Raw genomic sequence first — 144,179 nt, forward strand, 5'->3', positions numbered from 1 at the left:
TGTTACGGAGGATCGTATAGATATTGATAAACCCAGGAATTCAATAGAGGAAAATGAACATGAGAATGGACTTTATGATATGTGGGCCATCTGAACAAAAATAAGATGTTTAACTTTTAAATCAGCAGAATAAAAAGTGATACATTCAGTGGAATTTACAAAGGAAGAAAAAAAGAAAGTACAATAGATGGAAAATATGAAATAAGACGGCAAATATAAGCCTTATTAAAACTGTAGATAAGTAAATATGTAAATATAAACTGGTTAATCTAGTAATTGCAATACAGAAGTTCTCAGTCTGGATCAAAAAATATATCACAAAAATATTTTAAAAATTCCTTAAAATTAAGATACATAGACGTTTTTAAAAATGGGCAAAAAAATATGCGCTAGCCAAGTATGAATCAAAATAAAGCTAAGATAGAAATCTTAATGTATGACAAAATATAAATCAAATCAAAAACATCATAAGGAGGGGCTGGCCCCGTGGCGGAGTGGTTAAGTTCGTGCGCTCCGCTGCAGGCAGCCCAGTGTTTCGTCAGTTCGAATCCTGGGCGCGGACATCACACTGCTCATCAAACCACGCTGAGGCAGCGTCCCACATGCCACAAATAGAAGGACCCACAACGAAGACTATACAACTATGTACTGGGGGGCTTTGGGGAGAAAAAGGAAAAATAAAAAAAAATCTTAAAAAAAATCATAAGGAATAAATAAAGATATGATACATTGATAAAAGGGAAAATTGAGCAAGAAGACCATCAATAACATGCATTCATATAACAATACTATTTAAAAAGAGATATTTTATAAAGAACAACTTTTTATAAAGAACAACTTTTTATAAAGAACAACTTTTTATAAGAAGAACCTTTTTATAAAGAACAACTGACAAAAGTGGAGGGAGATTTTAAACATTCTTCTCAGACACTGAAAGGTCAAGTAGGAAAAAAAAGGAAAGCAGAGATACTGAAGTTATGAAAAACACAATAGCATTTGTTACAAAAGGCACCATCCATTGCAATTTCAGTGCATTAACAGGAGTACAGGCTCCTGAGTTCCTCCTAAACATCAGTGGTGTGGTAGTGACAACTTCTATCAGGTTAGCTGGGAGTATGAGTTGTAGGCTCCAGCCCAAGGGCAGTAGCATCTTTCTGAAATGTGGGAAACACTCTCATTTCTTTTGCTCTTCCAGTCCTTCCAACACATTTGTAACTAATTCTTTGCTTACAGTCTCTGGTTGATATATCTAGAGAGGTATTCCTGACTATATACATTGACTAATATGTATTATTTACGTCTACACTGCATAGGCCAAACTCAGCCCCCAACATATCTGAAGGAAAGACTAGAAATACAGCCTATGAATACTATGAACACATAGTATTGACTCTGTCACAGTCTGCTCCTCTGGCCATGAAACTTCAATTTTTCTTCCTACGCATAGAAAACATTCCATTCCCAAGAGAGACAATCTGCAGTCCAATCTGTCATTGCATCTGGCCCAAGGTCTAGGATGTGGGCTCCTCTTGTTCCAGGGGCCTATGGACTAAAAAGACGAATCATCTGCTACGTCCACCTCATACACCCATTTTACCCTGGTGGAGCAGGAGCAGAATAACCACAATAAACATCTCCATTCAAAAAGGGGGAAATGGGAGACACACAGAAGTTAATGGCTGTCAAATGAACTTCTGGGGGCCGGCCCCGTGGCCCAGTGGTTAAGTTTGCACACTCCACTTCGCTGGCCCAGGGTTTCACTGGTTGGGATCCTGGACACGCACATGACAACGCTCATCAGGCTACACTGAGGTGGCATCCCACATAGCACAACCAGAGGGACCTACAGCTAGAATATACAACTATGTACTGGGGGACTTTGGGGAGAAGAATAAAAAAAAAGAAAAGATTGGCAACAGATGTTAGCTCAGGTGCCAATCTTTAAAAAAGAAAAAAGAAGATCTGAAAGACTGCTGGAAAATATGGTGACAGTCTGCCTCCTAACTTAGGGGCTAAAGTGATTGCTTGCTTAGACTCTCATTCTGCTTCCTGAAGGGAGTTCCTTGTCCACTGTTCTCAGCAGTGTCTGAATTTACCTTTGGGAGGTTCTTTTTCATTTTCTCCTTTCTCTGCCTGGCCACACCTGAAGTAGGTGTTGGGGGAATATGCTGAAAGTGAGAACTACATAACCTTCTCAGCAAATTCGTCAATTCTGCAATGTTGAAGGTTGAAGGATTCTTTTAAGTCTGGAACCATCAAAAACATTTTGTCAAGAATTGTGCTTTTCTGGGCAATAAAATTCTCTCATAAACTTAGTACGCTTCTGACCTATTCACTTCTAGCCAGGTCTGTGTGGTAGTAACCACAGCTAATATTTCATTTCTAGACATATTTCATGAATATGCTTTATTTCTCTGCTTTTTCATCCTTATCCCACCCCCCTCAACTTAGCAAATAAAAATGTAGGTCACCCAGTTAAATTTGAATTTCAGATAAACAATTAGTTTTTGTATAAGTATGTATCAGGCAACATTAAGGCCATACTTATACTAAAAATACTTCATATTTATCTGAAATTCAAATTTAACTGAGCATTCTGTATTTTATCTGGCAAGACTCCTGTGGAACACATGATCCTAAAAGTGTACATGCCAGTGAAGAGGGTGAGCAGGAACTATGGCACAGGAAGTCGCACTGTCAGGCTTGAAAATGTCATATATCACATATACTCACAAATCATTGTCCTGAAGTCAATCGCATGTACCCAAGCCAACTCCACAGAGGGTTGATGAAATACATTCTTCCTCTGTGTCCCAAAAGTGGAAATAGCACGGTGAATACTTATAATTTCTTATACAACATTATTAAGTCTCAACTATTAGAAATATAGACAGCCTATACTCAACAATGGATATGCATTATTTTTAAGCACACATAAATTATTAATAAAATATGCCATACATTAAGTCATAAAGGCAGCCTTCACATATTTCAAAGAATCAATATCTCACAATCCATATTCTCTAAACTTAATACAATCCAATTAGATATTTAATAGCAAAGCACATCTTTTTTTTTTTTCTGAAGAAGATTAGCACTGAGCTAACTGCTGCCAATCTTCCTCTTTTAGCAGAGGAAGACTGGCCCTGAGCTAACATCCGTGCCCATCTTCCTCCACTTTATATGTGGTCTGACTGCCACAGCATGGCTTGCCAAGCAGTGCCATATCCGCACCCGTGATCCGAACCAGCGAACCCTGGGCCGCCGAAGGGGAATGTGCGAACTTAACTGCTGCACCACCGGGCCAGCCCCCACAAAGCACATCTTAAAAAGAATCCCACATATGAAAAGTGGAAGAGTTCAAAACAAAATACTGGAGTAAAAACACAAATGATAAATTGAAAGAAGATATTTGCAAAATACATAAATAATAAAGAGCTTGTATAAACACTCTTATAAATCAATAAGAGAAAAAGACACAACCCGTTAGAAAAATGGGCTTAAAACAGTCTTTTTCTCTTTTTTTTTTTTAGGAAGACTAGCCCTGAGCTGACTACTGCCAATCTTCCTCTTTTTGCTGAGGAAGACTGACCCTGAGCTAACATCCGTGCCCATCTTCCTCTATTTTATACGTGGGACTCCTACCACAGCATGGCTTTTGCCAAGCAGTGCCATGTCAGCACCGGGGATCCAAACCGGCGAACCCTGGGCTGCCGAAGTGGAACGTGCACACTCAATCACTGCGACACCAGGCCCGCCCCAAGTCAGTCATTTTTAAAAAAATGGATATCCATGTGGCCAATAAACATTTTAAATTGTGCTCAACCTTACTGGTGATCAGGAAAATGCAAATTAAATCCACAATAAGATACCACTTCATGCACATATTAATGCTTATTATTTGAAAGACACCATACCAAGTATTTGCAAGGAAAGTTGGAAAGTATACTTTCCTAGTGAACATGTAAAGTGTTATTACTTAAGAAAATGATTTTGGTAGTATCTATTACAACCAAACATATACATACCCACCCTATGAAATAGCAGTTCTACTACTAGGTATAGATCCAAGAGACTTGCATATCTGTGTTCGCCAAGATTGTTCACAGCAGCGGTATTAATAATAACTAAAAGCTGGAAACAAACAAAATGCTCACCAACTGTAGGATGGATGAATAAATTGTAGTATATTCATATAATGGAATGTTATAGGACAATGAGAATGACTGAATTATTGCTACATGCAATGGCATAGATAATGCACACAAACAATGCTGAGCAAAGGAAACCAGACACAAAAGAGTATATAGTGTGTGATTCCATTTATATGAACTTTAACAAAAAGGGGCAAAAGTAAACTCCACGTTGATAAAAGTGAGGATAGAAGATTCCTTTTGGAAAGATAGGACTGGGAAGGGGCATAAGGTGGACTTCAGGGTGCTGATAATGTATTTCTTAATCTGGATTCTGTTTACATTGGTGCATACAATGTGAAAATTTAGTAAGACCTTCTCTTATGACTTGTGTGCTTTTTTTGTTACACTTCAATAAAATTTTACTTTAAAGAACTATATATAATTCTGACAATCTCAGTGAGTGCTAAAGTCATTAGCTGAAAAATTTTGGGGGCCAACAGTGTATTGATGTGATCTCAAAGTATCATACCACAGACTACACATTAATTACAAAGGGAAAACATTGCCTTTACAAATGCAGAAATATGACAAATCTCATCTATACCAAGTGATCAGTGTCAATTACGTAGTGACACACTAGTGTTAGTTACCTCATGATGTGATGTGACATAATACAATGGGAAGTACACAACATCATATACCTAGTGTTCTTGCCAATAATGTTTAACCTGTGTCTCATCAAGAGAAAACAACCAGACAAATCTATACTGTGGTCAGATTTCAGTATAGCTGGACTGGACTCTTGTAAGATGTCAGTGTCGTGAAATACAAAAGAAATAGGGACTGTCCTATAATAAAGAAGAATAAAGAGATGTGACAATACTATGCAACGAATGGTCTTTGGATTCTGGACCAACAGACAAAACAGCTATAAAGGAAATTTTGGGGATAACTGGGGAAATTTGAATAAGAACTATGCACTTGATAAAAATATTGCATCACTGTTAAACTCTTTGGATACGATAATGTTCTGTGGTTGTGTGAGAGAATGCTCTTGTTCTTAGGAGACACGTGGGTCAAACTTTCTTCTTATTTTTCCTTATTGTCTAATTTTTATAATAAGCATGTTTTACTTTAGAATAAAACAAACATTGTAAAAATGAACTAAGCAATCAACCCTGGTAATTGGAAAAAAGTGCAAGATAGCAAACCCAGATAAGGAAAAAAATAAATAAAATAATAAAGTTAAGAGCAGAAATTAATAACAAAGATAAATAGAAAATGATAGAGAAGATTAACAAAAGAAAAACGTGCTTCTCTGACAAGATTAATTAAATGGACAGATTTCTAGCAAGGCTGATCTCTACAAAAGATAAAATATAGATAAATTACAATGTAAAAGAGAAAACAACTACAAATATAAGTATTTAAAAATAATATAATAATGTAAACCTAGAGTAAATATATAAATAATTAGAAAAAATAAAATATCAATGTAAGAGGAAGGAAAAACTTAAATAGATCAATATCCATCAAATTAATGGAAAAGGTAGAGAAAAAATGTGCCTCAAAATTAATGTCTGGGTTAAGAGTCAGGTAATTTTACAGGTAAATTATGCCAAAGTATAAAAGACGAGTCCCAATTGTACAGATATTTTTTTCACAGAGAATAGAATAAAGTAAAAGCGGTCAAACAAATTTTACTAGGCGTCTCTAATCTTGATTCTAAAACCAGATGATGATAAAATAAAAGGAAATCTAAGCCTCATTCATATATGAATGCAGATGCAAAGCTCCTAAATAAAATATAAGCTAAATAAGTTCAACAGTGCAAGATGAATACAATACATGATGATTAGTAGGATTTCTCCCCTGGGAATAAAATGATTTTAACATCAAAAATAACTGCAATTAAAAACATTAATAGACTGAAGGAAGAAAATCATGTGTTCATCCCTGTACAAGCAGTTTCAAAACCTACCTAGGATAAAAACGAAATTCTTAGCAATGTGGGAAATCCTAGAAACTTTCTAACTTGGTAAAGATTACATGCCAAATACCTATGGCAAATATTACATTTAATGGAGAAATATTATATGTAACCCAGTAAGATTAGAGACAAGACACTATCAATTCTCTATAAGTGTTAATGTTGAACATATCATTTGAAATATTAGCCAATTCTATAAGGAAAGAAAACAAATGAAAGGCATAAGAATTGAAGAGAAGAAATAAAACTGTCAAAAATTTGAATCTGATATAATCATCTACTTAGAAATAAACAAAATCAATAATAGTTTAAAAAAAACAAGATCTCTGCACTGATGGAATTTACTTTATAATGGAGAAAGATAATAATTATAATATGTGCTGTGGTAATAAGTGGTATAAAAAAATAAAGCAGGGTAGGGTAGTATAAAAAAAAGATGAGTGGGTCCTATTTATATTAGAGTGGCCAGAGAAGGCAATATTTGAAGAGACTTGTAGGAGGTGTAGATTTGGGGCAAAGAGGAGGTATTTCAGGCTGAATGAATAACCAATACAAAGGTCCCAAGCTGGAAGCTTGCCTGATGTCTTCCAGAAACAGCAAGGTGTCGAATAAGTCTGGGCTAGAATAACTGAAGATTTAAGAGTGGTAGGAGATAAAATTGGAGATTTGGGATACACTTTTAAATTTTATATAATTTTAAATCAGATATAATTTTTAATTAGAGCATATAGATTTAATGATATGTTGGATATAGAGTTATGAGAGAACTTATCAAGGATAGTTCTAAATTTTGTCGCCCTGGCAAGTGGATGAATGTGGGGGTTGCACTTACCAAGATGGGGAATGATGAGGGAAGCCCAGGTTTAGAGGCCAAAGAATTCTGTTTTGAACAAGTTAAATTTGAGATACTCATTATATCTCAAAGAAAAGAAATCAACTGGTCGGGTGGATATAGCAACCTGGAGTTTAGAGAAAACATTGGGGCTATAAACAAACTGCAAAGGTCATTGATAAACTTGATAAGATCTGTTTTGGTAGAGTCATGAAGTCAAAAGCCTTACAAGACTGTGTTCAAGAAAGAATGAGAGGGGAAAGGGCCAAAAATTATTAGAAATAATGGACGGTCAAAGGAGAATATTTTTGTTTTGTTCATGTTTGATGAGTGTTAATACAACATATTATATTTTGCTGGATATTGCCCAATACAGAAGGGTTATTGATGATTGCTCAATGAGCAATAACTCCTTTGCTTATTGTATGACTATATCAAGGTTTTGTCCTCTGGTAGTAATTTGATTTTCAGCCATGGTTATTCTCCTCCTTGGAGAGATATAAATATATATATGTATATCATATAGACACACATATATATCTCAATTTGTCCACTTATCTCTCCAACCTCTCTGTTCAACACATTTTGATGATTCATCATCTTTCTTTGAGTATTTGCTTTGATGGATTCTTGTTCCTATTTAATTTTATGGTGAGACGTTGTTGTCGTTATGTGCCATCAGGTTGACTCTGACTCCTGGTGACACTAAATGAGTGCTGTCCACAATGTCCCGTCCTCAACAGCCCTACTCAGCTTCTGTAGACTCATGCCTACGGCTTCCTTTATGGAGTCCATCCATCTTGTATTTGGTCTTCCTCTTTTTCTGCTACCTTCTACTTTTCCCAGCATAATTTGCTGTAGGATCCACTTGTTCATTTTTCTGGCAGTCCAGGGTATCCACAGAGCTGTCCTCCAACACCAGATCTCAAATGAGTCAATTGTTTTCCTGTCAGCCTTCTTCACTGTCTAGTTTTTGCACCTGTACCTAGTAATCAGGAATATAGTGGTGTGGATAATCTCAGCCTTAGTCCTTAATGACACTTCCTTACACTTGCTGATCTTTCCTAATTCTTCATTTCTGCCCTTCCAAGTCTCAGTCTTCTCTTGGTTTCTTGGCTGCCATCTCCATTTAAATTGATGACTGAACTAAGGTAAACAAAATCTTTAAAATTTGCTGGGAATGTTCATTTATTGGGAACTAGTGTTTTGCACACTCAGGTGATTTCTATTTGCATTGTTTTCATGAATATAGGTTCATCTTGCTCATACATGGGCAGCTCTGTCCAGACTTTCTATTATTTTTAATATATTTTCTTCACCCCTCCTTATTTAGACATTTCATTGTACATATTATCCGCTAGCTCCTGAAGGCATTTGAGTTTGCTAATCCTGGCATAATATAGCTAGTGCAAATGGATAGATTTACCTCAAAATAATTTGGTGACTAATTCATTAAAACAATATAAAATGCTACCTCCATTTACATGAAATGCTCATGTGTACTTGGCTCTTCCTGTATTTGTTACTCTTTTCAGGTGATTTCTCTGCCTTTCCTACCCTCGCACCAAACATTCAGGATGGTTTTATTACGAAGTTATTTTTAAATACCTGCTAATATAAGTCATTCATTTATTACCACTCAACTTTAGGATTTTATTGGCTAATTTCACATGAATGTTTTTCTAGGAGACTTTGAAATCATTTTGTCAAGTTTAAAAAATACTGTTGAAATTTTAACTGAAATTACATAAATTCTGTAGTTAATTTGGAGAGATCTGACACCTAATTAATTCCTATTTCTGTAGTTGTTTTCACTTTTTTTTGGATTAGAGTTACTGGAGATTTTTCTAGTCAGTCTTTTAAAAAAAAACCAGTTCTTGTATTCATTTAACCAGTCTCCTGAAGAATTTTCTTTTATTATTATTTTATCGAGCATTCAATACCTTCTTCCCGCCTTCCCTAGTTTTATCTTTTCATCACTTTTCTTAGATTCTTGAGTTAAATAATTAGCTAATTTATTTCCATTCTTTGTGTTTAATATTAAACCATCTAAGGATATAAGATTCCCTCTGAGTATATCTTTGTTTATTTTTTCAATCCATCACTGTCTAGGAAACCTAGAACTCTAATGTGTAAGGTACAAGAAGCTGTTTTGTTGGAAAATGTGTATTTCCAAGGAAATGGTAACATGAAAGACTTAAAACAAAGATCCAAGAAATCTAAGTCATGTTCAGTTCAAAACAATATCTGACAAACAAATCAAGAGGCAGCCTCTCCCAGACATCTAGTAAAATAACAAGGAAGAAACATGAAAAAGTCCTAAAAGCTAAGACCGACACACAATTATGAATATTTATAAGGAATTCCCAACTGAGTTGGCTAGGGGAGAGGCAGAAAAAGCCCACCAGCCTTTCCATTCTTTACCCTGGGAAGCAGGGGAGAAGATCACATCTCAAAGAAGCAAGGAATTTTCCATGTCCACCATGCTATGTTCTCTGATAAACCAACCAACGATCCATACCTATGAGAAAACTAAACAGTTGACCTTGGTTTTTAAAACACATTATTTTGAAATAAAATGGGATCTTTGTCCGAAAGACTCAGGAAGTATTTAAATTCGACAAGATCTATAAAAAGAACGAGAAGAAGTATTTTTTGCACAAATGAAATCTCACATTGATCCCCTATCTTGTGAAACTGCTAGGAAATTTAATTTCCTTCTTTCCTGGAACATCTATCTTCTTAGAGCTTGAACCAGACTACAAGATTCTCCTGTGATGCCTCCAAAATGGGCAAAAGGGCTTGATCTCCGTCCTGTTGTGGTCACCTCTGTTCCCGTCATTTTTATGCCCACAGTGATCTCCTTATGTCCAAACATTAATTCCACGCTGAGATAAAAACATGGTGATTAGGGTCCAGTCTTCTTAGTTGTTCCAAACAACCATTTCCTCAGGGGACTTGCCATCTCTTTAAGGCCCTACAACTAAGTTGCACGTGACTCCCAGCTCTCTCTAGGGGAGTGGCCTGATCTTTCTTCCCAAATTTGCAGGAATGTTTTTCTTTCTCAAATACACTCTCCCCACTCCCCTCCTCCCTCTCTTCATCGTCCTTTTGAATGGGCTTAGGCTTTTATGAACCATAGTATCTTTGGGGTGCTTCTGTCTTTAGATCTATAAAAATATTTGAATTTAAGAATTACTAAGGGAGGGATCCTGGATTCCTATGTGGAACAGAGGAAAAAGGAAAATATGAAAAGAACAAGCACAAATGAATATCTCATGAGTAACACGTGCTATAAATTCAAACGATGGAATACAATAGAGCAACAAGAATGAACCAACTACAACTAAACACCTCAGTGTGGATATATCTCAAAGACATAATGTTGAGTGAAAGAAGTCAGATACAAAAGAGCACACACCATGTGATTACATTTATGTAAAGTACAAAGATAGGCACACTAATTCACGCTGTTAGAAGTCACGATAGTATGCACAAGTGCCTGAAAGGGACTACAAGAGGGGCTCCTATGATATTGATATTGCTCTGTGTCTATCTGGGTGCCTGTTATATAAGTGTGCTCCACTTGTAAAATTTCTTTGAGCTGTACAATTATGCACTGTACATATTTTTCTGTATTTATATCATACTTTAAGGAAACAGTTAAAAAACAAAATGCATATTTATTAACAATATAAAGAATGCAGAAAATATATAGGAGAAATTTTAATTTTCAAAAGCCATAATCCTGCTACTGGAGATTACCGAAATACTTTGATTTGATTCCTTTCAGTATCCTTTTGGTGTGCATACACACACACACACACAAGTACACAAACACACATGCACATATGTGTATATATGTATATATGTATGTGCATGTGTGTTATGTAGCCATATAAACTTATTCAACAAATATGTATTGAGTGCCAGTCATGTAATATTCTAGACCAGGAGTTGACAAACTCCGGCCCATATGCCAAATCCAACCTACTGTCTGTTTTTGTAAATAAAGTTTTATTGAAACATAGCTTTCTCATTTTCATGCTCATTGACTTACATGTCGTCTATGACTGCTTTATGCTACACTGGAAAAGCTAAGTAGTTGTGGCAGAGACTGTATGGTTTGCAAAGCCTAAAATATTTAACATCGGGCTCTTTACAAAAGAAATTATCAACTCCTGATTCAGAATCTGAGGACACAACACTAAACAAAGAAAAGTCTTAGCTTCCTAGGGCATACAGTCTGATGAGGAATATGGACAATAAACAAGTTTATAACGTAATGTCTGGTTGTGATACATACTACGAAGAAAGATAAACAGGAGTGCGGAGAGTGCTGAAGGCCACAATTTTAGACATGGTGGTAAGAGTGGAACAGATCCTCAAAGGAAGTGAAGAAGTGAGCCATGCAACTATCTGGGACAAAAGCAATCAAGGCAAAGGGGAAGGCATATGCATTGTCCCTAAGGTGGATGTGCACCTGGAGTGTTTAGGCTAGAGCAAGGAGGCCCGTGTGGCTGGAGTGCAGCAAGAAGAGTAACAGCAGATGAGGCTAGAGATGTTGGCAAGGGCCAAGACATGAAGGGCTCTGCAGGCTACAGTAATGAGTTTCGGTCTAATTCCAAGTGTGGTAAGGAGCTAGTGGAGGAATGTATTAGGGGAGCCATGTGATCAGGTTTACTAATATCTGTACATATGTTAATATTTGTGGGCTTGTATTAAACAGCAGTGAAAAGCACAAGATCTTGGAGTATAAGATACCTGATTCAAATGCTGCCTTTGCCACTTGCAATATGAATGACTATAGGCATGTTACATAAACTCTTTAGGCCCAATTTTCCTCAAATGAATAAGGGAATTAACATTATCTACCTCATATCATTGTTATAAAATGCGTAGCCCAATGTTTGGCATGTAACTGTTCTATACATGGCAGCAATGAATATAACTTGTCTGTATCTATGAGATATAATGAAAATATACCCACACACTCTAATAAATACAAATATATATGAGGCAGTATTCACAGTGGTTAAAAGGGGAGACATTACAGTCAGACTGTTAGAGTCTGACTTTGGCTCTAACCTTCATTTGTTGTTTGGTCTTTTGCAAGTTACTTAACCTCTCTGGGCTGGAGTTTCTTCATCTGTAAAATAGAGAAAATTATGCTATGTGCTTCAAAGGGTTTGTTCTGAAGATTAAATGAATAAATGCATGTAAAGTTCTTAGGACATTACCTGGCACATAGGAAGTACAGTCATGTATTGGCTGAACGACAGGGATACGTTCTGAGAAATGTGTCATTAGGTGATTTTGTCATGTGAGCATCCTAGGGTGCACTTACACAAACCTAGATGGCATAGACTACTACACGCTTAGGCTATATTGTACTAATGTTATGGGACCACCATCATGTTCACAGTTCATTGTTGACTGAAACATCGTTATGTGGCACGTGACTGTACTATGCACAGGGCACCCACTGGCAAATATAGTGCCTTGGTGCAAGGTAGGAAAAGGTGCTCATACTTCAAGACACATTTCTTTCATCTGTTAGGAAATTATTCTAAGACACTGACTTTGCCAGAACAAGACACTTAACTGTTGTTTTTTAAATTGTTATTCGAAATGAAGTGCAACATGGTATTTTAATTTGTATTTCTTTAACTATTCATGAAATTATTTTTCTTTATACTCTGGATGCTTATCAATAATTTGTTGTCACATCTGTTAACTATCTTTTCATGCTTTTTTGTTCATTTTTCTACTGTGGTTTCTCTTGTGTTGCCTATTAATTTGTAGCAACTCTCTCTATATTAGGGTATTAACTCTTTGTCATGTTCCTGACAAATATTTCCCTCGGGTTCCTTGTAACTTAACATGATAATCCATGAATAAGAATTAAAGCATCAATCATCCCAAGCAGAGGTAAAATCAAGTACTTCGGCAGATCTAGAGCAAAGAGTTTTGCAAAGCGAGGGGGAAGAGAATGGCAGGAAGGGACCGAGAAAATTATGCAAAACACTGTCATATGTTGAGCCTTGTATGCTTAGTTAATGGGTTTGGATTTTATTCTATAGAGAATGAGAAACCAAGGAAGAATGTTAATCTGGGGAGTGACTTGCTCACATTGAGATCATCCTGGCAACAGTGTGGAAAACGGACTGGTAGGGAGGCTAGAATATTCACAGCATAGGTTAATCTGTCTCTCAGTGCAACAGCTGTTCACAGTAGCAAAAACAACCGATAAACAACAGAGCATCCCCCAGGTTGCAGCTAATGAATGGATTAGGGCCAGAGGAGAATTCTGCTTTCTCTCAGCCACCATATTCAGTAGCGCCAATAGTACCTATAGCATCAATTGCAGTAGCACTGACGGGATCTGTACCAAGAGCAGAAACCAGAGCAATAACCAGAGCAAAATGCAGTCAGGCAAAATGTGACATGGGGTCATCTCTGTACATTAGCTAATGTTTATGCATGAAGTGCCAAAGCAAACAGAAAATTCTTTTTAGGCTCTTGAAATATGATAGTAGAGATTCTGATAGCAAATGACTTCAGAGAACTCTTGTAACAGCATCTGATATAGCGTGGCCTCATCCTGTGAATTCTCATATGTACTGATCCCGACACTATCATTTTATAAATGGTCTATATTGGAATTTTGATTTTCTTATTGTCTCATAATGTCCTTAGAAACACATTTAAGATTTTTGTCATTTTCATAATTTACTGTATTGTTGACAAAGACTGTAGTCTATACTATTTCTATTTGTAACTTGGTTTTCTTGTAGCTTAATAAATGATCAACTTTCTCAAGATTACATGGCTGTTTAAGAACGAAGGATATTTTCTACTTGTCAGATGAGGTTGTCATATCTAATATTGTTAGAATGAATCCAGTGATTCTTTTATTGCAAATTACTTAAATGTTCAACTTTTTAATCTTCATGAGTCACTTTATTTGGAGTAGGCTGTTGTTGATAGCATGGAGCTGGATTTATGTCCTGACCTAGTTTGATAAATGGTTATTTTAATTAGTGAATACATCTAGTGTATATGTCTTATCAAGTGTTTCCTGTTCTTCAGTGCTTTCTTGCTCATCTTTTTGTTTTCAATCTTCTGCCTTTATGATGTTTTCTCTTGTGTTCCTCTCTACCCACCAATTAATTTAGAAGGTAAGCAGCAAGATTTAGTTCAACTAGTTCTTATTTTAGCTTTTGAAATGCGTACTTAAGCCTCCATTTCTCTAATTGTAAACCATTTCTAATGATTCCCCCTAGGTAAGTTGAGGAAATTAGCACATTTCATTTTTTACCCCCCTCCTGCCCCCAAGATCTCACACTTCCCAGTTTTTGTTGCTGTGATCTGGAAATTTTGTCCCAGTTACATGTTATTATTATTTTTCCATTATCTATGTTCTCTTTCAAGATTATATTTGCATTGTTTTATAACCAATTTACATATTAATTTGGATTTAAACCTATTTTTTAACCATTTCTCAGTTGGCTGGTTTATTTCTTCAAATATTTCTTCCAAGAAGTACAAATCCTGACTTTTGTTCCATCTGTAGATAATCAGACTTTTCAATTAGATGCTTGGATGATTCTTCCTTCATCCTCAAATATCAGAATTTCTACCACAAATAAGGTAGATATGGGCTGTATTCCATTAATTATACCTCACCTTTGGTGAGCCCTTTTGATCTCTTCTTTGATGCAGCTTTTCTCTTCAATAAAAATGTCTTCAATTATATCCTTACACCATAACTCAGATGTCCCCAAGTTTTTTTGTCCTCCTGCAGTTATGAATAAGGTCACATTCATACTATTAATTCTAAGTCCTATTCCAAAACAGAGGCATAGGCTCCCTCCCTCTAGGTTGTGATCAGTTTGGGGGAGGGCCCCATAGCAAGGTTCTTTGGACTCTAAAGTATTAATGTCCACTGAGGCAGAGCTGCTGGTTTACACACAGCCCCTTGTTTTCTTTTTCACAATGATAAGCATAATGCTAGGGGCATTCACCAGTCACCAGAGCAGCTCTGAGATCAAGTTCTAGCCCTGCTTCTTAATTCTTTACGAATTTAGGCAAAGTATTGATAGCTTCAAGATCCAGTGTCTTCAACTGTAAAATTGGAATAATGATGATATCTTAGCCATAGGGTCAAAATAAAGGTATAATGGGTTAACATATACATAACACTTAACACTATGCCTGGTAAATTGTGGAAACTCCATAAATATTGGCTATATTTAAAATTATTCCATGGTGCTCTAACTAGAACCACTTCTTTCCTTTGTTCATTCTTGTGTAACCAGGCACACTCAACCTTCCCCTATGGTAAATTTCCTCTTAGGAGCCCTACAATACTTCTAATAACCTGGCTTTTGTTCAATAGTCTTTCCTACAGCCCACCAACTGGGCTTTGAGCCCTTTAGAAATGCCTGTATGTATCTAACCCATCCTGTTTCATGTGCCAAAGGCTACAAATATGTATCTCTAGCCTGGCTTTCTTCACTGAACTTCAGATGTTTAGATCTAGTTGCATACTTGATATCTCCATTTGATATCTATAAACAGATATCTCAAGTTTAACATGACCAAAATCAAATTCTTAATTTCCACCTACCCACAAATCTGCTCCTACCCTCCACTCCACCATGTTCCCCATAACAGTAAACAACATCAGCTAATCTTTTGTTGGTTTTATGTATATAAGTATCTTCTTCCTAACTATGGCTTGTCTTTTAACTTTGTTTATTGTGCCTCCTTTCACATCATTTTGTAATTTTAAGTTGTATTTTTACTGCTCTGCATTCTGGGTAGTTTCTCAGCTGTATCTTTTAGTTCATTAATTCTTCATGTCTATCTTGTCCATTGAGGTTTCTGATTCCATTGGCCATAATTTTTTCCTTTAAGATGCGCAATTTGACTTTGACTTCTCATTCAGAAAAGGTTGTTTATTCAGGGGTAGTCTGCTTTTGCCCTGGGATTTGAAAATTCCTCTGTAACTGGTTTTAGGCTTGATGCTGTGAGGACCCCAGACGTCAATATTTTCAACCAATTTTATTAGTAATATCTTAGCTTGTGGATCTAACACTATCTAGTGAGTTCAATTTGGTTGCCACATGTGAAGGGCACAGTTCTTGGAGGGAGCACAAAACTTCTGGGAGGGAAAGAAAAAGAGGAGAGTGAATCTCCTGCAATGGGTAGGGGAAAAGAAGGTCTTGCCACAAAGCAAGCCCATTATGTTAAGCACCATGGAGTCCAAGAATATCAAAGTTAGAAGTGTGCTTGAAGATCAGTTAATTTTACAGAGAAAGTTAGATAGTTGAGGGGGCATTTTTCAAGTACATGTGCATAAAATTTACAGAAAATAAGAGGGATATCAAATATTCTTTCAGTTCTCAGGACTTATGAGCCAAGTTTAATACTATTTCCATTACATAATGCTTCTAGAAGAATGCTGTTCCCAAGCAATGAGTTTCTACCTTCTCGGCAAGCATTCCCTTTAATAGATACATCTACGACTCTGGTAAACCATAGGGTCTGGCATATATACAAAAAGTTGACCTTGATACCCGAGAAGATCTTAGAGAAAGAGGAATCAAGTAGAATAATCACTTAAGAAAGAAATAAGAAAAGGAAGGCAGATATCTGCTGTAGTAGTCTGGAAAATGCTCCCAAAAGATAATGGTTCCTTATCCCTGGACCTATAAATGTTGTCTTTTTTTGGAAAAGGGTCTTTTCAGATGTGTTTAAGTTCAAGATCTTATCCTGTATTATCTAGATGAATCCTAAACCCAATTATGTCTGTCCTTATGAAAGAGATAGAGAGAGATTTGACCCAGAGAGCAGAAAAAGCAATGTGACCATGGAAGCAGAGATTGGAGTGGTGGCTATAAGCCAAGGAATTCTGGCAACCATCAGAAGCTGGTAGAGAAAAGAAACATATTTTCCTCTAGATCCACTGAGAGAGCATGCTCCTGCTGACATCTTCATTTTTGCACCCTGAAATAACCTCACACCTTTGGCCTCTACAACTGTGAGAGAATAAATTTGTTTTTTAAGCCAGCAATTTTGTGCTTATTTGTTTAGCACCTAGGAAACTAATATACCTGCATATAACCTGTTAATATAAAGCAAGAAGCAATAAACTCAGTGTCCTCAGTGATCACAACTCAGGATTTACAAGTAACCATTTCCGTCAACTCCATCCTGAGCATATTTTGTAATGTTTCTTGCTGAATTTTGCCACTTTTTCCAAAGTTGTTATACAGAGTACCATTCTACTCTAGAGAACAACTGGATAATGTGTGATCACAACTCTACAGTTCTCACTTCTTGACAGAGGAAGCCAAAGCTACATCAGTCCAGGAAACTGCATGTAGAGCCTTGTCATTGTGGAAAATGGGCAAGGCCCAAGTGACGTCAGCATCATGGTGTCATAAGACATCCCTCCAATTTGCTTCCCTTCTTACCAATGAATTAATCATTTATTCACAAACAAAAGTGCCTCTGTGGGAGCTGTGGGATCCAGCACCATATGCCAAGGGATCAGAGAGGAATCTCAAACACCTGTGCATCTGGTAATAGGCAGACAGATCTTGGAATGGACTACAGAACCAGCAGGAGCCAGGACACCTGCCCCAACCCCTCTCAGCTGTGGTTGGGAAAAACGTCAAGGGTGCTGGCTTTGGCAGAAATCCATGGATGAGAGACTTTGTAGAAGTCTAGCCTTCCTGAAGGGAGATTCTAGCACTCCTTTGGAGCAAAAGAAAATATGTCTTTGGACGCATTGGAAAGTGTAAGAGGAACTTTGCCAGTGCTACCTCTCCCTCAAGGTGACATAGCATGGGGCTGAACCAGCTGGTGGTGACCTCACCTGTTGGGGAAAAGGAGAGTGGTGAGTGAGTATCTGGCTACCCAAGTTGTGTGGGATGCTGCCAGAGAGATCCATTTCTCTCCAGCACTTTACAGAGTACTAAGATGAGAACTCCAAGACCGAGGGGAGGGAAAAAATTGGGAAAGAGACAAATAAGAATACCAAAGGGCATTAAAAGGATGTGGTTCCCACTGACAGCAATCAGGACTTCAGCAGGAAGTCCACCCACAAGCCTGTGGGAGAACCTCACACAAGGATCCCCTATCTGGCCCACGGGCAATCCCAACACTCCAAGTGCTAAACCCACACCTAGCTCCTTGTGCATGCTCCCAAGCACAGTGCTTAGAGCAAGCTCCTATAAATAAAGTGCACTCAGAAAATCAGACCAGGGTCTATGGGCATGGGAGAAAACACAAACTTGAACTGTAGTGCAACCTTATGTACAAACAAAAGAGAGGTTTCCAGCAACCAGTCTGGTGAGTTGAAAGAACCAGAGAAGACATAAAAGCTTAAGAATTCTGCCACAAGACCGTGAAAGAAGTGTGGAGCAGGTGTATACATACAAGCTTGGAGAAAGACCCAGATATAAAAGGACCGACAAACAGTATATCCCATTTGAAGGTGACTAATAAAGATTTCAGGAGGTGACTGATACTTCAAATGTGAAAGCAGCAATGCAAAACTACAAGGAACGTGAAGAATCAAGGAAACATACCATCACCAAAAGATAACAATAATCCTCCAATAACTGAACTCAAAGACATGGAATTTTGTGATCTAGTTGATAATGAATTTAAAATAGCTGTTTTTAGGAAACTCAATGAGCTACAAGAAAATTCAACAAAACCAGGAAAACAATATGTGAACAAAATGAGAAATTTAACAAAAAAATCATAAAAAAAGAACCAAACAGAAATTCTGGAGCTGAAGAATTCAATGTATGAAATGAAAAATACAATAGGGAGCATCTACAACAGAGTAGACCACATGAAACAAAGAATCAATGAGCTAGAGGATCGGAACTTTGAAATAACCCAATCAGAGGAGAACAAAGAAAAGAAACAATGAAAAAGGGCAAAGAAAGCCTACATGATGTATGGGACTGCACTAAATGTATAAATATTTGAATAATTGTTGTTCCAGAAGAGGAGAAGGAGAAGGGGGCAGAAAGTTTCTTTAAAGAAATAATAGCTGAGAACTTCTCAAACCTAGGAAGAGACTTGGACGTCCAAGTTTATGAATTATCTCAATTCAAAGTGGCATTCTTCAGACACATTATAATGAAATTGTCAAAAATCAAGAAAAAGAGAGAATCCTAAAAGTAGCAAAAGAAACATAGATTGTAACCTACAAAGGAACCCCCATTAGGCCATTAGCAGATTTCTCAGCAGAAGCCTTTTAGCCCAGGAGAGAGTGGAATTATACATCCAAAGTGTTGAAAGAAAAAAAATTGCCAACTAAGAATACTCATTCTGGCAAAGTTATCCCCTAGAAATTAGGAAGCAATAAACACTTTCCCAGACCAACAAAAGCTGAGGGAGTTCATCACCACTAGACCTGCCTTGCAAGAAATGCTGAAAGGAGTTCTTTAAGCTAAAATGAAAAGACTTTAATTAGTAACCTGAAAACATATAAACAATAGTGGACATATGAACAAAAACACAGAAAAAATCAAATGAGCATACTGGAAAGGTAAATATATAGGCAGACTTAGAAAATTCTAATTCTGTGTTAGAATGATGTGTTAATCACTTAACTATAGTATAAAGGTTAAAGGAAAAGAATATTAAAAATAACTATAGCATCTATAATTTGTTAATGAGTACACAATATACAAAAAATTAAATTATGACATCAAAAATATAAAAGGGGAGGGTAAAGGGGTGGAGCTTTTGTATGTGATTGAGGTTAAGTCGCTATCAGATTAAAATAAACTGTTCCATCTATAAGAAGTTTTACATAAGCTTTGTGATAACCACAAAGCAAAAACCTAGAGCAGATTCATGAAAGATAAAGAAAGGGGAATCAGAGAATTTCACCACATTAAATCATCAATTTACAAAGAAGCTATAAACAGCAGAAAAAAGAAACAATGGAACTACAAAAACAGAAAGATACTGAAATGGTGGGGAAGATGCATTTTATGCAGTGGGAACAGTGTGTGTAACAAAGCAAGGAGGATAATAGTGTAATGTGGTCTGACCAGCCACAAGTAATTCAGTGTGTCTGGAGAGTATCATGTGTGCAAGGTGCAATGTGAGGAGGGAGATGTGCTAAGAAATAAAGTGAGAGATTATCAGGGGTCATATAAAACCATAAAGTTTCCTATAAATCATATAAGGAGTTTGGACATTTCGTGTGACCCTAGGGTTCCACTGAAGGGTTTTTACATGGGGGAGAAATGATCAGCAAAGATCAAATGCCTCTGTTGGCCCATTTAAAAGATGGATTTTAAATGATAGAATTAAAAAGGCAGGAAGACTAGTTAGATTTATTTAGTTCTAGAACACATTTCACTATGGTAAGAAATTGCCAGGAGTATGGAAAGGGAATCTATCATGCACACCTTGGTATAGGCTGTGATTGTCCTGTGACAATGACTGTGCCACAACTCACTGACTGCCAAGTACAACCTCTGTGGACTGAATGTTTGTATCACTGAAAAATTCCCAGGCTGAAGCCTAATCCCCAATGTCATGGTATTTGGAGGTGGGCCTTTGGGAGGTAATTAGGTCCTGAGGGTAGAGCCTTCATGATGGGATTAGTGCCCTCATACAAGAGGAGGAAACAAAGGATCTCTTTGCTCTCCACCATATGAGGATACAAAAAGAAGACAGCCGTCTGTAAACCAGGAAGTGGGCCCTTACCAGACACCGAATATGCCAGCACCCTGATCTTGGTCTTGTCAGCATACAGAATTATGAGAAGTAAGTGTTTGTTCTTTAAGCCACCCAATCCAGGGTAATTTGTTATGACAGCCTGCATTGCCTAAGACACCAACCAATGGCTATATGCTATCGTACAAATGAAGAAACAAGGCAGCAGGGAATGAAGTTGCTGGGCACCAAATTTTGAAAAACATACAGAAATAGCTATCTTGAGAGACTGGGATCCTTTGAATCTTCTGGTCAGAACAATTTGCCCCAGTATGCATCAATTTACACTTTGGAAGTCAAAAGTGTTTTTCTGGGGGCCAGCCCAGTGGTGCAGCAGTTAAGTTCCCACATTCTGCTTCAGCAGCCCATGGTTTGCCTGCTCAGATCCTGGATGTGGACCTATGCATTGTATATCAAGCCATGTTGCGGCGGGCGTCTCACATATAAAATAGAGGAAAATCGGCATGGATGCTAGCTCAGGGCCAGTCTTTCTCATCAAAAATAAAAAAAAGTGTTTTTCTGAAAGAAAAATTAAAATCCATTTAATACAGAATTGTAGAATATTGGCTCCTGAAAGCACTACTGGAAATCATTTAGTCTACCATGGCATTTTAAAAATTCGGAAACTGAGGCTCATAAAGGCAAATTTATTTGTCTAATGTCATCTACTTAGCTAGTTGTGGTTCTGAAGATAGTAACTTAGATCTCCTGACTTATAGTTCAGTATTTTGTTGACCTCATTCTGAAATATAAAAAGACTAGTGATATGAGAAACGGTCTCATAAATGCTCTATTATTATGGCTTTCTTATTATGGTCATTTTATTTTGAATTCAGCTTCCTCACTTTGTTTTGGATATGCGCAGCTCTAGGAGCTCCCATTCCATATGGTGGTAGGAGAAGAATAAGGGGTCAGAGGAGAGTCAAATAACTGGATGTTCCATAACCAGCTATTAGAAAGCTGAAAAGCCTTCTCTCCCTTAGACACAATTACAGCCTGCTAACTGAGTTCACTGTTAATTCAATTCAAATTTTGGCAACTAGCTCATTATATAATATTTTATGTCACTGATAGGTTTCGGAGCAGTATTTATTTGCTCAAAACAAGGTATTATTGAAAATATGATTTATTTATTCTTTCCCTAGGAGGTACACCAGGGGTAAAACTACCAGCTTTTACAAAGCAATGCTATAATTTTATAGCAATTAATGCCACAAACAAAAACAGACGAGCAGAAATTTTGCCATGAAATGATCAGTCGTTTGGACTATTCACGCAATAAGTTGACTCTAGAATCCCAAGATGAAAAGCTGATGAATTGAGCCAGGAGAAGCATACCAGAGAAAAAATAATTATTTTCGTCAAGAATTGAACACATTTGTTTGTCAAGAAAAAAATAAGCTGTCCTTGCCTGCTATGTACCTAAAATTCTGCATGGCCTTACATGTGTTAACCACCCAGAGGTGGCAGCCCTCAGGCAAAATTCTCCATGTTTCCCTATGGTGGGCTACTTCCTAGAGGAACTCTTTTTCCTTCTCTTCTCTACTTTTCACTTTCCTCTTTACATTGCCCAGGGCTGGAGGAGGACAGGACTGTGGAGGAAGAATTGATCACGAAGTCTGGAAAGCGATTAGCTACTATTGATGCCACTTTCTAGTCTAAAATCAGGGGCAAATCCACCCTAGCCCCATGTCTTCATTACCCTCTCCTTTCCCTCACCTCCTGACCAGCATATACTCTCAACTCCAATCATACTATTTACCTCAGAACCGAAATTCCTTTTTAAAAAAATGATCCCAAATCATCAGGTCCAGGTTTAATAATAGTAGTTATTATAAAGATAGTTACCATTTATTAAGCATCTAGTATGTGTCTGGTTCTATTAAGAACTTTTAAATACTTTAGCTGCTTTAATCTTTACCGTGGTACTCCGAGGTAGATGTTATCATCTTTATTGGATATTATTAAGCCATGTACATTAGTTTCCTGTGTCTGTTGTAACAAATTACCACAAAATTGATGGCTTAAAACAACAAAACTTTATTCTCTCACAATTTTGTAGGCCGGAAGGCTGAAATAATTATCACTGGAGCAAAATCAAGGTGTTGGCAGGGCCACACTCCCTCGAGAGGATCTAATGGAGAGTCCCTTTCTTGTCTCTTCCAGTTTCTGGTGGCTGCCAGCCTCCTTGGCTTGTGCCTACATCACTCTAATCTCTACCTCCATGGTCACATCTTCTTCTCTTCTGTCTGCAATTAAATATCCCTCTGCCTCTTTTTTATACATGTGGTCATATTTATGGCCTACCTGAATAATCCAGGATAATTTTACTATCTCATGATCTTTTACTTAATCACATCTGCAAAGTTAGCAGTTATGGGAAGGGAAGCAAGTAGGAAAGTTCCTCGGGTCAACGGTACACAAAAATGAGACGTATACTTGGAAGTAGATGAGTCAAAAATAGAGGGTTCTATTTTCCTTAACCCTCCTAGAATCCTTCTTGTACCTGCTCCTAGCCTTCACCCCACTGCAGCCTCTGCTCTCAGTCCTGGAAACCTGTCCAGTACTTTATAGGTAGAGGTGTGCTTACCGCTACAACTGTATTGCAAGACGATTTTTGTTAGTGTTACAGGTTGAATTGTGCTCCCCAGATGTCTACGTTGAAATCCTAATGCCCAGTACCTCAGAATCTGACCTTATTTAGAAATAGAGTTGTTGCAGATATAATTAAATTAAGATGAGGTCATAGTGGAGTAATAGGCCCTAGTCCAATATGACTGATGCCCTTATAAAAAGAAGGTCATGTAAAGAGAAAGAGACACCAATGGCGGGAAGATGGTGTGGAGACACAGGGAGAACACATCTTCAAACCAAGGAATGCCAAATATTGTCAGTAAACCGTGAGAAGCTAGGAGAGAGACATGGAAAAGATTTTCCCTCACAGCTTTCAGGAGGAACCAAGCCTGCTGATACCTTGATCTCAGATCTCTAGCCACCAGAACCAGGAGACAACAAATTTTTGTTGTTTTAAGCCACCTACTTGGTGGCACGTTGTTATGGTAGTCCTAGGAAATTAACACAGTTAATGTAGGTTTGGTTTCTAGAGCAAATAGACCCTCAAACATATCATAGTTTAAACACAACAGAAGTTTATTTCTCATTCATGTGACAGTCCAAGGTGGGTGTTTCTAGTATAAGTATGTCTGTCTTCCATGTGGTTTTTCAAGGACCCGGAGCCCCTTTCATCCTCTCATTTTCCCATTATTATGTCTCATCATCTCCTGCATACAGCTGACAAAAAGGGAAAAAACACAGCAAGGGAAAACACGCTTCTTAAAAATCGTGGTCCCAAATCGTCATACATCATTTCTGAACACATTCCTATGGTGAGAACTCAGTCACATGGTCACGTTTGGCTGCAAGGGAGGCTGGGAAACGTAGTTTATCTGTGTGTGCAGGATGAAGAGGAGTGTGATTATTGATGAAAAGTTGCCAGTCTCTGCTATGTTTCATCTGGAAATTGGTAGATTATGGTTCAAAGAATGTTCTGGGTCTGGCCTCAGAACCTCATCCCCAGAGTTAGCCTCCCTTTTCTAAGATTGATATATGGAAATTGGGAAAATAAAACCTCAAATGATCCCCCAAAGAAATTTTTCTTTAAGAATCTGGCTTACCACTTGATTCATTCTTTTGATAAAGACTTTTTGAGCATCTACTATGGGTCAGGCAATGAGGACACAGCCAAGAACAAGATAAAGTTCTTGACTCCATGGACTTTCCTTTCTAATGACAAGAGAGAGATAATAAACCAACAAATATGGAATGTCAGGTGGTAATAAGTACTGTGTAGAAAAAAAAAGTTAAGAATATACGGAATGACAGAATGCTCTTTTATTTATGTTGGTCATAGAAGTTGTCTCCGGCAAGGTGATAGATGTCTGAACAAAAACAGAGAGTGAGACAACTAGATGCCTTAGAGAACATTCCAGGCTAAAAGAAAACTACATATACAAACGTAATATATAAGTGTGCCTAGGATGTTTGAGGAATAACAAGGGACTAGAACGGAGTGAGCGAGAGGAAGAGACGTAGGAGATGAAGTCAGAGAAATATATAAGGGCCAGACCAAGAAGGGTCGTAAAGGCCATGTTAAGAGTTTTGCAAATGAGTTTAGGTGTAATAGGGAAGCTATTGATGAGCTTTGAGCTGAAAGGTGGCATGCTCTGACATATTTTAAAGGGACATTTCAAGGTACTGTGTGGAGAAGAAATAGCAGAGGTACAGGCATGTAAGCAGAAAGACCAGTTAGAAAGCTATGGCAATAAGCCAGGTGAGATATGATGATGGATTAAGACAGGATGGTAGTGAGGGACCTGGTGAGAAGTGGTTGCATTTGGGGCATGTTTTCAAAGTATAGTGTAATGGATACGAAAGTGTTCCATCTAGATTCCCTCTTCAGGGCCACTGTACTCATGTTCCAGCTACTGGGAATACAGATCTTGAAGGCTCAGAGTTGCATCCCTTACAGACTCATAGAACTACTTTGTCCAGGATTGAACTCCTCCCAGGGGCCAGTCTGCAGACAAAGCCTGAGAAATGTAGAGATACAAGGCCCTTGACCTCCTTACATCTACTACATTTGACCTATTCAGTCTCTCACTGATGAATATCCAGATTGCTCCAAACTCTCCACTTATATAAAAAGTACAGCAGTGGGCTACCTTGTATATGCTCTTTGAAAAGCCTGTGTGGAAAATACTTTGGGATATATATCCAGTTGCTGAATCTCTATTAGAACAGACTTACTTTAAATTATGCCTGATTGCTCTACAGGATGACTACAATAAACTACCTTCACATCAGCAATGCCTGAGGGTTCCTATATTCACATATTTCTGTCAGCAATAAGTATTATCCTGCTTTCTAGTCTTTGCCAGGCTAACACGTAGAAAGTGATATATCCTTGCTCTTTTGTGTTCTGATTACTACAGAGTTTTTCAAAAGGTTCAAAACAGATTTTGATTAGGATTGAAATTTATAGATTGAGGATTGATTGGTCAACACTGTCTCATGCCATAAAGTCTTTAAAAGTAGGTGAAAACTGAGACAACACTATTGGCTTTGGCAATTATAAGGTAATTATAATAGGCAATTTCAATAATGTAGTGAGGAATTAATTTAGTTTTCAAAATTGAATGTTGAAAAAAACCTGAGGTACAACATTCTCAAAGTCACAAAATAAAGGTACAGGAATGCAAAGGGTTCCTGGACCAGCTCTAAGGTGTGTGTGTGGAGGCTTCTCCACACCAACAAGCAGTTCTCGGAGTTCTTGGATGTCAGCAGAGTGTCTGAGAATTCAACTCAACTCTGCCACTGTCTCCCTGGAGGTCGATCAGATTCCATAAGTAAAGCGCTCAGTCCCCCAAGACCACCCTCTACTTTAGATGCCAATCACAAGCCCAGTGCTTCTGACCGACTAGCTATGAACGGGAGGTTCCAATGACCCCTCCAACTCGGATGCTAGTCGCAAGTCCCGGTTGTTAGCTGTACTTCTGACCTACTGGCTATAAATCAGAGGGTCCCACAACCCCTTCCTCAGATTCAATTAATTTGATAGAATGGTTTACAGAACTCAAGAAAACCTGTTTAATCACTAGATTACCAATTTATTACAAAGGATATTGAAGGATACTAGTCAACAGCCAGATAAAGAGATATACAGGGCGAGAACTCAAACAAAGGAGCTTCTGTCCTCTTGGGGCTTGGGGCCCAGACAGGTGGCACATGGAAGCATGCTGGTCCCCCAATGTGAAAGCTCTCCAAACGAAAGAGGGCCAAGGAGCTGTCTTTTATGGGTTTTTATGGAGGCTTCATTATACAGTCATGATTGAATAAGTCATTGGCCATTGGCAATTGATTCAACCTCAAGTCCCCTTCTCCTCCCCGGAAATCAGCAGGTGAGACTGAATGTTCCAATTCTCTGATCACATGGCTGGTTCTCCTGGCAACCAGCCCTCACTCTTGGGTGGGGTCCAAAAGTCACCTTCATATCATAAACAAGACACCCATTTCAACTTTATGGCCGTGAAGTGTTTTCAGGAACTGAGGACAAGAGGCCAAATATTATAAAAAGAAGATGCTCCCCTTGCTCTTATTGCTTGGGAAATTCCAAGGGTTTTGGCAGCTCTGAGCCAGGAACTGTGGATGAAGACCAAATATATCTGAGACATCTATTTTGGTCATCTGAATGACCAAGTATATATTTCTTATAAATCACAATATCACAAGGATCCTCAGCAAAATGACACAGTCACAGAATTTGCAGTGATGAGAATCACACTGCGCAATAAAAATAAAGGGGAATACAAGTCTTAGAAGGATCTAAATTTATCGATAGTTTATTGATAATAAAAGGGAAAAATGGACATGATTTCATCTTACAAAAGGTGGAAAAAAATGAAGAGAATATCTGAGGAGAACTGAAAGTGCTCATTGGTGGAAACACTGTGCCATTTAGGAAGGCCGATTGAAGTCAAAGCCTAATAGCCGAGGACCACTTGAAATGAAAGAAAATGTGCATTGCTTATCAGGATAAACACTATGAATTGAAGGCATTACATTCATTTTTTAACATGGATTTAAAGCTTTAGAAAATGCTAAATTTAGACTCCAAAATAATATTTCAATAAAAATCATAGCATTATTGTGTCAAGTGGACCAATATATTGTTGTAATGTGTCTCATACTTCTGTTATCAGATTCATCACTGCGACTCTCCAATAGGTGCTCTGGCCTCTTCTGATCAAGGTCATGTGGAAAGCAGGAAAACACCATTAGTGGGATCACAGAAGCTGTTGCTATTTCTGTGTCATTTAGATCTTCTGTGTGATAAATTCCTATGGAGCCTTGAGAACCTTACAGGATATTTACAGGAAAGGCTCTGGCACTGTCCACTGAAATAAAACTTCCCAATTTTAAGTACCTTTGTGGCCAGTTATATTTTTCTAAACATTTTGTGATTATCTTCTAGAAAATAAAAGAATGTTACCACTTAACTTTTATAATTTTCATAACTAGTAAATCATATTCTTCACTGTTCTAAACCTTATGTTTCAGTGTAAATATTATGAGAGTGAAAATGAGTATATTCTGGAGAAAAGCCAGGGACTCCCCATTGCATTCCTTTTCTAAAACATTTAAAATACATTTATTTTTACTACTGGAAGGAAATACTGATAGGCCAATTAAAGTTATAAAGAAGTCTAATTCCTATTTCCAAAATTATTGATGGGAGCACTACTATTTCAGGAGGAAGAATCAATTTCCTAGGATTTTTTTTTTAAACATTATCAAAAGTCTGTGCTCAGGACCAAAAAGAGAAAGCCAAATATGTTCTCCAAACCAATGGTATAGGATGTCCCACTTCTACTTAGCCTGCTTCCAACTCCCCTATGCCAACAGACTCCAATCAAAACATACCTGAGGCCTTCTTTTTCTCCCACTATAAAGCTTTCCCAATTCCCTGACACATTTGGATCGATCTCTGCCAAATGCAAGTGACAGCAGCTGACCCCCTTGCTATAGCAAGCTCTGAATACATACCTTCTTCTTCTTCTCATTTGTGTGGTCTCAGTTATTTCTACAAAGCAATGAGTCTTGATTTGGTCCCCCACATCAAGTGAGACACTTTTAATGCCTTTTATCCCAAGCAAAAAGAAATTCTGTATACTACAGTCTGCTTCAAGATCCAGATGCTTGGCTTCAGCTTCACTTAGAGATATTTATCTTGTTTCTGAGCACAGCTATATTGTTTTAACTTTTATCTTTTCTCTATTTTGTCTGTTTTATCTATGTGTCTGGAATAGAGGACTTCAAAGCATGAGCATGTGATACTATCTTAAATAGAAGTTCTACCCTTTATTCCATAACACTTTTTTTGCACCTGACAGTAAGAGACAATAGGCAAAGTTCATGGCTGCACTGTTTATATGAGATGACACACATAATAAATCATTATATTAATGAAGGTACAAGATACTGACATTTTGTTAATAACTATTACATTGGTGATAATCACCATGAAATAATGGCTAATAGTGTGTGTTCAATGACCACTTTAATAAGATGGAAGATGACTTCTTTTTGCCAATCGATCAATCCGAAAAGAGTTGAAATACAGATCCACGAATAAATCAATACTCTATGCAAAATCATTAGTGCATAAGAGTCAATGTAAAACTTATTTGCAGTCAGTTTTAACCACAAAACATAGCTGAAAATTTCAACACAAAGAGATTTATATAAGAACCTCAAAGATCTCTTAGACTATAGCTAAAGAGCAGGCAGAATACCCTGACATTGAAAGATACTAGTGGAAATGATATTATGTAAATTCTTTGTAAAAATGAATAAAGAAAATTCCTCACTCTAAACACAGCACTCTCGTAATGTTAGCTAAGTATGCAAGAAAAAAATGTTTCTGCGTGTGCATGTGAGTGACTGTGCATGTGTATATATAAGGAAAGCGGAGTAGGGGGAAGAAAGGACACCAACAGAGGAAACTATTAAAATAGAGACTCAGTATACATGCATGATTTTTCTTGAAAACTCCTCACTGAGATCTTTCACCACAAAAGAGATCAGTTGTTTAATGTGACAATCACTTTTCCCACCAGTTCACTGAAACCTGAAAATCACAATGAGAAATGAATTCCTAGGTCCTAAGGCTTTGTTCACTGTTATAATACAAGCCCCAGGAAGTCTTAAATATAACTTAGGCAAGTTATTTAACTTCTCTGAGCCTCAGTTTCCTAAATTATAAAATAGAAATGATGCTACCTGCCTAACGGGAAGTTGTGAAGATTAAATGAGATAGTATGTGTGTATAAAACATATGTGCTATGTTTGTGTCCCCCCCAAATTCACATAAAGCCTAATCCCCAATGTGAGGGCATTTGGAGGTGGTGCCTTGGGGAGGTGATCGGGTCATATAAGTCATTATTAGGTCATATAACTGCTCCTATAAAAGAGACCCCAGAGAGTTTTTTGTTCCTCCTGTCATGTGAGGACAGAGGGAAAAGATGGTCCTATGTGAACAAGGAAGTTGGCATCACCAGACACCAAATCTGCTGGTGCCTTGATCTTGGACTTACAGCCTCCAGAACTGTGAGAAATAATTTCTGTTGTTTATAAGCCACACAGTCTATGGTATTCTGTTACAGCAGCCTAAATGGACTAAGATATGTGTCAGAGCACATGCACAGTGGGTGCTCAATAAATCGTAACTTAAAATGGTAGAATTTTGCTGAACTGTTTATCCTTCCCATGCATCTTCAAACACATAAATACTCTCGGTGCTTCGAACATAAGCTTTTAACTTGCTTCCACCTTCTCCTCTTTGTTATTAACCCCTTATTGTGTAAGAGTTCACCAAATTCTAAGAACATATTTTGCTGAGGGAGGAAGATGGTGAGAACACCGAGAGTCTCCAGGGCAGGGAGAGGGCCACCACTGAATGGGAGGAGAGCTCCTAAGTGAAAGGCTGGGAGAGATAAAGGTTACATTTGCTTGACAAGTGTGCCTTGTAATGGAGGAAAAGACCTCAGATTTCTTTCTTTTCTTTCCATATAACTGCTATCTAATTACATACCTTGCTTCTTACTTTCTGTAGCAGAAATTGTGATGTATCCAAGATAGGTGCCATTTACACTATAAAGGTGATTAGTTAGCTTATGATGTACCCTAATCAGGAATTCACATTCCAGAGGAGGTTATTAAGCACCTCAGGCACGGATATAAATATCCATGTCCTGAGGGTACGTTAATCAGCATAAAAGATGTTAGAGATAATTTTTTCATTGGTGAAATAAATGGTGTTCAAGATATGTAGGTGTTTGGGGCATTGCTGAGGTCCCGCTGCCCTTTCAAGAACAAGGTATAAAAATCTGGTAAGGCCAGCAGCCTAATAGTTTTGACGCAGTCCTTAAGGTCTAAAGTGCCATTGGTTCTGTGTCCGATTGGTTCTGTCCACTTTATTTTATGTAAGACTCTTCCCTCAACTGTCTACAAAGTTGGTTGATGCCGCTATCAAGCAACAGCCAGAGGAACTAAGAGAGCAGGATTCCTCCTGAACTAGAGGAACAGGTGGCATAATTGTTGCTGCTTGCTTTTGTTGACAAGTGTATCTTTGGAAAAGTGGATCTAACATTTGCTTTTATACCACTTGATAGAAAGATTGTGGGGAAGCAAACATATAAAGCACCAACTATTTCTAATTTCCAAAGGCTAGTGAAAAACACCACAAGAACCTAACAATTGCTGAATGGCTAAATTAACTTAAGTCAGTTTGTAATACCTGGTGCAACCAAGGGATAGTTTTTGCCTAGATATAGAGCAAAAGGAAGAAATAGATCGCTTCCCAAAAAAGATAAAATTGGAAGTTACTAAGGTAGTATGAGCTTTTCTCCATTTCTAAGTTTTCATGTTGTGTATAGGGGAAAGGAAAGGATCCTGGAGAATGTTTTTAAATAAGTCTACACTAACACATTGTAAAAAAAGTTGAAAGAATGGAGATGAGAAAGCCAGCCTAACACAGGGGACAATTATCACCATTCTGCTGAAGGTTTTGGCTTAGCTAAAGACTTTAAGAAGTAGGAAGTAAGGGCTTACACCTTGGTCAAGTTACTCATCATAGGAAAGAATTTGCCAGAGAGATTAAAAAAGGAGCTCTGGCTTGGTTATATACACTAAGAGGGGGAGACACCATTATGTTAACAAAAAATTAGAAGTCTCCTTCTTCCTGGAACATACTTAAGAGCCTAGAGTCTCCCTCAAGGATGGAGAAGCCCTCTTCCACTCCCCATGAAATAGATATTTACAGCCTAGTGAAAGAGCTGGCTCACAGCTAATAGATTTAGAGGCAAATGAGAGAAGCTATTATTAAAGCCAAAGCTGAAGCTAGCCCTGAACAAATGGCTTTATCAAAATGTATCAAACCACATGGGAACTAGAGTCAAGTCAGGATACCCCAACAATTGCTTTTAATGAAGGAAATGGAACTCATCACACCCCTCAGCAAGAGAACTTCTCTAACTAACATATTGGGAGCTTAGAGACCTGACTAATGCCCTGCAATTAGTAGACGAATGCTCAGGTGAGAGTAGGTTCACTTTCGTCATTCAACTACAGAAACTGGGCAATAAGTTTGCTAGAAGAGAGCACGGATAATTTTTGAGAGAAAGATGGGTCTTGAAGGATAAAATTGACCGGCACTCAAATGGGGTAGTTACAGAAGTACCAAGACAACAATTTTAGATTCCAGAGGCAATCCCTGATGAGGCAATCCTAGGGGGCAGTGAGGCTTGGAGACAAGGTCTCTCAAGGCCAAATAAACCAAGCTGAGCTTGTCCCAAAATATCTCAAGCTGAAAGTGTAGCAGCCCCCTAAAATTACAGAGTTGATAAGGGATCCACAATGCTAGTCTGTGAGTGAGGTAGGCCCTGACCATCCTGTGCAATTCAAAAAGTCAGTAGTGGGAATTAGTATTAATTAACGATGGCTCTGAAGTGATGATTGCTCTTGGAAAGACAGAATGGTTTAAAGGTTTGGGTGACAAAGACACACTGGTAATGAAGATTAAACTGGAAACAGGTGGCCAAGCAAGGAAATTGAACTCGTAGTAACCAGAACTTCTGAGTGAATAATTGGAATGGATTGGTGGATTAGGGTAGTGAAAGGTATTTTTAATTGAATAATAAATTCAATATTTTGATGATTATGGTCAGAAGGCTAAATGGCAACTTGTCAAACTACCTACTTTAAAGTATATATTAAACGCAGCTGAAATGGAAAACAGTGTGGAAGTTCCTCAAAAAAAATTAAACACAGAATTATCATATGATCCATCAATCCTACCTCTGGGTATTTATCCAAAAGAATTTAAACTGGGTTCTCAAAAACATGGTTGCAAACTCATGTTCATAGAAGCATAATTCACAATAGTTAAATGGTGGAAGTAATCCAAGTGTCCATCAAGGCATGAATGCATAAACAAAATGTGGTCTGTCCATGCAATGGAATATCATCTAACCATAAAACGAAGGACATTTTGACACATGATACAACATATATGAACCTTGAGGAGATTATGCTGAGTGACAGTCACAAAAGGATAAATACCATGATTCCATTTATGCGTTACCTAGAGTAGTCACATTCTTAGAAACAAAATAGAGAATGGCAGCTGCCAGGGGCTGGGGCTGGGGATGGAGAGTTGTTTAATGGGTGCCGAGTTTCAGTTTTACAATATGAAAAATTTCTGTAGATCTGTTGCACAACAATATGAGTATACTTAACACTGCTGAACTGTACACTTAAAAATTCTGAAGATGTTAAGTTTTATGTGTATCTTACCACAATTAAAATAAAACTCAAGGGACAATTATCAACTGAACATTTGCGTACTTACCACGCAAATCAAGAAATAAAATGTTACCAGCAAAAAAGAGAGAGAAAGAAAGAAAAAGAAAAAAGCATATATTTAGTAATCCACAAAAATGAATTAGAGGGGAAAGAAGCTGAAACCTCCCCAAATATAAAATACTTGAAAGAGGAGTGATTTGAAAAACCATATCTCCACTTAATTCTCTAGGATAAATGTTAAAAAAGCTTTACATTAATTATTAATTGTTAAAGCAGCGGGTGTGCTGACTATACTGTCCAAATCACTAATGAATTCATTAAAGCTCCTGAAAAATATTTAGCTGTAATTGACTTGCCTATTATGTTTTTCAACATAACTGAAAAGGAATGTGAATTAACCTGCCATTGTCTTCCAAGCAATGCAATATATTTTTGTCTTCCTCCAGTAGGTTTACATCAACGTTAAAAAGTAAGTATTTGGGGGCTGGCCTAATGGTGTAGTGGTTAAGTTCATGCGCTCTGCTTCGGCAGCCCAGGATTTGCGGGTTCTGATCCCAGGAGCAGATCTACACATCACTCATCAAGCCATGCTGTGGCGACATCCCACATACAAAATAGAGGAAGATTGGCACAGATGTTAGCTCAGGGACAGGAAGATTGGCAACAGATGTTAGCTCAGGGCCAATCTTCCTCACCAAAATACAAAAAAGTATTTTATTGCGGAGAGCAGGTAAAGGAAGGAGGCAACAACAGTCTACTCTAATTTAAAATAGCTGTTGAGCAGAGTGTACTATTAGTGACAACACAGTAGACCAAGCCTTTACTTGAGGCATCAGGAACTCTGCATCTTAGTGTCTGGAAATGGTCCCTGCAGAGTCAAGAAAAGACCAGGTGTGTAACAATCAGCATATAACTGCAGATAACAGAAATCTCTCTAGCTGTTAAAAGCAAAATTGTTTACTGCAGAAATTTAAGTGTTTACAGAGTCAACCCTGATGGCCTAGTGTTTAAAGTTCAGTCCTCTCATTGCTTCGGTGGCCCAGGTTTGGTTCCCAGTCACGGAACCACACCACTCATCTGTCAGTTGCCATGCTGTGCCAGGAGCTCACATAGAAGAACTAGAAGGACTTACAACTAGGATGTACAACCATTCACTGGGGTTCGGGGAGGAAAAGTAAACCAAAAAAAAGAGGAAGATTGGCAACAGATGTTAGCTCAGGGCAAATCTCCCCCTGCAAAACAATAAAAAATTATTGTGTTTACAAAATTGTGGGAGGGCCAAAGAAGCAGGCCTTAGGCTGAGTCTTGAATTAATTCCCAGAACACCACTACAGAACCAACCTGTCAAGGAAACTGCTATCTCTAGGTCAATCAGGAAGATGGCAAATCAAGAGGCTGACACAGGAGGCGACTGTCTAAACTTCAGGATCCAGGCGCACACCACCTTCACTGTTATCTGGGGATCAGGAAGCTGCTGCTCCAACAATGGCTCTCAGTTGTGCCTTAGCTGTGATTGGAGGATGAAGGCCATTATCAGCCATGCCACACCTGCTGGATCTGTATCAGCAAAATGGATGCATCATTGGCTGCAGCCTCTCTCCCACTTAACTCAATTCCTAATTAAGATCAAACCTGAAAAAGCCAAATCTCATCAGAAACAAGGGGGTCTAGGAAGTGTAGTTTTTGGTTTTCCAGCCCCTATGGGGTAGGAAGGAGCTTAGGATCCATGTTGAATGAACCCATCTGTGGTATCCTCCAGAGACCAGCAAGACTTGAGTGCAAGAAATTCCAAGGGCAAAGGCAACTTATACAGCCCTAGAAAATCAAATACTCCACAGCTTCTTGGGTCTATTGAAATAACTTAATGGGGCAGGTCCCCAAAACCTCAAAACCATTTTATTGCTGGAGAAGAGACTTTTGTTATGCTATGGATCCAATCAAATCAGAGAGGAGCAGAGACCATCCAATTAAAATTGCAAGGACACCTTCAGAAAAGGGCCAAACCATGCCCCCATGGCACTATATATGGAGGTACCAGTCAGCCACTTGCTCCTCTGCTGCTCCAAGGAGTGTCCATGTCACCAATTAGTGAGGGAAAGCCTCTTTCTAAGTGGAGACAGCGCTGGGAGAATTTTCTGGAGGAAGGTAGAGACAATGTTTTTGCTAGTGGATAGTAGTCCCACTCCAACCAGAGGCAGGGTTAAATGAAAAGCTGCTTTCTTTCATGTTAAGATGGGAAAATGGACAAGGGGCCAGCCAGACCAACTAGCAAACCATACTGAAATTTACACAGTTCTGGTGGCAGTGTAGGATGCGTAGAAATCAAACAACCCAGATGTCCACATGTTCATGGATTTGTTTTTGGTGACTATTGTCTCAAGTAGTTTCAAAAAAATAAAAGGACTGGATAATAAATGGAAAACAACTTGGGGAAAGTAACTTTTGAAACACTATCAACACAGATGTAATGTGTCATGTTTCAGCCTACTCAAAAGGTGAAGGAGCGGTGATAAATATGTTAGAGGAGAGACACTAGAGCCATATGGCCTTTAAAATTTAAAAGCGAATGATTAAGACAATGGATGGTCTGGCGTGAGATCCTTTCACAGATGTGCTAAGAAGGTGGGCTCACACTGTATCTGCCCTTTTAAGCAAGTGGAGTACATCGAAGAGATTAAGATCGCATGTCCAGCAGGTAAGCTGACTCAGAGATTTATGAAGACCTCTCAAAGAAGAGAACCCAGAGGACTGGTTTCTGGACAACATTGGCAGATTGACTACAGGACCTCTAAAAAGGTGCCAATAAACAGCTTGGTTTTACTACAGTTTACTTGAATTTAGGGTTTGGAATTGCAATTGCTCTTTCACGATGGCTAGCCAAACTAAAATAAAAGTTTTGGAGGAATTGCACCAAAAATATGGGGCCTGTGAAACTTTTAATTTACACTCAGGAACATGTTTGATAAAAATACTGTGGGAACATACAAATAACATAGATAATCAATGGAGTTTCACATGCCATTCTATGCGACTTCAGCTGGAATAGAGGGAAGGTGAAATGATCTCTTTAAAAAGATAATTATAAAAGCAACTGTATCCCAGTATTAATGGGCAATGGGCAAAAAATATTAGTGCACCATATTAGGGAATCAAATGAGAGACCACATCAAGATGAGGAGCACTATAGCTCTGGAAAGATATTCAGAGGCAACTTAATGCTGCCACAATAACTATCCCCAGAGCAACATCAAGAGAGATCCCTGTCAGATATAGGTGAAGAATGGAAAACATAAGCTTAATTGCTACAAAGGCAAATGACAGTGCCCAACTACTACAAAGCCAAATGAGGCTTCCAGTAATATTAAAGATATTTTATGCTCAGCCAATGACAGGATGTAAATTTTCCTCAGGGTGATGTATTACTGGGAGTGGTCCTATAATGCTAAAATTAACCCATTCATAGGGAAGTAAACAAGACAGGGTATGATATATCTCCCCTTACAGTGGTTCTCAACTCTGACTGTGCATTAGAAACACCTGGGATGCATTTTAAAAATACTAATTCCAAGTCTGTACCCCTAGAACAATTAAAGCAGAATCTCTGGATGCGGGACTTGGGCATCATGTATTTAAAAAGCTTCCCAGGTGATTCTAATTTTCAGTGAGGGCTGAGTCCTGCTGCTTTAGCACCAGGCCAACCAAAGCCATTCTCCAATTTTGTAGGAGCATTGGCCTGATTGCTCACGAATGCCTCACCTAAGTAAACGGATGGGTAGAGGATATAGGTTGTCACCAAAAATTAGTTTTATACATTTTCAAAGAAATATTGTTTGTCAATTCCTTAAAACAGTAGTCTTAGGGATTAAGAATGGGTTGTTGGAGGATACTTCCTTGTTCTCTAAATTATGCTGCTTTGGGAAAATCCTGACTAATTTATATGAACTAACTAGATGACGTATTGGGAAATAATACTTGAACCTTGTCTCAGGGCTTCCCAAGACCACCCTCGGTATCAATGCTCTGCAAGGACTCACAGAACTCAAAAAAGCTGTTATACTCATGGCTGTAGCTAGGATCCTTGAAAAAAGGAACCTAACTAACAATTTATATACATCATCAAGTATCATTCAAACTTTATTAATCAGGGGTGAGTCTCAAGTGTCTCAAGCCAGTGATTCCCAAGGTATATCTATAGTACAGATGGCTGAACATGTGGCTTTTCCAACATTTAAAAATATTTAATAAAGGCATATATCAAAAAGCATATTTCAACATAAAAACTTCTATATGAATGTTTATAGCAGCATTATTTGTAATAGTCAAAACGTAGAGACAACCCAATGTCCATCAACTGGTGATTGAATAAACAAAAAGCAGTATGTCCATATGATGCAATATTATTCAGCAATAAAAAGGAATGAAGTACTGATACGTGTTACATCATGGAAGGACGTTGAAAAGGTTATGCTAAGTGAAAGAATCCAATCACAAAAGGCCACATATTATATGATTCCATTTATACAAAATGTCCAGAATAGGCAAATCCATAGAGACAGAAAATAGATTAGTGGTTGCTTAGGGCTGTGGGGAAGGAGGAAGCATGTGTGGCAAAGAGTGACTGCAAATGGGCATGAGGAATCTTTCTGGGAAAATGCAAATATTCTAAAACTGGATTGTGAGGATGGTTGCACAACTCTGTAAGTTTACTAAAAGCCGTTGAATTGTATACTTAACATGAATGAATTTTCTTGTATGTAAATTATCTCTCAATAAAGCTACTGAAAAATTAAATAAGTAATTAATATATGGTCATATAATGCTAATAAACATGACTCATTGGAAGGTTCCAGGGACTAGGGCACTAAATGTGTTTGGTGATATTTCATAACTGCTACTAGCAGATTAATATAAGGGAAATAGGACGATCTTTTTTACCTTGATTTGACCTTGATTTTTACCTTGATTTGATAACATTTTACTGAAAAATCTTCCCAGAAAATACACTTATATGTAGCAGCTCCCAAAAAACCTGGAATAGGCATGGGCCAGAAAATTGAGGCTTTTCATTCTTACTAAATTAAAAAGATGATGATATGGAGACTTGATTCCCCAAATTAATTCAAAGAATTTTGTCTCATTCCAAGTGTACAGGTACATCTTATTCCCATTTTAAGATGTGATCATTGAAGTACACTTAGACAATTTGACCAAGGCACATAAAATGGAAAAAACAATCAAGGCCTCTTCAAATTATGCTGAAGATTATGCCTATGATGAAATAGAAACCAGAGGCCCAAGCATTTAATGCATAAGCTAATGTGTCAAATTATTTCTGTTTTCAGTACAAGACCAATAGATCAGCTGGTAGTGACTCACATAGCAACATTTTATTCTTGGTTGAAGATCCCTTTAGAATAGGAGTTCCTCTTGATTTATATGATGCCATATATAGTAAGGATATTTTCAGATTAGAGTGAACTGCTACCATTTTGGAGTACCCAACTACACTGGTGGATGTGGAAACCACTCCCAAATGTAGTGAAAAATATCACACCAAAAGCCTACTCATTTGTTCACCTGGCAAGAAAATTTACTAGGTTAGTTCATGGAAAACACCATTTGTAGAAGGGGTAGGCATGAAGGTCACTTCCTAGTTAGTCAAACTACTCTAAAACTTACACACACACACATATATATATATATATATATATAGTTTCTTTAGTTAAGATACCCAGTTATACAACTTTGCTACAGAGAAGTATCCTTTCAATCATGATACTTACTTTTTCTTTACCCAGCTCCAAGTGATAAAATGACCAAGGCAATCTGACAATAATCAGTAACTCATGGATGATATTCATTATGACTTAAAAAAAAAAAAGAACAGGACAGTGATGTGCTGGAGACCCAGCACACATCCAAGTCTCCTGTGAAGTATTATATAGCTTACCCAGGATTCCCCGTTTCTGTCCATCAACTTATGCTGACTTTATTAAACAGACTCTGCATGTCAGAATATGATGTATTGCAAGCTAGTATATTAAATTAGTCCTGTTTCCAGAAATACAAAATAATAAACTGATGGATATCCATACCAACAAACACAGATATTTCTGAATTAGGGCAGTTTTACTCAGAGCACCCTAAAGTTTTCTGGTAATGATTTCATGGAAGGTGTAGTAAACCCTAGGTGTTAATCCTGGAATGAATATTAGTCATTCAAATTACTTCTAAGGTCAATACAACTGTCTGGATGAACAGAGATAGCCCTAGGGTTAAATGGAGGGACATAGCAAAGGAATGTCAGGATTTGGCTATGGCTAACTTACCGCTCAACAAATGAATTAACTGAAATATTCAAGATACAACCTAAGATGTGAAATGTCACAGGAATATTCTGGCAGAAACAGAACCTTACATAGGGATGTATTAGAGAAAATGAGGGCAGTAATGCATTTTCAGATATTAAAGAGGCTTGTACTAAAATCAAGAGACAAATAAAGGAAGAAATAAGACATTATTATTCCCAAAGAGCAATAATTTCCTGGTACAGTGGGAATATTCATTGGGTGTTGTAGACTGTATCACAATATTGAAATCTACTCAGCCTTATGATTACAGATGCCCCCTTGTTTACCAAGGACAAGGCCACACACAGAATCTCCAAGTTCTCATTCTTTGCCTCATAAGCAATTTGTTGAACTGTTTTGTCCCCACTGATCAATTGGAACAAAATGCTTGTTAACCAGACTTTGGTTAAGAATCTCTCCTTCCCCCAGGTCCTTGAACTTTGGCTCACCCACAGTCTGAGCCCACATGCAACTTTAACAGGCTCTTCTGAGATTAGGCTGGCCTCAGTGTAAAGTATTCTCTGATCTACTGTCAGGTCATGCCGCTCCCATTCATCCCACTTCCCCGCACCTGGTTCTTTCTAGACTTGTTTACTCCTCCCAGTAAAAGAAAAGCCTTTCTCTGCTTGTCCATTTAGACATTTACTGATGTTATGGTCAGAGACTTCTCCCTATTACAATAGTCCCCTTCCCTCTCTTGCAATAATCCTTCCGAATAAAGTCTTTATCCAGGTCCAGATTTTTTTTTTTTATTTGACAACTGTTAAAAAATTCCCTGCCTCCAGAGCAGGAGGAACTGGTGCCAGTGCCGAGCTGGATTTCAGATCTTCTATGAACCAGTGAATGTTTAGGACTTTAAGCCTCTCGTCCCATTCCCTTTTGGGAAGTTGGTGTCTATTGCAATTATCATGACCCTGTCTTGCCTGTTGGGTGTGAGGAGGGAAGCTTTACTTCTTGTTTTCATTCACAAGTCTCTAAATTTGAGGAGCTGCAAAGAAGGGTCTTCATCTGCACCTGGAAGTGATTTAGATAAGGAGATTCCAGAGTCAAACCTAAGCCCAATGACTTGATGGGATAAGATGTATGCAGAAGGGACATGAATCACAAGGAGAAAGACGGCAAACTGGTAGACTGTTACATTGGTGGCCTCCTATCAACTACACCTCTTGGTATTCACACCCTTTCCTGGCCTCCTCCCACATTGATTCTGGGCTTGGTCATGCAACTTGCTTTGGCTGCTGGGAGATGTATTAGTTTCCTAGGGCTGCTGTAACAAAGTACCACAAACTGGTTGGCTTGAAACAGAAACTTATTCTCACACATTTCTTGAGGCTAAAATTCTGAAATTAAAGTGTCAACATGGTCAGGCTCCCTCTGAAGGGTCTAGGGAAGAATTCTTTCTTCCCTTTTCTGAACTTCTTGTGGTTCCCTGCAATACTTGCTATTCCTTGTCTTGTATAATGAATAAGTCCAGTCTCTGTCTGTGTCTTCACGTGGTCTCTTCCGTGTGTCCTTGTGTCTTTTTCTCCTTATAAGGACACCAGTAATTTGATATAGGGCCCACTCTAATCCAGTATGATCTTATCCCAACTCGATTACACCTGCAAAGACCCTATTTCCAAATAAGGTCATATTCACAGGTTCCAGATGGACATGAATTTTGGGGAAACAGTATTCAACACAGAACAGAAGGTTGTAAAGCATGATGCAAGTAGACTCTTGCTATTAGTAGAGAAAGGCATGTGAAGAAGCCCTGGGACAGGAGACATCATATGGAGAAAAAGGCCACATGGAGCAAAAACAAAGGCACTCCAGCCAAGAGTCAACACCAAGGCTCCAGATACACAGAAGAAATCCTGGATCTTCCAAGTTAAGTCCAGCCACAAGCTAAAAATAGCTGAATGAGAGAGCAAGAGATTCTATTTGACGCTATATGGAGCAGAAGAAGTGCCCAGTCAACCCACAGAATCATGAGAAGCAATAAATAGTTTTTGCTCTACACTACTAACTTTGAAGGTGCTTTACACATCAGTAGATAACTAAAATGGTGGGCAACTTTAATTACTGAATTAGCATACTAGGTATTGTAAAATGACCCAAAGGAATCAAAATTGATTGGAGACCTAGAGACAGATGCTCAGCAAGTTATGGCCAAATGCCGATTTGAGAGATAATTAAAGGTGAAAAGGGACTGAACATTTATTGGAGTTTTCCAGTGAAAACTATGTTCCAAGGTAACCAAATGTGTTAAACAAAATTCTGAGAATGACCCCAATGAATGGAACCTATGAATATGATGAGATATCACTCCCATGATTACATTACCTTGTATGGCAAGGAAAGATTTTTCCACTGGGTTTAATTTAAGCAAACAAACAGTTTAGAAGCAGAAAGTTTTCTCTAGGTGGTGGTAGAAGAGGAAGTCAGAGAGATTTTAAGCATGAGAATGACTTGATCCAGGGGGCCTCTAGAAGCAGAGAGTTGGTCCCTGGCTGACAGCCATCAAGGAAAAGGGGACTTCAGACTACAACCACAAGGAACTAGATTCTGCCAACAACATGAGTGAGCTTGGAAGCAGAGTCTTCCTGGAGCATCGATATAGGAGCTCACCCCACTCAACAGTGTGATTTCAGCCTTGTGAGCCTGCTTGGTCTTCTGGTCTATATAAATATGAGCTAATAAATGGGTGTTGTTTTAAACCTCTAAGTTTATGGTAATTCGTTATGCAGCAGTAGAAAACTAATACATCAACAACCCCAGCTAATGGGAAAAGTTTCACTTTACAGAAGGTATCCAGCTAATATTGGAGGATCACCGTATACAATCTCTAACGTGATGATTAATTAAGCAATGGTTTTCAACTGGTATTAAGTGAATGGATATTAGGCAATCAGACAATTGTGTGGTGCCAGGTAATGCCACACAGATTGCTTTCTATCCCTAAGCAGAGCAGCAATGGAGGAATCAGGCTTTTATCGTGGAGCCAATGTCAGCATGACTGATAGCAGCACAGCCAGGCGTCATGTTTCCCTATGTAACATAATACAAAGTAAACAGCATCAGCTATGTTCTCATGTTGGTCGGGATATTCAATTTGAGTTTAAGTGTAAAAGATAGAGCAATGAGCTAAATCACAGGAAGATAAAACAAATTTCAAAGATAGGACATTCAACAGAACAAATTACATGAACTCCTCAGTAAGTCAAAATGTTCTCACAAAAGCAACTATCGACGATTTTTTTAAAATTGAGGCAAAGATACGCAACTTGTGATTTAGATTGGATCTTAGTTCACAGTGACCTGTTACAAAGAATATCTTTGCAGATACCTAGTTCTGAGAACCCAGCTGCCTAATAACTTTGGAGCAGTGCCTCAAGTCTAGACATTGTTAGTCTTTTGACTCTCCACACAATGAAGGTAGCTATGAGGAGTTAGACTCGGGGCCAAAATCTTACGTGTGATCCTTCAGGCCCAACCCTAGGCAATTACAAAGGCCTTACCTAGCAGGCCTCATGAGGAAAAGCTGCCATTCCTACACCAGATAGGTTCACAGTCTGGAAGGAGTCCCAGTCAAGCACTCAGGCTTCCTAGCAGACCACACTCTTACTCATATCTGCATTCTTGGCCTAATTGCCTTCATTGGAAGGCCTCCTTATTGATGGCCCCCAGCCGGGGCCTCTCAGTCACCTCTGTTGAGACCATCTTATCAGGGAGCCTTGAAGACATCTTCTTCACTCTGACTCACTATCCTGTACTTTTCCACTACTAGACTTTCCCTTTGACCTCCCCTCAGACTATTGAGTCTATAGACTGGCAGGAGCCTCTTGTTCAGAGCCCCCTTGGCAGTGAGATTATTCCTCCTGTTTGTGCTAATAAATCTGACTTTCACTCAGCGCTGTTCTATGGAGAAAAATAGAACATTAGGAGAGCTGGCATGTTATGGACTGATTTGTGTCCCCCGCCCCCTAAACTCATATGTTGACGTCCCGTCCCTTAGTACCTGATAATGTGACCTTATTTGGAGATAGGGTCTTTAAAGAGGCAATCAAGTTAAAATGAGGTCATTAAGGTAAGCCTTATTCCAATATGACTGATGTTCCTATAAAAAGAAGAAATTTGGACACAGAGACACACACAGGAAGAACACCACGTGCAGATGAATGCAGAGATTGGAGTAAGATATCTGCAAGCTAAGTAACACTAAAGATTTCCAGCAAATCACAAGAAGAGGAGAGAGGTATAGAATAAATCTTTCTCCCGCAGCCCTCAGAAGGAACCAACCTTGCCAACAACTTGATCTTGGACTTCCGGCCTCCAGAACTCTAGAATGATGAATTTCTGTTGTTTAAGCCACACAGTTTGTGGTACTTCATTACAGCTGCCATAGAAAACTAATACATAGCACCATCATTTTGGCCTCTAGCTTATACTATCACAGTAAAAGAATAAAGGCTTAATTGTTACTTTCATTTTGGCTTGTTGTTTTAATTACCCACATCAACACCTAGCCTCTCACCTCTCTCCATTTCAACTCTTAATAGTCTATCGCTTGCCTGACTATAGAGATGGCTGGTCTTGCCTTCCAAGTATAATTGCATCCACCAGTAAGTGATATTCACCATGCAAGGAGAAAGCAAAATGCCTAAAGGCAGAGAATGGGCTTCCTCTGAACTACATGATATAGGTTACGTGGTTGTCTCTGGGCCTACTTGTTTACAGAAGTTTGTACACTTGTCAGAATTTTGTCAAAGATTTCATTGTAAAATATCACTTGCTAAGGAGGCTTGACAGGAGGGGAGTTTGGTAGGGAGAAATGTATATCCCTCACTGTCAAATGACCAGAGGCTACCTAAATATTTACTAAAAGAACCAGTCAATGGCCAAATAGTCAAATTGGCTTAAGTCAATTGACAGACTTGCTTTTAAACATTTTTATTTGAAAGATTTGTTTCTCCTCAAATATCTTGCATTCAAAGTTAATGACCCTTGAGTTGTAATTGGCGTAGTCTATTGTTTCTTTTTACCTCTGTCTCTGAAACTTCTTTCCACTTTTTGTGTGACCCCCCCAGAGGCTCACACTTCCACCTCTGATAAGCACCATATTTGTAAGATTCCCATAACAGTTTAAAAGAGACATTACCCATGAGATCTAGCTCTTTTCTAGGATTTTCTTATAAACAAGAAACCCAAACAATGTGTTACTGACACTTCATAGTGGGAATCAAAGAACCTAGATTTTACTGCTTTCTCTGCCACAAAACTACATTGTGACTGTATGCAAGCTGATTAAACATTCCTCATCTTTAAAATAAATTACACCTATTTTTCCCAGCTTTATTGAGGCATATTTGACAAATACAATTGTGCAGTATTTAAGGCGTACAATGTGATGATTTGACATACATTGAAATTACACCTAATTTTTATTAGATAGTTTTCCTTTTCAAATTGTGTTATTGTGTAGAAACCTACTTACAACCCCGGGGAGTAAATAGGGCTAGTGTGATGCTTTGATTTTGTAGATAAGGACACTCAGTTACAGCTTGGTTAACTGACCCCAAACCACATAACTGTGGTAGCTCCAGGCTTCAAACACAGGCCTTGAGTATGTTAAAACATACTCCTGGGTTTCTTCCAGCTCTATAATTCTATGAATCAGTAAATGAGGGCTTATTAAACCAAAAAAACAATTAGATGGCAATATCCTGTTAAGCTTAGATCTCTCCTAGAAATAGATGGGATGTGTGTAAGGATAAGTCATGTATAATAGCACCAAGAGTACAATATTTATATGGCATATTACTTCTTCAAGTGGGGTAATATTTTGTATTTATATGCACTAGGATATGAAAAGTGAGAAAAAGGTAATTCTAAAAAACAAATAGAAATAGTCTCTCTCTTTTTAGTTTTTCCCTTTTTAAAAGTGACTCCAAATCAAATCCTAATATAACACACAGTATTATAATATCACTCTACCACAAAACAAATGCCAAATTTCTCATCAACATGACTCTAATATCAAGCAATTTGGAATACAACAAGCTCTCAGTACACAACAGAAGAACTGACAACCTCTTGGAGTTATTTCCAACAAAATTTTACCAATAGATAGATATATTCCCCAGCATGCCACAAATCAAAGCAATAAGGATGGTAATTAAATTTCAGTCACTACCAGGAGGACCTAAGATTAATGGTAAAACAACTCCTATTCAATCATGTAGCTATCTGCCATTCGCCATAACCTGTGAATCTCAGAGAATCATCTGCAGTCAAGTCTAAATGGCAAATCAAATTATAACACCTAATCCCTATGAATACCACCTGAAAGTTTCAGAAAGAATGTACTGAATAGGAATAAATTGTTTATATTCATCAGTGTTGAGGAGTTCAGCTCTAGGCCAAAATCCTACATGTGGTCTCTCAGGCCCACCACAGGCAATTACAAAGCTTTGCCTACAGGCCTCTGGGGGGAAAGCTGCCCTTCTTGCATCACACTTGGTTCACAGTCAGTGCATTGCAACTTTCTGGAGGAAGTTGCAGCCAAGGACGCAGGCCCTCCCGGTACAGCCATGCTCATACACATACACAGATCTGTGATCTGATACGCGTGTTAGCTGAGGCCCTTCCCATGTGCCTCCAGTGAGATGTCCTTACTGGGGGGCCTTCAGTGAGGCACGTCTCCCGACTCTGACTTAGTGCTTTTCCACTCCTGCCATATCCCCTCTCCTTGCTTGCAGCAACCCGCATCCCTAGAAAGGAAGGAGCCTTTGGTTCAAGGCTCCTTAGCAATGAGATGATTACCTCATTTGTACTGAATGTCATCATCTAATCCTCATTCAGTGCCATTCTGTGGGGGAAAATGAAACACTCAGGAGCTGGTACCTTTTGCTTTACTCTCTTGCCTGTTCTGTCCCAATAATGGAATAGAGACTTGATTGTTATTTTCAGTTTAACGCGTTTTCCTAACTGACCATTGACCACCTCAGCACTGGGCAGGTTGACAATTGGTGCAGTAATCATGTTGGTAAATTGAGCACAATGCCATTCTGAAAGAGAAAAATGCCTGAGGGTCTCAATGGACCCTCTCGAGGCATGCTAGAGAATTGTGCAAGAGACTGGAGCACTTCACCAATGGGTCTTGGGGAGAGCTAGTGGATTGTTTACTGAAACTTTTTGGTTTTGAGGGGATGCTTCTCTTCAGCCCTTAATGGATGAGCTCACCTAGTAAGTAGATCAAATTAGCAATTCAACAAAGAGGCTCTAAACAAGCTAGGGAAGCAGTGCCCAATAACTATTGTTAATTCAAAGTAGGTCCATTGTGCCAACAAATGCCCTGTGTCACAGTGACAAAAAATATATAGCTACTTGAAGGATCACTTCATCCTGTGGCCTGAAGAGACTTTTAAGACTTGGTGAGTTCACCTTCATGATAGAGGATGTAATCTTCCTAAAGTTAGTGAGCGCAAGTGGTGCCATCCAAGGCATGTTATTATCAAGCCCCTCCTTCAGATTGCCCTGAGAGCAGCCACCGCCGAGATAGCAGAGCACAAGCATCAGGGCCAGTGGGGCTGCCTCCATGTCGTCTGGCAGCCAGAGCAGCCCACACTGCACTCATAATGCTGTGTAACCATCACCACCATCTACTTCCAAAACTTTTTCACACCAATTCACTTTTATTATTTATTTTGCATGTCTTTCCAGCTTTATTTAGATATAATTGGCATGTACCATTGTGTAAGTTTAAGGTGTACAATGTGATGATTAATACAAATATATATTGTAAAATGATTACTACAAAAGGATTATTAAACATCTACATCACCTCATAATTACTATTTCTTTTTGTGGTGAGAATATTAAAGATCTACTCTCGTTGCAACTTTCAAATAGACAATATTGTTAACTATGGTCAGCATACGGTACATTAGATTCCCAGACTGTATTCAGCTTATAACTGGAAGTTTGTAACTTTTGCCCGCAGTCACGCATTTCCCACACTCCCCAGCTCCTGGTAACTGCCATTCTACTGTGTTTCTATGAGTTTGGCCTTTCAGATTCCACATATGAGTGAGATCATGCAGTATTTGTCCTTCTCTGTTCAACATTTCACTTAGCATAATGTCCACAAGTTTCATCCACGTTAGAGCAAATAGAAGAATTTCTTTTCTCATGGCTGAATAATATTTCATTGTGCTTGTACATATTTATGTATATATATACTACATTTTCTTCATCCACTGACAGACACTTAGGTTGTTTCCATGTCTTGGCTGTTGTGAATAACGCTGCAATGAACATGGGGGTGCAGACATATCTCTTGGAGATCTTGACTTCATTTCCTTCAGATATATACCCAGAAGTGAGATTGCTGGATCCTATGGTAGTTATATTTTTAATTTTTTGAAGGATCTCCGTACTATTTCCCATAGTGGCTGTACCAATTTGTACTCCTATCAATAGTGCACAAGGGTTCCTTTTTCTCCACATCCTTGCCAACAATTATCCTTTTTTTTGTTGTTAATAATAACCATCTTAACAGGCATGAGGTGATATCTTATTGTGGTTTTGAATTGCATTTCCCTGATTATTAGTGATGTTGAGCATCTTTTCATGTGTCTGTAGTCCAGTATATATCTTCTTTGGAAAAATGTATATTCAGGTCCTCTGCCCATTTTTTAATCAGATTATTTGTTTTTTTGCTATTGAGTTTTATAAATTCCTTATATATTTTGGATATTAACCCTTTATCAGATAGATAGTTTGCAAGTATTTTCTCCCATTACACAGGTTCTCTTCTCATTTTGTTGATTGCTTCCTTTGCTGTGCAGAAGCTTTTTAGTTTGATGTAGTCCCACTTGTTTATTTTCGCTTTTCTTGCTTGTGCTTTTGGTGTCATATCCATAAAATCATTGCCAAGACCAAGGTTAAGGGGCTTTTTTCCTAAGTTTTCTTATACAAGCTTTATGGTGTTAGGTCTTACATTTAAGTTTTCTATCTATTTTAAGTTAATGTCAATGAGAGGTCTAAGATAGAGGCCCAATTTCATTCTTTTCCATGTGATTATCCTCTTTTCCCAGAACCATTTATTGAAGAAACTATCCTTTCTTTATTGATTATTCCTGGCTCCCTTGTCAAATGTTAGTTAACCGTCTATGTGTGAGTTTATTTATGGGCTTCTTGATTCTGGTTCATTGGTCTGTGTATTTGTTTTTATGCCATACCATACTGTTTAGATTATGAGAGCTTTGTACTATAGTTTGAAATCAGGAAATGTAATGCCTCCAGCTTTATTCTCTCTCAAGCTTGCTTTGGCTGTTCAGGGTCTTAATGGTTCCCTACAAATTTTAGGAGTTTTTTAATATTTCTGTGACCAATGCCATTGGAAATTTGATAAGGATTGCATTGAATCTATACATAGCTTTGGGTAGTATGGATATTTTAACAACGTTAACTCTTCTAATCCACAAACATGGGATATCTTTCCATTTATTACTGTCTCCTCAATTACTTTCATCAAAGTCTTATAGGTTTCCGTGTACAGATCTTTCACCTCCTTAGTTAAATTCCTTCCTAAGTATTTTGTTGTTTTTAATGCAATTGTAAATGGAATTTTTTAAAATTTATTTTTCAGATAGTTTGTTGTTACTGTATAGAAACTCAACTGATCTCTGTATGTCAATTTTTTATCCTGCAACTTTACTAAATTTGCTTATGAGTTCTAACAGCTTTTAGTGGAGTCCTTAGGATTTTCTATATAAGATCATATCCTCTGAAAAGAGAGACAATTTTATTTCTTCCTTTTCAATTTGGATTCCTTTTGTATTATTTTCCTGCCTGATTGCTCTGGCTAGATTTCCAGTACTATGTTGAATAGGAGTAGAAACTCCTTTTCTTTTCTTGTTCCTTATCCTAGAGGAAAAGCCTTCAAATTTTCACCATTGAGTATGATACTAGCTGTGGGTTTGTCATACGTGGGTTTTATTATGTTGAGGTATATTCTTTCTTTACCCAATTTGTTGAGAGTTTTTATGATGAAAAGTTGTTAAATTTTGTCAAATGCTGTTTCTGCATCTCTTGAAATAATCACATGATTTTTATCTTTTATCGTCTTAATGTGATGTATCACATTTATTGATTTGTATATGTTTGACCATCCTTCCATTTCAGGGATAAATCCCACTTGATCATGGTATGATCCTTTAAATATGTCATTGAATTCGGTTTGCCAGTATTTTGTTGAGAATTTTTGCATCTCTATTCATCAAGGATATTGGCCTCTAGTTTTCTTTTCTTATAGTTTCCTTATCTGGCTTTGGTGTCAGGGTAATGCTGGCCTCATAAAATGAATTTGGGAGTATTCCTCACTCTTAAATTCTTTGCAAGAATTTGAGAAGTATTGGCAAAGTAGGTTTAGGTTTAGGGTAAAGTGGGTAAATATAAGGAGAGATGAGATGGTTTGAAGGTGACAAGGATGGGTATGGAGGCTATGAGGGATAATGAGAGGGAGAGGAGAAAAATGGAAGTGACTCTGAGGTTGGAGTGGGTGAGGAAACACCATTTGATGGGGACAGGAGACCTTCGAAAGATTGAGTAGCCTCAGAGAAGGTAGACTGAGATTGTTGATTAAGCTTGACCTGTGCAAGTTATTCTTCAGTTTCTTATAGTTACTCAAAACCATGGTCCCATGTCCCTGGTCCTCACAGCCCAAGGACAGAAAGGTGCAGAAATTCAATTGCCTCTTCTCTTCAACAAGACATTTTTAAGCTTTGGTCTGGATCTGACTTACATTCTAGAGTAAAGGATTTCGCTTATCCAAGAAAGAACGGGGAGCAATTTTTTACACAGTTTAGGTTAACGTTAGGGACATGTTCTTCAGGGCTTCCCGATCTTTACCAATTAGTCTAACTTCTCTTAGGACCTGGGGATGACTTCCTATGGTTTAAAAAGGCCAATGGGTCATAATTAATGAATATTTATAAATAAACCAAAATATACCCAGAACCTATCACAGAGCTAAGGAAATCAGAGAAAAACTTATCGATCCTATTCCCATGGATTTCCCATCTAAAATAGACTGATCAAAGATCCAAGAGTGCAGACAGCAAGAATATGAATCATTTTCTAACTATAGGTACCACTTAGAAAACATCTGGAAAGATCATTCAGGTTTAACCCTAGGTGAATGCATAGCATTTGCTTTATTGATCAGTTTTGTTGATGGGCTTTGTGAACCAGGAGAGACTATTCAAAAACACAATATTCGTTGGCAAAATGCCCTCCCTCTGAGATCCTTGCTTTAGCATAATACCATGAAGATGCACACTCTAACAAAGGTAAATCTGTACAACATAAACTGATGGCTTTCCAAGTGAAAGAACTTGAAGGAAATCATCCCAAGACCATGGAACCATGCTCGACTCCTCTAAAACCTTCTGTAGACCAAGACACCAGTAGATGTTGCAAAGAAAAGGCACATTGAGCTAAAGTTTGTCCAAAAAGAAAAATAATTCAACTAACTGAAGAATCATAATGACTCCCCTCCAGGGATTTGCGCTTGTCTGTCCACAGATAACCTTAAACACATTGGGTAAAATAATATTCCCAGTCAATGAGCACCCTACCCACTTTCTTGTAGATGCTAGAGTCACCTGCTGCATCCTCAACACCTCACTTTTCCCCACTATAATCCCTCGGGGTAGCCAAATAATCTCAGCAGTGGAGTTAAATAATTTACCATATGCTTTTCCCTTTCCTTATCCCCCTTTTCTATCTCTTGGATTCATGATGACCAAGATAGATTTTTGTTAAATTCCATAACCTCCATTAATCTATTAGGCAGAGGTTTTCTTGGAATGTTATGTTAATAATTTATGTTTGCTGGAGGACTAACCCTTGAAGTCCAAAACTCCCTCACTTGTCTTTGCCCTTTAACTGCTGTAATTCATCACTTCAGTTTCATGCACGTGCACACACGCACACACACACACACATACACACTTCCCCAAGCCCTTGGTAGTCCTCACATTCAGAACATGCTCACTCAACTTCCTGAATCTCTTTGAGCTATAGAACAACAGACATAGGACTTGATTGGGAAGCTGAGCTCTTAAAAGTAGAAATAGATCCACCATGCCCCTCCCTAAACTACCTATGTATCTTTTAATACATGAAGAATTGAAAGTCTTAGACCTATTATTCAAGGGCTCCTTTAAAATGAACCTACCCTACTATTCTCTCTGGACAAAAGCCTAATGGGAAAGTATCAATTAATATCAATTAATCCAAGATCTCTGGGCCGTAAACAAAATAGCAAAACCTAGGTTCCCTTTAGTCCCAAATCCTAATACAGTCATGTGCTGCATAACAATGTTTCAGTCAATGACAGACTGCATATATGATGGTGGTCCCATAAGATTAGTACCATAAAGCCTAGGTGTGTAGTAGACTATACCCTCTAGGTTTGTGTAAGTACACTCTATGATGTTCACACAATGACAAGATTGCCTACCAATGCATTTCTCAGAACATTTCTCTAGTTAAGTTATGCACAACTGTACTATCATCACTTCTATATTTCCTGATGCTAGTTACTTCATTGTTGTTGACGTGTTCTGCCTTCTTTAATATGTAGATGACCTCCTTCGTTGCTCCAGTACATTCTATAACTTATCCTTAGATAACCAAAAGATATGATTCAAAAGGGAGATAATGTTTCCAGAAACAAAATACAACTCTTTGCCCTCAGGTTCATTATCTAAGACATGACATCATCCTTGAGGGAAAAACTTTGTCCCCAGAGCACATCAAGACTTTCCTCAATTACCCTTCACCTGAAGTGAAGAGACAATTCCAGGGTTTTCCAGAATTGGTGGCTATTGTACAATATGGATTCTTAAATTTTTCCACTATAGCATCCCCTTTTTATAGTATGATTAAGGAAACAGTGTCTGAACCCCTAGCATAGAACTTATCCTCTACAACAGCATCTGAATTCTTAAAAAATCTCCCGTTCCTCTTCCTCCCCCTTGGAGATCCCAAATTATTCCTGCCCTTCTTGCTAATCATTTATGAAAGAGAAGGCATGCTTTAGGCGTCTTGGCTCAGAAGCATAAAGGGAACCAGAGGCTTATTGAATATTTTAGTCTCACTCTAGCCTTTTTATCTCAGCCTTCCATCCTGACATTTTAGCAGTCACAGGAACAGCAAAATTGGTTCAAGCCATGACTAATGTTGTGCTAGATCATATTTCAAATATTTATGTATCCCATGGTATCCAAACCCTTCTCCTAACTCAAAACCCCCGACATTTTTGACCTCTTGCCTTACATCTCATGAGATCTTTTTGCTTTCTCCTTTTCACATTACTATCCACCACTGCTAAAGTCTTAATCCTGAGACTGAAGGACAACCACATGACTGTATTGCAGCCACCCAAACTTTAACCCTTCCCTGTCCTGATCTTGCCGAAGTTCCTCTTGAAGATCTAGATTTCACCCTTTTGTTGATGGTTCATATCTCTGCTTTCAAGCAGGAGAAACCATTAAAGATTTCTACAACCCCATAGAATATAAACACTTACTGATGCAAAATCAACTCAGATAGCAAAGCTCATGACTCCTGCAAGAGCCTTCAATAGCTCAGGATAGGAGAGATAACATCTATACAGACAGTAGACACGCTTTTGGAGTAGTATATAACTTGGGTATGTTACAGAAAGCAAGGGATGACTGCAGCTGGAACACCACTTAAAAATGGGAACCAGGTGGTTGACCTCCTAGAGGCCCGATTATCACTACAAGAGGTGGTCTCACTCAAAGTTGAAGCCCACATGGGCAATAAGATGCCCAAGGTGAGGGGAAACTCATTAGTAGTAAACTAGCAGTTTACGAATCTGTCCCAATCCCACCACAGTCAGATAAGATATTAAAATCTGTTCCACTTACCACCTCCTCTAATGGAGGAAGTCAAAATCTCTCAACTAAAGGCCCCTGACAGTGAAAAGTCCAATTGGAAGCAAGATAGATGTTTTATCTACTCAGATGCACTTTGGAGACACCAAAACAGACATTTGGTCTCTCCTCTGTCCCTGGCCTGAAACTAATTCTATGGCCTTCGCAAGATTACTTATCATGGGAAAGAAAAACAGAATCAACTTCTCTGCTGACATTAGTGGAAGAACTTCACTCTTTAACTAGAACAAAAGGTATTCCCTTCTCCCCAAATATATATCTTCCAAAATATAATCCTGGCAAAACTAAAGGTGGGGCCGGGAAGAGAGCCACCTCCGGTGCACCTTTTCTCCATTGGCAACTGGATTTTATTCAGCTCCCTAAATCTCATGGCTGTGAATATGCCCTTACCATTATTTGCACATTCTTGCATGGCTAGAAGATCTGCCATGTAAAATGGCCACCACTACGACTGTTGTTAAACTTCCCTTAGTACAATTTTTCCCAATCTGAAGATTTGCACTTGCCTTCTCAAGTGCCTGGGAACCCATTTCACTGGTAAAATCATCCAAGAAATTCAACGAGATCTTTCTTTGTCCCCAAAATTACAATGTCCTTATTATCTCATTATCTGGAGTGGCTGAGCAAGTAAGCAGATTATTAAACTAAAACATGCAAAACTCAGAGGATGTCACGCAAAATGGCAGAGCAGGAGGCTCTAGGGGTTGATCTCTTCACTGAAAAAACTATTAAACTGTAATAAAGAATCCCTATTAGAATCACCTATTGCACAACTTTGAAACTAAATTGGCTACTTACAGCAACCAGGGAAGTGCTTAATGAAGAGAGAGGCTACTGATTGTGGACAAGAGAGCAGCACGCATCCATCTAATGGGCGACCAGCTAGCATCCCCTGTTCCTCAGCCTCGCCTTGGCTGCAGGAATAGCAGCCCATGCTTTTAGTGTGGCTGGCTGGTGCCAGGATGGGAAACAAGAACATTGCCCTACAAAAATTTGTGGTTATGTGTTTTGGTAGGTCTAGTGGTTCCCTGAAGTACTAGCACTGATGGTCGCCTTTGTTTTAGCACTTGGGCTGCAGTGGCTTCCCATGGACATTTAGAATACGAAGGTTCTAAATGTCAATGATATGTACACTTTAAAATATTTAAATGATAAATCTTATATTTATTTTACCACAAAAAGTTGTACTGTTTTCAGTGCTTTCATATAGATATGCCATGATGTACCGTGATTTTTATTCAACACTCTCTTAATATTTACCACACAGTAAGTTTTTTAATTTTAGTTCATAATAGTTTACATCATTGTGAAATTTCAGTTGTACATTATTTCTTGTCTGTCACCACATAGGTGCTCCTCTTCACCCCCTGTGCCCACCCCCCTCCTTGCCCTGGGAACCAATGAACTGTTTCCTTTGTCCATGTGCTTGTTTATCTTCCACATGAGTGAAATCATCTGGTGTTTGTCTTTCCCAGCCTAGATTATTTCACTAAGCATAATTCCCTCCAGGTCCATCTATGTTGCTGCAAATGGGATGAATTTGCCTTTTTTTCTGGCTGAGTAGCATTCCATTGTATATATATAACACATCTTCTTTATCCAATCATCAGTTGATGGGCACTTGGATTGTTTCCATATCTTGGCTATTGTGAATAATGCTGCAATGTACACAGGAGTAGATATGCTACTTTGGATTGTTGATTTCAAATTGTTTGGGTAGATACCCAGTAGTGAGAGAGCTGGGTCGTATGGTAGTTCTATTTTTAGTTTTTTGAGGAATCTCCATACTGTTTTCATGGTGGCTGCACCAGTTTGCATTCCCATCAGGAGTGTATGAGGGTTCCCTTCTCTCCACACCCTCTCCAACTTTTGCTAGTTTTAGTCTTAGTGATTATAGCCATTTTAACAGGCATAAAGTGGTATCTTAGTGTAGATTTGATTTGCATTTCCCTGATGATTAGCGATGTTGAACATCTTTTCATGTGTTTATTGGCCATCTGTAGATCTTCTTTGGAAAAATGTCTGTTCACATCCTCTACACATTTTTTGATTGGGCTGTTTGCTTTTTTGTTGTTCAGTTGTGTGTGTTCCTTATATATTATGGAGATTAACCCCTTATTGGATATATGATTTGCAAAAATTTTCTCCCAGTTGGTGGGTTGTCTTTTGATCCTAGTTTTTTTTTTGCTTTGCAGAAGCTCTTTAGTCTGATGAACTCCCACTTGTTTATTTTTTCTTTTGTTTCCTTTATCTGAGAAGACAAGGTATTCGAAAAGGTCCTTTTAAGTTCGATGTCAAAGAGTGCACTACCTATATTATCTTCCAGGAGTTTTATGGTTTCAGGACTTATCTTCAAGTCTTTGATCCATTTTGAGTTTATTTTTGTGTATGGTGTGAGATAATGGTCTGCTTTCATTCTTTTGCATGTGGCTGTCCAGTTTTCCCAACACCATTTATTGAAGAGACTGTCTTTTATCCATTGTATATTCTTGGCACCTTTGTCAAAGATTGGGTGTCCACATAGGTGTGGTTTTATTTCTGGGCTTTCACTTTTGTTCCATCAATCTGTGTGCCTGTTTTTGTACTGGTACCATGCTGTTTTGATCACTATGGCTTTGTAGTACATTTTGAAGTTAGGGATTGTGATGCCTCCAGCTTTGCTCTTTTTTCTCAGTCTTGCTTTAGCAATTTGGGGTCTTTGGTTGCCCCATATGAGTTTTAGGATTCTTTGCTCTATTACCATGAAGAATGTCATTGGGATTCCGATTGGGATTACATTGAATCTGTAGATTGCTTTGGGTAGTATGGATATTTTAACTATGTTTATTCTTCCAATCCATGATCTCTTTCCATCTATTTATATCATTATCTATTTCTTTCAATAATGTCTTATAGTTTTCATTGTATAAGTCCTTCACCTCCTTAGTTAAATTTATTCCTAGGTACTTTATTCTTTCTGTTGCGATTGTAAATGGAACTCTATTCTTGAGTTCTCTTTCTGTAAGTTTTTTATTAAAGCATAGAAATGCAACTGATTTGCGTAAGTTAATTTTTTACCCCAAAACTTTACTGTAGTTGTTAATTATTTCTAATAGTTTCCCAATGGATTATTTAGGGTTTTCTATATATAACATCATGTCATCTGCAAACAGTGAAAGTTTCACTTCTTCACTCCCTATTTGGATTCCTTTTATTCCTTTCTCTTGCCTAATTGCTCTGACCAAAACCTCCAGTATTATGTTGAATAAGAGTGGTGATAGTGGGCATCCATGTCTTATTCCTGTTCTCAGAGGGATGGCACTCAGTTTTTCCCCATTGACTATGATGCTGGCTGTGGGTTTGTCATATATGGCCTTTATTATGTTGAGGTAAATTCCTTCTATCCCCATTTTGTTAAAAGTTTTTATCATAAATGGCTGTTGGATCTTGTCAAATGCTTTCTCTACATCTATTGAGATGATCATGTGGTTTTTATTCCTCATTTTATTAATGTGGTGTATCACATTGATTTGCAGATGTTGAATTACCCCTGTGTCCCTGGTATAAATCCCACTTGATCATGATGTATGATCCTTTTGATGTATTGCTGAATTCAGGTTGCCAATATTTTGTTGAGGATTTTTACATCAATGTTCATCAGTGATATTGGCCTATAGTTTTCCTTTTTTGTGTTTTGCTTCTCAGGCTTTGGTATTAGAAAGATGTTGGGCTCGTAGAATGTGTTAGGAAGCATTCCATCTTCCCTAATTTTTTGGGATAGTTTGAGAAGGATAAGTATTAAATCCTCTCTGAATATTTGGTAGGATTCCCCAGGGAAGCTGTCTGGTCCTGGGCTTTCATTCTTTGGGATGCTTTTGATTACTGTTTCAATCTCTTTATTTGTGATTGGCCTATTCAAATCCTCTATTTCTTGATTCAGCTTTTGGAGGTTGTAAGAGTCTAAGAATTTATCCATTTCCTGTAGATTGTCTATTTTGTTGGCATATAGTTTTCTGTAGTATTCTCTTCTAATTCATTGCATTTCTGCTGTGTCTTTTGTTATTTCTCCTCTTTCATTTCTAATTTTATTTACCTGAGCTTTCTCTCTTTTTTTCTTTGTCAGTCTGGCTAGGGGTTTGTCAATTTTATTTATCTTCTCAATGAACCAGCTCTTTGTTTCATTGACCCTTTCTACTGTCTTTTTTGTTTCAATAGCATTTATTTCTGCTCTGATTTTTATTATTTCTCTCCTTCTGATTTTTGGCTTTGTTTGTTTCCTTCTTTTTCTAACTCAATTAGGTGTAGTTTGAGATTGCTTATTTGGGATTTTTCTTGTTTGTTAATGTTGGCCTGTATTGAAATGAATTTCTCTCCTAATACAGCTTTTGCGGCATCTCATATGAGTTGGTTTGGTATGTTTTAATTTTCATTTGTCTCCAGATATTTTTTGATTTCTCCTTTAATTTCTTCAATGATCCATTGCTTGTTCAATAGCATGTTGTTTAGTCCCACATCTTTGTCCTTTTCTCAGCTTTTTTCTTGTATTTAAGTTCTAGCTTTATGGCATTGTGATTGGAAAAGATGCTTGTTATTATTGCAATCTTCTTAAATTTGTAGAGGCTTGCCTTGTTTCCCAACATATGGTCTATTCTTGAGAATGTTCCATGCGCACTTGAGAAGAATGTGTATTCTGCTGTTTTTGGATGGAGTGTTCTATATATGTCTGTTAAGTACTAATGGTCTAGGTTTTCATTTAATTCCACTGTTTCCTTGTTTATTTCGTGTCTGAATGATCTATCCATTGATGTGAGTGGAGTGTTGAAGTCCCCTACTATTATTGTTATCATTAATGTCTTCTTTTTGGTTTGTTAATAGTTACTTTATGTACTCCGGTGCTCCTGTGTTGAGTGCATAGATATTTATAAGTGTTATGTCTTCTTGATGGAATGTCACTTTGATCATTATATACTGACCCTCTTTGTCTCTCTTTACCTGTCTTATCTTGAAGTCTACTTTTTCTGGTATAAGAACGGCAACTCTTGCTTTCTTTTGTTTGCCATTAGCTTGGAGTATTGTCTTTCATCCCTTCTCTCTGAGCCTGTTTGTCATTGGAGCTGAGATGTGTTTCCTGGAGGCAGCATATTGTAGGGTCTTGTTCCTTAATCCATCTCGCCATTCTGTGTCTTTTTATTAGAGAATTCAATCCATTTACATTTAGGGTGATTATTGATATATGAGGGCTAAATACTGCCATTTTATCACTTGTTTTCCTGTTCTCCTTCATTTCCTTTGTTTTTCATCCTGTGTATTTTGGTCTACTCATCAAGTTGTGTAGTTTTTTATGTTGTGTTTTTTGTTTTCTCCTTATTTATTATTTGTGTCTCTGTTCTACTTTTATGGTTAGTGGTTACCCTGAGGTTTGTATTCAAGATCTCGTGAATAAGATAGTCCCATTTCTGATGGCCTCTAATTTCCTTAAAATAAACAAATTCAGTTCCTTTCCTCTTCCCCTCCTATGTTGTTTTTCTCACATCTTAATCCATATTGTGTTATGAGTTTGTGCTTAAAATGACAAGATTATCTTTGTTTTTGTTGTTTTCCTTCCCTATTATCTTTAATGCTATACTTGAGTACTTGCTATCCTATTCCGATTCTGTCCACCTATTTATCTCCTTACTCCATTCTTTGTAACCCCTTTCTCCCTTTTTTTTCAGGTATGACAGCCTTCTTGAGGATTTTGTGTAGGGGAGGGTCTCATGGCTATGAATTCCTTTAGCTTATGTTTGTCTGGGAAAGTTTTTATTTTTCCATCATATCTGAAGGATATTTTTGCTGGATAGAGTATTCTTGGATGAAAATTTTTTCCTTCAAAGATTTGAATATGTCATTCCAGTCTCTCCTAGCCTGTAAGGTTTCTGCAGAGAAATCCATTGAAAACCTGATGGGGATTCTTTTGTAGGTTATGTTCTTCTGCCTTGCTGTCTTTAGTATTCTTTCTTTGTCATTCAGTTTTGCCAGTTTCACTACTGTATGCCTTGCAGTAGGTCTTCTTACACTGACATATTTAGGAGATCTGGCAGACTCTTCCACATGGATTTTCTTCCCTAGGTTTGGGAAGTTCTCTGCTATTATTTCTTTGAACAAGATTTCTACTCCATTCTCCTTCTCTTCTCCTTCTTGAATACCTATAATTCTTATGTTGCATTTCCTCACTGAGTTGGATATTTCTCAGAGACTTTCTTCATTTCTTTTTAGTCTTAGTTCTCTCTCCTCCTCTATCTTTAGAATTTCAACATGTCTATCTTTGATTATGCTGATACATTCCCCTATGGTGTCTGCTTGAGCATTCATGGAATTCATATTTTGTTTTATTTCTTCCATTGTGTCTCTGATCTCTAATATTTCTGATTTATTCTTCTGTAGAGTTTCAATCTCTTTTGTGAAGTAGCTCCTGAACTCATTGAATTATTTCTCTATGTTCTCTTTTGCCTTGTTAAGTTTTTTCATGATAGCTGTTCTGAATTCTTTGCCATTTAGATTACATATTTCTGCGTCCTCAGGACTGATTTCTGGGTACTTCTCATTTCCTCCTGGTCTGATTTAATATAGTGTTTGATATTGCCAGAGGGAGTGTCTCTGTTTTTCCACATCTTGGCATTATTTGGTCGCAGTTACCAACTATTGCCACTTGGTGGGGGTCAAGAGCTATGTTTTCTGAGCTCTCTGCCTTCAGCTGAAATCCCAGGGGCTGGAGCTGCACAGAGTGGGTGGGGGGATGGGTACTTTCACCTGTGTGCTCTCAGGGTTTTCTCTCTCTGCTCTTGCTACTTCCTTCCTGGGGTGTTTGCTTGATAAGGTCACTCCCCGTGAAAGCTTTCATCCTGGCGGCAGGCTTCCCTCTAGGCTGCAAGAGCCCTTGGGAGTCCTTGATGTTCCCATGAACAAATGCCCCATCCCCCATTCCTTCCCTCTCAGAGGCCTTCTGTGGTCCCAGATCACAGCCTTTAGGGGAGGCAGAGAAGTTTTCTCTTACCCTATTCCACCACCTATGAGGGGAGCTCCAACCTCTCCGCCCTCCATTGTATGGCTGTGTGAGTCTCTCTGACATGTTTTGTGTTGTTTGGATGTCCTCTGTTAGAGTATGAATGACCTTTTCATTGTATATTGGAGGGGAAAGATTACTGGAAAGACTCACTCGGCCATGATGCTGACATCACCCCACATAGTAAGTCTTTAAAGATTATATGTAACAAAACAATATGAACAGCTTACACAATTCATCAGAAACATTTGCTCTGCCTAAATTTCCCAGCTGATTTAATCACAGCTTTTCCTCATCTGAACCATCCAAATTAAATCAAATTCAGAAAATAATTTCCAAATGCCACCTTTATCTGTTATTGCACAGCTATGATAATGGTACCCCATAAAACAGGTAAAATATATGGCATATACTTCATGAGTAGAGAAATAATGAGAAACCAGGATCACTCAGGCTTTATTTGCACAAATATATATGACATATTTGGCAGTCCTTCAAAGAAACCAGACAATATCTACAGACAAATTTTTAATGCTATAACATTACACATAAAAACATTTGACATTGGATCTATGAGAAAATTCTGGCAAGACTAAGACCTTTGAAAAACTTATATGGGAATCGGATGCCCAAGGAGCATTCAGAATCCATATGGCTGTGGTACTTTTGAATAGCACAATAAACTGCTGTTATTAAAATAGACATTGAACTTTCACATTAGTTTCTGTGGAGAATAATATATCAATTACTCTTCAAGGTATGCTGCCTGCATACAGAAACATACACTACAATAATAATTCAGAAGGAAAGGGACTAATTTCCACCATTACCTGTAAAACTTGTGATGATTCTTAAATGAAGTCCAGAGTAAGTAAGAAGAAAAGTAGAAGACACAGACAGAAGGAAAATTTGGGACTGCAAAGGAACTAATCCCTTGGTTTCCAACCTTCAAACCACCTTGTATAATGTTTGCTTCCTCCCTGGACCCTACATTGAAATTATTTTTCCTACTAAACTGCATTTAGTAAGTCATAATTAATTCAGGCCATCTGTACTATTACTATTTCCCAGGTTCACTGTTTATTCAGATTTTAACCAACAATCCATAATTATGAAGGTTTTACAATAATATTATGAAATCACATAAATCATTGCCATGTTTGTGATAAGCTATAAAGTCAAACAAGCCTGCAGAAACTTATGTACTGCTCACTGATACCAATCATGTAAATTTGGCCATCAATCTGTGCTGAAGTCCAAGATTAGTCAAATACCGGGCACGTTATTTTGAGTACCGTGACTGTCTTACATGGGGCTCTGCTGTCCATGATTGGTGCTCCAACTACCTGCCCAGAAATTCCTATGATGTCATCAAGAGCCAATGAGGTGTTCTTTCTCAATGAGGTGATACTGATTTGATGTAAACCAACCAAACAGCAAAGATATTTCACATTTGTTTAGCTTTTTCATCCTTATGATGGGAATATGTAAAACAATCATTAGGATTTTGAAATACTGGAAATAGTTGCTTACTGTTTTATTTCTATACACATGTAAAAAATAAGGATGTTAAATAAGTAAGTTTTTTAGTTAAATGAAAGGCACCAGGATTACATGGCAGTACTGGTATTTAAAGATGGAACACAAACAAATTGTATTAGACATAAATTTAAGTAAAATACTTTCAAGGTAGTTGCTTGGTTCACTGTTTTCTTATGGCACTTAGTATATATCATTATTATAGGAATGTCATTATATTCCAATAATTTTGTTATCTTTGTGATCCCAATGAATATTGCAGTGTCTGGTAGTCAGTAAGCAGTTAATGTATATTTGTTGAACAGAGGGCTTTATTTTGCCCAGCCTGAAGAACGTCTGTCTTTAAACTTGATTTTGTTCCACAAAAAAAGACAAGTAGAAATGTTGTTTTCTAAGGCAAACAAAATGCATATGTGAAAGACATGAGAATGTCAAGGGAGCAAAAGTAAACCTCACTTCTACATCTAAATGCTTCAATAAACAATTACATGATGAGCTTCTTCCTCTTGGGGCCCACTCGTGTTCAGTAATGGCACACAATCCTGCACTTTAAGTTAGTGATTAGAAGGGAGGCTTTGAAATCACACGGATATGGGTCTATAGCCTGGCGATGCTACCTAGTATGTGTTCTGGGGCAAGTTACTAATTGACACCAAACTTGATGTTTCTCATCTATGAAATAGCGTGCAAATACTGACCTCAAAGGCATCTTAAAAGCTGGACCTACCCCAGAACCTTTGAGGTCTTAGTGAAGGTATTTACGATCAACTAAAGTGCAGGGCACTTTTTTTTTAACCATAGGAGATGGTTTAATATCCTTTTGAACTCCTATCTCTTTCTTGCTCCTGACCTAACATAACTTCCTAGTCTTCAGTCATTGTAACAATGCATAAGACCTTCAAACAAATATCTTGATTTGCTATACCTCACAGATAGCTCCTTATTGCCCCTCTCATATACCATTGTTCCTTTCAAGAGGAGAAGATTCTTTCAAAAAGGCACAAATAACTTAGCAAATGGCCTGATGATGTAATTGAAACATACAATTACCCAACAGCTCTGAGTCAGTCAGTAATGATGACACTTGGATGCACTTTGGAATTTACACAGCTTTTTCCACAATCATCACCTCATTCCATTCTCTGCCTATTTCTCCCTGTCTCTGTCTGTCTGTCTCTCTCTCTCTCATACACACATACACACACACAGAATTATAAAACAGGTAGGGCAGGTATTATTGTTTCTGTCTTTTGGGTGACAAATGAGAAGCCAGAATATTGTCGTTGAATAAAGCATGCACTTCAGAGTCAGACCTGGGTTTAAATCCTGGCTCCTTGTGACCTTGAGCAAGTTACCTAAACTGTCTAAGCCTCAGTTTTCTAATCCATAAAATGGGTATAATAATGCCTAACCTCAAACAGCTGTTTGGGGTAAAAAAATGAGATGACAGGGGGAAGGCCTCATGGCTGTCTGGTTGGGTTCGTGCACTCTGCTTTGGTGGCCCAGGGTTTGCTGGTTCAGATCCTGGGTGCAGACCTAGCACCATTTGTCAAGCCATGCTGTGGCAGCATCCCATGTAGAAGAACCAGAATGACCTAGAACTTGGATATACAACTATGTACTTGGGATTTGAGGAGACGAAAAAGAAAGAAGATTGGCAACAGATGTTACCTCAGGGCCAATCTTCCTCACCAAAGAAAAAAATTTAAAAAATGAGATGATAGGAGGCATTTAACACATGGTCATACTTATTGTTAACAAGTCCCAGCAAAGTAAAGAGGCCTGTCTCAGTTTATCTTCTTAAAAACAAGACCTAGTCTAGAATCTAGAAGGGCTGACTCCTAATCTAGCAGACTGTCTAGAAATAGCTATTGCTGGGCTTTCATATTGAAAATCTGTGTTTCTTCTGGTTTCCCAATGCAAGTAAACATCTATTGGATTTTGTTCATTTGTTCAAATCCTTACAAATACACCATGTTTACACAACACCAAACTAATCAGTATAACAGTGACATATTCAGTCAATCAAAGTGTGGCATTGTTCTCATGGGATCAATTTAAATTTTTATAACAGAGTTGCTGTTATAGTCATCAAATATGATGCCAATAGAACAGCAGTGCCCACATGAAAGATCTGCCCTCAAAGAAATTTTGTCATTAAAGGAACTGTACTAACAGTATTTCAGGCAGCACAGTATCACAAAATAACAGCTGAACTGAGAATTTAGATATATTTATAAATGTCTAAGTATATTAACTGTGCACATATTCTCTATAAAAGGGAAACAAAACGTCAGGAAATCTAATGATACCGCTTCACCATTATTTGACGAGTAAATTGGCATATTGCACACTTGAAAAGAGTAGGCATACATAGGAAGTACAGCCTGCAAAAGAGTCTGCTTAAAATGAAATGTATGTATTACACCTAGTGGGTAATTCTAATGATCAAAGATCCATTATTAGAATAATGCTACCTATCCGAAAAAGAAAAGTCACGGTTTTCACCAATTATGAGTTTAGGCTTACTCCTTTTTAGAAATGTATCAAGATATAGCAAATTTCATAAAATATTAGGGCTTATAAACAAATTTATTTGTAAGCATTTCATTAAGTAATCCATAAATTTCATTACATGAATTATAAAGATTTCTCAATAATCTTAAGAAATCAACAATAGTAATCACTTTTTTCCTCTACTACAAAATTCCCAGATTTAGCCACGTGGCTGATTAGCCAAAGTAAAATTTTTTAGGAGAAAATTGAAAATTTGCTGAAGAAATACAGAGGAATTTTAGGAAATCCTATTCATAATCTCATGGTCCCCAATCCTTCTACTTTAATATTAATTTGATTTAGAATCTGCTAGAATAATTTTCCTTAAAAAGCCTTCAATTGTAGCAAATTCCAAAAATCTCACACGCAAACTATCTTGCTACTCACCCTAACTCCCATTAAACACTCTGTTCACTTACATGTCCTTCTGACTCCATGCTGAAATTCAGCATTCTGGGGCGAAACCATTTGGTGGGGTCATGGCGGGGTGGGGGAGAACATTTTTCATTTAATAAACTCTCTGTCAGGTGCTGATGACACATCAAAGAAGCAGATGCTCCCTGCTCACAAGAGGCATGGTGCAAATGTTGTATATGGTGGGGTCCTAAAAGGAAAAAGGATGGAAGAAGTTTTGACATGTTTTAGGGTCTCTTGGAAGAACACTCACGTACAGAGGCTAGCATGCGATAAGTTTGTTGAGAGTGCTCTCAGAAGCTACACCTTTGGGGGAGTAAATGAAGCAGATTAGGAAGAGTAAGAAGTTGATCTGTGAAACAGTCACAGCAAAGTATGAGCTCCACTCATGGGAGCACTGGGGATGGAACGGTCCTTAAGAGTTTTCTTAAACTGAGGTAAGGAGTCCTAGTTTATGTATCACTGAATCAGCCAGTTATTGGATATGGGCTTCCTCACTCACCCCAGCCACTCAGAAAAACCTTAGGAAAAGCAACTCTCTTTAGCCAAGGGCAACCCTGAAGAGGAGCTCAGCTGAGAGCTGTCAAGAGCTGAGGTGATGTGTATTTCAGTTTTTTAGGAGTTGGGGAACAACAGTAATTGGGCAACACACCACAGCATCCACAACCATCCACCCTTTGTTCCACTCAGATCTATGTGCTTCATATAACTTCTAGATGCAGATGCTTTAGGAATTTGGTGGGCTTTTCTTGAGGGAAACAACTAAGAGGAAAGTTACCAGGATGAACCACTGCCCCCACGTTAAGCGGGTCTTCAGGCCCCATCTGACGCTCATCATCTCCCTCTTACACTACCCATTCTAGATAAACCTCACCCTCAACCATCACTCTCCTCTTCTTGGTGGATTATCTGGTGGGGTGCCCCAGACCATCATCTTTGAGCAGTCTGAGACCTCCAGTTATCAGGCTCTTCTCAGGCCATAGCTGCTACACCTGTTCATTTGCTGTCAAAACTGGGCAAGGCAGTAACAAGAGAAATGCAAATGGATCACCTGGGTGCCAAACATAGCCTCTCAGTCCCATTGTGAATAGCAGCTCTATCTCCTCCTGATGATCAGGGCCACTAATTTCCATCAGGATGGTGACTCCTTTCTCTGCCTGCTGGGCATTAATGTTTGATGAGAGCCTTGCTGCATGCCCTAGCAGGAGCATTCTGCTCTGGGAACCAAGATTCCTAAGCCTGCAAGATCCAGAGTAGGAAGGACAAATTCTGAAAGTGGGTCACTGGGAGTGATGATGAGTAAGGCACTCCTATTTATACCTCTTGTTTACTGGACTGATGCATTCTAACTGCTCAGAACGTAGTACAATATACTGGCTGCTATGCTCTGAATGTCTTTGATCCCCTAAAATTCATACGTTGAAATCTTAATGCCAGATGTGATAGTATTAGGAGGTGGGACCTTTGGGAGGAGATTAGGTTGTGACGGATCCACTCTCATGAATGAGATTGGTGCCTATAAACGAGGCCCCGAGAGGTCCCTAGCCCTTTCCACCACGTGAGAACACAGTGAGAAGACATGGGGTATGAACCAGGAAGAAGGCCCTCACCAGAAGATGACCATGCTGGTGCCTTGATCTTGGATTTCCAGCGTCCAAACTGTGGGAAATAAGATTCTGTTGTTTACAAGCTACCTAGTCTGTGGTATTTTGTTATAGCACCCTGAATGGGTAAAGACACTGGTGCTTAATTTAGAGTGCATTCTGTGTCCTTGATGATGATGTCCTACCCAGCAGAGTACCATCTCTGAGCTGTGTCTGTTTATTTCATCACTCTAAAGCTAGTAGCATCTTGGTCATGTGGTATGAGATAAGACCAGTAGATCTCATGATAATTTGCCCACTGTTATACCTCCATTAGAGTAAAATAACTTCCTTGGTCTGATGTTCTTACCTCACAGGCCGAGGAGCTAATGGGAGGATTCTGCCAACAATGAGATGAATCTATTTCAATTACACATTTAGGGTCTCAGGAAATAAACATGCTGGGTTAGGGAGGAAGATATTTCAAAGAGAAAGGAAATATGAAAAATGCATGATTTCCTGAAGTGCCTGGTGTTTTAAGGCAATTACAAGCATATCGGTAGGGCTGGAGCATAGGATGTGGGGGTAAGGGAAGAGTGAAGTGAGGTTGGAGGAGAGAAGGTCATGTAGACCATTGAATGGCATGCTGAAGAATTTAGACATTATTAGAAATAGCAAAATACTGTGATGAAATTTACATTTTTAAACTTTATTCTGCAACAGTGTAGATATGAGATTGGAGAGGGTAAGACTAGTCCGGAAGATTTGTAAAAGATAACATGTTGAGTGTGAGAAAAAGAGAGTATTCAAAAATCACTATAGGTTTTTGGCCTGAGTAACTAGAAGGATAAACTTGCCGTTAACTGAGATGGAGAGAACTGCAGAGGGAGCTTGCTTAGGGAAGAAGATTCGCAGTGCAGTTGGACATATTAGATATCTAAGTGGAGATGTCAAGGAGGCAGTTGGATATATTAATATGGAGTTTGGGGGAGAACTCCAGGCTGGCAATATAAATCTCAGAAACACCAGCAAAAAGATAGAATTTAAAATTAAGATACCGAAAGAGATCTCCATGGGAATGAGTGCATAGAAGCCCAAGACCGAGCCTGGTACTTTCCAAAATTTAGAAGTCAGGAGGATGAAGAAGAATCAGGAGATTGAAAAAGAGCAGCCGGTGAGGGAGCAGGAAACATGGTCCTGGAAACCAAGGGAAGAAATCGTTTCTGGGAGGAAGGAGGAATGAGCTGTGTTAAATGCTGCAGCGTGTAGTGAGTGGAGAAATGAAACTGGTCATCGGATTAAGCAATGCAGAGGTCATTGGTGACCTTGACCAAGAGCACTTTTGGTGGAGAAGAAGAAGCAAGAGCCTGGATTCAAAGGAGAATTTTAGGGGAGGAATTCACGGTAAGCTATATAGACAACTATCTTCAAGAACTTGCTGTGCAGCAGGGCAGAGAAAGGTGGTGACAGATGGCTAAGGGAGAAGAGTGATCAAGAGGTCTAGAGAGCTGAATTTTGGTTTGGTGATTTTGTTTTGTTTAGCTTTAAAAGAAAAATTTTGGATGGAGGAAGTAACAACAGAATTGTCTTCTGAAGTGAAATATCTGGTAGGAAAAGGCATGATGCAGGAGAGAGGGAATACGTTTGCTGGAGAAATATCCTTTTGATAGTACGTGAGAGTCACGAGTCTAATGTAAGAAGTAGATTCATCTTGAGGTAGGAGCACAGTTCATCCACATTTTGAGGACAAAGACAGTACACATGAGCACGTGTATACGTAGGTGAGGAGACATACGACTGGAAGACTGGGAAAGTCTCCTCTAATTGCTTCTATTTTCTCAGTGAAATAGGAAGCACGATTGTTTGTTTCTTTAAGTGTTTTCTTGCTTATCTTCTGAACTTCTGAGCATACTACCTTAATTCATTCACCCTGCCAGCCTCTGTTTGCCTTTTTACTCTATCTGAAAATTCCCTGATCACCAGAGGTCTTTGCAGTCGATAATACACATAGAGACAGAAGACAAGAAGTGGCCAAATATTTCAATTGACATTGTAGAGATGAGTTAAGTCCGTAATACACAACCAAGAATTTTCAGGGGAAATTACCCTTCTTGAGTTGGACCTTTATATGGAGTATGATATTTGATTCAGTTCTATGGCATTCCTCCTTCCACCTTGCTCTGCCAGCTTCACTGCAGAATTCAAGGCTTCGGCCTTGGGCTATAAGAGTCTTTCAAGTTTTCAGGGTCCACATTAAAGAAGATCCTGCACCGCCTGCTTTCATCTGGAAGATAAGAGAAATAGTCTCTTAAAGGCAGTGGATATGAAAGCCTTAGAGCAGTGGTTCTCAAACTTGGCTGATCACTGGACTCCTCTGAATCACTCTTCTAAAATTATTGACTCCAGGGCCTCTCTCTTAAGCGTGGAGTAAAGCAGGGCCAGAGTACTTCCAAGATATAGTATTACCTAAACTCATGCAACTTCGTGGACTCATCAGTAAGAGTGGAGATAAAAATACCTTTTTATTTCTAGTACAGTGCTTGGAATGCTGCAGAAGTGCAAAGAATGTTTTAAAAAAAGGATATCTCATTCCCCTTACATACCTCTCCCTCAGGATACCTAGCCCTCTCCCTATAATTTTTCATTGTGGTAAAATACATATAACATAAAATTTACCATTTTAACCATTTTCAAATATACAGTTCAGTGACTTTAAATATTTTCACATTGTTGTGCAACTTCCCTCTATTTTTTTTAAGATTGGCACCTGAGCTAACAACTGTTGCCCATTTTTTTTCTTCTCCCCAAATTCCCCCAGTACATTCTTGTACAGTTTAGTTGGGTTCTTCTAGTTGTGGCATGTGGGACACTGCCTCAGTGTGGCCTGATGAGGGGTGCCATGTCCGCGCCCAGGATCTGAACCGGGGAAACCCCGGCCACGGAAGAGGAGCCATGAACTTAATCAGTCGGCCACGGGGCCGTCCCCTCCCCCACACACTATTTTTCAAAATAAACCTTTTATTGAAATACTTTTAGATTCACAGAAAAGTTGCAGAGATAATGCAGCCTCCCCACATACTGCTTATCCAGTTTCCCCTATCATTAACAGCTTACAATGTGATGGAACATTTGTCAAAGCTAAAATTCCAATATTGACTCTAGACTTGATTCACATTTCACCAGGTTTTTTCATTTAAAGACCTTTTTCTATTCCTGGATCCAATCCAGGATACTCCCTTCCCTATTTAAAAAAAAATCATTTGTAACTTTTTAGCAAGGGCTTTCTAAATCGTTCCACTCGAAACACCTGAGATCATGCTTTATTTTGCTATTTTAAAAATTTGATTTTTTCTCTTTTATATATACTAGGGTAGAAACAACCCATACTTTTCTAGGCACCTAGAAAAAATATTCTTCCCTGTGGACAAGTAGTGTCTTCTCCAGATGCAGCAGCAGCTGTGCTGCCAGCTGTTCATACAGCTTTAGAAGCAACTTCTGTACCTTGACTTCAGTTTACAGAGAGGGAGCAAGGAATGGTATCTATGAAGCTACTCTACATAAAAGACACTAAGCATTATGAGCAGGATGATCCTAGTCTTCAGCATGGGAAATCAATCTCGGGCTCATAAAGTGATCATTTATTCATTCAACATTTATTACGATCCTACTATATGCTGGTATGATGGTATGGCACCCGAGATGCAAAGACAAATGAGGCAAAGTCTGTGCCCTTGATTTGTTTACTTTAATGGAGGAGACAGACATGTAAGAAAGCAATTATAATACGCTGTAATAAAGGCTAGATTGAGGTAAATGTAGATTACAATGAGTGTGACAAGGCTAAGGAAGGCTTTTCCTAGAAGAGATGATGGTGAAGTTGAAAGAAGAGATATCTCATCAAGGACAGTGAGGAGAGTGTTACAAGAAGAGTGAACATGAATAAAAGGAACAGAGACACGACCAAATGTGGCAAACTGGTCCTTTAAGTAGTTTGATATGACTGAAGTGTTAGTGTGTGTATATGGTTAAAAAAGGATGAGATTGGTTACGTGGGAAAGACTGAACGTGGTATGAGATGTTAATGAATTTAGACTTAACTCTAAATGGATGTAGATTCATTGAGAAAGTGATCAACTTCTTATGTCTACTAAACCATACTTGTATTAATTCACTACTAAACTAATGCCAACAATTGCCTACCTCCAGGCTTCTTATTTCGTGAGAAAAACTAGCTGCTATTTGTTTAAGCTACTGTAAATAGTTTCTGCTAATTGAGGCCTTATGAATTCTTTGCTTATATCCCAGATCTTCCACTATTGCCTTATATTCCAGTCTCTCATTTAGGTTATGTCTTCATGACACCTAGGAATACAATCCAGTCCCCAGACTTATCCCCGGTAAAGCCAATGTTGCCAGATAAAGACAAAGTAGGCACACATGGAGAATACGTTTAAGTGCCACAGAAAGAACACAGCCATTTACCTCCTGTAAGAAGGAAGATAAGTGAAAATAAGGGATGCAAAATAATCAACTGACATCAGTTCCACAACTGGCTTGTGTGTAAATTAACTCAGTGACTTGCCACAGTTCTGCCTCTGAAACAGCACTTGCTGCAAATGTTACAATCAGAGGTATACGCTTTAGAATCAGGGTACCACAGCTCCTTGCATTGGGAAACTGGATCACAGACTGTGTTCAGCCAATTAGTCAGAATGTGACTATTGACTGAGGGGGGAGGGTGTAAGTGTATGAGGGATGTGAGCAGGGGTCTAATCCTCTGTGCTATTTAGGTGGGAGAGTGGGTCAGTGTGAACACTTCAGACACACTCACTTAACAATTTCGTTCTATTAATTCTATAGCCTAACAGGAAGAGGAATTAAACCAGAAAAACTGATCTTACTGTAATGAAGTACTGTGTTTTCAATTATCTGAACTGCTATATCTCAGCAAAATGTTTAAAAGTGGAGTAACAAGCATGCTTTGTGTTTTTTACTGTTCAACTAAAATGGGAAAAAAAGATAATCAAGGTTCTACTCAATGCCACCATTCTAGATGAAATAGTATCAATAAATTTTGAATTATTGCATGCATTTTCTTCATTCCATTAATTACACTCTCCAGTGCAATTCTGGGCTGTTAGAGAGGAAGTATGCTTGGTAATACCAAAGAGACAAATACAAATATTTTGAAAGGATTATAAGCATGTTGTTTAGACCACAAAATCTAATCAGTTTTGGTGAATACTTGTTCCAAATCATGGTGTTAATCAATTATTGAAGTCTTGAAATGGCATACTTTTTAAAAGTGGATTATCCAATTCTTTTACCTATGACACTATAATAACTTCTCTTGCTAATATGGTAATAATAGTGCCATGTCCGAGTCTTACTTTTTCTATCTGTTAAATGGTTAAAATTCTTATGATGTTAGGTGTTATTATGATTAATGAGAAATTTCTCGTATAGTGGTTAGAGCTTCTGAGAACAATGATCTCTATATAGAATGTTCTTCTGTCTTTAGGGAGGCATCATGGTGCAGTAGAAAACCACAGGTTTTGAAAGAAGAGAGACTTTGGTTCAAATAGTAGCTCTCTTTGGACAAGTTGTTAAATCTCTCTGAATCTGTTTTCTCACTCTTATTTTTTAAAATTTTATTTATTTTTTAATTTTAGTAACATTGGATTATAACATTATATAGCTTTTGGATGTACATAATAATAATATTTCGAATTCTGTGTAGATTACATCATGTTCACCACCCAAAAATTAATTATAGTCCATCCCCTCACATGTGAGCCCAATCACCCCTTTTGTGCCTCCCCCTTCCCCTATGGTAACCACCAATCCAATCTCCAATGCTATGTGTTTGTTTTTTGTTGTTTTTATCTCCTACTTATGAGTGAGATCATACGGTGTTTGACTTTCTCTCTCTGACATATTTCATTCAGCATAATACCCTCAAGGTCCATCCATGTTGTCACAAATGGCTGCTGGCAAAGAACTTGAAAACGTAAAGGCATAAAGATACCTACACCACTATGTTCATTGCAACATTATACACAATAGCCAAGACTTGGAAGCAACCTAGGTGCCCATCAAGGGACGAATGGATAAAGAAGATGTGGTATTTATACATGATGGAATACTACTCAGTTTTCTCACTTTTAAAATGGAGACAAATACTCATTCTGTTAGGTTGGTTTATGCATAAAATGAAAGAAATTTATTTTGAGATCAATTAAATATTAGGCATTGTGTTGCAAAGTAGGAGTGCACAGAATTTGGTGCTCTATATCCAAAAAAGACAAAACCATAAAACTCTCAAAATGAGCATGAGAGAAGTTGGGCAAGATGCTCAGGCACTCACAGGACCAAGATCAGCTTAGGACCACAGCAGGCCAAGGAGCTTCAGGACATAGAAAGAGAGCAGATACCTCATTCCTTATCCCCATCAATAAGCAGTGTGAACCTGATACAGTCAACTATCTGGAAGTTGGGGAGCGGAAATGGAAGAAGCTCAAATTTGGGCTTAAAAATCATACACCTCACATTGAGCATGAGGGCACTTCTGCCTTTAGCAACTTTAGCAACTTCCTCTTTTCAATAGATATTAAAAATGTGCTAGTTGGCTAGAAGTGACTTTTTCCTATTACGGTAATTTCCCAAACAAAAACAAGAACACCCCCAAATCCTCTTTGGTTTCAAAAATGCTCCCATATTGCAGAAGCATATTTTTATTTAATTAAAAGCATTCTCATTTTCCAATTCAAGGTCACTGAGGAGCCTGGAAGTGAGCATTTTAAATGTTAATAGTGACTTGAAAAGAAGTTACCAGATATTTTCTGAAGAAAATGAAAATACCTGAGAAAACTAGAAAGCTGATCTCTGGCTCTATGTGAACTCATCTACACAGAGTTGGCTATAGGACTGTCCCAAAGGAAAATTATTCCCTAAGTGCCCCTAGTAGTGACATTTGCGATTCTACAAAAATACATTTTGAGAAGAATTAGACTTTAAATTATGAGAATTTAAAAGGCTGTACCTTTCACGTATCTTTGAGTCTTTCTTTTTTAACAACTAAAAACTGGTTTATGAAAGATGTTCACTAATTTCCATATTTGATCATGGCACTATTTCAAATGTTCAGTTTTATAAGATTACCAATGTAATTTACAAATACATAATTTAGTAAATATTGAATGCTGCAGTCTAATGCAATAGAATTAAAATAGAACTAAATTCATCTTGAATCAAATCATCTCTCATACATACAAATTATAAAGATTTATAAAGACTAGAAATGTGTTCCAAGTAGTCTCTCCTTACCCTTTATTTCACTCAACCTCCCTACCCTCAAACATTTGGTCATTTCCAAAGTTCCTGAATATCATTAAAAATATGCATAGGATATCTGAAGACTAGGTCTTCCTCGTTCTCTTTCTACAATAAACACCATTTGTGTTCAACAAAAATAGTCTCTAAAATGTATTTAATTCAGAAAATCAAAGACACACAAACCTGATAAGAACCTGAAGAGTGTTCAACCCAAACAAATAATACAATCATTTGTTGAGCTGGTTATCCAAATTCAGGATCCTACTCATAGGTAAAGAATTCTGAGAGTAATGAAACAGATACAGTGTAACCTTATGAGTACATAATTTCAGAGATTGCGTGTGTGTACCAACTAGCTATAGCAGAGGTAGAATTTTGTTCAGGTTTAGATTGGATGGCCTTTTGAAGGGCCGTGTGGTAAGCCTTAGGGCTTTTCACAAGATTGTGGCTATTCTTCTGGGCATAGGTTGATTGCACTCCTCCACCCATGAGAAGTTAGGTTTGGCCGTGTAACTTGCTTTAGCCTGTGCTGTGCGAGCAGAGTGGAAGATTTGAGAGCCTTTGCACTCACTTTTCCCCTTTGCCACAGCATTCGGCAGCCTTCCAAATGGCAGCTGTTTCAACAGCCTAGGTTTTACAGGGAGGACAATGTAGGAGCAGAGTCACAAGCCAACCCATGAAGGGTTTGTAGTGTGTGAGGCATGAAACTTTGTTTCTTTAAGTCACTAAGATTTGTGGACCATTTGTTCCTGCAGCATCCCTAGCTTGTCCTGACTAACATGATTGTTTCTTGAGATTCTACGATTCACATTATTTGGGAGCTTCACATTCGGAGTCTGAAATACTGTAAAAATAAAATCACTGCTCACAAAAGTCGTCATTACTAGCTAGCTAGTGAAACTATGTCAATCAACACCTTTTAAATGAGCAATCTCTCAATCCTATCTTATGAGTCCTTGAAAACATCTAAGTCAGTTATCAAAATACTTGTGTACCTTTCCTAACCTGACAGTATTCAGCAAAAGACTGATAATACCTACAGTTCAACATTTTCTTTTTCAGTTCTGTCTTTTGACTGAGATGATAGAAAACATGTATTTCTTTCTTCCAACAGTGTCCAAGCTTTGAATTCAATGGATTACACGGTATCTGGATTAAACTGTCAGCTTGTACAAGCTCGAGCTAAGAAAAGAAAAACTGTTGTCCAGTGTCTGGAAAAGCATAGTACATTTAATATAGAGTCACGGTGATCCTTTAAAATTGTAAGAAGTGGTGATGTGGATGAAGGAAAAGATAAACTTAAATCTCAAAAATCTACTAGCACCAAGAATGTACAAGGAATATTTGACAGAGGCGTTATCAATACGGCAATATCTAGCATTCAACAAAATCAGTAGAATATGCATGAGAAGAATGTGAAATGCCTACATAATCATTTCCAAACAATTTGGGGGTGCTAAATAATGGTAAGCAATGTGACAAGGTGCTTTAATTACATATTTAAAAAGACGGACCCAACAAGTCACAATAATATATCTACCAGAAGGCAATATCAATGCATTCACATTAAAAATGACTAAAGCAGCATTTCCTAAAGTGTTCTGCAAAGTACTCTTTTACACTGTGCCACAAAAATGTGTTCTATGTAATTTATCCTTTTCTTAAAGATTCACAGAGTCTATTCAATATATCAAGAGTTCTGTGAAGGCCCACAGTAAAGAAACCTAGTTAACTTAGCGCAATCTAGCATTTCCCAACCTTTCTTGAGAATGGGATACTATTTTGAGGGAAGGAGAGCAGCACTGTCTTTATTTTAGTATGAGTATATTTTGTCTTTCTTTTCTTTTTTTCACTTGACTCTAACATTTCCCTCTCTTCCCCCCTTCCAATACCTGCCACACCCCAGGTAACCTGTGTTAACAATTTTATATGTGTGTATCCCTCCGTATTTTGGGAGGCTTATATATTTCTACACATATAACATACGCATATAGGAAAAGTTTCACACCTTGATTACCTGTTTTGCAGCGGTGAGATCATTTTTATATCTCTTCCTGCATTAGTCTTTCTTCCAGAACAGTACTCATGGAGATTCCTTCTAAGTCAGCTGGTATAAACCTATTTGATTGTTTTTTAATAACTGTATAACATTCCATCATGTGAATGTAATCATGGTTGTTTAAGCCACCCCCATATTTTCCATACTATGAAGCACTGTGTCTTCTCCCAAGATGCCCCATGGCCTCCCTAACTACCCCCTCTTCAATAACCCGAGGTCTTTAGAATATTTCTATGCTCTTCACTTTTTCTAGCTGTTCCCACAGGAATACCACCACCACAACTGCAAAATGACCTTTGGAAGACATTTATTTTGTCCTTTCCCCATTCCCAGGCTCTAGATTTTGTTAAGATAGTTTAGTAGTTATTCAAATTTACTTTGCATTATGTCCTATGTCTAGAGCCCTTATTTTGCCCATAAGGCACATATTCAAAACTTTCTAACTTTCTAGCCTACTCCATTTGTTCCTATAAAACCTTGCTCACCATGGTTTTCTCTCTTCTTTCTCTCATCTATCTTGAGATTTCCCTTTTTGTTCCTTTAGTGTTTCGTTATTATTTTTTTCTTTCAATTATTTTCCTCATATGAGGTTCATGGATGATATATATATAATCTCTAAATTCTCACATAGTTGCAAATATCTTTGTTTTATGTCTTTGACGTGTCATTGATACTGTGGTTAGAGTATGATTCTTGGGTTATGGTCAGGCCTTCCTCTAACATTTGTGGGACCCAGAGCAAGGATAAAATTAGAGGTCCACATACAACATATCTAAATATTTAAAAGCTATAAACCAAGCTAATAAATCATTAAACATGTTCTAGTATCCTACCTTGAAAAGCATACCTTTATAACGGCTTGAAAGAACAGGTTCCCCAAAATTTCTTGACTCCAGTTCTGTACCAGAAAATGCCAGTTGCTGACCCCCAGAACACTGAATCTAAGTGGGCATGGCCCCTTGACTCACTAGGTTCATTGCCCTGTGAGGAGGGTCGTAACCAGAGGAAGGCCAGAGTGTTTACTTTAAAAGATCCAGGTTTTTGGCAAAGTATCCTTGTGCTCTGGTCCAAGAGTGTTGCTTTTACTTGTGGTGCTTTTTTTTTTTAATTTAATTTTTATTTATTTATTTTTTTCCTTTTTCTCCCCAAAGCCCCCCTGTACATAGTTATATATTCTTAGTTGTGGGTCCTTCTAGTTGTGGCATGTGGGATGCCACCTCAGCGTGGCCTGATGAGCGGTGCCATGTCCGCGCCCAGGATTCGAATTGATGAAACACTGGGCCGGCTGCAGCAGAGTGCTTGAACTTAACCACTCGGCCACGGGGTCAGCCCCTTACTTGAGGTTCTTTTTGATCAGCCGTCTGTAGATGCTTTTCAAGAGCTTTCCAGTTTCAGCATTGCAGATGAGTAATGCATTTCCAATCTGATTATTTTTTCCTTTTTAGGTAATTTATTCTTTCTGCATTAATGTTTCTAAGAGTTTCTCTTTATCCTTGCAGAGTTTGGCAAACTACAGCCCACACATCCTATTTTTGCACAATCTGTGACTATGAATGGTTTTTACTATTTTAAAGGGTTGTCAAAATTAAAGAATATGTGACTGACATCTTTTGTGGACCACAAAGCCTAAAATGTTTACTCTCTGATCCTTTATAGAAAATGTTTACTGATCCCTGGAGTAGAGGAATATTACCAGAAAATGCTGAGGTGTGTGCATTTCTCGTCAGTCCAGCCTTAAATTCAGTGAGCTGTCAACCAGAGATTCAGCTCATTCCCAGCTCAAGTATATTTTCTTGTATTATTTGTTTAATTCTCCAGAGCCCGATGTTTTAACTACCAGGCTACTGCATCCATAGGCAAATTCTTGTAGAAGACAGCTATAATAAAGAGAATCATTGTGCTGGAATGGGTGTTGAAGTATTCTGAGGTTCTACTTCTTTGTAATTTTCTAGAGAGTTTTTATCGGGATCACCACTTATTGTCATACAGGCTGTGCACTTCACCGCTCCAGGAGGTGCTATTCACATAGACTAAGCTGTGAATTCTGCTCCTCGGACTTGTGCAACATGGTGACCCTGGTGCTTGTCATAGAGGCTCTCTCTGTTGCAAAAAATGCAACATTGCAAATGGGTTCATCTAATCTAGCGGCTTCAAAACTTGGCAGCACATTAGAAACAGAGCCTCGGTCACATCTCCAGATATTCTGACTTTATTGCCTTGGGGTGGGGTCTTGGCTTGAGTATTTTTTAAAAACTCCCCAGATGACTTTAATGTGCTGCCATGGTTGAGAACCGCTGATCCAATATTTTCACCGTGTTAGTGATTACACTCTTAGTCTGTTCAAGTTGCTGTAACAGAATACCACACACTAGGTGCCTTAAAAACAGTATAAATTTATTTCTCACAAATGTGGAGGCCTGGAACTCAAGGTCAAGGTGCCAGCAGATTCAGTGTCTGGTGAGGCCCCTCTTCCCGGCTCATAGATGACTGTCTCCTTGCTGCATCCTCACATGGCAGAAGGCACGAGGGAACTCTCTGTGGTCTCTTTTATAAAGGTGCTGATCTCATTCATGAGGGCTCCACCTTCATGACCTAATCACTTCTCAAAGGCCCCACCTCTAAATATTATCACGTTGTGGATTAGGTATCAGCATATGAATTTAGAGGGGACATAAATATTGAGTCTATAGCACATCTACGGTCTGTGCAGCTAATATAAATGCCTATGAGGAAATGGACCTTAAAAAATCATGACCAGAATAAAAGAATGTATTCTGAATGTAAAGTTAGTACTAACTAACATTCCTAGGTTGACACATTGAATCTAGGTCTTTTGAACCCCAGAAACCAAACTTATCCACTCTGCTATGGCATCTACATGTCCAGATGAACAAGCAAACTAATGATACTTCATTCATTTTTCATTTATACAGGTTTAATCACAATAGTTCTATCATTATTTCTCTATGTTCTAGAAACTCTAGACAAATTGCAACTGTGATACATGCTAGGCAGCTTTCCCTTCTCAAAAACTGGATGTGTGGTCAGCCCTGGTTGCCTAGTGGTTACGTTCAGCACACTCTGTTTCACTGGCCCGGGTTCAGTTCCCAGGCAGAGGCCTACACTGCTCTGTTAGGGGCCACGCTGTGCTGGCAGGGCACATACTAAAAAGTAGAGGAAGATTGCCATGGATGTTAGCTCAGGGTGAATCTTCCTCAGCAAAAATAAAAAAAGTGTATGTGAAATCTTTCTACTAGTCCAAATAATCCTTTAACAGAATGTTAGTGACTAAGACCCAAAGGAGGATGTGAACCACTAAGTATCCCACATTTCTAAGAGACTAGGTAACAATTGGTGGCAGATACCTCCCTCTTCCCCTGGTCTGTATAAGGAGTATGAAGGCTGGAATCGCTAGTTTTGTGGGTTGTATAGTGTTTCTAGTGGGAAATTACGTTTTCCTCTCCCTATAGGAGAGTAGGTGGTGTGCTTTCTGTCACTAACACAGGCCAAGTGAGGCCAAGGGACAGCTTCAAGAGAATCATTGAGAGAGACCAGGGGCTTGCAGGAAAATGAGATGTCCTGGATGACCCTGTAATCTGATCCTAATAATGCCGCAAGACAGGAGAATGGTGGGAGAATTCTTGGGAGAGCCTGATATGTTTTGGGAAGCATGAGAAAACATAGAAACATGTCCTTTTCTGGTATAGATATTTCCAATGGTAGGAGGCCTGCTCGAGTTGCCTATACCAGCAGGACCAAAGGAGATTATGGCAAGGAATGCCTTGGAAGAATATGGGAGAAACTCTCTCAGTCATGGACTTTGGAGGATGTAGAAGAGAACCTTAGCCCAAAGGGTAGGAATTATAGGGCTATCTAGATAGATGTTGAGTAAATAAGAGGCCTTTCCACCTGGAGAAGCTGAAGAAAGACACAAGTGCTCCTCTCTGAGGTAATCTTCAGTGATTGAAGGGGCCAGGATGAAGTTGAACAATGCCTCAAAAAAGCCACACACTTCACATATGTGAAGACCACACAGCAGTAGAGGATACCAAACTGAATGAACTGAGGTTGCCAGCTACAGAAGGTGACCAATAAATTATACAAGAGGAGCTCTGTGTCCACTATTCCCCGTTCCCTGTCCCCAACACCAAAGGAATTGGTTTGGGAAAAGAAATGAAGTGGAATACATTTCAGAGCCAGTTGATGCTGAGCCCTCTATCATGGTCTACCACTCAAACTGATCTCCAAAGCCAGGGTCATGGCTCCAGTCTACACAGGAGGAGAAGTGGGAAAGTTTTTTTGGATTTTTACACTGAATTGAACAAAATTTGAATAAAGGAAAATGGCTACAAATTAATGGAATCTGCTAAAGATGTTGCTAAGGGCAGAATGAGGGATTGAGAGAGCATGGTTAAAAGCAGCACTTGAAAAAAAGCTGTTTTGGGGGCCAGCCCAGGGGCGCAGTGGTTAAGTGCACACATTCCACTTCGTTAGCCTGGGGTTCAGATCCCGGGTGCAGACATGGCACTGCTTGACAAGCCATGATGTGGCAGACATCCCACATATAAAGTAGAGGAAGATGGTCACGGATGTTAGCTCAGGGCCAACCTTCCTCAGCAAAAAAAAAGGAAAAAAGAAAAAAGCTGTTTTCCATGTTTATATTTCTTAGAATATTCCCACCATTGGCAAAAGATGGTTATGGTTCTATCTTGAAACCTTTCTTGTGGCAAATAAAACATTCTGTCTTGATATCATTATTTGAGTATTTCTCTTTCCTTTATGAGTGGAAGCCCCTGCTGTCGATATCTATATTTGATCCTATTTCTATTTTTCAATGCGATTAACAGAGCTCTGTGATAACAGCTGTTCTCATATAAGGGTATGGTGTAATGTACACAGGTTTTGGAATCAGAAAAGACCTAGGTTCAAACTCTGTTTTTGCCATTTTTTAGTTGTGCCCAACTTATGAAATATAGCCCATATACGTCAGTCTCTTAGTTTTGTGAGAGTTAAATAAGATACTATGTGTAAAGTGCTTAGCATAATGCCAGTCACACGGTAGGTACTTAGACAATATTAGCTTCATTTCACCCCTTCCCTTCTTTGTGCATTAAAAAATATGTATTTACCTAGCTAATTTATTTATTCAGATATTCAGGGGTGGGTTACAGTGAGGTAAATGAAACTTAAGCTTCAAGGCCCAGAGTTTATATGGGCCCTTTAAAATATTCTTTCTCACTCTTAATTTTGTATTTTGATGACTCAATTGTATGAACTTTAGGTCCACAAAACCTGGACCTGCCTTGGATGGTATTTAAAGCTTTTTGCTTTGGTCAAGTCTTAATAACTCAAGAAAATTGGAAAACGCTTTAGTAGCAATGACCAGAAGACTATGCAAATTAAACAGAAACTCAGAGTCCATTAAATTGGTAATTTCTATTGCTAATTGAACCTTAAGTACTAGTGTCATTTAAGATATTATAAATGCAATTTAAAACTATAGAACATGACAGGTTGCAATTGAAGTCCAATCAGATAATGAACAAATGACAAAACTAGAAGAACTCAAGCGACCATCTAGGCTAGGAAAGTGAAGTCTTTCTTTGTGGCTTTCTGTAAGTGGAGTTGGAAGGAAGCTTTAGACATATCAGCTTAGTGTTTGGGTTATGCATCAGGAAAACGTGACCTTGAAAAAGCTGCTTTCCCTTCTTGGGGCCTCAGTTTTCCCATCAGTAAAATGAGGAGTTTGGATTAGGTGATCTGGAAGGAAGCTTCTGGTTTTGACACTCTGTGTATGATTTTATTAATCAATATTCTATGACTTTATGAATTAATTAGCAGTGAACTACTTCATTATCTCATCAAATGACTTAAATCAATTTGCATACTGTCGTTTATGCTCCTCTCACTACTCACTAGTACAAATGTCAATGAGCAGTGAAACAGACTAATTCAATAAAGGAGAAAAAAAGACAATGGCCATCAATGTCCACCACAAGAATAATGAAGTCAACTGTGGTTATTTTTCTAACAGCTTTATTAATTAAAATGTTTAGTTTTCCCATTGCTTCTGGTTTAGACTACACATCTTCAATTAAATGCTAGAATTCATTTTAATCCAGTTCCTTGATCACCAAACAGGACATTATCTGTTGCTATATATGAGTAGCAGCTTCCAAGAACAATTGTTAATTTTTGGCTCCTGTGAATTTTAAGAGTCAAATGTACAGTGGGTTAACATAGCACAAGATTCCATTCTAATGCTTTGGAAGCCGAAATAAGCAGCAACCTGCTTCTTTTCTGATCAAAATTCAAGAACTTAGGAAATATTCACTATCTTAAATAAATTAAGATAATCTTTTTAAAAATATCTGGAAAGAAGGATAGCTACATGGCCAAATATGTGATAAATCAAGTATAGTAAAATTTTACCATCAGAATCTAGTGGTGGGTATATTGGTGTTGATTGTAAATTTTTTCAACTTTCATATATATTTAAACATTTTCATAATGAAATGGCAAATTGTTGAAAAATCTATCTTTATGAACAAACATTGCTAGCTCTTAATTGTGTGTGTGTGTGTGTGTGTACAGTCATAGAGCAACCTATGTTCTTAAAACAAAATGTAAAGCAAGCAAACAATATGGACAATTGCTATATCACCTTGAAATTAGATCAACAATGTGTTAACCATCTGTGGAGCACTAAACAAACATGTACTACTTTGAACAGATAAAATGAACAAATGCAGATCAAATTTTGGGAAATATCTCAACATATAGCATCAAATTTACATCAAATTGTCAGACACCTGGGAGTCAGTTATACCTCTTCATAAAAAAGGAAAAATTCAAGTAGCTTGAAAATCAAGCAAAATTAAACCATCTAACAAATAGTTACTATGCACCTGCTTTAGCCAGACACTGTTCTAGGTCAAGGGAGATAGTGACAAACAAGACAGCCAAGGCTCCTCTTCTCATAGAGCTTAGTGGGTTCTGATAGAGAATTTTAGAAAATATAAAAATAGCTAAGATAATTTCAGAGACAAGTTTTAGGAAGATTGTTTTTTTAAGCAGCCGCGTAATATGATAGAGAGTAACAGGTAAGGGAGCTGCAACTTCGCCAAGTGCTGATGGGAAGCAAGGAACAAGCCTACTAAGATCTTAAGGAAAATAATTCCCAGAAGAGCATGCAGGAGGTGCAAAAATCTGAGGTAGAAAGTAGCTTACTATCTTAGAGAAAGAGAAGGAAGGCCAACATGGCAAAGTAAGCAATAGGGAATAGTTAGAAGAGGCAGACAAGAGCGACAGCATATAGGGTTTTGTAGGCCATGGTAAGAAGTTTGGGTTTTATCCTAAGTGTTGTGGGAAGCCACTAGAGGATTTTAAGCAGAGAGTAGCATGATATGCTTTATGTTCTGCAAAGATCACTTTAGCTATGAAGAGAAACAAGAGGACCAGTTAAGCTCAGAATATAAATGACGATGGTTTGGACTAGGGTGACAACAGTAGAAATGGAGAGAAAGGGACAATTTTGAAAGAGAGACAGACAGAAAGACAGAGACAGAGATATGGAAAGAGACAGAGAGACAGACAGAAACAGAGACAGAGGGAGAACCTACAGGACTTGCTGTGTATTGGATATAGGGGATGAGGGAATGAGAGAAACCAAGGATGACACCTAATATTTTGGCTCGAGCAACTGGATGAATGATGGTGCTAATTATCAAAATGGGTAACAATAGGATAAGAGCAGTTGTAGGGGGGAGTGAAAGGGCAGGGATCAAAGCTTCTCTTTTGGCCTCGTTAAATTTAAGACAGCTCTCCAAGTGGAGATGGCATGTAGGCAGCTGAAAATAGAAGTCTGGAACTTGGGAAGAATTCAGTTAAAAATATAAAATAGCAAATTGTAACAACATACATGGAATGTAGGCATAGGACTGAAGAGTGAGTGTAGTTAGGGGAGGGAAAGGGCCAAGGATGAAGCCGTGGACACTCCAAACTGTCAAAAACGGAAAGAGGAGGAAGAGCACACAAAAGAGACTGAGAAACAGGGGGCAGGGAGGTGGGGGTAGAGACTACACGGTGTGACGTCACAGAAGGCACGTGGACATGACTTTTACAGAGGATGTGGCCAGCTCTGTGGAATAACACTGAGAGGCTGAATGAGTCAGGACCGAGCATTAACCATTGCATTTGCACCTGGTTCTTGTTGATGACCTTGAGCAGAGCAGTTTCAGTGCAGTGGCAGGGACACAAGTCTAAATGGGTGGCAGCTATGGAGATAATGGTGAATTTGGGAGTGAATACAAACATTCAAGTTTTGATGTGAAGGAAAGACAGAATTTAGAAACAAGGGCTGAAGAAAGAGTTTAATTTTTTTTTAAAGATTGGTACCTGAGCCAACAACAAAATCTTCTTTTTCTTCTTCTTCTTCTTCTCCTTCTCCTCCTCCTCCTCCTCCTCCTTCTCCTTCTTCTTCTTCTTCTTCTCTCCAAAGCCCCCCAGTACATAGTTGTATATTCTAGTGGTGAGTGCCTCTGGCTGTGCTATGTGGGACACCTCCTCAGCATGGCCTGATTAGTGGTGCCATGTCCACACCCAGGATTGGAAAAGGCAAAACCCTGGGCCACGGAAGCAGAGCGTGCAAACTTAACAACTCAGCCACGGGGCTAGCCCCAAGAGTTTAATCTTAAAATGGGAGATGTTAGAGCATTTTTGTTTGCTGCTGAGAACAATCTGGCAGAAAAATGAGAAATTGATAATGCAACATAGACAGGAGTTGGTTGAGAGTCTACCGTTCTCGAACATGCAAAAAGGGATGGAATACAGGGTGTAAGCAGAGAAGAGGACCTTTAATAGGAATGATGGTGTTTCTATCATCCTTGGACAGAAGGTGGAGAATATGTGTATACAGATAAGTTGTCTGGGTGATTGAGTGGTGAAAAGACACAAGAGTTCCCTTCTGAATGCTATTATTTGTTCAGCTGATACTAAAAATAAACTTAATAGTTATGAATGGTCAAAATCTTAACGTGTATCAGACAAACCAGAAATGAAATGGTTACACGAGTACCTGTCAGGCCTGCTATAGCAGAGGACATGAGATTGTATTTCTATAAAGTAGTATAGTGTCTATGCCTCTTTCCATTGGTGGACATTTTTGTAGGTCAGATCCCAATCTAGATGTTAGGGTACCCACAAAAATGAAAGGAATATAACCATCCCACCAATCTCCCATCAACTGTCTCAGCAGGGAGAACTCACTAGCCGTAGAAAGAGAGGTTAAGAGATGCAGAAATCTGCAGACCATACAAATAGAGAGAGAAACCATTTCCTGGATAATGAGAAGTCATCTTGCAGATCCAATTTAGAGGAAAACAGCCTTCTTTAGAATCAATTGAGGAAGAATTGTTATTTAAAAATCTGAACTTTAAACAATTCCAGATGCAAAAGAGATCAAGACTCCTCTGCAATTAGTAATTAATGTCCTGCTAGGAGTACAAATAAGAGACCATTCCAGAATAGTCAGTTAGCCCTCAAAGTGTGGGAGCTGAAAGGATGCTACACAGCACCTGGATGAAGAATCTGAGAAAAATATAAGGATTAAAGAAGGCAGGGGGCCGGCCTGGTGGCGTAGAGGTTAAGTGAGTACGTTCCGCTTCTCGGCGGCCCGGGGTTTGCCGGTTTGGATCCCGGGTGAGGACATGGCACCGCTTGGCAAAAGCCATGCTGTGGTAGGCATCCCACATATAAAGTACAGGAAGACGGGCACGGATGTTAGCTCAGGGCCAGTCTTCCTCAGCAAAAAGAGGAGGATTGGCAGCAGATGTTAGCTGAAGGCTAATCTTCCTCAAAAAATAAATAAATAAATAAAAAAGGAGCAAACGAGGTATCTTCCTCAGAGTTTCAGCACAATACCTGAACACTGCTTGTTTCCCAGTCATTTTATTAGCTTTATAAAATGCAAGTTAAAGAGCCCCTTCAAAAATTCCTGTTACATATATATCTGGACTAGTAAAATGTTAACTGGTGATTAAAATCCAGGTTTGAGGACTGAATTGCCAAGGTCATGTAAGCAGCACCTCTTATGAAATGTCATAATGATGTTTATACTTACAGGGGTGTGTTACACATTGCACACGTATCAGGAATTTAAGGCTTGTTCATGGGTCAGCTTCCACATCTGGAAAAGGAGAGAGTTATACCTTATAACTTAACCCACAAGTTCTTCAGAGATTTGAAATCACCACTTATCAATCTTATTTCCTAATTTAATCCATTCTGCTCACATTATCACCGCATGTGATCTTTGGTAATGAAAAGGTAAAAATGAAGGGAAATCTCAGTTTCTTTGCTTTTTTTAAAAAAAAGAATTCCAAGTGCTTATCCTCTCAGTTGTCCATAGCACTCCTTTGTGAAGTAGCTAAAGCAGGATGGGTAATGAACTGATCATAGGATAGTAATAGCCAAATATGAATTCCTTTGTTCTTCATCCAAAAATGCTCTTTACATGACTTTCTAATATGATGACTCAACTAATTCTAGCTTGTGTAACCAGAACCTATATATTGAACACAAGAGCCAATGCTGTGGGGCCATAATTACTTTAAGAGTTGAGCAAGGTAGCCTCTTAAAATCCATTAGTCTGGAGATGTGATTTTTAGCAAGTGCAGACTAAACATTGAAGAGGTAAAATTGTTCTTCTCAAACAAAACCTGAGAGTCTTTTAAAATAACTGCTGTGGCACTAAAAGAGATACACAGAACAGGATCATAAAATCTGTTTCTAAGTGGCACTTATTTCTTCTTGCACAAAATATAGGCCGTGTAGGCATATAGGGTGTATAGTTAACTATAATATAGGCATATGGGCATATAGGTTACCACAATAAAAAGAACGTATATTTTTTAATCCTCATTAGTCATTTGCTAGCTGTCAGTCTTTGGGTAAATTACTGGGATTCAATTTCCTTATCTACAAAAATGGGATTTTTGTCACAAGGTTAAATGAGATCTAATATATAAAGGTCCTGGCACAGAGCCTTCCATTAAGTAGATTCTTCATAAATAGCTTTTGTTCCCACCATTTCGGTACATCACCTGCTTAAGTATACAGCCATGATGATATGCAAACAGCTTCTTTTTTCTGGATGTCTATATGTGTATGTGTGCACCTGTCCATTCATGTGTACACAGAGGGAAAGGTCCATTTGAAATATAGAGAATTTTTAACAAGTCCTTTAGAGGAACCACATTGTCTGTGTTAAAATCATAAAAGGATTGCAGATGAGAATATTGAAACATGACAGGAAAGCAGTTATTAGCTTCTGCACGAGGATTCACATGGACTCTCTGGCTCCCACATTTAAAGAGCATCTCAGAAGGATATAACTTATACAGTGAAATCCTGGTTGGCTTTGTAAAATCCATCATTTCTCTCTGTCTTTGATAATTACATTATATATAAACCATGAGTGGGTAAGGCCTTATCATTTCTTATTTTAGACTGCCCCCTGGAGTCAAAAGTGACTACAACATTGAGTTGTCCTTTTTCTCTGAAATAACTTAATGGGGATTCTTCAAGAGTGAGACTGTCCATTGCTACTCTGTATTCTACTCTTTGGTCACAGATGCATACAGATCACATGAATAACTTATATGTGTTGATAATGGTAAACACAGGCCAGCCTCAACTGAAATGACAAAATAAAGAGAAATCCCAAACTCCAGAATGGTGCCAATTTAAAACTCTTTGTTAAATGGTTTCTTAAATTTTACACAAACACTTCAACTTGTGATCACATTGATGGAGTATATTGGTGCAGCATTTAACTTGAAATATAATGACAGGTAAAGGGAAAGAATAGTGGAATATCTTTAACAAAATATAAAAGGGAAATTATGATGTGAACATCACTTAAAGTAGGCAAGGTCCACTGTATAATGTTGGCATTAAGCTAAGAAAGAATACAGATTATAAGCAATTAGAGCTAACAAGCAAATTCATAATCAACTACATATAAGCAAGCCTTCGATAATTTTTTTAGATCAGAAAATAAAATTAACTACTATATAATAAGACATTCATTTTGTTACCACTAGAGGTGGGTCATCTGCCCACCACAAGATATGCCAATAGTCAAGAAGCAAGGTGGTAGGAGAGAAAGGGTTTTTTTATTACAGCTTGCTAGCACGGGGGAAGATGGCTAACTAATGTCCAAAAGAACCATCTTATAGAACAAAGACTACAGGCCTGTTATACAGGAGGCTGGACTCTGGGTGAGGGAGGCAGCTGGTCTCCAGGTGGGGTTAGACATCTGGTCTTAGTTCCTGATAGTCTTTTGTTTTACTGGATATGCATCAGAGACCAGAGCAAGACCTTATACCTTGACCTTTCAGTTGTCGTTGATGATGGCTAGCAGCATAGACTCTCTGCCCAGAAGGTATCATATTCCTAAGGAACTCAAAACAACGAAGTTGTCAACTTATAGCAGCTGGGAGGGGCTGTAAAATCTAAAGAGCACGTCTGAGTTAGTTAATCAGAGGTCTTTCAAAGTTACAATATGGTTTATTTTCTACAATATGGCCTCTCTTATGTCAACCTTGTGTTGAGCCTGTATCCATTTGAAAAGCATTTTTTTGTAAATACTCCCTTTAACAGCCTCTCAATTATGTCCTCAGTGTTAATTGCTTCATGTGAAACTCTTCTTAGACTTCTAACTTTTCATTCATTTTAATGTTTTTTCTGTGTACGAGTTCTCAAGTAAATGGATTCAATTATGTTTAGATAAAATGTATGTATAATTATTAATTATAATCATTGTTGTTCTACTAAAAGAAGAGTCTTGTCTCTATTAAATTTCTTTAACTGAGTCTGTCAGAATACTCATTACAGTAAGAACTCATTCCAGGTCAATTCTTACTAATTAAGTAGTAAGAAAGTAGGAGTCTGTAAAAATCTTTTAAGGTTCTCTTTCACGGTTAACAGTGTATAATATTGGAAAAGGAGAAACCTTTTCAAATCAAATATTTTGATTCAATTTTATTGTTTCCTTTAAATCTACATTCCTCTAAAACTCATAATGAAAATGTACCAAGAGATCCAACAAATATTTTGCTAGTCACTAGGCATACAGAAACAACACACAGACCCTGTTCCCAGGGAATTAAAAATATACTAGAATGAATGTGTTTAACCCATCCCCCCATTCTCCTCCCCTGCCATACACATAGAGTGCAGGATATTCACTGACAGAATTACGTAAACATAAGTAAATAGTCTAGAGGAAAGGGGTCTCACCTCTTTTGTCAGAGTGAGATTTCACAGAAATTACCTGCCTTTGGATTGGAGTGGGCGCCTCTGCGACTTGGTGGAAGCAATTGTGGAAAAGAAAAAATCTTCCCCTTAAAAAGAAACCAAAATCTAAACCACATAGAGACATATTGCTACGAACAATCAACAAAATCAACCATCCAAATAGGAATTTACTCCAGATGAAATTAGTTGTAGAGCACAGTCAGTCCAGTGGCCCTCATGCTAAATCTAGCACAATGCCTGTTTTTGTAAATAGAGTTTTATTGGAACACGGCCATGTCCATTCTTGTCTGTATGGTCTCTGGCTGCTTTCACACTACCGTGGCAGAGTTCACTAGTTGTACCAGAGTCTGGCCCACAAATCCTACAATATTTACTGTCTGGCCTTTACAAAAATGTGTGCAGATCCTTGAATCAGAGAAAGACTTTAAAAGAAATACTTTTAGGGTGCTCAAAGAGATAAATTAAGCAATTACCTCCATTAACAAAAGAAATTACTGACAATGAGATAAATGGAACAAAAGCAGATGGATATAAAAAATAAACCATTAAAAATCTTGTAAAATAAGAAGAAAAATGAGCAAAGGATAGGAACAGAGAACAGACACACACACACACACACACACACACACACACACACACACTGAATCCCAAATAGTCAATAAATATGAAAAATGTTAAACCTCTTTAGTAATTTAGTAACCATGGAACTGTAAAGTAAAATGAGATATCATTATATACCTGTCAGAATGGCACACAAATAAAATTCTGAAAATATCAATTGTTAGTGAGGAAGTAGAGAAAAAAACAATACTTATTTCATTAGTTCATTGGGTTCATTAGTTACAATTACTTTGTAGAGAAAATTAGCACTGTGCCTAGTAAAGCTGAAAATGTATACACTCTATAATCCAGCAACTCAACTTCTAGATGTGTACCTTAGAGAAACCCACACGTATACTCAAAGAAATCTACTTATTATTTATAGCCGAATTGTTTTTGGAAGTAAAATGTTGGTCTCAGTTAACTATAGCCACCCCGAAATTCAGTGGCTTAAAACAGTTCTCATTTATTCTTGCTCACACGGATGAAGCTTGCCCAAGGGGGCTCTAATGACCTCAGCTGGGCTGATTTGGTCTTGGTTCCAGGCCACAAAATCGGTTTACATTGGCTCCGTGTGCCTCTCATTCTTCTCGGACACCTGGACTAGCTGGGGCTTTTTTTCCTAACATGATGCTGGCAGAAGTGCAAGAGGGCAGGTTCAAATGTAGAAACAGGTTTCAAGCCCTCTCTTGTGTCATTCCCGCTAACTTTCCTTTCATATGTCAAAGTAGGTCATATAGCCAAGCCTAACGTTAATTGGGTGTGAAAATATATTCTCCCTCTAATGGAAGAAATTAAAAATTCACATGGAAAAAGGGTGGACACTGGGAACAACAATGCAATTCACCACAGGTTCATAAACAAGAGAACAGGTCCAGTATATGTCCAGAGGAGTACTCTCTAAAGCAGTAAAAATGCACAAACTCCAGCTCTATATATCAACGAGGCTACATTTCAAGAATGTTATGTTAAAAGTAAAAAACAAACTATACTAAGTTTGAAAAATACTTCTATGTATTATTTATGCATAAATACATATATAGGGAAATTGTAGAAACATGCATGGAATTGATAAACATCAAACTCAGGATAGTGGTTCCCTTTGGGAAGATAGAAGAAGAGAGGTTGGGTAGGAGCACATGATGAGGGGATTTTTACTGTATTCTGTGATTTTTTTTATAAAAATGATCTGAAGTAAATATGCAAGATTCGTTAAAGATGAAACATGAAACGTAGTATAGTGTAAGTGGTTAAGAGAAAGACTGCCTGCTAGCTGTGTGATCCTGGATACATTACATCACCTCTCTGAAACAGTTTTCATCTGCAAAACAGGAGTAATAATAACAGCCTATCTCATAGCATTGTTTTACGGGTTAAATGAGTTGATACATGTAAAGTACATAGAACAGCATCTGCTACAAAGCAAACACAAGGAGTATTAGCTATTAATAGTCTCCTGCATACTTTTCTCCACTTTGATATATTTCATAATTAAAAAGAAATAAAAAGTATGTATAAGATAGAGGAGGGAGATCGTAGACAAGGCTAAGTGTTTAGGGGCTTAGGTCACACAGCTCAAACCTCACACTGGAGGGAGATTTTTCTGTCCTGTTTGATCCAATTCTAAGCTGAGAGTGTCTTTAAAAATCAGTGGATTTTGTGCTTCCTATTCTCCATTGGACACTAGCTCATTCACAAGATTTCTACAAGAACCCAGGGTTTTCAGGGAAGGATACGAATGTAAGATATACTTCGTGGTAATCCTAGGATCTAGCAGAACTTCTAAGTACATAGAAACTATTCAACAAATATTCTTGGAGTTGAAAGCTTCCACTCCCTAAGACTGAGGGAACTAGGTGTTTGTGCTACTTCCCCTGGAAATGGAATCAACGCATGACAGCTCTCAGAAGTTCTTCACTTCTATGGCTTAGAACCATAGTGAATCCTTGTGAGGAAAACAGCTCTATGTAGCCATAACCACAGAATAATGATAGAACATATTTTAACTGGCAACTAATTCATCTTTCTTCACCATCCCTAACTCTTCACCTAGATATGACTTTTCTCTCTGTAGCAAAGTAGTAAGTAATGGGTAGAAGAATTACCCTAACTTTTTCCATTACTTCCCCACTTTCAACTCCCACTTTTACACTTGCCACTATTAAAAGCCTGAGCTATGACACCCCAAAACCAGGAGAAATGCCAGTGAACCAGATGGATAGCACTGCCTTGCCCACTAATGCCCCGTCATTCTGTTGGCCTAAGTATCTCATATTAGACCACAGATGCAAACATATCCAGGTTTTTAATTCTAACTTAAAGTCAGTTAATGCCACTAGGCCTCATGTCTCTATTATCTTTGGTCATCTCCTTACTGTAATTGATCCTTATAATAATAATAATAAGTTTTATTTAGCACTTAGTATGTGCTAAGCAGTAAATATTCATTGATTTATTACTTTTTACAATAATCCAATGAGCTGCATATATTTATTTATTTTTTTTCTTTTCAAGGATTGGCACCTGAGCTAACATCTATTGCCAATCTGCCTGGTTTTTTTCTTCTTCTTCCAAAAGCCCCCCAGTACATATTTGTATATTCTAGTTGTAGGTCCTTCTAGCTCTTCTATGTGGCATGCCACCTCAGCATGACCTGACGAGCGGTGCCATGTCTGCATCAAGGATCTGAACTGGCGAAACCCTGGGCAGCCAAAGAAGACTTTCCCACTTGGGTACTGGGCTGGCCCCTGAGCTGCATATATTATGGCTCCATTTTACAACCAAAGAACTCAAGTAAATAACTTATTCATGAATACTGGGTTTTTAACTGATGGAGCTAGGATTTAAGCCAAGTCAACACGATACCAGAGTCTACAAATGCCCCTATTACTCTTCTCTCCATACTTCTCTGTACTTCTCTGAATAATACAAGAACAGCTCCCTCCTCAAAAAACCAATCTTTCCACTGGGTCCTCCATGAGCCTCATTCAGTGGTAAGCTCCGACATCCCCCACGTACTCAAATTCTTTACTAAAGTCAACTGAAACCTGATATTGCTCTGAGGACAACATTCCTCTGAAGCTTGCTTAATCAGAGCCTGTTTATTGTCCAACACACCACATATTTTTACACTCATGGACAAAAAAAGATTTGATGCATCTACGACCTCACTCAGAAACATTCTGGAAGAGATTCATCTGCTGAAAAGAACACAAATAAATCACTTGTTCTCTTCCCAGTTCTTACAAACCCAACCTGACTCTGACCACCTTTCTTCTTCAGCTTCACTGAGACCATTACAGTCGCAGTCAATTTTCACCCTACTGGCCTCTCCTGTCTCTATACCCTGCCCAGCTCCCATGGTTTGTCACCTAGACTCCTCTCTCACCTATACATTTTACTCCTACCCACTGTCATACTTTGTAAAACCTTCACCCTTGGCTGATGCTATGTCATGCCTCTGCTATTCATGAACCCCAGGCAGCTGCACACAAGTGGAGATGATCAAATGACACAGAATGATCTTCAGTCTTAATAAAGCCCCCAGTACTCCTTGTGAGTACCCCTCCTCCTCTGTCAGCATGTTTTAATCACTACTCTCAAACTCCATACCCATTTTAAACTGTTGACTTCGTTTCCTAGTTCATGAAGAAACACAAGACCATCTGATGTGTCCTCCCTTAACTTCCTGTACACTATTCAATTATCTACATACATCTTTATTCCCACCTCGTTCTTCCAGTCTCAGAGGATGAAATATCCCTGCCTCTTTCTCAGGACCGGCACCTTCCCCGTGCCTTCAATCTCATGCCTTTCAGCAGGACTAGGACTAAGGTAAGGCAAGAGAGTATCCACGGCACAAGATTTAAAGAGAACTCACTTTCAAGTGCTGACCCTGCACTTGCACAACCCTGAGAGTAAGTGTCTCCTTAAACTCCGTGCCCTGGGTCCTTCACTTGCTTCACCCTAGTCAGTCCCTGCCCTCCTGCCTCCTCCAGAACCTTGATTCATCATTCATCCCCACTTCCTTTATCTCCAACCTCTCCCTTCTACGTAATCTTTCCACTCACTCTACACAGTGTTCAAGTCATGCTCCGTTTCTTCATGTTGTAAAAGTCCCCAAAGGTTTCTCTCTTCCATGGGGACCATAAGTGGTCTGCGATCTTTTGTAACTAGGCAGGTAAACATGACTAATTCTGATATTCAATAATAGGAAGTGAATTTTGTTCTTATACCTAAGTAACAGTCTCCAACAACTTTGTCATTAATAAAAGATGATACTTTGATCCCTTTATTCCTGCTCCTTTGTCCTTTTTTCCCCCTGAATTTACTCAAAACCCAGACAGTGAAAAAGGTTGCTATTTATTGGGTGCTTCTCAGAGACCCCAATGGCTGCATTCCCTCTGAAATACGCTATTCCTTCTGCCTGGAGTCAGTCTATGACCGAACCTAAACCAATCACCTCGTGTTCATCCTTCAAATCTTGGTTACTTTCCGAGGGAAGCCTTCCCTCGACCTAACTGGAAACTAGAATAAATACACCTATTATGAGTTCTCCTAGTACTAGGTACCTCTCCTTTGCATCAATTAGCATGGTTGTAATTTTATATTTATTTGAGCAATTATCTGACTGTCTCTGCTAGTAGAATCTAAGTGCTAAGGGAGCAAGAATTATCCCCAAGTTTTCTCACCATATATCTGAAGTGCCTAGAATAATGTTTGGCACATACATAGATGATCAATGAACGTTTGCTAAATGAATGAATGATGAAGTTCAGATCATACTTCTTCTAGGAAGCCTTCCTGAACAGGCTTAGGATAAGGGCCCTAGGTCTTTGTTTTCCTGCCACAGCAACATAGTTCACTTTCATTTCCCTGAACACAATGTACTACAATTGTTTATGACTTTATCTCCATTACTATGTCCTGACCTTTTTGAAGGGAAGTATTTCATTATATTTAGCCTTGAAACTTTAGCACCTGGCACAATCCCTTCTTGAGATAAGTGAGCAATAAAGCTTTATTCAATGAATGAAATTATGTAGGCTTTGCTCCATAACAAAAGTAGTAGTCTTTAAAAGTTAGATAGCAATGAGAGTTGGTGAAAACATATCAGTAGGTCGGAGTGCATAGCTGTGGGAAGTTAGCAAAGCTAGTCCTTGGAAAAGTCTCTGATGTTTAGAGTTGAGGAGATGGCAGATGAGATTATATGATAGAAAACCACGTCATTTACCTTCCATAAATAACCAGTTTGTAATGTCTTTTTCACCAAGGTAGTTATGTAACTTTAACACATTTTTCAAGTTCCTAAGTCAACCTGAGGTTCCCAAGGAATGAAACCACTGCCAAAAATAATGTAAATAAAATTCAATTTACAAAAAAGAAAATCAGAACAAAATTAAAAAATGGAATATATCAATGTGACATCTTTCCTCATAAAAAATGTAAAGATGTATAAATGCCTTCATCAGGAACATGGAGGCAAATGTATCTTCTCCAAATTTGAAAGTTTATAACAATATCCAGAGAAAGGCTAAATACTAATACCAGAACATTGTAAACTTATAGATGTGAAGCACTTCACCGAATATTACATACACACCTTATCATTTATGTAACAAAATACCTACAGAAGAATCATTATTGTTCCCATTTTATAACCAACAAAACTAAGGTATACAATGCTGAAGTGATTTGAGATAACACGGTTACTAAGTTTGAGATTCAAGACTTGTTATACTACAGCATGCTGCCTCCCTAGCAAGGAGGAGGAACCTCCCTAGCAAGGATAGTGACTCAATGTATCTTCATCTTTGTTCTGAAATTTAGGGGGCCACAGTGTAAACTCCAATGGCTAACATATTTTAATACCACATCTCTATTAATACAATTCAATATTTTGGATAAGATGGTTAGAAATGGCCATTACATGTTTGGTGACACTCTGGAAAAGTCTGCAGTATGATCTACAGAGGGATTTTGTTGAAGGCTTTTTATGGCCAAATAATTTTCTTTTGTACTTAGAAGTCTGTATCCTTATAGTTATGATCAGTTGCCCAAGAATATCTACTCCATAATACCACTTTCTTTTTCCAACTCCAAATATCAATTTTGCTTCTTTTTCCCTTTTCACTGAGGAAGATTCACCCTGAGCTAACATCTGTTGCCAATCTTCTTTTTGTATGTGAGCCACTGCCATAGCAGGACCACTGACAGAAGAGCGGTGTAGGTCCGGACCCAGGAAACAAACCCAGGCTGCCAAAGTGGAGAGCACCAAACCCTACCCCTGGGCCACCAGGGCTGGCCCTCAATTTTACTTGTTTTTAAAACCTTAAAAAATTTTATATCTGATGCTTTTCTTTTAAATGCTTCAAAATCAATTATCTCTGGCAAATAATCCTCCAAGACTACTGCAGGGATTCTGTTTTATAGCACATCATTTCAACTTTTAGATAAAATGAACTAGTGCTAACTGCCCTCTTCTTTATAAGAATGCCTATTTGTTAGTGCTAAGAAAGGCTTAAAATTGCTCACTTCACAATACAAACATTCTGCATCAAATCTAGTCGTTTATGAATTAAGGCAGATGGTGGAACAAGTAAGGAAAGAGAAATCTTCGCTCGCATTAGTAAACGAAATAGGCTGCCACACCCTCCAGTTCACTTGAAAGGAAAAACATTCCTGTCCCAAATATCTCTCTGTTCGTTTGTTATGCTACTGTTTTATAGTTATATGCCTTAGTCTATATTATATATAATATGTATACATATTCTAAAACTATAGCTAGCACATAAAACCTGTGATTTCATGGGTATTATTTCCTAGAACAAAATAAAAGTAAGTGGAGATGTTAGTCATGAGTTGATTCAAAGAAAAATGTTAAGTAAAGGATAGTACAGGTGATACAACAGGTAGGGGCAAAAATGTGAAGATGGTAAGCAAATGCCTGGCATTAGGGCAAACTTGGCCTTGTGGTCATCCCTTTTGGAAGGTAAGTAAGTTCTAAAGGGACAAGGGTGATGACTAGCATAAAGCTTTTAGCATCTCCTGTCACTTCTGTCTAACCAAAGCCCTAGAGGAACATGGCCTAGGGCAGGAACTGCTGGACTGGTGGAAGGGAGAGAGCAGGAGAGAGAAAGGAAAGGAAGGCCTGGAGCACGGGGCTCTGTTCAAGGTTTGGAATGAAGGGTGAGTGCTCCTGGGCCAAAGGAGTGGGCCGTTAGAGGCGGAAGAGGCTCTAGGTGACAGGATTTGCCAGCCCCAAGGCGAAAGGCTGAAGCTGAGTGCAGGGTATTTTCTATCACTCAGAGTGTCCACTGACCTAGGGTCCTTGAAACAATTGTGTATCTGAAATCTGCCTTGCCTCAGGTTGAATTCTTTCCAAGAAGACTCCATAGACCCTCATGAAAAATGGATCCCCGGAGGCTCTGCCTGACAGGTCCTCCAAACGTGCTCAGTTCTGTCTGAATCCTAGGCTGAACACAACGCACGCTGTCAAACAGAGGTGCTATATAGAATGCACAAATAACACAACTTAATGTAGCAAAAACTACACACACCTGTTCTAAGAAATGTAACTAATGGAGTGCCATAGGCTTAAAAGAGATATAGATGAAATAAAAACCAGAGTGCACTGCCTCTTAATTATGTGGAAACTCTCTCTTGGGAGTGTATATTTAGAAGACTTATAGGGGCCAAAAATTTAAAGTTAAAAAGGGTAAAATGACAATATAACAGTAAGTATAAGTGGAGAATACAAAAACATGCATATACATTTGCAGGATTATTTTAATGAGCAATAATTTTCACTGAAATTGTGAATGAAAGAAAAACAAGAATATTAAATCCTATTTTCATTACAGGTGCCATACAATGTTTTGGTAATTTTCTGGAGTATTTTCAGTGTTATGTGTTCTGACAGGTGATGGGAGTAACATCAGTTACCTAGCCTCTAGCTGCTACTTTATTCACATACAAAGCCGTCTTTCCCTTTTTCCTTCCAAGCACAATGCTTACTCCTCCTCCTGTGGTCAGAATCCTTTGCCCTGTGACCTCTTCACAAACATCTCTTCATTAATTACTCAACTTTCTAACATCGTTTGAACGTCTCTAATTTTACTGATGTCTTTCCTATCAACGTTTAAACAGATTCAATTAAAAGTAAACAGCATTACTCAATCCTGTGTTGCCCTACATCCACCACTCTCTGTTATTCCTCCCCTTCGCAGAAAAACGTATTTCGAGAATTGTCTATGTTTGCATTTTCCAACAAGAAAATCTTTCTAGGTTCCTAGAGTTAACAGGTGGTCTGGTTTCCCTAGGAGAATTCCATGTAGGCCTTCTGCCTCAGTGTTATAATTAATTGTGCCCCCTTTCTCTCTCAAAAATAAAATGATTTAGATGATAAAATTATATAGTCACCCTATACCTGCAGTAACCTGTTAAAAACAATTTGGAAAAAAACAAAATATCAAATTCTTACAGCAACAAATACATATATATGGTGCCTAGGGTTAAGTAACATTAATCTTTTTTGAGTCATTTTCAAAATTCTGCTAAGAGACATAAAGACGACAAAAACTATACAACGACCCAGAATTAGAAGACCATCTAAAGATGGCAAAAGAATAAATACAAATTGAATGAAACTACAATGACAGTCCAAGTGGGATTTTTCAGGAAACTTTATGAAATGATACATATGTTTATATAGAAGTTAATGTCAAATAAATGTCTGAAGAAAGAATAATCCGGAAGGAAAAACTAGCTATAAGGGAAATGACAGAATGTTATAAAAACTAAAATAATAGAAATCATGTAATAAGCAGTGTGTAACACGCAAAAAAATTCACCAGGGGTGGGACGAAAAATATTACAAACTATATTTCTGTTTGATCTCAAGATATATTAGTGTTAACATATAGATTAACAGTAGTACAAGCATGTAATAAAAATAAATATGCGTATGTTAATGGTGCATGTACAAATATTTAGTGTTGCACATGTGCAATCAAAAAGGTTTGGAGACCTCTCTACTAGATAATTCGGAAAAAGATGTTGTCATGTATAAAATGTAACACATGATGAAGAACATCATCAAGCTATGGGGAAGGGATAAATGATGCTGGTAGTATTTTTCAGCCACTGGGGAAATGAATTTATGTGTTTATCTTATTTCATGCAGCAAAATAAATTCCAGCTGGATTACAGAAATAAATGTAAAATTAATCAATAAAATTCTAGAAGAACACAGAGATGAATATTTTTTCAAGTATGTGCAAAGGAGACTTCCTCAGTTTCAAAGCAGAAAGAAATCATGAAGAAATATTGATATAAATGACTGGAATAAATCAGAAAACTTCTGAATTTCAAAATATAATTAGGAAAATTAAAAGACAAACAATAAACTGAGAAACGTAATGAATATGGCAATTTATTTTCTTTTCTTTATTTATTTTTATTTTTTTAAAGATTGGCACCTGAGCTAACATCTGTTGCCAATCTTTTTTTTTTTTCCTTCTTCTTCTCCCCAAAGCCCCCCAGTTCATATTTGTATATTCCAGGTGTGAGTGCCTCTGGTTGTGGCATGTGGGATGCTGCCTCAGTATGGCTTGATGAGCGGTGCCATGTCTGTGCCCAGGATGCGAAACCCTAGGCCACCGAAGCGGAGTGCACGAACTTAACCACTTGGCCAAGGGGTCGGCCCCACAACTCATTTTAAAACTTCAATATAAATGTTTAAGGCATTAAACATCTTTATATAAAATTGAGCAACTGACATAACACAGATAATTCACAAATGATGAAAAACAAATTGCTAATAAGTTTGGGGAAAAAAAAGTTCACCATAGTAGAAATCAAAGAAATAAAAATGTAAAAATAAAGTCACATTTCTCTCATCAGAGTAACAATATATGGTTCCACTTTCTATTTTATAAAGTAGTCAATTTTTAAAGTGAAATATCTAATGATGTCCCTTTCATCCAGTCTGTGTGTGAATCTACCTTAAGAAAATAATTCTAAGTGTGGGACAATCTTGATATGGGAAGATATTTTATAGCATCATAATTTACACAGCGAAAAAGACACACAATATTGTATGATTCCAAGTATAAGACAGGCTGGAAAAGGCAAAACTATGAAACAATAAAAAGATCAGTGGTTGCCAGGGGTTGAGGGGGAGGGATGAGTAAGTGGAGCACAGAGGATTTTCAGGGCAGTGAAAATATTCTGTATGATACCGTTATGATGGATACATGTCATTATACATTTGTCCAAACCCACAGAATGCAGAATATCGAGTGAACCCTAATGTAAATGATGGACTTAGAACCATCATGATGTGTCAGTGTAGTGTCATCAATTGTCACAAATGTCCCACTCAGGTGAGTGTTTAAAATGGGGGAGGCTATGCCTGTGTGGGGGCAGGGGTATATGTGAAATCTCTATCCCTTCCTCTCAATTTTTCTATGAACCTAAAACTGCTTTAAAAAAAATAGATATACTTAAAACTTTAAAAAATAGGAGAATTGGATCTCTTTTATCATTGAGATATCAGGCAGTGATTAAAAAGATGATTCAAAACCATTTTATAATCAGACAGGGAAATATTAATTTTATAGTGTTAAAGTAAAAACAATCAAGAGTAAAAAGTTATGTATTCTCTGTGATATCAACCAAATACATGATTTTCTACGTAGGCACAATGCTGGGCTAAGGGAATAATAGGATCTGAACGTGTCATGCTGTACCAAAGAAGCTCATATTTCTATCTTCTCTACATGAATAACTAGTTTGGATGTTTTTCTCAAGTGTTTTGGTATTGAGAACATTAAATCTAGATCTCCATTAGGAAAGTAAAGCATAGAATAGAGTGTGGTATGCAGATAATTGTGAACAATATCTTATGTTGAACTGATTTTGTTGGTAGCTTTAAAATGAGCCTTTGAGGGGCTGGCCCCGTGGCTGAGTGGTTAAGTTCGCGCGCTCCACTGCAGGCGGCCCAGTGTTTCGTTGGTTCGAATCCTGGGTGCGGACATGGCACGGATCATCAAACCACGCTGAGGCAGCGTCCCACATGCCACAACTGGAAGGACCCACAACGAAGAATATACAACTATGTACCAGGGGGCTTTGGTGCTTTGGGGAGAAAAAGGAAAAAGAAATAAAATCTTTAAAAAACATGTGCCTTTGATATTTGTCTCAAATTTCTATCTACTTGTTCCAGTTGAATGGCAGATATCACTTTGGTACAGAGCTTAATATAATGCCTTGCCCAGAATAAATACTCCAAATATATCTATTGAAGGAAGTCGATTAAGGCATTAGATCTATTAGTAGTAAAAGTTATAAAACCAACCCCATTTTTTTGGATGCCACTTGGAAAAATGTTATACTTTTGAAACAACTTTTAAATTATTCAAAACATTTTTGAAAATGAGAACATTGTCTTATAAAAGCAAAGAACAAAGCAAATGGTAGTCAAATTTATGGGCCATTAAAGGAGAAAGGATTAAGTGATGGGGAAAGGACCCTCCTGAAATATGCCTTATTATTTATGTTCTGCGGTGGACAGGAAATTGTAGGCAAAGAGAAGCAATAAACATGCAAAAAGCATTAGTTTATGTCTCTAAGTTTAATATGGCAATGGTCATGTGCCCAAATGCCATTAGCATTTGGCGCAAAAGCCAGATAAGTAAGTGAAAAGTCATCTGGCAGAGATACAAATGACACAGACTCAATGGAGAGAGATTCCCTTGTTTTCTATGTATTTTAGCAGGAACATAAATACCTAGACTGGAAGGAGGGTGATAGCTGCAGACAAAACTGTATCAACGTTTATGAGGGTAAGTTATAGGAGACAAGGACTGGGTCTTCAGCATTTGGATCATAGATCATCGCACTAGTAAACAGCCCTGCAAAGAGCAGTGAGCGTGGCCTCCAATTTATGAATCCCAGGCTTCACTTCTAATTCCTTTTTAAGTCTATTTTATTTACCTGGTGTTTTTTTTGCTTGATCTGAACCCACTGAAGTTTAAGAATAGGAAAAGGAGACATCACAGATGCTTTAAATCTCATCCTCAATGGCTTCCTAATTTGCCTATTTCTGTAAATAAAGATTTATTGGGACACAGCTACACCCATTCATTTACTTATTGCCTGTGGTTGTAACATTCTGTATGGCCCACAAGGCTGTACAGTATTTATTTACAATAAATTCATAGTACGATATTTGATATCTGGCCTTTTACAGAAAAAGTTTGCACAACCCTAGATTACATAAATATATGATTCTAATAATTATCTGTCGATCAGGGAAAACGTGAAAATATTCTCAGGGAAAAGAAAAGACAGAAGCCACTAATCCAGAATGCCCAGCGTGTACCTCCTCTGATGGCTTCGGGCACAAGGAGCCAGGTGGGGTCTCCCAGGACCTTTCAAAGGGCAGGAGGCACAGGGGTCCTCCCACAAAATGAAAGGACTTCCTTCCGTGGGCTAGAATTTTTCAAGGATTGCTAGTTTTCCAGTTGCTTCGTAGGAAACGTGATGACAGAAGCAACTTGCCAACAGCTTCAGTATCGAAAATGTCATAAATACATAGCTGGGATCCTAGAATAAAAAAGTATATGTTTTAGAATATCAAACCCCAAAGTTAAAGTGACAATTCACAGAGATCTGTGGTTCACGTTGGTATTTATTTAGTTTGCATAAGCATGCTGGGTTTAACAATGACAGAGCCGAAGTAGAGCATTTGAAATGTTTTGTGGAGAACCCACTGTATTATTTCTTAGCATCTTTTCCTTTTTCGGAAATAGAACAGTAAGAGAGAAGTACAAAGCCTTGTCAGGTTGCATTCTTAAACACATCCTTCAAAGGATTTGTGTTGTGATGCTGTAACTGCCTGACATCATCCTAGCCTCGGAAAACTCTTTTTCCTTGTAATTAAATTCTTCCTATTTTTAGTAAAAAACATTTACTAGACCACTTAAAATATTGCCTTTTCTCCATAGATCTAAGGGAATTCAATATATATAAAGACTTTTCATTAACCTCACTTTAAAAATTACATTCAAACGTTTGTGGCTTTAATATCTAAGCAACAGAGCTAATAACTCAATGTCATGGAGAAAAGAAGAGACACATTGTTCTTTGGCTAAACTAGTGAATTCTGCATGCATCGGGTTTAAGAACTCACCTGTCCTAGGATTTAGCTACATAATTTCTTTGAGGAAATACTGTCATGGACCTAAGCAAGTCATTTTATGACTCCTCACTACTTCCATCCAAAAATTGGAAGTGTTGTCTTGCTCCGCCTGTATTTCTTACTGGGCACATGATGGTTAAATGCGTAGTAAATGATATCATGCTGTTTCCTAGAGAAAATCAGAGGATTAGAACTCGGCCTAATTAATGTCTACTGCAAAATGCTTTGAGAACTTTGTTTTTCTCATGAAAAATTATTGGAGGATTTTTCCATGACCTGGTCACTGAAAATGATAAAGCTTCTTTCAGATAGATTAGTTATAACCTTCTATACTCTTATTTGCAACCTTTAAGCTTCGTAGTACATTACGATATAATTATAAAAATGTCAAACAAAAGAGATAACATATTTTCTGACCCTCCCCACCCCCAATTTACCAGTGGAGTGTAGATCCTTACATAATTTTTAAAAATTAATTTACATGCTTATGAACTCTCTAGAACTTGTAAATGATTCTGATTTTACATTTGGAAAATATTCAGGTTGATAATTTTTCCTAGTTTATATATATAGTAATGTTTCACAGATTCGGCATCTATTCCCTCTAATTTGATTTAACTAATATTATATTGATTTGGACTTTATGAAACAATAAGACAATTTCTGAAAATAGATCTATTTCTTTGGGCTTTCACAGACAAACAAATTCTCCAAGTTTTGTTTTGCTATAAATTTGCCGTAAGAATTATTGTTGTTTAATTTTATGATGACCTTTACTTGGATTACTGGCATTTTAGCAGCGAAAGAATCAAAACCAGCAGAATAGGGGCCAGCCCCGTGGAGGAGTGGTTATGTTCGCGTGCTCTGCTTCGGTGGCCCAGCATTTTGCTGGTTCAGATCCTGGGCACGGACCCAGCAGTGCTCATCAAGCCATGCTGACACACGGGTGTCCCACACAGCAGAACTAGAAGGACCTACAACTAGAATGTACAACTATGTACTGTGGGGACTTTGGGAAGAAGAAGAAGGAAAAAAGAAGATTGGCAACAGATGTTAGCTCAGGTGCCAATCTTAAAAAAAACCCTGCAGAATAAGAGGGTGAGGAAGAAAGAACAATCAGGACAACAAAAGGAATCAGGAGAGAAAAGAAATAGTAAGAAACGTTAAAATTAGCAAGCTTAAAACAAGATCATAGAAGCAAGATAATAATGAAACTGTGTGATACTTATCTATTAAAAGAAAAATAACAAGAGAATGAGCTAACAAACCAAATCTACCTAAAACAAAATTAAGGCAAAGGGTTAAAAATAAGAAAATTAACAAAGGAATGCCAGACACAATACCATAAGCAAAAGGAAATGCTTTCGGTGGCTCAAAGTTTTTCAGGGACTCGTTATATTGACAAAAGGCAAAAGTTCATGATGAGTAACTTAATCATTTGTTAACATTACAAGGAAAAATAAAAATAAACCAAATTTGGTGGCTTTCGTTAAAAATCTATAACAGGTCAATTAGATTAAGAACAAAAGTAACTATATAATTAATACAATAGGGATGAAAAATACAAATGATATATTAAGTTAAAAACATAAACTTCTATATGCAATCTGATACTATTAAAATCCATGTTTATATATTTCTGAGAAGTCGGGTTATAGGTGATTTTAATTTCCTTTTGTGCTTTTGTATATTTTAAAAATTGTTTTATTAAAATCACAGGATTGCTTTGCAAACAGTAAAATAATTGACAAAGTAAAAAAGTTCTTTGACGTTTTTTTCACTTCCCCGATGTGCTTATTCATACCTCCCCGCTTTTGCTGTCACAGTCGGCCCTAAAAAACTACTCTCTTCTTTTTTCTTTATCTATCCACGTTCTACCTCCAAGACCTTTATGAAAACTTTCTCTGCCCTATAGCAGATCTAACGTGGCTCACAGAGGTTTACCCCCAGCAATATAGCACAGACGTAAGGGCTTAAAACATTCAACATTGGCTCTGGCTTTTATCAACTGTGTAAACTCCAACAAGGTAATTAACAACCTTAAGCATCATTTGCCCCATCTGTTAAACAGATAATAGTAACTATCTCATACAGTGGCTATATAAGGATTAAAAACTGACATATAAATTTACCATAGACCTTGGGACATAATAAGCACTCAATATGATTGTATTCTACTTGAGCAAATTTTGTATCTCTTCTATGCCCAGCAAAGTATACCATAGGCACTTTCTCCTTGTTGATTAACTTATCCACTAGACTCTATCTTGCATTTTAATGAAAATAAGAGTCAATATGAATAAATCTGAAATATTTTCTTTATTTCACTTAGAGTTCATTGTTTACGTTCTCATACACTTTAGAAGAATAGGAGGTGAAGAGTCTTAAAAGTTTCTCGAGGCTCACTTGTTTTGTTCATCAGCAAAGTTGAATGGACGCGGGTTCCAAGTTCTACTTGTAGTTTCATATTTCGTCAAGTTTAGGAAGAGTCCAGATAACACCAGCTATGTTTAAGAAATGCTAATCACGCTGTACAACTTTTGAACAATTAGCCTAAGCATCTTGATGTTTTCTAAGAAAAATATGTATTTTTAATAACCTGATTCCTAAAATACTCTGTGGTAACATTTGACTCTATGAAGAAATTGGATTTTCCCTGAAACATGTTAAATTTAAATGAATATTTACCATATATCTAAAGGATACTTCATCTGAAGTTTCTAGTATAGCTCATACTATGTAAGAGTAATTTTAAAAAATCAAACCATAAAAAATGCAAGTGATAATCAAATTACTGATGGTGATGCTTTTAAAGTTTGATAGCAATGGAAGAAACTGCAAATGAAAATATGGATGTTCATTTACATAAAAAATTAAAACTTGAGCAGAATAAAAGCATAACTAAAATGCCAATCACATCTCTCTCCCTATATATTACATATATATGTACATACATGTCACACGCATGTGTGTGCATGTATACACAGTCGTGTGTCACATAATGACATTTTGGTCAACAATGGACTGCATACATGACCGTGGTCCCATAAGATGAGTATCATATAGCCTAAGTGTGTAGTAGGCTATAGCATCTAGGTTTGTACACTCCACGATGTTCGCACAATGATGACATTGCCTAACAGCGCGGTTCTCAGAAATATATCCCTGTCGTTAAGTGATGCATGACTGTGTAAACACATATATGAATGAATGAAAGCATGGAAATTTACATGAGATACATTTCCATCCTTCAGTTTATTAAAAACAAACAAGAATATTCAATTTTGGCGAGGGTTCAGTAAGATGGAGAACTGCATGTGCTACTAGTAGGGATATAAAATAGTATGAACCTTCTGGAAAACATCTTATGAAGATGCACCATGTACTATAAAAACATGAGACAAAATTACACATTAATTTGAATGACTATTTTAAGAAGTTAAAGTTATGTTTACAAAGGATATTTAATGAAAAGAGAAAATGCTTGTATATATGTATATCCCTATATATTCAACAATTGTTTGCTGATCACCTACAATGTGCAACAATGGTAAATATGTTTAGAAAATAACCTGAATAAAATAATGGAAAGAACCAATAGTGGTTATTGGAAATATTGGTGATCTTTTTTCTTTTTACCCCTCTACGTTTTTAAATTCTTCTCTAATCGACATGTATTTCAGAGTTAGAATGTACTTATTTCTTCAAGAAAAATGACAGTGAATAGTTTTTCTATTACTGATTTTTAAATTATATACAATCTAAATAAGCCTTGGCAGGCTTGGGGAATATAAACATTTATAGCAGTCAGTCTTTCAGACTGGATCTCTCTTAGAAAAAAATTTTAGAAATCCCTGAAAATTCTCAGTAGAAGTTGTGCAGAAAAAACATTTGTTTCAATTGGAGTAATAAAATTAAAAATTATAACAAAATATTTTGCAAACATACAGAATGGGCTTTGGGGTCATACACAGAAAAACTCTGAACCTCTTCAGGACTGACTGAACCTGTTTTGTGAGGGATGCATGACCTAGACTGCTGTAATACACCAAATTTTCCACAAGGGGGCAGAAGAACAATAGTTTTTTTTAAAAAAAAAAAACCCATCCTAGAAATCTTGCTCTGCATCTTAATTTTACCAGTTTAAATTTACCAGAATTATTACTATCAATACTATTAAGCTGTAGCATCACAATATGTTCACCAAACTCTTTCAGATTTCATTCTAAAATGTTTATCCTATACTATTGGTAAAAATGAGAAAACAATAAATGACTCGGGTAGAATGGTAAAGTCAGCTACACGTCCATGTTATTTGCTTTTTCTTGGAGTTTTGAAAGCCACAGCTTCCACATGCCTGTGTTTTTTATTTTCATTTTGTTTTATTTATTCATTCATTTACTAAGCTTGAGGAGGGGTCCTTCACCAACATACCTCAGAAGGTACCATGAAAGTAAGTAGAAAGAATTAGCTGGAATCCCAGAAGCTTAGCATGTCTGCCTTCTTAGGAGGCTTTAGAGATCACCTGGTCCATAGCTTTCATGTTGTCGATGGGGAAACTGAGGTCCGGAAATCACATGCCCAAAGGCACTGGTATGTTAAAGTCAGAGGCAGGACCAGAAGGCATATCTCCTGACAACCAGATCAGTGTGGTGACAATCAGAAAGTTTTAAGGTTTGAGGGTTTGAAGACATCGTCTGAAGGGGTAACAAGTCTGCCCTCTTTCTGAGCCAGATCTCAGAGGCCCACCTCTGAGTTTGCAGCATCAGTGTCATATCAGGCGTGGTCTAGGATGGAGAGGGAGAACATCCTAATTCTGACATACATGTGTTTTTGTCGTTTCAGAGCCCAGATTCTTCAAGTGGCCTGCAGAAACCGATTGTGATCTGACCCAAATAGATCTCAGAAGCAGCATCTCTTCTAAGCCAGGACTGGGGTAAAATGGACTGTTTTCTACTAGGTGCTGTTAAACAGAGAGTTAAAGAGGTTTAGAATGATAAAAGACCTTAGGAGGGGCCGGCTCCGTGACCGAGTGGTTAAGTTCGAGCGCTCCGCTGCGGCAGCCCAGGGTTCGGATCCCGGGCGCGGACATGGCACCGCTTATCAGGCCACGTTAAAGCGGCGTCCCACATCCCACAACTAAAAGGACCTGCAACTAAGATATACAACTGTGTACAGGGAGGGTTTGGGAAGATAAAGCAGGAAAAAAAAAAAAGGATTGGCAACAGTTGTTAAAAAAAAAAAAAGACCTTAGGAATATTCTAGATCAAGATTTCACTAAGCCCAGCTATAAAATGGTGAACAAGCTGTTACACAGTTTCTTCTTATTGGATTTGGGGCAGCAGGCTTAGCGTGAATGCCAGCAGACAGTAACAATATCCATTTAGTCAAAGTTCTTTCACTCCTCAGCTAAAAATAAAAATGTGCTGAGAAAGTTGGTTGTGGATACGTAATGCAATTTATAGGGCTTTTGCAATCATAAAAGCGTTGAAGTAAAATGCTAAAATAGTCATTGAATAGTCAACCTTTCTCATCAGTTCGCCATCCTCACCCCAACATACCCCTTGCTAATATGTAAAAACACTTTATTGACTTTTGTTTAAGGGACAGATTTTATGCCAAAAAGTCAGCTTGTAATTAAAATATGGCTTTCTTAGGTCTTAGGACGTTCTTAGCATCAGCTGGCAGAACTCCCTCCTGCTTATCTTCCCCTTCCCCAGCCCGTCACTTGTCTGTACATCCAACCCTGGATTTTCTCAACTATGCAGGCTGCCCCTTACTCTCTGAGGAATCCCGGAGAAAAATCATCCCATTCTGGCTTCTCCCAGTGATGATGCTGGCACACATCTTTGAGTCCTACATGTTCTGTTTTTTTGTTTTTTTTTTCTTATTTTTCCTACTAAGGAGTAGATGAAAAGGGATATTTATAAAAATGTAGAATATGAGAAATAATAATCCAATAACTATCAATGCACGCTCCCTGTGTGATTTCCTGTCTCATCTCCTCCCCATCTCTCCAGCCATCCAAGTAAAGGAATTTTGCATTTATCAACCCTTTATTTTATTTTTCTTCATATGGTTTTATTACATGTATTTCTATCCTTAAACATTATATTGTTTAATTTTGTCTGGTTTGAGTGTTTTATAAATGGAAACATGTTGAATGTGTTCTTTTTTTCTTTTAACTCATACTTATCTTCCTGATATGCAACCATGTAGTTTCATGGCTGTAATTTATTAATTTTTCATTACCATTTAACATTTCATTGTGTGACTATACCAGAATACATTTATTCGACAGATTCTTTGGTTGTTTCTAGGTTTTTGCAATTAGAAACAATGAAATTATGAAAATCCTTATATACATCTTGCTCACCAGCACAAGAGATTGGGATAATAATCTGAAAGGGGACTTGCTGGGTCTTAGGAGATGAGCACTCTCGATTCTTTGAGATAATGGCAAATTATTTTTCAAAGGTTTTGAACCAGTTCACTGTCCTGTGTACAGTGGTGACAAGTTTGGGTTGGCCCACATCCTAACATTTGATATCCTTAGATTTTTATATTGTTGATAAGCTTATGGGTACAAAGTGATGTTCAATGATTGTGATGTGCATTTTCCTGATTATTAATGAGGCTGTACATCTTTTCAGATATTTATTTAACATTTGCACTTCTTCTGTAAAGCGCTTGTGAATCATTTTGCCCATTTTTCTATTGAATTGTTTGTGCATTGTTTTAATATCTTCTTCATATATTGTGCCTACTAGTTTGTTGTCAGTTACATGTGTTGCAATATTTTACTCCTACTTTATGTCTTGTCTTTTAGCTTTATTTATGGGTCTTTTAAAGAACAATGTTCTTAATCTCAATGTGGTTGAATTTAAAACATTTTCTTTGTAGTTTTTGCCTTCTGTATATTAAGAGAGCATTTCCTATCCCAAGGACCTAACGTTATTACCTTTCCCCCTAATAGTTTAATAGCTTTCCTAGTCACCTTTAACTCTGTAACTTACCTGAAATTGGTTTTTGTTTCTGGTGGGAAGTAGCGATCCTATTTCATTTTTTTGTATGACTAAACATTTGCCCCATAAGTATTTATTGAAGAATCCTCCTTTCCCAGGTGATTTGCACTGCTCCATCTGTCATAATTCCAGTTTCCAAAATATGTGACTCCATCTCTGATCTCTCTTTTCTATACTCCTCATCTATTTGTCTCTGTCCGTGGCAACATCCCATAGCTTCATAAAAATTCTTGAAACCTGGTAAGGTAACACCTCCCCACATATTGGTGTCTACTTCAGGACTATTCTAAGACTTTCGATTTTCCAAACAAATTTTTAGGAACCAGCTTCCCAAGTTCTACAACAAAATGTGTGGATTTTGACTGGAATTTTGTTATCTTTATAAATCAATTTGGGGATGACATATCTTTATAACACAGAGCCTTCTAATCCATGAATGTGGTGTTTGTCTCCATTTACTTAGATTTCTTTCATGCCTTTCAGTGAAATTATACAATTTTCTCTTCAAAGGTCTTGCATATTTTTAGGTGAAATTTATTCCTGAGCAATTTATAATTGTTGACGCTTTTACAAGTGGTGCTATTTTTATTATATTTTCTAACTGCATAGCTGGAGGGCAGAAATACATTTTATGTATGTTAATCATTCATCTCAACACTTTGCAACATCATGTTATTAATTCTAATAATTTACCTGTGTATATTTTGGATTTTGCATATAAATGATCATCATATGCAAATAATGAGTAGCATTTTTCTAGTCCTTACATCTTTTTTTCTTCTTGCCTTACTGCACTGACTCAGATAGGAAGCAGTGTTGAATAGAAGTAGTGACAGTGGGAAAACTTCTGTCATTCCAGATTTTAAGTGGAAAGTTTTCATTAATTCCTCATTAAGTATGATGCTTCTGTGATGTTTTCATTGTTACCCTATATCAGGCTAATAAAGATTTCTTCTATTCTTGCTTTGCTGAACGTTCTTTTTTCTTTTTTGAAAAAGGTAGATGTTGAATTTTATCAAATTTTTTTTCTGCACATATAAAGATGGTCATATTATTTTCCCCTTTAATAAGTAAACATGGTGAATTAATTGATTTTGGAATATAAGACTATCCTTACATTCCTGAGGTAAATGTAACTCTGTCATTTTAAAATACTACCAAATTTGTTTTGTTACTATTTTGTTAATGATCATTGCATCTATGTTCATGAGAATGTTGTCCTCTATTTTTCCTTATTATACTGTCCTTGCACAATCTTGGTTTTAAAGTTTTGCTAGTTTCATTAAATGAGGTGAGGAGTTTTTCTTCATAACAGAGGGGTTTGTGTGAGATTGGAAATTTTTCCTTGTGTCTTTGGGAGAAGTGTTGATAAAACTAATGCTGGTACACATGTGCAAGAGTTTCTCTATGACATTTTCCTAAGACAGCCATTGAGGTTTAACTGAAATGGTTGTATTTTTCATTTCCAGAAGTTCTGTTGATCTTTTTTCAGTATGATTGACCCATTTTTAACAATATCTCATCCTTTTCTCATAATTTAAGTGGATACCTTTATTTTTTTTAACGTATCCATTTTATGGTCTTTTATATGAGTGTTTTATTATCTGAAGTTCTTGGAAATATAATCCTGCTGTTTCTCTTACCAGTTTACTCTCACGTTGAATTGTTTCTTTGCCATTTTGGAAATTTGGGTTGTCAATTCATCCTCAGCTGTATGCTCAACAGTTGTGAAGTTGTGATGTTCATGAGCTCATAGCATGCCCCTCCAAAGAGATTTTGTGTTTGCTTCTGCACATACCAGCAGTTGACAGTTTTTTATATTGATTTTTCATCTTGAGAGTGTCCCTGCTTTGCAGATAGTGTCAGTTTAACCTGAAGAGTTTCCCTGAATACGTGTAACCAGGGGCGAGGCTAGGCCTCTGCTTACAACACATCTGGGGACGCTCCCTCCCCCTACAAAGCCTAGGAGAGACTGACAAACTTCTTTTTAATCTCTCTGTGCTTTTGCCAGTGGATTTTTGCTGTTCCTCTATTTCCTTACACAGAGGCCAAATTTCCAGCTCAAAGACTCATGAGGGCTCATGTGAGACCGTTAAAAGCCAAGCCTCTTATTTAAGGATACTGGGCAAAGGCCTCTAGGGATGTCCGTTAGTTTTTTCCAAGCTCAACTGTACCTTTAACAAGATTTTTTCTCTGTTTCTGGGCGTTTTTCAGCAGAAGGATTATCCGGTTCCCTCAAGTATATGTTTAGGAGACAATCAGTGAGATCTTCCTCATATTTATCCTTCACAAATCACAAATTCAGTAACATAAATTTGTGCTATACATCTGGAAAAACAAACATAAAAAAGAATTAAAGGACACTTCTGTTTTTTACCTTGTGCCTTCCTCCACAGAAAAATGACAGAGGGTCTGTTACCATTGCTAAAAATTCAAGAAAATGAGTCTGAGTGATGCCTCAGATGTCCAAAAGTTAATTGTGACACACAGATATAGATTCAGAAGCAAAGAAAGCAGAGTGAGTCTACCTTTTTTTAGTCCTGTTGAGGTAAGTTCATACCTTCCCAAAAGTCCTCTGTTTCAGTAATTTACCTGTTATATTTATCAAGTTGGGGATGGTTGTGGGGAATCACAATATGAGCCAGAGAAGAGAATAATCTAGAAACACGTTTCTGAAAATAAGATTTAAACTTCTATTACAAAAAGTAAAGCAAATATTTCTAACAAGTCCTCTGTGTTTTTGTAAAAGATCGGTGCAGACTAGTTACTATTGTCTTATAATGTTCCTTAATTACTTCTTCTAGTTATCTACTCAGTAGAGATTCATGGCTCATTTTCTCATTCTGAAAGCAATTTGTTTTTGCCTCAAGCCATACATAGTATTTTTTAGATACCTCGTAAATATGTTAGGTACCGCACATTAATGGTATTAGAATCCATTCTGGGGCAACATTTCTTAAAATATGGTGGTTGGGGGTTAGGAGCAGCTGTGTTTTATTTCTCACTGGCATATACTTTAAATTTAAAATGATAGTTCACAAATGATGGTCCTTTGGACATTGTATGTGTTTTATTGCTTTTTGGCAGAACTGAGTTCCCCGTAATTCTCACTGAGTCAATTAATACTGCATATTTTTGAAACTATGTGTTCAGTATTCCCATTGTAAAAAAGTGGAGGTGTGTAAAAAAAGACAGAAGAAGAGGAAATGAGAGGCATATTGGGAGTAATTGTGTCACCAGCCCTAAGGGACTGGTGACCCACAAGTGGGTCCTTTTGCCCGGGGTTGCTCACGCCAGTAGAACAAGGCTGGGTACAGAATAGCAGAGCACAAACTTTACTCATTGATCAAGGAATAGAGAAAAAGAGAGCTCATGCTCTAAAACATCATGTCCCCACCGGGAAGGTGAGCAGGGTTTTTATGGGATGTGAAGAGGGAGGGGTCTCCGCGTCATCACTGGTCGGGGGGAGGTGACATTTAAGACATGCATAAATCTTCCCTTCTTGCATTTGGCACCTTTTGCACACGTTTCCTTCTGTGCATGGCACACCCATCGCCATCTTGGACCTGTCTGTTTTGGACCAGTTCTGCAGTTTAGCCATCTGGCAATGTTCTGCCTTGGTTCCTGTGAGCAAGCACAACTTAAAAGCAAAGCATTAGACATGGAAAACATTTTAGGGACTTCCCTGGGTGACAAGGGGAATATTTACAAACTATACAAGGTCAAGAATTGTGCTTTGTGCTTTCACGTATGTTTTATCCTTTGCTTTCCATAGCAATCTTATGAATCAACAATTACTCTTGTTTTACAGATGATTAAAACAAGGCCAAAATAATGTAAGTATTGTAGGGGAGGAAGACATTTCCTCTCCCCAAATGTGGGTTCGTCTGGCTGGAGAACGAATTAAATTCACATGAGACAGAATAGCAAGAGAAAATTAAACAAAGCTTTATGAGGAACCATGGCCCGGGGCCTTTCTTCCCGAAGGAAGAAAGGGCACCGAAGAAGTGGGGTACACATAGTGGTTATATACCCCCAAACAGGGTGTTTCACATGTGATTGAAATGTCCCTCCCACGATAGTCACAAGATTGCCCTGTCAGCACAGTGCTTGATGGACACAGCAGGTAGTGGTCTGCTATCTCGGTGGGTGTAGCAGGAGGCAAGTCTATGTCTGGAGCTGGGCGGTCACAGGTGAGCGCAGCAATCAGTTCCTAGCCTAAAGAAAGATGCTTAATCCTTAAAGAAATGCCAAAGTTGGGAGGGGGAGGGAAGTCAGTTACAGGAGGTTACCAGACTACCACAATAAAATGCAGATTTAAGTCCTTGCCTTTGGTATTGATTAAGAGTTTTTGGAGAGAAGGTCATCTCCTTTCTTCTTCCTGGTACAGAGAGGGCGGCACATTTTACAGATAGAGATTTACCTTACAAATGTAAAGGTGTCCTAAAAAAGGGCACGTTCCATTCCTCAGAGCCTCCTTCCCTGTCCCAGTTTATCAAAAGCAATCAGCCTCAAATAATCCTGATGCCAAAGAGACATATCTTGGGGTGGCCAATTCCAGGTCCCCACAGTATCATACTTCAGTTTACAATTTTAATAGGCTGCATATTCTCTCTATTTCTGACTCAGAATTCAGGTTTTTTTCCCTGAACACATATCTGTCCCCCATTCTACCCAACACTAGTCTCAGTGCAGACACACAGTATGTTGTACCAAGTATATGTAGTTCAGCAACCAACTTTATTAAGTGGGAAGGGATTAGGGTGGTTGGTAATACTTATAGTACAGTCTGCACATTTGAAGTCAGAGGCCAGGCCTGAGCCTCAGATAATTTGACAAGATCCACCAATTTAGGTATCTCAAGACATTGTTGGGGAGGAAGACATTTCCTCTTCCCACTCTAGGTCCTTCTGGTCAGACTATGAATTAAATTCACATGAGACAGAATAATAGGAGAAAATTAAACAAAGCTTTATAACATGTGTACATAAGAGAGACTCAGGATAACTGAGCAATTCACCAAAATGGCAGAAGCTCTCACCTTAAATAGCATCTCCAGCTAAAGACAAAGGAGGATGTTGGGGGTGGGGGGAGTCAGTTATGGGAGATTACCAGAAAAGCACAGTAAACAAGAGTAAGGTTATTATGCAGATTTTAGTACTTGCCTTCCATATTGATAAGAGTTTCTAGAGATAAGGTCATCCCCTCTTTTCCCTGGTACAGAGAGGGAGACACCTTTACAGATGGAGGTTTCCCTTACAAACATAAATGTCTCTTAACAAAGGGTAACTTCTACTTTTCAGAGTTTCTCTCATGTCTGCAGTTTTTAAAAGTAACCAGCCCAAAATGATACTCTTGCCAAAGAGACATGTCTTGGGGTGGCCAATTCCAGTCCCCCACAACATTATCCACTAAACAATGCATATTTGCTGAAAATAAGTAAATCTATTGTATCAGTTTCCTAGGGTTGTTGTATCAAATTATCACAACTGGGTGGCTTATAACAACAGAAATTAATTGTCTCACAATTCTGGATGCTAGAAGTGCAAAATTAAGATGCAGGCAGGGTCATGCTCCCTCTGAAGGCTCTAGGGGAGAATCCTTCCTTGTCTCTTCCTAGCTTTTGGTGCCACCCAAATTCCTGGGCTTAGAGCTTCATCACCCTGGTTTCTGCCTCTATCTTTACACAACCTCTTTCTCTGTGTCTCTGTATTCAAATCTCCCTCTCTTTATAAAAACACCAGCCATTGGATTTTAGGGCTGCTAAAAAGAAAACCGCAGGCCCCAAATGGCATCACTCATGCTAAAGCCCATAATACAAACCTAGATTTAATGCCTGATCTAATTGCAGTTCGAACTTCTTCAAGAAATGTAATCTTAAGGGACCAGTCTGTAATTTTCTGGTCCTGTGGGCCCTCTCCATCCCCCTAGAAGAAGAGGTAATCTGCATGATAAAGACCTCTGCCATACCATTCGCACAAGAAGAGATAGCCTGGCCTACAAATACTCCTTTCTTTTCTTTTACTAATAGCTTCCTTGTCCCACCCTTCTTCCTATGAAAACTTTCCAGTTTGTACAACCCCTTGAAGCATGCTGCTAGTTGCTAGAGGGGATGCTGCCCTATTCATGAATCATTTAATAAAGTCAAGTACATCTTCAAATTTACTCCCCGTTGACTTTTTTGTTTCAAGAGAGCCCACCCTAAATCCAGGATGATTTCATTGCAAGATTCTTAAATACTTACATCTGCAAAGACCCTATTTCCAAATCAGATCACATTCTGAAGTTCAGGATACATGAACTTTAGAGGGGACACTATTCAACCCACTATACCTATCAGTAGAAGCATTGTAACATTAACCACATCAACAGTCTGTTATTGTTCACCTCTGTTACTACCTGTAATATATCACCTTTCATTTCTGTGTATGTGTATTTTTATTTTAAAGTACACAGAAAAACTTTCATACACATTATATCACCTCATTCTCCTAAAACCCTATCAATAGATAGGGAATTTATTATTATTACACATTGTGTAGATGAAAATCCTGAAATGAAGGGAAGTAAAAAGATCTGCTAAAATTTCAAAGTGTGGTAAATTCAGGGAAAGAGACTTTAATCCAAGAGGGATAGGAGAAAGGGTTAATATGAGCAGAAATGTAGTGGATATGAGTGAGTTGTGAGAGTTCAGTGTGAAAGGCATGTTAAAAGAGCCAGGCAGGGCCAGAAGTATCCCATGCTTCAGATAGGCCCAGGGCCTGTGTATATCAAGGCAGAGAGAAATCTAAAGATGGCCTGAGACCACCCTACCCTTCTTTGGGCTAACCGTTTGTCTAGCTGGATATTTGTATAGGCACTGACAAATACATTTTCTTTCTCTTCATTTCTTGTAGTACTACTCATTTGACATTTAGCATGGAAAGAGAAAGGAAAGGTATTAAATCCCATTCCAGAATTATTTTTTCCAGAATTATTTTTCTCTATATCTTATCTCCCCTTTTAGATTGTAAACTGATTGAGGGCATGGGTATAGTGTTAAAATTTATATCTTCCACAACATTTAACCTACTTGCTATTTATTCATTAAGCATATACTTACTGTGCTGGGGCATTAATGAACAGTCAGTTTACATGCATATTGCTTACTTCTACAAGCATTGTAAATCTCATCTGTGTATATCATAGAGCAGAATCTGCATCATTCATTAATTAATTCATTCAATTTATTTATGTTAGTGGAGAGGAATGGGATTTAATACCTCTTCCTTCTCTTTGCAAGTTTTCTCCTCACTTGATGATCATTAAAATGGTTTCCTATAGGAACTGCCTCTGAAAATGAAAAATGATTCTATAGATGATGGATGGAAGCCACAATACAGAACTGAAATGATAATATGGATATGCAAACTAAAACATCTCATAGCCTACAGTAGATTTTGACTGCTTATTTATGAAACCCTGAAACGTGGGGTCTATAATGAAACTGCTGCTAGACCTTTAGCTATAACATCTATCACAGAGGGTGATGGTATGAGACTAAATGATAAATTGTTAAGGTCAAGCTATGATCAATATGCAAACATTCGATATAGAAATATGTGACTTATGCACACCAATAGCAATAGATTAAAATATTATGGATTTGATTTTTTCCTCAATGGACATCATCTTTAAGATAAATTATAAAAGTAATTTTATAATAAGGTCATACCTGATTTTATTTATTTAGCCTCAAAAGTAGCACAAGCAAATTCCTTTTTTTAAAGGAAAAATCTTTTATTTTTTTGTCTCAGTCATTACGCATACCTCAATTTATGTGTGGAAGTCTGATAACTCAGAATATACACACTTATACAACATCATATACAACAACTAACTCTAAGCACCAAAGAAAGGAAGAAAAGGAAGAGCCTCTGTCAACTCAAGATCAGAGACAATGGTAATGTCAGATGGCCCTACTCATGCTCCTCTTTTTCCTAAAGATCCCCCCCCCAAGAGTCCTACCCTGTCCTTGCCTGGCATAAATCCCCTTCTCAACTCACGCCCCTTCTTATAAAGACTCCATTCCCATTCAGTCATCTTCCTCTTCCCCCAAACCAATGCCCTTCTGTGCCCACCCTATTGCCCTTCCAGGTGAAGAAGAAAACCACGAAGGTAAAAAAAACCCACAAGGGTGTTTGGGAAAACCTAAGAGAGCAAAACACCAATAATATTAGTCTGGTACCACAGACTGAATAAGAAAATGAATCAAAATCAGCCAGAGCAGGACCAAGAGACCCTGGATAAATCCACCACTGCAAGTAAAGACTGGTACGGATAATAACTACAGAGCAAAGCCAGGAAGCTTACAAATATACTGGTCTCCAGTGGCCCAGCTAATAAGTTATGGACAATCACATAGAGACCAAATCATACATGAACAGGAATAGTTACAATCAAATCAATATTTTGTGAAAAGCTCCCTCTTCAGGGGATGAGTGTATGCCTCTGAAACTTCTCTGATGATGATGTGATGGAAGGAAGGGAAGTGGTAGGTGTGTGAGGAGGGATGGAGGTGGGGTCCTTTAAGTTCAGGGGCCAGACTGGCAGGTCCACAGGTAACTAGACATTGGGAATGAGCACTGAAGACAAATTTCCCTCCTTAATACTCTATCCCAGAGATAATGATGAAAAATGTCTTGGTATTACTGCTTGAAGTGAGGAGGGGGGCACCCAGATGAGAGGCATGATGTGTATGGGGTGGCAGTACAGCCCCTAAAAAGGCACATCTACTTCTTAGTGGTCCTACGATGTAAGCAACTAAAGACCCTCAGAAGGGCCAAAAAACTTATCCTACAGAAAATCACCAACACCACCCCCAATAACAGTGTTTGAAGACCACGAATCCAAAAGTGATTAGAACATTTTCTTGCTAAGTGATTTTGGGTGTGGTGCCGTGGCCTACCTAGGGCTGGGCAGTAGGGGTATTTCATTTCCTATGTAGGCAATAAAAGAAAACAAAGAATTTTAAAACAATAATGAATCTGAGTAAAACCAGGCTTGTTTTTATTATCACCATACTCCAGTATTTCTAAGTAATGTCAGTGATACGTTACTCTCCCCCTCAAAAATTGTTTTCTATCAAAAGTTGTTTGTTTTCCTGCAGAGAACATAATTATAAGTAACTCTACTGAGCCATAATTGAATTACAATAACCTGTACATTTTTAATTTGTAAATTGGACTAGTTTTGAACCTATATAATATATATATATACCTGTGTATACATCCAGACAATAAAGATAGTGAATATATCCATCAACCACAGAAATTTCCTTGTGCATCCCCTTCCCCTTCTCATCCCCCTAAAGAATCAGGAGCAGTGCTTTTTGGTGCAAAACCATTCCAGGGCTACCATTGGCTGGAGCTGTAACTTAATGACCAAATAAAGCTGAAGGGTGTGGCTCCTCATTGCCTAGGAGAGGGTGTATATAGGAATATCAGGATCCATGGGGCAGACAAATGGGAGGCTTCAGCATGGCTGAAATAACCAGCAAACCACAGGAGTTTAGGACAGATAAGGACCAAGCAGCCAGAAGTGCAGAACAACCAACAAGAAGCACAGAACAACCAGCCCTTAGCAGAGAAGAACAAAGCACAAGCAGGAAACAAGTAATCACAAGCATGGAACAACCAACCAGAAGTGCAGAACAACAAACCACAAGTGTGGAACAACCAACCACAAGTATGAAACAACCAACCACAAGCACAGAATAAACAGCTCCTAGCCCAGGGCAACCAATCACAAGTGGGGAACAGCCAGTCATAAGCACAGAACAACCAATTCCAAGCATAGAACAACAAAAACAGGAGCATAACAACCAACCACAAGCAGGGAACAACCAATCACAAGTGCAAAACAACTAACCACAAGCATGGAACAACCCACCACAAATGGGGAACAATCAACCATAAGTGCAGAACAATCAACCACAAACATGGAACAATCAACCAAAAGCAGGGAAGGATGAAACGCAAACATGGAAGAACCAACCACAAGTGGGATCAACCAACTACAAGCAGGAAACAACCAATGACAAGCACAGAATAACCAACCACAAGTTGGTAACAACCAATCACAAGTATGAAATAGCCAACTACAAGCATGGAAAAACAAACCACAAGTGCAGAACAACCAACCACAAGTGAGGAACAACCACTCACAAGCAGGGAATAACTAACCACAAGCATGGAACAACCAGCCATGAGAGGGGAACAACCAATTACAAGGAGGAACCTACCAACCTGAAGCACAGAACAACCAACCGTAAATATGGAACAACCAAACACAAGCAGGGAACAACCAATCACAAGCAGGGAACAACCAACCACAAGCACAGAACAACCAACCACAAGTGGGAACCGCTGATAACAAGTGGAGAACAACCATCCACAAAGGCAGAACCACTATCCACAAGCACTCAGGACAGGAAGGAGAGGATGATCACCTGTCAATACAAGTGCAGAGACACTGACAAGGTCAGATGACCGTACCCATACTCCTCTTTTTTCTCATTGATCCCCCAACCAAGACCCCTACCCTGTCCTTGCCTGGCACAAACTCCCTCCTCAGGCTACTCCTTCTTACTACATCCCCTTCCCATCCAGTCTCCATTCTCTTCCCCCAAACTGATGCCCTTCTGTGCTCACCTTGTTGCCTTTCCAAGTGCAGAAGACAGCCAAGCAAATAGAGATGTCCCTGCAAGCACATGCAGCCACAAGATCTTCTGAAGCATCCATCACTAGTTCAACAAAGCACAAGAGAAGTGAATCAAAATACCAGATGGAATTAGCTGGAGCAGAACCAAGAGACCTCGGAGACCTCCGCCGATCCAAGTAATGCACTGTGTATAGAGAGCCCTGGAGAGCCTACAACTATCTGCTGCATCTCCAGAGGAGCCTGTGGAGAGATGGCCAACCACGTAGAGACCAAATGTTACACCAATAGGCTACACAGATTGCAATTATTATTAACATAAGATCAACAAGATATGAAAAGATGTGTGTGTCGCTGTAAGTTCTCTGACGGTAGGGATGGAAGGGAGAGGCAGGTGTGTCAGAGGGGTGGGAGATAGAGTCCTGCAGGGTCAGGGGCTGGACCAGCAGGTCCACAGTTAGCCAGACAGTGGGAGATAAGGACTGGGTCAAGATTGAAAACTGAAGACAAATTTCCTCCTTAAACTCTTTATTTGACTGGCAGGAGGGAAGGAACTTGGTGTTTACATGAGTGTGAGTATTTGTGGGGGGAGGTGCAGATGGGGAATGGGGTGGAGGTTAAAGAAGGGTGTGATTTGTGTGGGGTGGCAAAAGTCAAATTGCCTCTAGGGAACCTGCCTCACAATGATGTTTTCTGCTCCCCACCGTATGCTGTAAGCAAGGACCAAAAACTCATCTTACTAAAAGTTACTGACAGCAGACAGCACAGCATCCTCACTGACTAAAGATGTTTGGAGGCCATAAAACCAACACTGATTAGGCCACTTTCTTGCTAAGAAACTTGGGTGAGCAGTAGCCTACCAAGGACAAGGCAGTGGGAGTGCTTTGTCCCTGGAGCAGAGGAACAATCTGCAAAGAATTTTCATAACAAGAATAAAACTGAGGAAAAGCTGGTCCTATTTTTATCACCACCTCCATACTATAACATTTATAAATAACGTCAGTTATTAAGTACTCTACCTCTCCAAATTCTTTATTTTGGGGGGATAGCAGTGAAGGGGTTTGACATCAAGTGTATTAATCATGTTCCTTGAATTGATTGCTCAGGACCCTTTCCAGTTTATTTACTCATCTGTTCTCCTTTATTTCTACTCCCCAGCCCCATTCTCCTCCTAGGCAACCATTCTAATAAAGTTGATGCATATCCTTTCCTTTGCATAGGAAACTATTAGAGATGCCACAAACCCAGCATGGATTAGCCAGTCTTTTTTTGTATCATCACCATACTGCAGCATTTCTAAATAATGCCAGTGATCAAATAATCTCCTCCTCCAAAAATTTTCTTCCAAAGTTGTTTTGTATTTCTCATAGAAGATATTTTTTAAAAACAGCTTTATTAAGATATAGTATATCTTAATAAATGGCATATAATAAACTGCACAAAGTGTACAATTTGGTTAGTTGTAACCTATGTATTCACCTGTGAAACCATCACCAAAATCCAGATAGTGAACATGCCTGGGCCCTCCAGAGAAGGACACAAATGTGTTTTCAAGCCCAGGAGCCAACGGGAAAGGAGCAAGGAGTTTCAGGGAAACTCCAGTATATTCAAGAGTCAGATCTAAGCTCCAGGCATGCCTGAAGACGTGTTGCTACTCTGACATCCTGAATTTCTGTCCACACATTGTATGCACGGTGCTATACACATAAAATACTGTTGTTCACAATAATTTCTCCAGTTTCCAAGAGCATTTGACATAGCTTAAATGTGTAAGACAGCTCTATTGTTTAAATAGCATATAAATATTTGAGCCTTGTATTTCTCACATCCCTTCTTGTGAGTGCTATATATTTTTTCTAGTTTAGTTGGATTTTGTTTTGAAATTTTGCTTTTGTATGAACACCCAGCAGAAAAGTACTTACTTCTCATCAGTTATATATTAACAAAAAAACTTTGAATTGTAGTTTTAAAGGTTAACCCTTAATGCTCTTTGCATAACTGCCGTGACATTTCAGGTTGTTCTGTTATGTTAATTTTCTCTTGCTTTTTTGTGTTTTTTGTTTGTTTTTACTTTTGCTTTTAAGACCATTAAATGTGATTTTGTTTTGCTCAGGAAAAACAACCTCAGAAGTTTCCTCATGCCTCTTGGTGATCCTTCTCTCCCACCTCTCCCTGCAACTCCATCTGTAAGCAGCTGCTGATCTGCTTCCTGTCTTCAGTCTTCATATAATTGTTTTATTTTATATACTTTTATATAAACAGAATCATACAGTGTTCACTATTTTTGTCTGGCTTCAACATAATTAACTCACTCGACATAATTATTTTGAGATTCATACATGTCGTTTTGTGTATCAACAGTTCATTCCATTTAACTGCTGAGAAGAATTCCACTGTAGGGATTTATGATGACTTGTTAATGAATATTTGATTTGTTTCCATTTTTTGGCCAAAAGAAGATAAGAATATGAATATTTGGCCATCATAAATAGTGACTGCTAGTGGGCATGAAGTTTCTTTTTGTAGTGATGAAAATGTTCTGAAATTAAATAGTGGTGATGGCAGCACAACCATAGGAACATACAAAAATCTACTGAACTGTACATTGTAAAAGGAAGAATTTTATGATCATGTGAACTATATGTCAATCAAAAAATGCATACTCTTTGGGGCCGGCCCTGTGGTATAGTGGTTATAGTTTGGCGTGCTCCACTTTGGCCCAGGTTCACAGGTTCGGATCCCAGGAATGGACCTACACCACTTGTCAGCCATGCTGTGGCAGCAACCCGCATACAAAATGGAAGATTGGCACAGATGTTGGCTCAGGGCGAATCTTCATCAAGCAAAAAGAGGAAGATTGGCAATGGATATTAGCTCAGGGAATATCTTCTTCACCAAAAACAAAGCATACTCTTTGAATTAAATATTCACTTCCAGAGGTTTTTAAACGAGATAATTATGTATGTGTCCAAAATTATATGCAGGGGTGGTCGATGCAGTATTTCTTCAATAGTGAAAAATTTGAATTAAAGAATTGAGACTGGTTAAACATATCTATCCATATCTACAATTTGATTGTATACAGCACTAAAAAAAGACAATGTAGACACCAAATTTAGTTTCCATTAATTGATATGTGATTTATATATATTATTTCAGTTAAAAATCTAACAAGCCTTGTGAGTAAGGTTATCACCTTCATTTTATAAACCAAGAACCAGAGGATTCGAGATATTCACTTGCAGATAGTCATGCAGATAGTTAAGTGGCATAAGAAAGGCTTGACTAAAAGATTATTTTAAACCCTACACTATTAAAAAAAACAACAGCGACTTCATTGAGGTATAATTAACATATTATAAACTGCACATTTGAAAAATTGTACAATTTGTTAAGTTTTGATATATATTTAAAACTATACAGGCGTCACCACAATCAAGAGAGTGAATACATCCATCACCACACAAAATTTTCTTATCTTTTTGTAATTCCTCCTTCCTGTGCCTCCTCTGATTCCCATTCCCTTGCAGCCATGAATCTGTTTTCTGTCACAATGTATTTGTTGGCATTTTCTGGAATTTTATATAATAACAGAATCATAGAGTATGTGCACTTTTTTGGCTGGCTTCTGTACTCAGCATAATTATTTTGAGATTCACTGTACAATCTCATTGTACAATATCAATACATTGATATTGTAATGAATATCAATAGTTTATTCTTAATAGTATTCTATGGTATAGATATAACACTATTCACTCAATTGTTGTAGTACATTTGAACTGTTTCCAGTTTGGGGCTATTATAAATAAAACTACTAACATTCCTGTGCAAATCTTTATGTGGACATATGTATGCATTTCACTTGGGTGAATACCAATGAATGAAATGACTGGGTCGTGTCACGGATATATATTCACGTATTTAAAGAACTGCAAAGCTGTTTTTCAAAGACGTTGTACCATTTTGCATTTCCACCAGCAGTGTATGAGAGTTTCATTTGTTCCTCATCCTTGACACCACTTGATATGGTTAGTCTTTCTAATATTAGCCATTTCAATAGGTGTTTAATGGTTCCTCATTGTGATTTTATTTTCCATTTACCTAGTGATTAATGATGTCGAGATTTACTTACCATCCAAAAATCTCTAGTGATGTTAGTTAAAATCTTTCACCAATTTTAATTGTTTTTAAAGCTTTCTTTTTATTGAGTTTTGAAATTTTTTCATATACACTGTGAAACAAGTTTATCAGAAATGATTTACAAATATTTTCTCCCAGTCTATGGATTGCTTTTTATTCTCTTAACACTATCTTTTGAGGGGAATAAGTTTTGAACTTTGATGAAGTTCAGTGTATAATTTTGTTCTTTTATGGACCATGACTTTGGTGTTACACCCAAGAAATCTTTGCCTAACCTGAAGTTTGAAGATTTTATGTTGGCCTTTGGTTTTCCGCACTCCCAATGTGACATGACTGGGTGTGGTTGTTTTGATTTGTTTTGTTTTGTTTTGGCTTGGTGTTCTTTGAGCTTCCTGGAGCTGTGGTAATACTATTAATTTAGAGACTCTCAGTCATTGCTAACTCACATATTTGTTCTGCACTATTCTCTTTTTCTTTTTTTTTCCGTCATTCCAATCATGCAAATATTATACCTTTTGAAATTGTCGCATAGTTGTGGGATGTTCTGTTCTTTTTATTTTTCTTTTTGTATTTCAGTTTGTAAAGTTTTTGTTGACTTCTTCAGGCTTACTGATTCTTAGCTGTGTAGAGTATAATACTGAGCCCATCAAAGGCATTCTTTGTTTCTGATGCAGTGTTTTTGAGTCCTAGCACTTCTCTTTGACTCTTTCTTAGAATTCCTATTTTTCTGCTTACATTACCTATCTGCTATTGCAAGTTTTCTACTTTTTCCCTTAGAGCTTTTAACATATTAACCATGGTGAATTAAAATTCCTCGTCGGATAATTCCAACATCTGGTTCAGTTTCTTGCTTTGTCTCTTGAGACTGTGTTTTTCTTATCCTTTGGCATGCCTTGTATTTTGTTTTTGTTGAAAGCCAGACTTGTGTATCAGCTAAGCAGAGCTGAGTTAAACAGGACTTTAGTGAGAGGATTTATGACAATCTAGTGAGACGTTGGGTGTAGCTATAGGTGTTTGAGATTTCAAATTCCTCTAGGTTCTCTGTTTATTTCCCTCTTCTTGACCTTTTGCTTCTCTAAGTACTACTCCTCAAAAGAGTCTGCATGGTGCAGCATTTTCAGCTGTAACCCACTGTTATTATACTGGAGACTTGTTGATGTGCTGCTACGTTGGGGAGTGGAAGTGTTCTATAATCTTATTAGTAAATCTCAGTCTTTAATAATCCTGTGTTTCTTGGCTTTGTTCTTCACAAGTGTTTTTCCAGTGGTGTAAGGATATCCTCCCCAACACCCGTAAGTGAGATAGGAATGCTAGAGGGGGTTGTTATGGAGAAAATCTGGGTATATTTCATAGTCGTTACTCTTCCCCTCTCTCTGCCAGAGCCAGGAGAGTATCTTTCTTGGATTTTCACAGTGATAATCTGGTGGAATTCCTGCCAGTAAATCCCATGAAAGTGTGCCCCTCTCCATCCACCAAAGCTGTGGGCCCCAGGAATTTCTCACTCTATGCTTGTTCACACTTAGTCTGAAGATATTCATCAAAATTACCATTTTAGTGTTCCTACCAGTTTATGGTCAATGTAGCTTCTAGTCTAGGTGAGTCAATGTTGGCTGTGACTCTCTAGATTCACCTGTCTTTCCAGATTTCTGCATGGCTGTCACATGAGTCCTCTGATGGGTCCAAGAAAAGTCATTGATTTTCAATTTGTCTAATTTTTTTCTTGTTGTAAATATAGAAATGATGGCTTCTGTCTTGGTCCACTTGGGCTGCTATAACCAAAACACCATAGACTTGGTGGTTTATAAACAACAGGAAATTATTTCTTATACTTCCGGAACCTGAAAGTCCAAGGTCAGGGTACCAGCATGATCAGGTTCTAGTGAATGTCCTCTTCCAGGTTGCAGACTCCTGACTTATTATACCATCACATGGTGGAGAGCAGAGAGGGGAAGCAAACTCTCCTGTAACGTTTTTAAGGGCACTAATCCCATTAATGAAGGCTCTACTCTCAACTAATACTGATTACCTCCCAAAGGCCTCACCTCCTAATGTCATCACATCGGAGTGTAGGGTTTTAATATATTAATTTGGGGAAGATACAAACATTCACTTTGTAACATTTTGCCCTTGGCCTCCCCAAATTCATGTCCACTGGTGTGCAAAATACATTAATTCCATCCCCCAAACCCTCAAAGTCTTAACTCGTTCCAGTATCAAATCTAACGTCTAAAGTTCAAAGTCTCACCTAAATGTCATCTAAATCAGATATGCTTGAGATTCAAGGTAAGATTCATCCTGAGACAAAATTCTTCTCCACCTGTGAATATGTGAAACCAAACAAGTTGTGTGCTTCCAAAATACAATGGTGAGACAGGTATAAGATAGACAGTTCCACTCCAAAAGGGAGAAATAGGAAAGAAGAAAGGAGTGATGGGTCCCAAGAAAGTCCAAAATCTAGCAAGGCAAACTCCAGGAGATCTTAAGGCTTTAGAACAATTCCCTTTGGCTCCATGCTCTATCCTTCAGGCCCACTGGGGCATCAATCCCACCTTCCAGACGCACTGGGGCAGTGGTCTTGCCTTCTGGACCCAATGGAGCAGTGATGCAACCTTCCAGACCAACTGAGGGGGAGGTCTCACCTTCTGAACCCACTTGGGCAGAAGTACTGCCCCCTAAGCTCTACTGGGAATGGATTGCACCCCAAAGACTCTACCTTGTGGCCCCACCCGCACAGCTTTGGGCAGTCCAGCCCTCATAGCTCTGGGAGGCTGTCTGACCTATTGAAAGGAAAGCAATGGGCCGCCTTTTGAAACTGAGGAGGGAGGCCTGACAATCTCTGAATCACCTTCAGGGTCATTCTTCTCCGTTTTTGAAGAATAGGGCACGTTCTCAGTCATATAGCTCTATTGTCCCATCCTGTAAAATCCAAGTTCAACTGTGTTCATTCCTTGTCATCTTCTTCCCTTTCAATTCAAAATGGCAGTTTTCCCCCTGGGGTAGCTGATAAAGTACTTGGTTCACACTAATACTAATTTCCCTATTAAATTGTCACTTGGCCACACCGTTAGTGTTTTTTGCAATATGGATAGGCTGAGAATTTTCCAAATCTTTAAATTTTGCTTCCTTTTTGCTTAACAATTCTATCTTTAAGTCATTTCTCTCTTCTCAAATCTTGCTATAAGCAATCAGAAGGAGCCAAAGCAAATGCATATATGCCCGTAATAATAATCCTCCCTTCATAATTTCAAGACAAAGCTTTGCAAGTTTGCTTTCACTTAATTAATGTCTTATTTTTTATTGCCAATTAATACAAGCTTTATTTTTATGCTAGCAAATGTTACATATTGTGGCTTGCAAACTCTTTTTTCTATTGTGGTAACATTGGTTTATAACATTATACAAATTTTAGGTGTACATCATTATATTTCTATTTCTGTGTAGATTACATCGTGTTCACCACCCAAAGATTAATTACTATCCATCACCACACACCTGTGCCTAATCTCCCCTTTCGCCCTCTTCCCTCCCCGCTTCCCCTCTTCCAATCTCTGTTTCTATGTGTTTGTTTGTCGTTGTTTTTATCTTCTACTTATGAGTGAGATCATATGGTATTTGACATTATCCCTCTGACTTATTTCATTTAGCATAATATCCTCGAGTTCCATCCAGGTTTTCACAAATGACCGGATTTCATTGTTTCTTCTGGCTGAAGAGTATTCCACTGTGTACATATACCACATCTTCTTTATCCATTTGTCCCTTGCTGGGCATCTAGGTTGCTTCCAAGTCTTGGCTACTGTGAATAATGCTACGATGAACATAGGGGTGCATGTATCTTTATGCATTAGTGTTTTCATGTTCTTTGGATAAATACTCAGCAGTGGAATACCTGGATGATATGGTATTTCTATTTTTAATTTTTTGAGGAATCTCCATACTGTTCTCCATAGTGGCTGCACCAGTGTGCACTCCCACCAGCAGCGTATGAGGGCAAACTCTTTTAAAAATTATATAAAACAATTCTAAAACCTAGCTGTTATAGTTGAGAAAATTTATCAAACAACATTCTGTTAACGCAAGCATGCATACTTGTTGTAGGCATAGGCTGTGCATGGTTTAGTTTGTATGCAATATTCAGCAGAGTTTAGAGGAGAATCAACTAACTACAGTTTGCAATATATTAAAGTCGCAAATATTAATGTTTTCTCTTTTATTATTGGAATATACTCATTTGCTTTCATTAGCATGTTCTATTTTTTCCTTCACTGACAGTAGTGCAAATTAAAACATTAATTAAAAGGGAGGTAATAGCATTTTTCAATTTATTAGAGTTTTAGGGGCTTTAGTTGTCTCACTGAAAATCAAACATACATCTGAAATTCTAAAATAATTTGTTCTGATTTCATGGGTGCATTTATAGAATTCAATACCTTAGAAAGTTTGGCAATTTCCATAATATTTAGATTTGGTTTAATAATATATTTTTAATTTTTTTTTTTTTACCATATGTAACCACAAGTATCCTTTCAGTGCAAATACATGAGAAAGTGCTCCTGGGGAGAATCATTCGTAGGAAATGGCGTTCTGTTAATTATGCTTCAGGCCATATTCTAAATCTGAGAAGACAAACAATGTTCCAATACTTTGTCCCCAAACATATGTTTAAATAATTAATCCACTTTTTAACAATTTATAGTATTGTCTTGACACGGCAATAACTGCAGTCTGGCAAATAACTCTACTATGAATTCAGAAGTTAAGTGCTGCAGAGGTCAGTTGTTAGTGATGGAACATGTTCTTTCTCTTATGAATACGGAAGGCAGAATTTAAATGTACCTGTGTGTGAGAACTTGGAGTGAAGCATGGTGATTAAATGAATTTGCATACCTTTTGTGAACATCATTTAGCTAGGTTGACTTCAGACAGCTATAGTTACCTCTTCTCAGATGACAGAAGAATGGTTTTGGAGAAGCAGTAGTCTAACTGAAATCATTGCAGTCATTTGGCATACAAATAAGTACAATTAAATATGCACCATATAAATTATTTTGTTATATGGAGTTAATATTCTGAGTTGCAAATTTTGCAATTTTGTTGATTTATGTTCCTATCTTTATTATTTCCCTCCCTCTGCTTGCCTGTGTTTAATTTGTTCTTATTTTTGTAGTTTCTTAAGGTGGAAATTTTGATCAAGTTTTTAGACATTTTTTATGTAGGACTTCAGTGCTCTAAAGTTTTACTTGACCACTGCCTTGGCCACATCTCAGAAATATTGGTGTGCTATGTTTTCATTTTCATTCATTTCAAAATTCTTTCTAATTTTCCTTTTGGTTTCATCTTCGACTCATGGGTTATTTTGAGGTGTGTCATTTAGTTTTCACGTATTTGGGTGTTTTCTGGATTTTTATTCATTTTGGAATTCTAATTTCATTCCTTTGTTGTCAGAAATAATATTTTGCAGGATTTGAATTTTTTTTAATTCATTGAGTTTTTCTTATGGCCCAGAATATCGTCTATATTGGTAAATATCCTATGTACACTTGAATAAATATATATTCTGATGTTGCTAGGTGGAGTGTTCCAAAACTGTCAACTAGATTGAGCATTGTTCAGGTCTTCTATATCCTTACTGATATTTTTTCTAATTATTGCATCCATAACTAAGAGAGGAGTGTTTAAGTCTCCAAATATAATTGTGGATTTATCTATTTCTTTTTTCAGGTCTACAATTTGAAATTCTTTTGTTAGGCGCATACACACTTAGAATTGTTATGTTCTCTTGGACATCTGACTCCTTTATAAATAGCTAATGTCCCTCTCTATCTCTGGTAATATTCCTCGTTCTGAAGTCTACTTTGTCTGATATTAACATAGCTACTCCACCTATCTTTAGATTTTTGTTTTCATGCTATATATTTTTTCATTCTTTTGCTTTGAATGTATCAATTTCTTTTCATTTGAGAATTTCTTATCTATAGCCTATATTTTTGTCTCGTCTTTTTAAATTCAACCTGTATTTTACTTTGTGTTTTAGAAACTTTATATTTAATGAAATTATAATTATGGTTCGATTAAAATGTACCATCTTGCTGGCAGTTGTCTATTCATTACATCTGCTCTATGTGTATTTTTCCTCTTTTCATTCTTTCTTTTGAATTGAGTAATTTTATTCCATTTAATCTCCACCATTAAGCAGGGGTCAATATGCTATGGCCCATGGGCCAGCCTCCTGTTTCTGCACAAATAAGGTTTTACAGGAGCACAGCGAAGCCCATTCCTTTACATATGCAATACTACAAAAGCAGAGTTAAGTAGTTAAACAGAAATCATATGGCCCGGAAGTTTAAAATATTTACTATCTGGTCCTTTAAAGAAAGTTTGCCAACCCATGTACTATTGAGTTGTTGCCCTAGGGTTTAATGTTTCCTTACCAAAGTCAAATGCTATTTGAATACAATTGAACATATAATTTGAAGGTAAGATTAATGATGGGTGCACATTTTGAACATTGCTACCTAAGAGCTTCTGCCCTGAGCGCCAACAGGATTAGGAGATGTAGGGCAAGACTCTCCCCAGTTCCTCTACAACTATGTCTTGTTCTCCATTTAGTCCAAAGTTACTTTGACTTTAGAGCTTCTTACAGTTAGAACACCTAAGGGCTACCTTACATCAGTATGGAATCTCAAAGATACAGATCTCCAGGGTGAGAAGAAAGCCAATTGTTGCATCTCTTAACAGCTCCTTAGTCTGCCTTTTCATTCAGTCACATATAATGTCAGCCATTACTGTAAGTTACAGAACGTCAGTGTCAGTTCTGAAAGGGGCTCCTACAACTTACTTCCGGGAAACATCACTTTCTGTCAAAATGGGTTCCTTCTCTGGGTTCCTTCAATATAGCACCTGGCTCTCTAATAGAACTTTCTGGTGTGGAATACCTACTCTGTTTTCATTGCTTATAAAAGTTGTTTTTCCCATTTGTATATTTACTTAGTTGATTAGTGATAATTTGGGAGTAGGGAGTTGTGTGATTATGCTCATGCTCATAAATGACACTGGCCGTTGTTACTTGAATCGGCATGCCCTTTAGCTTCTGTGTGTGTGTGTGTGCATGCTTTGGTGTGTACATGCATATACATGTCTGCCCATAGGACTAGATGAATGTTTTCTTCATGCCCCACACCAGTGTTCAGTCTACGTCCAGCTACATAAGTACTGATAGAGTAGACAAGAACTTATCCATTAGTCTCTAGATGAAAATCAATGAGGGAGCCCACCAGCAAACAGACACTAACACTTTTCCTCCTGTTTGAAAATTATAGTACCTCCAAGGGCGAAGAATACATCTTGTTTTTGTTTTGTAATGTTTAACAATACTATTCGTCCTTAAAATAAGGAAGATTAATGCTTTAATAATGTGGCTAATTTTTACATATATAAATTTCCTCTTGTTCCATTTTCCTCTGTTTATTTTTTAAAGTATATTTGTCCCAATTTAAAATTATAAATTCATATTTTAAAAGACAAAAAGAATAGAAAGTGAAAATAGACAAACCCATAGCCCCACCATGCAAAGACAACCCAATTAATTTGATATGCACATTTTTCTTTATGTTGAAATATATGTGTGATCAATCTTACATAAAATTTGGCATCTTGCCACAATTTTCAGGTACTTCAATTATTCAGTCATACTTCTCATCAATTTTGGAATATAACTTTGAAGAGATAACTATACATGTACACTTTACCTTAATTTTTGTTAAATATAGGAAATAACTTTTTCCATATTTTTCAGTCTTTATATTTTGAACAGTAGAAACTATGTACATTCCCTCCAGCCAGGAAGAATGATTATGCCGTGTGTGAGTGTTTACTTGGACTTTCCAGCTCCGTGCTGAGGTCATTTTAGACCTAGAGGTTCTGAGCCAAGAGAGTTTATCAATTCCTTTGTGAGATGAGACATTTAGGTCTTTTTCCTTAGTTCCTGCACAGGGGATCAATAAACATATAAAGTTGTTGGTTCCTTTGGTGAAGACCATGTGCTACTACTCAGGGAGCTGCTGAAGATGCTTAAAGTCAATGCTAGTAATGTTCCAAATGAATTTTCTCAAAGATGATAATTTAGTGAAAACAGTTTCATATCAACCAGTCTAATAAAACTGGCCACTAATGACACAAATATTTAAGAATTATTATTCTATAAATTAGTCTCAAGTTAGTTTGACTTTAGAGCTTCTTAGAGGAGAACCACTTGATTCTCATCACATCCCCTCAATGAGCTATGGCCCAAACACTAAGTGGCATGCCTTGAGGTAAGGGAATCCCTAATTCATGCTTTGTCTGACAGAGGAGAAAATTAAATGTCTTTTCAGAACCTACTTAAACAGATCTGAAAACAAAATGTCTAGAGGCAAAGCAATGCATGTATACAAGATAACTATCAAGTTTTCAGAAGGTTCAGTGGATCTTATTTACAACATTAATATCAAAGCTCTATCCAGTGCTCAAAAAAAGAACTTCTAGTTTCTGTATAAATCAATTATAATAACAAGCAACTAACTTTAAAAGAAGAATTCTGTTTTAAGTTTATGAATGTCAATAAGAATACTGTGATTCAATTATGGAGTTTATTTCCTTTATATATAATTCAGTAATGTATTTTATGAAATTTCCTTCATTGTGTTTGTATTTATCATTGCAAATGCAATACTAACATACATTATTAATTGCCTTATAATGATCTATTTATTTTCCATTTTGTGGATACACAAAAATACAGATTCATTTTTAGATTACCAGCTTAATTTTGCAAGAAAAACCACCTCATTTTCTAGGAATATAGCTAAGTTTATACTTCGCCATTGCTGTTAAACTCTATCCATACTTGCTGAATAAGACCTTTTCGCTCTACAACATCCTTAGTTTTTATCATTCCACAGAATGCATGATAATGTCTAGTATTTTGTACCTAGAATTAAAATGGGTTCCTGTAAGTTTTTGGAGCTCAGGGCCTAAGGAAAAACTCTTTTCTGTCCTTCAACAGCCTTATTTCATTGTGTGTTTTTTGCTCTCATTTAAAAAATTAACTTTAGTGAAGAATAATTTGCTTAAAATGTTCCTGTCTTAAGTATACATTTTGATCAATTATGACAAATTTATATAACTGTGTAATGTTAAAGGAAAAAATTATTCGTGACTTTTGTTAAAGAAAGATAAAGCAGACTTTATTCAGGACTATCATGATAGGTGTAGGGACCACTACAATGGGGTCTTGCAGTAGGGGAGAGAGATTGGGCTCAATTCTGAATACAAGGAAAAGTGGGAATTTATAGCCATGGAGCAGGGTGGCAGTCAGTGGATAGAAAATTACTAAAACAAAACATCAGAGGTAAAGAGGGATTCTGGCTAAACCAACCTAACTGGATTCTTGCTGAAGACCAACCAGGGTGATCACAAATCACCTGGGGGATAGGTGGAGCGTGAGGAGCCTTATTAGATATCAAGAGTGATCAGATATGGGGAATGAGGGATTCTGGCTAAACTGACTTAGCAGGTTTCTTGCTAAAATTGGACAATGCAGAGATGAATATAGAAGTCCAAAAATAGAGGGCGAGTTGAAAAAGATCTCAAGGGAACCTGATTACAGTTTGGTCAAGAAGCAAATCTTTGTCAGTAACTACCATCATAATAAAATATAAAATATTTACATCACCTCAAAATTATCCTTTATGTCTCTTTATAGTCAATCCCTATAATCCTTGACCTCAGGCAAACATTGATCTGCTTTCTGTCACTATTACCATAGATCATTATGTCCTTTCTAGATTTTTCTATACATGGAACCATAAATTAAGTAAACTTATGTGTCTGAATACTTTTGCTAAGGATTACGCTTTTGAAATTTATCTATATACTTGCTAATATAGTAGCTAATTCCATTATATTGGTGAAAAGTTTTCCTATGTTTGAATACATCACACAGTCAGTTAAGTAGGCATCTAACAGCCTAAGAGAGAGGAATCGTCCTCTCTAATCAGAAGAGCTGTGCTCCCAAAAGTGTGGGGCAAAATTCTGTTAATATTTCCTCTTACTCTCATTCCCATGCTCTGTCTCAGATGTTGGTAATACTGTGGGAAGAGTATAGCATATAAGGGTAAATAAAGTCCCAGCTTTCTAGCAGAAGGACTGTAGAGAGAATCCAAAACTACCGTGGAGATTGCAGAGAAGGAGGAGCTTAATAAAGCAATCCTAGTAAGTGAATGGACTCCTGGGCTCACTCCAAAGCTATGCACACATGCGTCTGCTCCTAAACAGCGTATCAAAGACTTGGATTCTAGAGCTAAAAGCTACACCACCGCCTAGTTCTCACACTGGCCACTACATATTACACACATGAGACAAAATCAAATAGCATTGAAATTATATCCCAAAGATGCCTGCTTAAAACTTGAGACCTGAACCAAACTGAGTTGATTATCTGCTAAAGCAAAACTATCAATGTTCTCCAGAGGATTTAAATAAGGACGAGAATTTAATTAAACAGTGATCAAAATGTCTAGGATACAGGGTCGAGCCCGGTGGCACAGTGCTTAAGTTCGCACGTTCCACTTTGGCGGTCCAGGGTTCTCCGGTTCGGATCCCGGTTGTGGACTTTCGCACTGCTTATCAAGCCATGCTGTGGCAGATGTCCCACATATAAAGTAGAGGAAGATGGGCATGGATGTTAGCTCAGGGTCAGTCTTCCTCAGTAAAAAGAAGAGGATTGGCAAAAGATGTTAGCTCAGGGCTAATCTTCCTCAAAAAAACAAAAGAAACAAAATGTCTAGGATACAATTTGAAATTGCATACTAAAGAACCAGATAGACTTACACTTGCATGGCCACGGATAATTAACACATATCAGATGACTCAAAAGTTGGAATTACTGGATGAAAACTTCAAAGCGTCTGTTACAAATGCTCCATAAACTAAAGGCGAACACTATGGAAAGGAATGGAAAGACAGAAAGACTAAGCAAATAAGTAGAATTTATAAAGAATAAACAAATGGAAATAATAGAATGGGAAAATACAATAATTGAAATAAAATCACTGAATGAGTTCAATAGCAGAATAGAAATGATAGAAGACTCAGTTAACTTTGGAGATAAATCAATATAAACTATCCAATCCTAAAAAAAGAGGAAATAATGGAAAATAAGTCCACAGAGCCTCAGGGACATTGAGATAATAACAAAAGTTCAAGCATGAGTGTCATCAGATTCCCAGAATGAGAGAACATGCAGCACAGAAAAAAAAAAATCGTTGATGAAAACTTCCCAAATCTGGTGAAAGAGGTAAACCTTCACACTCAAGAAGTTCAGTGAACCTTAAACAGATCTGATAAATCCAAAGAAATCCATGGCCAGACCCATCATAATCAAACTGCTAGTACTAAAGAAAGGAAAAAGCTTGAAAGCATTCAGAGAAAAAAATGAATTATTAATAGGAGACCAATAATTCAGATGGCTGACTTATAAGAAACCATGGAGGGAAAAGGAAGTGACACATTATTTTATAACGCTGAAAGAAAAGAACTGTTGACCTAGAATTTTATGCTCAGTGACAATATCCTTCAGGAATGAAGGGAAAATCAAAACATTCTCAGGTGAAGGGAACTAAGAGAATTCATTACCAGCAGAACTGATTTAATATAATTACTAAAGAGAAAAGTTCAGAACAAAGGAAGATGATACCAAAAGGCAACTTGAAATATTAGGAATGGAGAAATAGCAACATAATTAGTAAATATCTGGGTAAATATAAGAAACTATTTTTTCCTCTTGAGTTCTTTAAAACTATTTGATATTTGACAGCACAGATGATAACATTGTCTAATGGGTTTTTTCAATGTATGTAGGTGTAATATAGAAGATAAATACAACGTAAAGGGGGAGTAGCAAAGGTAGCTATATGGTGGCAAAGATTCTATATTCTATATGAAATGATAAAATGTTGATTGTAAGTAGACTGTGAAAAGTTAATTATGTATATGGTAATCCTGAGTACATCTACTGAAAAACATAAGGATACAGCCAAAAACAGTGGAGCATGCAAAATGAAATATTAAAATATGTTCAAAAATAACATAAAAGAAGGCAGGAAATGATATGGATATGAGAAACAAAGAGAACAATCTATGATGAATTTACTTTTTACAAGAGTGCCATGTCCATTTCGTGCAGAAAGAACAATTTTTTCAACAAATGGTGCTGCAACAACTGGATTTCCACATGCAAAAGAATGAAGTTAGACAACTATGTCATCCCATACACAAAAATTAACTCAAAATTGATCAAAATCTAAATATGAGAGCTAAAACCATGAAAGTCTTAGAATAAAACATAGTGGTAAATATTCATGAGCTTCTATTTGGCAATAGACTTAGATATGATACAAAGAGCACAAGCAACAAGAGAAAAAACAGATAAATTTGCCTTCATCAACATCAAAAAAATTTGTACATTCAAGGACACTATCAAGAAAGTGAAAAGACAACCTACAGAATGGGAGAATTTTTGCAAGTATATTTGCAAATGAAATATCTGATAACAGTTTAATATCAGGAATATATAAAGAACTAAACTCAAGAACAAAAAACCAAACACCACAATTAAAAAGTGGGCAAAGGACTCGACATTTTTAGAAAGAAGATATACAAATGGCCAATAAACACATGAAAAGATAATCCTTAGTAATTGGAGAAATGCAAATCAAAATCATAATAGATACCACGTCATACCTACAAGGGTGGCTATAACAAAAAAAAAAAGGGAAAATACCAAGTGTCATCAAGGATGTGGAAAAATTAGAACCCGTGTACATTGTTGGAGGGATTGTAAAATGGTACAGGCACTGCAGAAAACACTGACATTTCCTCAAAATTTAATGCAGAATTCCCATATGACCCAGAAATTCCACACATAAATATATACCAAAAAGAATTGAAAACAGGGACTCCAACAGATATTTGTATGCCAATGTTCATTGCAGCATTTTTCACAAGAGCTAAAAGGTAAAAACAACGCAAGTTTGCATGAACAGAAGAATGGATAAACAAAATGTTGTATATACAAACAATGGAGTATTATTCAGACACAAAAACGAATGATGTTCTGATACATGCTACAGCATAGATGAACCTTGAAAACTTTATGTTAAGTAAAATAAGCCAATTAAAAAAACACAGATACTGTATGATTCCACTTACATGAAATATCTAAAATAGGCAAATTCATAGAGACAGAAAGTAGATTAGAGGTTATCAGGGGATGGAGGGAGGAAGGAATAGGAGTTATTCTTTAATAGTTAAAAAGTTCCCATTTGGGGTGACAAAAAAGTTTTAGGAACAGGATGGTTGCACAACAGTGTAAATACAACTAATGCTACTGAATTGTATACTTAATATAGGCAAAATGGCAAATTTATGGTATATATATTATATATATAAAAGGTTGGAAAAGGCATACTAATCAAAAGAAAGCTAGAGTGCCTATATTAACTTCAGACAGAGTAGCCTTCAGAGCAAAGAAAATTACTAGGAATAAGGAGGGATGCTACACAGTAATAAAAGTTTCAATTAACAAAGGAGGGAAAACAATCCTAAATGTATATGTAAATAACAAAAGAGATTGAAATTCATGAAGTAAAATCTGAGAGGTAGACAAATTCACAGTTACATTTGGAGACTCTAACATTCCTCTCTCACTGATAGAAATAGTAGAGGAAAAAAACAGAAATATACCAAAGAACTGAAAAATACTAGCAAGTGATTGGGTCTGATTGACATTTATAGAACATTCCACCCAACAACAGCAGAATGCACTTTCTTTTCAAGTTCACATATGGCATTTGCCAAAACAGACCAGATCCTGGTCTCTCTCTCTCTCTCTCTTCCTTTTTTTTTTTTTTTTTTTTGGTGAGGAAGATTGGCCCTGATCTAACATCTGTGCCCATCTTCCTTTATTTTGTATGTGGGATGCTGCCACAGCATGCCTTGGTGAGCAGTGTGTATATCTGCTCCTGGGATCCGAACCCATGAACTTCGGGCCACTAAAGCAGAGTGTGCCAAAGTAGAGCCTAACCACTATGCCACTGGGCCGGCCCCCAACTCTATCTTAAACCTTAACCAAAAAAATAATCAGAAAATGTCCAAACACATGGAAATTTAATTGGAAGTCATAAGAAATACATGTATCAAAGAGAAACTCTCAAGTAAAGTCAGAAAATATTATGCATTAAATGAAAATAACATACAACATACCAAGTTTGTGCATTACGGGTAAAGCAGTACTTAGAGGGAAATTTACGGAATTAATTGCTAATATTTGAAAAGGAGAAAGGTTTCAAAACATTACGCTAAGCTTCTGTTTTAAGAAACTAGCAAAAGAAGAGCAAAATCAACCCAAAGCAGTATAAGGAAGAAAATAATAAAGATAAGAATAAATCCATTAAATTTAAAACAAAGTATAGAGCAAACATGAAGTGCAAAGATTTTTTTCAATATCAAAGAAACTGATAAACAGCTGGCAAGACCTAAAAAGAAAAAAATGGGAGAAGACATAAACAATCAATATCAGGAACAAAATAAAAGATAACACTATGGATCCTACATAAATTAAAATGATAATAAGGGAATGTTATTAGCAGCACCACACACATAAATTTGACGTCTTAGATGAAATGGACCAATCTCTTAAAAATCACAAACTACTAGAACTCTCCTAATGTGAAAGAAATATCCCTAATAGTCATCAGCAAACCATAAATTGAATGTAACCCTCTCAACATGATAAAGAGTATCTATAAAATTGAATGAAAAAGAGCATCTACAAAAACCTACTGTTAGCTTTGCATTCTGTTGTGAAAGATAGGATGCTTTCTCCCTAATATCAGAAACAACGCATGAGTATCCACATTCAGCAGTCCAATTCAGTGTCATGTTGGAGTTCTTCCCAGTATAATAGGCAAGAAAATAAATAAAAGGCGTATACACTTATCAGGAAGAAATAAAACCGTCTCTAGTTGTAGATGGCATGAATTCTATACAGAAAATCTCAGGGAACCTACAACAACAAAAAGAACCCCTAGAACTAATGTGTGTTTAGAAGTGCTGTAAGATACAAAGTCAACACATAAAAATCAAAATTATTTCTATATTCCAGCAATCATTAATGAGAAATCAGATAAATACTATTTACAAATCCAATAGAACATACATAGGACCTGTATAATGAAAATTACAAGACGCTGAAGAAAGAAATTAAAGATGACAAATAAATGAAGAGACATACCATGTTTATGGATTAGAAGACTCAACATAGTAAAGATGTCAGTTGTCACCAAATTGATCTACAGATCTAACATAATTATAATAAAAATTCCAGCACTATGTTTTTTGTAGAAATTGGCAAGCTGATCTTAAAATTTATATGGAAAGACAAAGGGATTAGAATAACTAAGACTTGTTTTTAATGAAGAATAAATTTGGGGAAATCAACTACCTGATTTTAAGACAATATAAAGCTGGATTCTTCAAGTTTGTGTGCTTGTGGTGAAGGTATAGGAACACAGACCAATGAAACAGCCTGATGAGTCACAAAATTGACTCATAGATATATGGACAGTTGAGTGTGAGGCCAAATTCAAAGGCAATGCATTGGAGAAACAGTCTTTTAAATGTAGTGTTGGAACATTTGGAATCCATATGCAAAAATAAGAACTTTGATCCATCTCTCATATCATGTACAAATATGAACTCAAAATTAACCGTAAATCTAAGTGTAAAATGAAAACCATAAAGCCTTTACAAGCATAGAGGAAAATTTCGATCTTTACCTAAAAGAAAAAAATAAATTAGACTTCAGCAAAACTAAAAATTTTGTTCTGCATGAGACACATTGAGAGAATAAAAAGGTAAACTAGAGAAAAAAATTTATAAATCATGCGTATATCTGACAATTTTTTTTTCTTGTGGTATTTATCTTAATTAGTGTTCTCTGAGCTTCTTTGATCTATGGTTTGGTGCCTTGTCACTAATTTTTTAAAATTCTCAGCCAGTCTTTCTTCTGCCACCTTTGTATGTGTCTCTCTCTGTCTAGTCCCATAGCTCTTGGATGTTGGTGTCAGTTCCAACATCACTATTGAGTCCTGAGTTTGACTCTGATGATTGTTTTGTCTCTCAGGAGTATTTTCTTTCCCCTTACCTTTTCTTGTGCTTTATAGAATGTTTTTTGAAAGCTGGAAAGTATGTGTACAACCTTAGTAGAGACTAAGGTAAATAGATTTTACATTTGGAAATGCGTGTTGCTTTCCTTTTCTAGGGTAATTTGAGTTAATCTATTTAGGAATTTGGCTGCACTTGTGGTTTGTTGTTATTGTTACCATCAGTGCGCTACAGGCTTCAATTTCCTCTGGTAATACCTTGTGTTTAGGGTAGGGGCTCGTGCACCAAGAGGACGTTGTTTTAATGTTTGCTCACCATCAGCTTTTGTCTCTCCTTTGCACTGTGGCTCAGAGAATGTCTGTTTCTTGCAGTTCCCCCTCAGAATGCCATTGTTACTTCTAATTGATGCACGTTAGCCTGATGGTAGGGGCAGGTGTGGGAGCATTCTCTAATGTTCAGATTAAGGCTCAGGCTTAGGCAGGCATGGGTCCCTGTGTCTCTGGGGTGTGGCTTTCAGGCTATCACAAGTGCCCCTCCTCCAGCTGAGTTTTGGGTCCAGCAAGTATGCCCGTTCCTCCCCTATGTTGAGAGTTTTTTCGTTTGTTCCCTTCCCCAAACTGCAATAGGTTTTGACCATGCCCCAGTGTCAACAGATTTTGTTCTTCCTCCCACAGATTGAGGATTTTGTCATGTAGAATTAGGAGGAAGAGGCCTGGAGGATTTCATGCCCCTGCTGCAGCAGCTGCTGCTGCTCTCTCCTCCTGCTCTCTCCACAAGGCAAGCTCCTGCAGGACTCTCCTAAGTCTTCACTAAAAGCACCTGTTAGAATTCAGGAACACTAATGCTTCAATAGTGTGAGGACTCCCTGGCTCCTATCTGCAGTCTCCAGGAGATTCGTATGCTCTTGCCTGCCTGAATCTACCTTTCTGTCAACTGTTTCAGCTAAATTCTTCTTACTGGTATTCAGTAGCTTCTCTCTCAGGTAAGCCAGCACTCACACTCAGTCTATCCCTGCAGGTGCCTGTCCCTCTGCAAATTTTGGGTTATTTGGTTTTCCTGCAGCCTCAGCTCTATGACGCATTCAAGAAAAGTCACGAATTAGCAATATGTCTATCCTTCTTTCTTGTTGTAAGGATGGGAGCTGTGTGCTTTGCAGATGTGCATATACCCAAGCAGAAACTGGAACTCCCATAAAGATTTTAAAATACTGCTTCAATTTCCTTAGTAACTTTAGGCCTGTTGAAGGTTTTTTTATTTCTTCCTGAGTCAGTTTAGTAAGCTATATTTATTCTACTTTTTTAGAAGAGTTTGGGAAGGATTGATGTTAATTTTTCTTTGAATGTTTCTTAGAATTTATCAATGAAGACTGTGCGTTTCTTTGTTGGGAGGTTTTTGATTACTGATTCAATATCCTTCTTATTACTGGTCTGGAGATGCCTACTTATGGTTTGAAAAGGCCACATGGGTCAGAGTCAATGAAAGGACCACTGATTGGTCCAAGATTTGTCAGCCATAGGTAAAATTTAAAACCCAGATTCCTTTTGGTCCCAAACTGCAGTACTGTCTTCACTTTGATACACTCTGAATCCATCGTTTTTACTATTGTTAACTTAAATTCTCCACTCTTTTCAGTATACCCCTTCTCCCTAACTCCCACTACCTATTTGCCTTCACACTGGAAAATCAACAATATCCAGAAAGGTCTGGATCCGGGCTTCCTTCCTGGCCCACAGAGAAGAAAGGCCACTTTGAACTCCTGTGCCCAAACAGAGATCTGAGAACCCACAGGAGCAGGCCATGGCTCATACTGACATCCTGCCACTGCCACCATCACCACCTATTTCTTCTTCCAGGCAACTTTCTCCATCACGGCCGCTGCCTCCTACAGCATGGTCAGCAGCAGCTGTTGGCTCCTGGCTGCCTGGTCTTGTGTGCCCTGGGTAGTACTCACACATTTCCTTCAACCAGGGAGAATGATTCACAGTCTGACCCCTGAGCTTGGCCCTCTCCCTCAACCCACCTCAGGCTCAAAGCCCCCAGTTACTCCTCACGTTTAGCATCACCTGCTTTCACTGTGCTCTCCAGATCAAGAGAATGGAGCCCATGCCCAGCAACTACGCATGATCAGCATTGCATCACATCCATGGCCCGCTGCACAGCTAGCATACCACTCCATTTTCTCTTAGCATCCAGCATTGAAGACAAATCTGATAACATTATCACTCTTATGTACTCGTAGGTAGCCTTGTCGCCTTACCCTCACTCTGAAAATATTATTTCAATTTTTCGCTTAGTGTTCTGAATTTTCACAAGGATAGCTCAGATGAGGGTGTCTGTTCATCCATCCACCGTGACAATTACTCCGAAAACTTGTGTTTCCCTTTGGTGCTGGGAATTTTTTTCCAGTTATGTATTTTTATTTTTAGCCATTTCCTCCCCTCTCCTTTCTCTGTTTTCTCTTTCTTTAACTCCTATTAGACATTTAACTGTTAACGCAAGTGTTACAATGTTAGCCATTGTTTCCCATTGCCTAGCAAAACCCCTGTGCATAGTTGGGATTCAATACCTGATGAATGCCTGTTAAAAAACATTGGCCCTTCTCTATTGATCTATGACTTTCAACTTTTGGTCATATGTTTTATCTGTTTTATGAGAGCTTTTTCATATTTTTCTACTAATCTTTCTATTAAAATTTTATTTTAAGCATATATATATATACACACACTGAACTTTATATGTATAACTTCATATATATATTCAATTTCCAACAACACTTTCTTGTTTCCAGTTGCTCCTTTTCCCAGTGAAGCGTGATCTTCTGTTTATGTGTATGCTATCTACTCACATCTCTTTGAGGATACACATTAGGATTCATATAATGTTGTCTTCAGTTGCCTGGATTCTCTCTCTTTCTTCTGAGGTCAGTTGTTATGTTTATTCATCTTTATAGTTTTGCTGATTTTCCTCAAAGATCAAATTCTTCTTGATTATTCATTTCTATTTAGGAACAAAGG

This window comes from Equus caballus, chromosome X (genome assembly GCF_041296265.1).
Source record: "Equus caballus isolate H_3958 breed thoroughbred chromosome X, TB-T2T, whole genome shotgun sequence".
Taxonomy (NCBI): Eukaryota; Metazoa; Chordata; class Mammalia; order Perissodactyla; family Equidae; genus Equus; species Equus caballus.